General features: G+C 51.9%; 43 protein-coding genes across 43 annotated transcripts in view; 22 read left to right on the forward strand and 21 right to left on the reverse strand.

Moving 5' to 3' along the window:
- Z517_02687 (uncharacterized protein) overlaps nucleotides 1–231 on the forward strand; it is a gene marked incomplete at both ends in the record, with an annotated part of 1,623 nt that extends 1,392 nt beyond the window's left edge. Inside the window, one exon of the mRNA XM_013431796.1 lies at nucleotides 1–231. This exon is cut by the window's left edge and continues 1,392 nt beyond it. Within this exon, the coding sequence (XP_013287250.1) occupies nucleotides 1–231 (231 nt within the window).
- Nucleotides 232–3,620: 3,389 nt separating this feature from the next.
- On the forward strand, nucleotides 3,621–4,514 carry Z517_02688 (uncharacterized protein; the record flags this gene model as incomplete). The annotated part of the gene is made up of 1 exon (XM_013431797.1): nucleotides 3,621–4,514. One exon carries the CDS (start codon nucleotides 3,621–3,623, stop codon nucleotides 4,512–4,514), a length of 894 nt encoding a protein of 297 aa, XP_013287251.1.
- Nucleotides 4,515–5,892: 1,378 nt separating this feature from the next.
- On the forward strand, nucleotides 5,893–7,945 carry Z517_02689 (uncharacterized protein; the record flags this gene model as incomplete). The annotated part of the gene is made up of 3 exons (XM_013431798.1): nucleotides 5,893–5,991; nucleotides 6,051–6,179; nucleotides 6,236–7,945. 3 exons carry the CDS (start codon nucleotides 5,893–5,895, stop codon nucleotides 7,943–7,945), a joined length of 1,938 nt encoding a protein of 645 aa, XP_013287252.1.
- A 2,984-nt stretch (nucleotides 7,946–10,929) lies between these two features.
- Z517_02690 (uncharacterized protein) lies at nucleotides 10,930–12,567 on the forward strand (the record flags this gene model as incomplete). The annotated part of the gene is made up of 1 exon (XM_013431799.1): nucleotides 10,930–12,567. One exon carries the CDS (start codon nucleotides 10,930–10,932, stop codon nucleotides 12,565–12,567), a length of 1,638 nt encoding a protein of 545 aa, XP_013287253.1.
- Nucleotides 12,568–14,200: 1,633 nt separating this feature from the next.
- Nucleotides 14,201–14,815, forward strand: Z517_02691 (uncharacterized protein; the record flags this gene model as incomplete). The annotated part of the gene is made up of 2 exons (XM_013431800.1): nucleotides 14,201–14,380; nucleotides 14,471–14,815. 2 exons carry the CDS (start codon nucleotides 14,201–14,203, stop codon nucleotides 14,813–14,815), a joined length of 525 nt encoding a protein of 174 aa, XP_013287254.1.
- Nucleotides 14,816–16,671: 1,856 nt separating this feature from the next.
- Z517_02692 (uncharacterized protein) lies at nucleotides 16,672–17,876 on the forward strand (the record flags this gene model as incomplete). Its single annotated transcript, XM_013431801.1, has 2 exons — nucleotides 16,672–16,685; nucleotides 16,733–17,876. 2 exons carry the CDS (start codon nucleotides 16,672–16,674, stop codon nucleotides 17,874–17,876), a joined length of 1,158 nt encoding a protein of 385 aa, XP_013287255.1.
- A 908-nt stretch (nucleotides 17,877–18,784) lies between these two features.
- Nucleotides 18,785–19,648, forward strand: Z517_02693 (uncharacterized protein; the record flags this gene model as incomplete). Its single annotated transcript, XM_013431802.1, has 4 exons — nucleotides 18,785–18,799; nucleotides 18,855–19,201; nucleotides 19,263–19,523; nucleotides 19,591–19,648. The coding sequence occupies 4 exons, from the start codon at nucleotides 18,785–18,787 to the stop codon at nucleotides 19,646–19,648; spliced, it is 681 nt and encodes a 226-aa protein (XP_013287256.1).
- A 2,526-nt stretch (nucleotides 19,649–22,174) lies between these two features.
- Nucleotides 22,175–23,419, reverse strand: Z517_02694 (uncharacterized protein; the record flags this gene model as incomplete). The annotated part of the gene is made up of 3 exons (XM_013431803.1): nucleotides 22,175–23,075; nucleotides 23,154–23,251; nucleotides 23,339–23,419. 3 exons carry the CDS (start codon nucleotides 23,417–23,419, stop codon nucleotides 22,175–22,177), a joined length of 1,080 nt encoding a protein of 359 aa, XP_013287257.1.
- Nucleotides 23,420–25,954: 2,535 nt separating this feature from the next.
- Nucleotides 25,955–26,479, reverse strand: Z517_02695 (uncharacterized protein; the record flags this gene model as incomplete). Its single annotated transcript, XM_013431804.1, has 1 exon — nucleotides 25,955–26,479. One exon carries the CDS (start codon nucleotides 26,477–26,479, stop codon nucleotides 25,955–25,957), a length of 525 nt encoding a protein of 174 aa, XP_013287258.1.
- A 2,729-nt stretch (nucleotides 26,480–29,208) lies between these two features.
- Nucleotides 29,209–29,874, reverse strand: Z517_02696 (uncharacterized protein; the record flags this gene model as incomplete). Its single annotated transcript, XM_013431805.1, has 2 exons — nucleotides 29,209–29,247; nucleotides 29,587–29,874. The coding sequence occupies 2 exons, from the start codon at nucleotides 29,872–29,874 to the stop codon at nucleotides 29,209–29,211; spliced, it is 327 nt and encodes a 108-aa protein (XP_013287259.1).
- A 2,660-nt stretch (nucleotides 29,875–32,534) lies between these two features.
- Z517_02697 (uncharacterized protein) lies at nucleotides 32,535–33,639 on the reverse strand (the record flags this gene model as incomplete). The annotated part of the gene is made up of 2 exons (XM_013431806.1): nucleotides 32,535–33,527; nucleotides 33,586–33,639. 2 exons carry the CDS (start codon nucleotides 33,637–33,639, stop codon nucleotides 32,535–32,537), a joined length of 1,047 nt encoding a protein of 348 aa, XP_013287260.1.
- A 1,829-nt stretch (nucleotides 33,640–35,468) lies between these two features.
- On the forward strand, nucleotides 35,469–36,189 carry Z517_02698 (uncharacterized protein; the record flags this gene model as incomplete). Its single annotated transcript, XM_013431807.1, has 2 exons — nucleotides 35,469–35,923; nucleotides 36,003–36,189. The coding sequence occupies 2 exons, from the start codon at nucleotides 35,469–35,471 to the stop codon at nucleotides 36,187–36,189; spliced, it is 642 nt and encodes a 213-aa protein (XP_013287261.1).
- A 946-nt stretch (nucleotides 36,190–37,135) lies between these two features.
- On the reverse strand, nucleotides 37,136–37,981 carry Z517_02699 (uncharacterized protein; the record flags this gene model as incomplete). Its single annotated transcript, XM_013431808.1, has 1 exon — nucleotides 37,136–37,981. One exon carries the CDS (start codon nucleotides 37,979–37,981, stop codon nucleotides 37,136–37,138), a length of 846 nt encoding a protein of 281 aa, XP_013287262.1.
- Nucleotides 37,982–39,977: 1,996 nt separating this feature from the next.
- On the forward strand, nucleotides 39,978–41,252 carry Z517_02700 (uncharacterized protein; the record flags this gene model as incomplete). Its single annotated transcript, XM_013431809.1, has 1 exon — nucleotides 39,978–41,252. The coding sequence occupies one exon, from the start codon at nucleotides 39,978–39,980 to the stop codon at nucleotides 41,250–41,252; it is 1,275 nt and encodes a 424-aa protein (XP_013287263.1).
- Nucleotides 41,253–43,002: 1,750 nt separating this feature from the next.
- Z517_02701 (uncharacterized protein) lies at nucleotides 43,003–43,476 on the reverse strand (the record flags this gene model as incomplete). The annotated part of the gene is made up of 1 exon (XM_013431810.1): nucleotides 43,003–43,476. One exon carries the CDS (start codon nucleotides 43,474–43,476, stop codon nucleotides 43,003–43,005), a length of 474 nt encoding a protein of 157 aa, XP_013287264.1.
- Nucleotides 43,477–45,237: 1,761 nt separating this feature from the next.
- On the reverse strand, nucleotides 45,238–45,870 carry Z517_02702 (uncharacterized protein; the record flags this gene model as incomplete). Its single annotated transcript, XM_013431811.1, has 1 exon — nucleotides 45,238–45,870. The coding sequence occupies one exon, from the start codon at nucleotides 45,868–45,870 to the stop codon at nucleotides 45,238–45,240; it is 633 nt and encodes a 210-aa protein (XP_013287265.1).
- A 1,937-nt stretch (nucleotides 45,871–47,807) lies between these two features.
- Nucleotides 47,808–49,184, reverse strand: Z517_02703 (uncharacterized protein; the record flags this gene model as incomplete). Its single annotated transcript, XM_013431812.1, has 1 exon — nucleotides 47,808–49,184. One exon carries the CDS (start codon nucleotides 49,182–49,184, stop codon nucleotides 47,808–47,810), a length of 1,377 nt encoding a protein of 458 aa, XP_013287266.1.
- Nucleotides 49,185–49,560: 376 nt separating this feature from the next.
- Z517_02704 (uncharacterized protein) lies at nucleotides 49,561–50,190 on the forward strand (the record flags this gene model as incomplete). Its single annotated transcript, XM_013431813.1, has 2 exons — nucleotides 49,561–49,763; nucleotides 49,824–50,190. The coding sequence occupies 2 exons, from the start codon at nucleotides 49,561–49,563 to the stop codon at nucleotides 50,188–50,190; spliced, it is 570 nt and encodes a 189-aa protein (XP_013287267.1).
- A 737-nt stretch (nucleotides 50,191–50,927) lies between these two features.
- Z517_02705 (cytidine deaminase) lies at nucleotides 50,928–51,383 on the reverse strand (the record flags this gene model as incomplete). The annotated part of the gene is made up of 1 exon (XM_013431814.1): nucleotides 50,928–51,383. One exon carries the CDS (start codon nucleotides 51,381–51,383, stop codon nucleotides 50,928–50,930), a length of 456 nt encoding a protein of 151 aa, XP_013287268.1.
- Nucleotides 51,384–51,982: 599 nt separating this feature from the next.
- Z517_02706 (uncharacterized protein) lies at nucleotides 51,983–53,431 on the reverse strand (the record flags this gene model as incomplete). Its single annotated transcript, XM_013431815.1, has 1 exon — nucleotides 51,983–53,431. One exon carries the CDS (start codon nucleotides 53,429–53,431, stop codon nucleotides 51,983–51,985), a length of 1,449 nt encoding a protein of 482 aa, XP_013287269.1.
- A 1,060-nt stretch (nucleotides 53,432–54,491) lies between these two features.
- On the forward strand, nucleotides 54,492–56,148 carry Z517_02707 (uncharacterized protein; the record flags this gene model as incomplete). Its single annotated transcript, XM_013431816.1, has 2 exons — nucleotides 54,492–54,643; nucleotides 54,696–56,148. The coding sequence occupies 2 exons, from the start codon at nucleotides 54,492–54,494 to the stop codon at nucleotides 56,146–56,148; spliced, it is 1,605 nt and encodes a 534-aa protein (XP_013287270.1).
- Nucleotides 56,149–57,018: 870 nt separating this feature from the next.
- On the reverse strand, nucleotides 57,019–57,875 carry Z517_02708 (ATP-dependent Clp endopeptidase, proteolytic subunit ClpP; the record flags this gene model as incomplete). Its single annotated transcript, XM_013431817.1, has 2 exons — nucleotides 57,019–57,622; nucleotides 57,715–57,875. The coding sequence occupies 2 exons, from the start codon at nucleotides 57,873–57,875 to the stop codon at nucleotides 57,019–57,021; spliced, it is 765 nt and encodes a 254-aa protein (XP_013287271.1).
- Nucleotides 57,876–58,780: 905 nt separating this feature from the next.
- Z517_02709 (uncharacterized protein) lies at nucleotides 58,781–59,566 on the reverse strand (the record flags this gene model as incomplete). The annotated part of the gene is made up of 1 exon (XM_013431818.1): nucleotides 58,781–59,566. One exon carries the CDS (start codon nucleotides 59,564–59,566, stop codon nucleotides 58,781–58,783), a length of 786 nt encoding a protein of 261 aa, XP_013287272.1.
- An 859-nt stretch (nucleotides 59,567–60,425) lies between these two features.
- Nucleotides 60,426–62,873, reverse strand: Z517_02710 (uncharacterized protein; the record flags this gene model as incomplete). The annotated part of the gene is made up of 10 exons (XM_013431819.1): nucleotides 60,426–60,685; nucleotides 60,731–60,878; nucleotides 60,925–61,236; nucleotides 61,284–61,389; nucleotides 61,459–61,726; nucleotides 61,774–61,888; nucleotides 61,941–62,506; nucleotides 62,554–62,673; nucleotides 62,723–62,779; nucleotides 62,837–62,873. The coding sequence occupies 10 exons, from the start codon at nucleotides 62,871–62,873 to the stop codon at nucleotides 60,426–60,428; spliced, it is 1,989 nt and encodes a 662-aa protein (XP_013287273.1).
- A 455-nt stretch (nucleotides 62,874–63,328) lies between these two features.
- Z517_02711 (uncharacterized protein) lies at nucleotides 63,329–66,146 on the forward strand (the record flags this gene model as incomplete). Its single annotated transcript, XM_013431820.1, has 3 exons — nucleotides 63,329–64,313; nucleotides 64,366–65,711; nucleotides 65,832–66,146. The coding sequence occupies 3 exons, from the start codon at nucleotides 63,329–63,331 to the stop codon at nucleotides 66,144–66,146; spliced, it is 2,646 nt and encodes an 881-aa protein (XP_013287274.1).
- A 1,112-nt stretch (nucleotides 66,147–67,258) lies between these two features.
- On the reverse strand, nucleotides 67,259–68,485 carry Z517_02712 (uncharacterized protein; the record flags this gene model as incomplete). Its single annotated transcript, XM_013431821.1, has 1 exon — nucleotides 67,259–68,485. One exon carries the CDS (start codon nucleotides 68,483–68,485, stop codon nucleotides 67,259–67,261), a length of 1,227 nt encoding a protein of 408 aa, XP_013287275.1.
- A 438-nt stretch (nucleotides 68,486–68,923) lies between these two features.
- On the reverse strand, nucleotides 68,924–70,117 carry Z517_02713 (uncharacterized protein; the record flags this gene model as incomplete). The annotated part of the gene is made up of 1 exon (XM_013431822.1): nucleotides 68,924–70,117. The coding sequence occupies one exon, from the start codon at nucleotides 70,115–70,117 to the stop codon at nucleotides 68,924–68,926; it is 1,194 nt and encodes a 397-aa protein (XP_013287276.1).
- A 217-nt stretch (nucleotides 70,118–70,334) lies between these two features.
- Z517_02714 (uncharacterized protein) lies at nucleotides 70,335–70,670 on the forward strand (the record flags this gene model as incomplete). The annotated part of the gene is made up of 1 exon (XM_013431823.1): nucleotides 70,335–70,670. The coding sequence occupies one exon, from the start codon at nucleotides 70,335–70,337 to the stop codon at nucleotides 70,668–70,670; it is 336 nt and encodes a 111-aa protein (XP_013287277.1).
- A 1,003-nt stretch (nucleotides 70,671–71,673) lies between these two features.
- On the reverse strand, nucleotides 71,674–72,960 carry Z517_02715 (uncharacterized protein; the record flags this gene model as incomplete). The annotated part of the gene is made up of 1 exon (XM_013431824.1): nucleotides 71,674–72,960. The coding sequence occupies one exon, from the start codon at nucleotides 72,958–72,960 to the stop codon at nucleotides 71,674–71,676; it is 1,287 nt and encodes a 428-aa protein (XP_013287278.1).
- A 761-nt stretch (nucleotides 72,961–73,721) lies between these two features.
- On the forward strand, nucleotides 73,722–74,864 carry Z517_02716 (inorganic pyrophosphatase; the record flags this gene model as incomplete). Its single annotated transcript, XM_013431825.1, has 5 exons — nucleotides 73,722–73,919; nucleotides 73,990–74,109; nucleotides 74,165–74,347; nucleotides 74,403–74,775; nucleotides 74,827–74,864. 5 exons carry the CDS (start codon nucleotides 73,722–73,724, stop codon nucleotides 74,862–74,864), a joined length of 912 nt encoding a protein of 303 aa, XP_013287279.1.
- Nucleotides 74,865–75,473: 609 nt separating this feature from the next.
- Nucleotides 75,474–77,398, forward strand: Z517_02717 (uncharacterized protein; the record flags this gene model as incomplete). Its single annotated transcript, XM_013431826.1, has 4 exons — nucleotides 75,474–75,571; nucleotides 75,640–75,659; nucleotides 75,730–76,426; nucleotides 76,489–77,398. 4 exons carry the CDS (start codon nucleotides 75,474–75,476, stop codon nucleotides 77,396–77,398), a joined length of 1,725 nt encoding a protein of 574 aa, XP_013287280.1.
- Nucleotides 77,399–78,468: 1,070 nt separating this feature from the next.
- Nucleotides 78,469–79,584, forward strand: Z517_02718 (uncharacterized protein; the record flags this gene model as incomplete). Its single annotated transcript, XM_013431827.1, has 3 exons — nucleotides 78,469–78,604; nucleotides 78,684–79,325; nucleotides 79,457–79,584. The coding sequence occupies 3 exons, from the start codon at nucleotides 78,469–78,471 to the stop codon at nucleotides 79,582–79,584; spliced, it is 906 nt and encodes a 301-aa protein (XP_013287281.1).
- Nucleotides 79,585–80,682: 1,098 nt separating this feature from the next.
- On the reverse strand, nucleotides 80,683–81,484 carry Z517_02719 (60S ribosomal protein L33-A; the record flags this gene model as incomplete). Its single annotated transcript, XM_013431828.1, has 3 exons — nucleotides 80,683–80,881; nucleotides 81,205–81,310; nucleotides 81,460–81,484. 3 exons carry the CDS (start codon nucleotides 81,482–81,484, stop codon nucleotides 80,683–80,685), a joined length of 330 nt encoding a protein of 109 aa, XP_013287282.1.
- Nucleotides 81,485–82,887: 1,403 nt separating this feature from the next.
- Z517_02720 (glucose-6-phosphate 1-dehydrogenase) lies at nucleotides 82,888–84,729 on the forward strand (the record flags this gene model as incomplete). The annotated part of the gene is made up of 5 exons (XM_013431829.1): nucleotides 82,888–82,931; nucleotides 83,045–83,138; nucleotides 83,211–83,608; nucleotides 83,669–84,555; nucleotides 84,620–84,729. The coding sequence occupies 5 exons, from the start codon at nucleotides 82,888–82,890 to the stop codon at nucleotides 84,727–84,729; spliced, it is 1,533 nt and encodes a 510-aa protein (XP_013287283.1).
- Nucleotides 84,730–89,258: 4,529 nt separating this feature from the next.
- On the forward strand, nucleotides 89,259–90,507 carry Z517_02721 (uncharacterized protein; the record flags this gene model as incomplete). Its single annotated transcript, XM_013431830.1, has 4 exons — nucleotides 89,259–89,451; nucleotides 89,508–89,585; nucleotides 89,648–89,770; nucleotides 89,819–90,507. The coding sequence occupies 4 exons, from the start codon at nucleotides 89,259–89,261 to the stop codon at nucleotides 90,505–90,507; spliced, it is 1,083 nt and encodes a 360-aa protein (XP_013287284.1).
- A 432-nt stretch (nucleotides 90,508–90,939) lies between these two features.
- On the reverse strand, nucleotides 90,940–91,423 carry Z517_02722 (uncharacterized protein; the record flags this gene model as incomplete). Its single annotated transcript, XM_013431831.1, has 3 exons — nucleotides 90,940–91,073; nucleotides 91,148–91,239; nucleotides 91,320–91,423. The coding sequence occupies 3 exons, from the start codon at nucleotides 91,421–91,423 to the stop codon at nucleotides 90,940–90,942; spliced, it is 330 nt and encodes a 109-aa protein (XP_013287285.1).
- A 1,247-nt stretch (nucleotides 91,424–92,670) lies between these two features.
- Z517_02723 (uncharacterized protein) lies at nucleotides 92,671–96,306 on the forward strand (the record flags this gene model as incomplete). The annotated part of the gene is made up of 1 exon (XM_013431832.1): nucleotides 92,671–96,306. One exon carries the CDS (start codon nucleotides 92,671–92,673, stop codon nucleotides 96,304–96,306), a length of 3,636 nt encoding a protein of 1,211 aa, XP_013287286.1.
- A 1,130-nt stretch (nucleotides 96,307–97,436) lies between these two features.
- On the reverse strand, nucleotides 97,437–99,459 carry Z517_02724 (uncharacterized protein; the record flags this gene model as incomplete). Its single annotated transcript, XM_013431833.1, has 2 exons — nucleotides 97,437–98,821; nucleotides 98,967–99,459. 2 exons carry the CDS (start codon nucleotides 99,457–99,459, stop codon nucleotides 97,437–97,439), a joined length of 1,878 nt encoding a protein of 625 aa, XP_013287287.1.
- Nucleotides 99,460–100,249: 790 nt separating this feature from the next.
- Z517_02725 (uncharacterized protein) lies at nucleotides 100,250–102,116 on the reverse strand (the record flags this gene model as incomplete). The annotated part of the gene is made up of 5 exons (XM_013431834.1): nucleotides 100,250–100,529; nucleotides 100,604–101,265; nucleotides 101,381–101,710; nucleotides 101,765–101,925; nucleotides 101,981–102,116. 5 exons carry the CDS (start codon nucleotides 102,114–102,116, stop codon nucleotides 100,250–100,252), a joined length of 1,569 nt encoding a protein of 522 aa, XP_013287288.1.
- A 1,119-nt stretch (nucleotides 102,117–103,235) lies between these two features.
- Nucleotides 103,236–104,606, reverse strand: Z517_02726 (uncharacterized protein; the record flags this gene model as incomplete). The annotated part of the gene is made up of 2 exons (XM_013431835.1): nucleotides 103,236–103,460; nucleotides 103,512–104,606. 2 exons carry the CDS (start codon nucleotides 104,604–104,606, stop codon nucleotides 103,236–103,238), a joined length of 1,320 nt encoding a protein of 439 aa, XP_013287289.1.
- A 2,350-nt stretch (nucleotides 104,607–106,956) lies between these two features.
- Z517_02727 (uncharacterized protein) lies at nucleotides 106,957–108,062 on the forward strand (the record flags this gene model as incomplete). Its single annotated transcript, XM_013431836.1, has 2 exons — nucleotides 106,957–107,100; nucleotides 107,154–108,062. The coding sequence occupies 2 exons, from the start codon at nucleotides 106,957–106,959 to the stop codon at nucleotides 108,060–108,062; spliced, it is 1,053 nt and encodes a 350-aa protein (XP_013287290.1).
- A 6,385-nt stretch (nucleotides 108,063–114,447) lies between these two features.
- Nucleotides 114,448–116,927, forward strand: Z517_02728 (uncharacterized protein; the record flags this gene model as incomplete). Its single annotated transcript, XM_013431837.1, has 2 exons — nucleotides 114,448–115,399; nucleotides 115,549–116,927. 2 exons carry the CDS (start codon nucleotides 114,448–114,450, stop codon nucleotides 116,925–116,927), a joined length of 2,331 nt encoding a protein of 776 aa, XP_013287291.1.
- An 840-nt stretch (nucleotides 116,928–117,767) lies between these two features.
- Z517_02729 (uncharacterized protein) lies at nucleotides 117,768–119,389 on the forward strand (the record flags this gene model as incomplete). The annotated part of the gene is made up of 4 exons (XM_013431838.1): nucleotides 117,768–117,819; nucleotides 117,876–117,920; nucleotides 117,981–118,264; nucleotides 118,322–119,389. The coding sequence occupies 4 exons, from the start codon at nucleotides 117,768–117,770 to the stop codon at nucleotides 119,387–119,389; spliced, it is 1,449 nt and encodes a 482-aa protein (XP_013287292.1).
- Nucleotides 119,390–121,906: the final 2,517 nt, after the last annotated feature.

The raw sequence follows: 121,906 nt of genomic DNA on the forward strand, positions 1-121,906 counted from the left end.
CATATCTGGCACAACGGCACTCCCTACCACTACCCATCGAGGGAGTATCCGACCCTTTCGGAAGATTTCGCACGGGCAAGTGTGCAAGACAATGGGCCGCTCGACGGCTTTGTTCATAACGAGAGCGTGAATGCGGAAGGAGCCTATGACGAAAATGACCTACACTTCTTTGGGCAGTTTGAGCCAGAGACAGAATTTGTGCAGCGCAGGTTTGAGTATCCTGCGCTCTGAGACTTGTACATGCACATGCACATGCACATTCACACGCACACGTACATGGATGGAAACCACAGCATCGGCGTTTTCTAGGGTGATTGAGCGAGCTGAAATTAGCACTGGATTCAATCGACAAGACCACCCAAAAAGTTCTTGAACGAGCATGGCGTTGGGGCGCGACAGACGATAAAACAAGCCCAGGCGGCAACAGGCACGGAAAATTGAGTGTAACATGAAACGAAATGAAAGTCAGTGAAACCGGAATGCAAATATCTGATAGACGACAGTGAAGACCTCCCTGCGGTTGATTTTGTAGTTGACCCTACTGTTTGTTTCCCACGGTTTGTCTGCGTGAGTATGCGTGGCATAGCATGCAGGTATATTCTGCATCCTACCTCGTATTTCCAATGAGGCAGGCTCACTCAGCCTTGGTGTGCGCGCATTGGACAGAGCTGTAAGTGCTAAGTAGAGTCGGCCTGACCCCTGTCTTGTGTCTATATGTAGGATGCCCTGCCGGCCCCGGGTCTACGAGTACTCGGTAGATCGAGGTGCAGTGGTAGAGACGAAGCTCTTGGGAAGGCAAGGCTACAAGGCTACAAGGCTACAAAGCTATGAGACGGGTCTCGGGGGCAAAGGGGTTGTGGTGATTCAACAGCCTGGTCTCGCTATGCCATATATATATATATATAATATAGGTATTACCTAAGTAGGTTGTCGGTCCACAACGGAAGCTAGGAATTAATTCTAATATGCACCATGTCCATATAGAAAAGACCTGCATGCTCGCCACAGGCCGAAACTGCTGTGCTTTTGAGCACGTGGGCGTGGCTCAGGAAAGATTCAAATGAAAAGAAACGTCAATGACTCCTTGGTAGGTATATACCAGATTCGCAAGTATGCAGCCGCAGTGATCGAGCAGGGTGATCTCTCGCAGCGATGCCCGGCTGGTAACCGGCCTCTGTTGGTCGGGAGTTTGCTGAAACAAGACCTTACATTCCTCCACACACAGGTGCGTACGGGGGTGTCCAGCATTTCGGAGTGTATATGTCTTTGTTCATTGAACCCTGCTAGTTTGGCCAAGGGCCAAGGTCTCCCATAGCAGATATAGCCCGCTGCGTGAGAAGTCCGAAGCGCCTGTCGCCACTTTGCACTTTGGTATCGTGCGAAGAGCAAGAACAGACAAGCACGGTCGACCAGCCCGCCGTGCACTTTGTACAATGAGATAGGTAGCGTCTGCCCTCGCATAAACAACGGGGATTGGCTTGTCTGTAGCAGATTGTAAGTACACTCGCACGAAAAGAGGTTGATGTGCATGGCCTTCCGCAGCATGTCCGGCATTGTAGAAGTGCAGATCAGCGGCCGCTGATCTGAGACATTGGGGACGCTCCTGGCTCCGGGTTCAAGATGCGAATCTACCCGATGCAGTCTTTGATAGCCAGGGTGATGCTCCAGAGTGGCATTCTCACGACGGTGGTTGGCTCCAGTAATATCGAAGTCCGTTTCAAGGAGCACTTCGGGTTTCGCACAGTGTCGTGACGTTGATGACATAGAGAGGCTCCCTGCCTTCTGATCTGACACCTGTGGCGCTTACCGGAGATGCAAGCCCCGTAGAAGGTGATGAGGGGAACCGCAAGGGGAAGCAGGTTGACGCATTGAGAGTAAAATCTGCTAGGTTGAATTCTCCCCACTTCAGAATATACAGAACTTGGGCTCACTCGCGTTCGCGTCTAATGCATGACTGTGTCAGAGCAGTATCGTCTGACTCTTCAACATCGTCTCGAGTTGATTAATCTGAGAAGAACACTCCTGTTGCTCGTGGTAAGTCAGGTTAGAACTCTAGCGTGCCAAGTCTTTCTCATCAAGAGAGGTGGTCCGAGCTTAAATAAATTTCCTCATTTGGCGATGGTCGTAACGTCTCTATTTGCCATTAGTGTCAATTAATCACGACCCATACCAACCAATCTTTCAAGCATCCGGTTACCTGCCGTTGTCGGCGTCCAAAGTCACTCTTGCTCTTTTAGTTCTCTCAACCAACGCCTTTCCTTGGCCCATATTCCGGCGCTAAGTCACCCTCCTAGTCGTCATAGTGCATGCATGGATTCGGTATCAAGACCTTGAAGAAGAGCTGCAGTGAGCTGCCATATCCAAGTCTATCGTTGCACTTGCCAGGATTTGCTTGGCCATGCGGAAAATAGAGCCACGCCACCACCACGACCACATTCGATCCTGCGTGTGGTCTGTTCCTGTCCTGTACAAGGAGGTACTCGCGGGAATCAGGGCACATGCTACAACATCAGGTCCCGACACACCTTTCCCCCTGCAGCCCTTGCTTGCTTGGTGTCACTGTACCCATATTGATTACGAGCACCTGCGACTTGAGCGTCGTCATGATGAATACTTCTCTCCACATCCCCCTTCCCCCCCTGCACCTTCCCACGTTATTTCTTGCTGCTTGTACGCGTTTCTGGGTCCATCGGGTCTTGGCAATCGACTTCCGTCTGACTCGGCTGCCTTTACGAGAAACTCCACCTGCTTTGGGCCACGTCGCTGTCTGACTGGCTCATCCACCGGAACTCTGTTTGCCCCAAATATCTTTTTGGCGAGGAGGCGTCGTAAGTGGCGTTCTTGGCAGAGCCCACAGGTCTTTTGAAAGATAATTCCCAGTTGGCTACGCTTTGTTAGTTGCATGGCCCACACGTCCTCCACCTGGCTTTTTGGTGGATCCACTACACGGCGTTCAACCCTGGCACCTGGCGACCTCTGATCGCCCCAAAATCCCAGAAGGCGAAAGATTGTCCAAAAAATGGGCTGCATGGGATACTTGATCTCATTTGAGAGATTCCACTGAGACGAGTAGACCGAGTACTTCGTTCGCCAAAGGGTGAAATGAGCGGCAGGCAAATTGCCTCCCTTCCTCCCCCCGGTTGAAAAGCTCTTGTCTACGGGAGGAAAGGAGGTATTGTCGTAGTCCTCTTGGATTGCTCTTCTGCCCTTCGCTTTCGTGTCTCTACCCGGACACATCCCCAATAGGCTAAGATCCCAGACTCGTGTTGCATCTCCACTGGGAAGTTTACTCGTACTGACAAGACTCAGCAGGGCTGTGAACTTTGGCCCCTCTTGAACAAGAGCCTCCCAAGATTTGCTTCCCCAGAGCAATCATATCTTTTCTCAATCCTCCATTCTTTTCCCACCACCGTTACCACTTCTTTGCAGAGTGCAACGACTGTGTCAGACCGCGGCATATATCCTCCTGGGTTCTTCTGCTATTTATCATATCTTGGCGCCTGCTGAATACGAGCCCCATCGCGCAAGTTCGTGCTTGCCCACCCAGGACATCTGCGCATTGACTCCACTCTTATAACCCTCTGGGAACAACCCTCTTCTCTCGTTGAACCACTTCCACCATGGCGTCGGGAATCCCATATACCCCCAAGCCTGCTACCGACATATTTACCCCGTATCAAACCGACATCGACCGACGACAATGCAAACGAATCGTGCCGATGAGAGTGCTGGCACTCGGCCTGGGAAGGACGGGTACAGCCTCGTTAAGGGCAGCCCTGAAAGAGCTGGGTTACACAGACACCTACCACATGATGTCCGCTAGTGTTGAGAATCCACCTGATTGTCTCTGCTGGATGGACGCTTTTGCTGCAAAGTATGAGGGCAAGGGAAAGTTTGGCCGCGAGGAGTGGGATGCGCTCCTGGGTCATTGTCAGGCAGTCTGCGACTGGCCTGCAGTTGCCTTTGCCAAAGAGTTGATCGAGGCGTACCCAGACGCCAAAGTCATCATTACAACGAGAGACGTGGATTCGTGGCATAACTCGGTCATGAAAACGGTGAATTGGCGCGCAAACGACCCTGAACTCAAGGCTGTGGCCAACTTTGACTGGGCGGCCGGGCTGTACCACCCAATGCTACGGAAATTCTGGAAGTATTTCTTTTACGACGACTTTGAAAACCAGGGGAAGCAAAGGTTCCACGACTACTATAAGGAGATCCGAGAACTGGTGCCACCAGGCAAATTGCTCGAGTACCGTGTCAGTTCTGGCTGGCGACCCTTGTGCGAGTATCTCGGCGAGCCCATCCCCGATAAGCCATTCCCAAGATCCAATGACGCGGAGAACTTTGTGCAACGATGCAGGACACAAAACCGCAAGCAGATGATGAATGTTATCTTCCGGGCCCTTGTGGTTGGAGTGCCTGTGGTTGCCACGGCTCTGTCGGCGACCTTTGCCTGCACCCACTACCTACCCAAGTTTACAGCGAACACACCTCTTTGGACGGCTGCCTCTTGATTCCCTCACAACGACGAGCATTCTATCTTTACCCCAAACCCGGCACCAAATCTGTACATAGCCTGGGTGTTTGGCGTGTTTTTGTTCGATTTCTGGTTCTGATCTTTGCGATTGGCGCCGCGGGCAACTGTTCACTTCTAGACATGATGGGACTGGCATGGGTTGCGACCAAAAAAGTGGTTGGCGAGCTTGGATACATTTTGAGGTGGCCGCATGCACTGATAGAGGATGTCGGCCGCTGCCGATAACAGGGACGAGTCGGATCGAGCAGTATCAAAGATTTAATCATTGCTATCGGCCGTTCTCCGATGATTGCATGAAAGTATGGACACAGCTAATACAACACTTACATTCTACTTGTACTGCGTACACTACCGTGTAAGGAGCCACCACTCCCTACTTTGACAAATGGCTCCCTACCTCTCATAAGCTTGACTTGACGGCAAAAGGGACGCTGTACGAGTCCTCGGTAGATATGATGATATAATGTTGGATAAGGTGGGAATGAGTCCGGGATTCGACCTCCAGCATCCCATTGTAACCGTGGGCGCTAGACGATACTCGTAATCCCAACGATCAACAGTGACCTTCCTATCATTGACATTAGAGATAGCGGGGAATCAATCCGCTTGTGGCCAACCGACTAGTCGCGTTACCTCACTCTGTCCTCATTCCGAGGCTTGACTAGTAGTTCTCGGCATGGTGGGAACTGTCATTTCAAAAACGTCCGTCTCGTATTAATACCCGTCCCCTCCGTGATACCTAACAAGGCATGGTAGCGGAGGTGGTAGTTCGATTCTTTTGACCGGGGGCGGGAGGCCAAAGGGAGCCACCTTCAGGGCTCTCGTATCCACCTCAGCCAGTGTCAGTCAAGTGGCTAAACGAACTTTCCCATTATTATCACTCACTGCTAACTACGAGTACCGAGTATCTCGTCCTACCAAGTGATTTGTCCCTCGTGTCATATTTTCCCTTGAACTTGACAGAGTGACCCTGACCAACCGGCCCCCTTTCCCACCGCCCGAAATTGCAATATTCGAACCCTTTGGGCTGCCCAACCGCCTGGGCGTAAGATACAAGGAAGGCCTGAAAAGTTGAAACTCGGATCCTTGTCCGCCACATCGGATATTTGCTGGACCAGAAGAGAATCGCGTGCCTCTTGGCAGACACGCCTCCGGCTCTCGTGTCTGGGTGCAGATCTGGCAATAAGCAGAGCCTGAGGCTGGGGGGCGAAGCGGCGGAGGTCAGCCTTTTGGACACTTACTACCTCGTACTTCTTGGGGGTTGTTAACCTCTGGGACCTCACATCAGAATCGTTGGTACTGGTTTCTTGGTTCTTTGCTGAATCGAGACGAGACCGGCGACGGGTTTACATGCCATGAGGCTCTCGTTATCATTGCAGTGCTGGCTCATATGCCTGTTCGCGTGGAGAATAGCCGCCGACAACAAGTCACAACCTATTTCCATCTTTCGATCAGTCAGTCTACAACTTTTTACGGCTCGGATGTGCTGGATTGACTGACTGATGAATGACAGAGACCTGATTTGTTTGCGCCCATCCTCAGCGTCTTTCAGAGACAGCCTGAGAAACTCGCACCCGGTTATTACTTCGTCGCCCCGTATCAAGCAGCCCAGGAAGGCATCCACATATACGACAATGATGCGGTAAGTCTAATGCTATCCCTCGCAACACCCTGGCATGCTAACGTCCTTTCCTTCAGAATTTAATATATTCCGGCTTTGGCAGTGCTGGACCCGGGGTCTCCCACGCGCCGCAGACATGCATGTACAAAGGCGAGGTCCATCTGTGCTTCTACCAAGGCGTGCAAATGCTCGGGTGGGGCCACGGTCATGGTCTTATCATGGACAAACATTATCGCATCGTCAGGTCCATTGAGCCGGGCAGTTACCAGGCCTCGTCCGACATGCACGAATTCCGGGTCATCAATGATGGGAAGCAGGCGCTCATGACCCAGTACCTCCGCAGCGTCTACGACATGTGTCCCTGGAATCTCTGCGACGGTCTCGGTTACATCCAGCAGGGGGCGTTTCAGGAAGTCGACGTCGACACGGGAGAAGTCCTGTTCGAATGGCACAGTCTTGACCATGTTGACCCCAGCGAAAGCTGGGTGGAACCGAGTACCACCGAGATCAGCGGCACTGGCGAACACCCCAACAGTCCCTGGGATTATTTTCACATCAACTCGATCGACAAGAACCAGGACGGCGACTACCTCATATCGGCCCGCCACACCTCGGCAGTGTATAAGTTGTCAGGAGTCGACGGCCACGTCATCTGGCGGCTGAACGGAGCCAAATCGGATTACGCACTCGACAAGTTTCAGTTCTCGTCTCAGCATGACGCGCGGTTTATTTCCGACAATGAGACGCACACAGTAATCTCCTTGTTCGACAACGGCTCCAACGGCTACAACCAGACCCAGCCGCACTCGACGGGCCAGATCATTGTGCTGGACCACCAAACCAAGGTGGCGACGTGTATTTTGAACCTCGACCCGCCGTTCGTCGACGGACATGCCCACATCTCCAAGTCACAGGGCAACATGCAGATTCTCCCCAATGGTGGCATCTTGATGGGCTGGGGCAACGACGCCTTCTGGACCGAGTACGCGCCCGAGTCGTATGAGATCATCTTCTACGGGGCCCTGGCGTGGACCAACACGATGAACTACCGCGTACACAAATTCGACAACTGGGTGGGCATGCCGCTGACCAAGCCTGCCCTGTGGACGTACTCGAAGGAAGGGCGGGAAATGATGCTCTACGCCTCGTGGAACGGCGCGACCGAGGTGAAGTCGTGGCGTTTCTACGGCGGCGAAAACAAGCAAGGCTCGTGGGAGGAAATCACCAATGTCCCCAAGAACGGATTCGAAACCATCTACCGGCACGACGAGGTGTACTCGTACTCGTACGCCGAGGCGCTCGACGTGCACGGCCAGGTGCTGGGCACGTCGGCCGTGCAAGCCATCTTCACGCCCAACGAGCAACTGCGCGAGTACTGCGACGACGTGGCGTGCCGGTTCATGCCGTCGCCGGAGCAGCGCAAGAAAGAGCAGGCAGCGAAGCACGAACAGGAAGACGAGGAGGACAAGCTCCGGCAAGACCAAGAGGAGCAGGAGAAGCTCGAGACCCAGCGCCAGCGGGCGGAGCGGATCAAGAACGCCGAGGTGTTTGGCGCCACGTTTGGCGGGCTGGCCATCTTCATCATCTTGGTGATTGTGCTCGCGACGAGGAACTTTGTCTCCCGCCCCGTGCACGTCCTGGCCCACAATGTGTACCGGGCAGTCAAGAGGAAGGGACACAGGGGCAGGGACGTGGGCGCCGGAGCCGGATACAAGGCTCTGTCGCTAGAGGAGCAGGACGGGGACAGGGACGGGGACAGGACGCCCATGATTACAGACCCGTCATGACATTTTGGAGCCAGCTCTGCCTAGCTCAGCTCAGCTCTGCACTGCTGGGAAATGGGATGATTAGAGATTTAATGACACGGGCGGGAGTACTTATCGGGCATGCACAGCATGGGGTATCAATCTATCTATGCTATCCATCTACTCAGTGCGAGATGAGGTGAGGTGTGAGTAGATCCACAGATAGCTGTATAGCTGTCTAACGAGTGGTGATGATGGCGGTAGACCTTAATGAATGATGTCACGACCAACCGAATCCGAGCTCGGAGCCTCATAGCGCACCAGACTCAACTACTCGAAGAAAGGAAGAAGAAGAAAAAAAAAATTCGAGTGGTCGCGTGCGCTGCATCTGGGACTTTGCCTTCATGCCTCCATCGATAGCTACCTGATAGCTACATAGATAGCGTTGGCGCCGGCTGGAGGGAGACTTTCCCACTACAAGTACCTACTGTATCCAAGCAAGAAAAAAACAAACTTTTTTGCCTTTGGCAGACACGGCTCTCGGGGATCAAGACTCTTTGGAGAGGATGAAGCCGGAATGAAGCTGTTGTGAGTCGTTCAACTTCAAGTATGTGAGAAGGCGTGGGGGGTCAAGTCTTGATTGCTTCTTTCGAGTACGTACCTACATAGGTAGATAGGTACGGGTGTTACTCGCTCAGTAAGCACTTGCTTTCCTTACTCACTCTGCTCTACCATACTCGGTACTGATGTCCGTGATCGTAGGGTCGACCGAGTTCCGAGTCCCAAGACCCAAATCGCAAAGTATATTTTTCTTGGGTGGCGGGAACAGCGGCTGGTTTTGGCGCCGTCTCTCCAAAAAGTCTTGACTTTTTACTGTTAGTATGTCTTTACAACTTGATTCCATCCCCATGGTATTATATTACAATCGGGGTTTTTGCCAGCCAGGAATGGGATGCATGCATGATGGGTGATGATGGTGGTGGTGGTGGGTGGTGGAGACGAGATTTCAATGCCGATTAGCCGTGCTGGGTGGCTCTGGTATCCAAGTTTTTTGGGCAGCACACAATTTGTATCAAGTACTTGTACTTGTAATAGATTCCGTAGGAGGTTACGAGGTACATACAAACAGAATGTCCTGTAGGTGTGCACATACTTACGAGTTACTCGTAACCCCATCCCTGGTACCTTCGGTGCATGTTTGGAGATATCGAGATTAAGGTGCCACAACCGAGATGCCGTCGGCCGCAGGTTTAGCGGTGGTGGAACTTACTGTGATGGACAGATACACAACAGAGGACCCGAGTACTCGTACCTGCAGTTCAGGCCACGAGGTCTTTGAGAGACACTTGTATAACGATGACTTGGGTAACAAAGAGGCTGGTGGGAGATGAAACAGATTACGCGCACGCACACGCACACGCACACGTACGAGGTACACGTACATTGCATCGACCTTTCTACGAGCAGGTACACACTCGTCCACGCCTGCCACGTACTCCCAAGAGCCTCGGGAGACGCCCGGAGCCCGCCCATGATTTACTACAGTATTACCCCCGTGCCGGATCCAGCATTTGATCTACGTGCAGAAGTTTCCTTTTCTCGAGGTGGCAAAATTTCCACGTGTACAAAGTACTCGTAGTACGTGGTAGGTTCCTAGTAAATGCAGTGAGTGGTGGTGGAGGCACGGAGTATGTATCTCGTATGAGAAAGTAGCTTTGAATGCTTGATTTTCAGCCTCAATATCAAACGAGGCTCGCTTCCATCATAGCTAAACAAGGTGGAAATAAGGAGAGAACAGAAATCATGGAAAGGGGAGGCCTGTCCTTTGATCCCTGGTGGTACTTGTTCTTGTATCCATTTGGCTGGAGTGACAGGATCGGGTTAATCTTTGAGATGTGATTGCGGAGGCCTTGGAATGCACAACCACCGAAACATCCTTATTGTAGCTTCAGCTTTGTTCGAAGTCGTCATTCTCCTCGTTCTGAGGGGAGAGGTAGTTGTTCTACTTGTACGTATGTATGTGTCGATAGCAAAAAATAACAAAACCCTAGCAGTGGGAGAGCATCGCCCGCAAATTCCTCCAACCAATTATCCATCTCTCACTTCTTCTCTTACATCTCGTCTCAATCCCAGCAAAGATTGCCAGACTAGATACATACGAGTAACATGTACCGAGTACCAAGTTTAAGGTGGAAACTACCTTCCAAGGTTTGGGGCGAGCCAAAGGCGCCACTTTCGCCTAAAATTCAACGCCAATGGTGCCTAGGGCCAGCTAGGCAAGCTGCAGCTACCAAGCAAAGAGGGGGGGACGAGCAGGTGGCAAGGAACCCCCCGACTTCCGGCCCCGACTGACGAACGAAATGTTTTGGGGGGGGTGCTTGGCTCGGCTGAGCCCATGCCGATGGTACAGGCTTTTGTAGGTAAAACGCTGTCGCTACACTTCTTCTAGGGAGGCCCTAGAGACCCCAAATGGTACTTGTGCGTCCCGGGGCTACGTACCTACCTACTACTACTCGGGTGCGTGCGTAGTATTTCCGTCCCACCTACAAGGACAATTCGCACAGTAGCGCTGTAGGTTGACGTCTTCCCGTCCTCTCCCTCCCATCGGCCCATCGCCAGCAACGTCTTTCTCATATCTCACCTCCCCCGACTTCGGATATCCTTTATCTGGTGTTCATCTTGGCCTATCTCTTGGTCCGGTGACGGTAGCTACGTGCACTCGTATACTGCCGCATACAGCTTCTCGTTCGAGAGAGCATTTGCTGGATCTTGCACATACTACAGAGATTCCACAATACGAGCACTTGACTGTCGCTTGTATCCCGTCGAAAAGCACGGTTGCTAACTCGTACAGCCGACAACTTCCTACGAGGTATCCTACGAGCCCGAGAGCCCGAAAACGCACCTCCGCATTTGAAACGTACATCTCTCAACCGAGGATGCCATGCTTGTATATATGAAAACATACGAGAACACACCTCGGTGACGCATATACGCCTTCACATACTCATTCACCCTCTCTAACCATGCGACACGACGTCGAAACCCGACCGGGCAAACCACCGCCACCGCCGTCATGGGCCTCGATACCGAACAAGTTCCAACTCTTCATTATATGCTCCGTGCGAGTGGTCGATTTCTTCCAGCAGGCCGCCCTGCAGGCCTACATGTTTTACCAACTCAAGTCCTTCTCCCCTTCGGCGCCAGACAGCCAGATATCCTTCGAGGCCGGTGTGTTGCAGGGGGTCTTCACGGCCGCCCAGGTGTTCACAGGCATATTGTGGGGGCGGGTGGCTGATTCCCCGTCATTTGGGAGAAAGACCGTCCTCCTAATCGGGCTGACGGGACAAGCATTGAGCTGTATAGGCGTGGCATTTTCAAGAAGTTTCCCTGCAGCCGTGGTTTGGAGATGTCTGGGTGGTGCCGTCAATGCAACCGTGGGAGGAGCAAGGACGGCATTGGCAGAGAGTACCGAGAAGAAATACCACTCGCGAACATTCCTGCTACTGCCTCTGGCGTGGAATATCGCCAACATCTTTGGGCCGCTGTTTGGTGGGATGCTCTCCGATCCCGTGCACAACTATCCAGGTCTGTTTGGAGAGAACTCGACCTTTGGCGGAGCTCATGGGGTCTCATGGCTGACGACGTTTCCCTACGCCGCACCCAACCTGTTTTGCGCCCTTGTGCTCTTTGCAGATGCACTGCTCGTGTGGATGGGTCTGCGAGAAACGCTGAGTTCCCGGAAATACACCCGTGACCGCGGCATCGAGCTCGCCGAAAACATCACCTACCGCATCCGTACCATGGTCTTCCAGCGATTCGGGTACAGCCAGCTTGGCCAAGTAGATGTTGCTCCCGGACCAGATACGGTGGACGACGAGAGCATGCCCTCGAGCACGCCGCTGGAACCACTGCCACCCAAGGAAGGCGAGGGCGCCAATCCCTCTGCAACATCATCAAAGACACCTCCCAGGCCGTCTGAAGCCCCCAAATCGGCCCCCCCGTTCTACCATGCCATCACTTCCAATGTCCTCCTTGTACTGGCAACTGTCGCCATTATGGACTTCCAGATGGGTGGCTTCGCTTCCCTCTGGACGATTTTCCTTTCCTCGGCCCGAGCCACCGATGAGGAGAAGAATACTGTTCATCTCCCCTTCGTCTTCACGGGTGGATTACAATTTAGCCTACCCACCATTGGTCTGGCAATGTCGATTCTGGGGTTCGTCGGAATCATCCTCCAATTGACGTTATATCCGAGCATCAATGCGCGATTCGGCCTTCTCCGCTCAACGCGCTGGTCTCTGTTCGTGTTCCCTGTGGCTTACGCCCTGGCACCATACCTGTCGCTCCTCATCTCCCACCCATTCGTGCTCTGGATGGGCATCGTCGTTGTCGTGGTGCTCCAGGTCGCCGCGCGGACGTTTGCGATCCCGGGCTCTGTCCTGCTCATCAACAACTCCAGCCCCAGTCCCGCCATGCTGGGCACCATCCACGGCATGGGTGCCGCGACATCCAGCGCGTTCCGGACGATTGGACCTATCGTCGCGGGTCATTGGTATGGACAAGGCCTGGAGAAGGGTGTTGTCGGCTGGGCATGGTGGTGGCTGGCGCTGGTGAGCCTTTTCGGTGTGGTGCCCAGTTTCTGGGCCAAAGATGGGAAGTAGTTGGAAGTGCCGTGGTTATTTCCTGGCCCAAATGCAAAAGTTGCCTTGTTGGGCATTATCACAATAGAATAATTCATGACGGAATGGCCATTCTCTGGGAATGTTGGTGATATTATATACGGGTACATAGTATTGAGGTTGGGATCATATTGGGGGTGGACTGTGAATGTACTGTAGATACCTACCAACCTACTTACATATGTGAGAGTGTGTATGTATGTAATCGGTTCACAGCAACTTTGGTGTTTTGTGCATGCAGATATGTGTCAGAAGAAGTAGCTGGATGAATTCCAGGGAGGTAGGGGCCATCTGCTTATACATACAAAATTACTTAGCTGCTAGATGCTAAGTAAGTAGACCGTCACTCCTATTCCTCCCGTCCATTCTTCCTTCGCTCCTCGTCTTGCTCCAGGTACCGACTACTCGGCACGAGGTACATGGGATGTCCTTCCTCGCTTGCGAAGCGAAGCGAGGAGGAGAAATCGCAGACACTGACCCTGATCCTGATCCTGACTCTGACGCTGCAATGGGGATGGGGATGGGGATGGCTAAGTTTGATACGTCAAGTGCCTCATAATATACAGCGCCAGTGCTGCACCAGCATAAATGTCTACGATCTACACTCTTCACTCAGCGCGAGGGAAAACAGTCGATTGCTCAAACATAAGTCAGAAAGGGCCAAACAAAACCACTCGGTACATATTATGGCTGGCTTGCCTCCCTTCTTCTCTCGAAGGGGAAGGGGACGGGAGGGGGAACCCGCTGGTGTAAGAAGACAGAAAACCATATTCCACCCATGCAACAAAACTACCTCAGTCAGATATCCTTGCCGGCCATGATGCCCATGGTCCTGGAGACAACATTATTATTCCTTCCTCCCGAGTATCCGGGGGAGTATTATGCACAAGCACCAACAAAGGAACAAAGGGAAATTGGATGCGGTCATGGAAAATGTGGAGGTCGGTTCGGTTATCGAGTCTCAGCTTCGTCTCAGTCTCGGCGCCAGGACCAGGACCAGGGGGCACCACCACCATCATCACTTCAAGCGAGGCTCTCTCTCTCTCTCGGTCTCTCTCTCTACCTCTTCCAGGTTATCCCCAACAACGACATGACTTGTTCTCAAACCAACCACGGTATAAGCGAGTGCCACCATCACAGCACGATTCCCACGTGGGAACGTGAGAACAAAGGTGCGACAATCCAATTATCCCTCGGCCCTTTTATTAGCCCTTTTTGCTTTCTCAATCACCCAGCGACACAGCGGCGCCATTGTTCCAAGTACCGACTAGGTACAGTGAAGCGTCGGTCTGTATGTGATAGAGTCAATGTCAGGCGCCAAAAAGGTAATCCTGCTGTGCTGTACTAATATATAAAGTCGAGCTGGGCTGCTGTCCTGACGAGATCTGTAAGCTGGTCTTATTTTCCCATCTCAAGCAGTCACTTTTCAATCTCTTCCCTATTGTCAATCGAACAGCTGGTCTGTTTTTATATTCTCTCCAAAACTCTTTGGGACTGTCTTTCTCAACTCTCGTTCTTGGGGAACTCTGTGACCAGCAGCAATTCATACACACATACTCTGTGGTTGGAAGAAGAAGAAGAAGAAGAAGAAGAAGAAGAACAAGAACAAGCAAAAATGTACATCTCACCCGCCACCATCCTCTTGAGCATCGTGGCTCTCTCCACGGCTGCTCCGACTGGGATCGGTGCGAAGACCAAGCGAGCCAACGTCCTCACCGTCCAGCCGTACAGTCAGTTTCAAGTCTCTGACGGAGTCGCCGGGAATGCATTGGCCGAAGTGAATGCAAAGTTCCCCGTAAGTGCATCGTATTGTTCATTTTCATTCCAACTACAAAAGAATTGCGGTCCCACGACAGACAATTTTGGCTGACTCGGACTCGAACAGATTGACACGTCCGACCTCGCCTCCGTGTCAGCCGCGGATCTCCAAATCATCAAGGACGCGCGGGAGACGGCCGAGGACGCTGAAACCGGCGACGGCGGGTTCAACGACGAGATCGCCGCCGCTGGTGACGACGCCACCGCCACGGCCCTTCAGAACGGCAAGATTAAGAACAAAGTGCTGAAGCTGCAGCTCGAGGTGTTGGCGCTGCAGATCGAGGCCGCCCAGGGGGATGCGGACCAGGACAAGATCGACGAGGAGACGACAAAGCTGAACAAGAACGTCGCTCTGGACGAGGCCGCCGCGGGCCAGAAGAGTCTCGGCGTCACCGACACTTTTAGCGGGTGATTGTTCCCGAGGAAAGTATCCGTGGTCTCATCGTGTCAAGAGGTCTTGACCTGGTCTTTGAGATGGGGACGTGTCAGCAATCGTATTGTTGCATTTCATGTGTGTGCGCGCGCACACAGCGGCGCTTCATAGTCCTCTACTACTGTTGTATCCTCGACAACAAAAAGAGCGGCAATGCCTGTCTCATTCTGAGTGGGATCTCCAAGGATATTTCCTACCAGGGAGACAGGCATCAACGGAGATGGAGAGGGAGGACATACCCATCTCCACGCCACTACCAACACCAAAACAAAGGAGATTTAAGCAGAGAATATATTGACAAAATAAAGAGATTGAAAAAGCCTTGGATGAATATATTCCATCCATCCAGCAAAGCGGGACTTTCTCGAGTAGGGAAGATGTGGTACGATTTGTGCGCACATAAGATATTTACCACGATCAATGGTGGAGGCGGTGGACATGTGTATTATGTACCGAAGAGGTATGTACTCGACACGTGCATGTACACACACATAAAGAGAGAGATATTCCCAGGAACTGGACGATCTCTGACCTTGCCGTAGGGAAACAGACCGTTGGAGGACAAGAACCAACCATATCGGATCAACTTCTCTCCGACACAAGGCTGCCAACCCCTTTCTGCTGCATAGCTATACGCGTCCCCTAACCATTAATTCCTTCACAGCTCTCCGTGCGTTTCAATGATGGACGAGAGATCCGGAACCAGCATACGTGATTCGACATGATTTTGAACCGTGTCACGATCGCACGGGAGTGGTGAACATAGAGCGACTGTGCGCGAGTAGCACGCAGCGGTCATGCAAGACTGCTGCCTTCTTAACCTTGGAATTGATGCGTAGATCGAGCATTGTATTAGCACATACCATGATCGGAGTTGGATACGAAACTTGTCATTGTCAGGGAGCAGATATGGCGGATGAGACTAAACCTAGCTGTCGCTCTAGCTGGCATATTCGTGAACAAAGGAACAGGAGCAGACCTCGCTGGTTTTCCGCTGGACATGTTTGCCACCCAAGGGCAATGTGGTCATTAGGGTGCACATAGGAACAAGCAACTTCTCGAAATAATATGAGAGGTGACGAGGGAGACGCGAGACGCTGCCACGAATTTATCGAGTTGAGAAACGGTCGACATACCTATTGCTGGATCGAGCGTTGACTGTGACCCTGTCAATCTTGCAAGAGCGGTAGATCAATTGCTCAGCTCCATTGGCTTACTTTAAAACCCGTTAGCAAATCGAACGTGGATGTGAGGGATTCAGTCGAGATATCCGGCTGCCCAAGGATACGAGACTTCGAAACAAAAAGAGGCCCTCCGTAGCAGTGAATTTGAAGTCTTGAGCTCGCACACAGGTATTGGCGCTTGAAGCACTTTGCTCTTGTTGTCTCCCTTTCCCTGCTGTGAGCTGCTGGTCTTTGACGACCAATTCGTTTTTTTTTTGGTGCCTCCAGTTACCTATCTCACTTTCCCGAGAGAGAGGAGCGTACCGGGTCAATCGGCAAAGATAGGGCAGCATGTGGGTCAGAGATGGAGTAGCCTTGAGACGTCGAGCCGGGAATTTCTTGTAGTTCAAGTTCTCGTAGAGACTAGCAAACAGGGCAACGTTGGTGTTGCCGAGGGCAAACGCGGCGAGGCGGCAACAGGAATATGCCGAAACAGGCTCTATACTCCACCGTTCCTTATCGATAAGGATTTTCACCTGCGGCCTGGAAATTTTTGTGCCTCTCAAAACTTGTGCGAAAGCGGTCAGTCCAGACTGTAGGGTCCTTCGTCTCGTCTCCCGGATATCTGTTGGTTGCGCTTTCTCTCTTCCAAGTCAGGTAGCAATATTCGCGATGCTGCGCGAAATGTAAGTTTCTCGACCACTGTTAACGCGAAGGAGACTGACGTTTGCAGAAAACCTCGAAATGCTCGGACTGCCCGCATCGTCAAAGCACGCGAGCCTCAGCAGGTGGAATCGAGAAAACGGGTGCTCCTCCTCCATGGCACGAAATGCCCGCAGCCGGTCAGCACCGTGCTGAAAACCGTCCACACTCTCACCAAGCCGGACTCGGTGATGCTCACCAAGAAGAACGACAACATCCACCCTTTCGAGAACTCCGAGTCGTTGGAATTTCTGGCAGGGAAAAACGAGTGTGGCGTGGTGGTCTTTGGTACTCATTCTAAGAAAAGACCCAACAATATCACCGTCCTGCGAATATACGATGGCAAGCTGCTGGACATGGCCGAGCTGCTCCTCCTGGTACCCCCGAACGAGCAACAGTCGGAAGCGAAATTGCAGATCGGGATCGGGATGAAGCCTTTGATTCTGTTCGCAGGGTCTCAGTGGGATGACACTTCATCGTCGACGCAAGCTACGCTCTATCAGTCGCTCAGATCGATAATGCTGGATCTGTTTCAAGGCGAAGAGATATCTTCGATTGACGTCGCAGGCCTACAATATATTTTGATGATTGCCGCGGGTGAGAGCGCCAGTCCTTCGGGAGATCTGAACGATCCAGTGAACAAACCTGTCCTTCATCTCAGGTGGTATCGGATACGGACTATGAGATCCAACAGCCCCAAAATTCCTCGAGTTGAGCTTGACCCCATCGGACCCAGTTTTGACTTCCGGGTCGGGCGATTCCATGAGGCGGATGCGGCGGTGATGAGGGATGCTTTGAAACATGGCCGTCGGCCAAACGAAGCACGGACAAAGAAGAACATCGAGACAGACTTGGTGGGTGACAAGATTGGCCGGGTGCACCTTGGCAAGCAGGATCTTTCAACCCTGCAGACACGGAAGATGAAAGGCCTCAAGAGAAACCGTGACGACGTTGAGGACGAAGAAGAGACGAGAGACGTGGATGGCGAGGAAGACATGATCAGTCAAGACGAAGACATGGAAAACGGTGGCATGGACGTTGACGATTTCTCGGAAGAAGGAAGCAGTGGTCTAGGCAGCGGAGATGACATTAGCATCGGCGAAGATGACGACGAGGAAATGAACGATGCAAGTGACGACGACAATGATAAGCCGAAACGACAGCGGACCTCCTGAGGTAGGCGAGACTCGAGGTTTTCAAAGGCTCGAAAATACGCTGAGAAGACATGACATCCCACTACGACTGATCCTGCAATGCAGTCACAGTCTGGACACTCGTCTCGTTGCAGTCCCTCATACATGTTTGGGGAATGGCCTGGCGTGCCCAAGCCAGTAGCTATGACGTTCAGGACTTCGCCGTCAAGCCTCGAGAGGCCGTTATTTACGCAATGTGCATTTGCCGAGGAAACGGAGCATGAATGCCCTGTGGCACGCGATAGACCCATGACTTTAGAAGTCTCTGGTGCGCAGGCAGGTTCTGGTGTTCGCAGGTTTCCGACGAGGCGATATGGCTATGAATATGGACATGGACCTAACGGAGTATCTTATCAAGGACGAGTCTACCATCTCGGCAGACGAGGTTTAGCATCATGTATAGGTAGTATCGGATAATGAACAGCGGGAAGCGCAGGTGGCACTGGGGAACACCAAAAACAGCCGAGGCTCAGCGCGGCGGTTGAACAAAATCATCGGACTGTGGGGAAGGCAAAAAATGCCCACAACTTGGCCCTCGCTGACCCGCCCGCGGTTCACATGCACCGACAAACCAGGTCAAAGATGATGTAGTCGGTATTCCTCGTTCGCCGAGGAGTCTTTTCTCTGTCTCTTATTGCTCTCTGCACTCTGCAACTCTCCATCTGGCATCCAATTGCTCTGCTGCCTCGACGTGAAACCCAAATTAACACATGCCAATTGCTCATTCCAGCCACGCACGCAGCTCAATGCCCATGACGTTGGCTGCCATCACTGCGCCCTTTGCCTCGTAACTCTCCGGTGACCTTGTTTTTCCCTTGGTCTCTGCGCTCCTGGGATATTGAGGAATCTTTCGTCCTCCACAATACAATATCTGCCGTCGAGTAGGCGAAATGGATGTGCTAAAGGTCAGTCTGCGATGCGCGCCCTCTACACTGTTGAGCTCCTCGCTGACTTCACCAGGAAACCGTCGAGTCCATCATCCTCAACCCCGACCTTGCTCCCCTACTAGCAATCCTCAAAGCCGCCCGCAATGGCGCCGTCTACGGTGCCAAAGTACGATTTCCTCATGCCCTGGTGATGGTCTTCATGTTCCGGTCGGGGTCGATCCGAGAAAAGATACGCCTTGTATTGAAAGCTACCAGACAACATGCGCGGAACCTCGCATTCTTTGCAACAGTGTACAAGTCTTCGATGTTAATATTGAGGCTATTGAATCCCAGACACCCTGGGAAGGAGGGGCCGTACGACACCTTTTTCGCCGGCCTGTTGGGCGGGTATGTTGTCTTTGGGCGAGGGAAGCATGGCGGGTAAGGCTCAATTGTACCCGCTGTAAACTGGCTCTCGTGAGACTAAACTATTTTCCTTTAGTATCGAGCAGCAAATCGTCATCTACGTCTTTGCCCGAGTAATGCTCGCGCTGGCGAAGCTCAGCATTGAACCGCCGAGCGCCACGAGGTCGACGCCAACTCCGACGTTATGGACCCAAAGGTTATCGCCCGAGGTCAAGGCAAAGATCGAGAACAATGCGTGGCCCGTTTTCGCCAGCTTGAGCTGGGCGTTTGTCATGTACATCTTCCGATGGCAACCCGAGAGCATTCAGCCCAGTCTGAGGAGCAGCATGAAGTACATGTACGTTATTTTCCGGAATGTCTTTTGCATCGACGAGATATGCTAACCTCCGTGTTCTACCCCCCAGATACGTCGATTCCGACTACTGGGACAGTTTCCGAAACTTTCTAATTCACAACATCTAGAGGGGGAAAAAAGGGCCCGTCGGATTTTGTGTGTCTTGCATTGGAGACGGCGTTTTGGGGTTTATCATTGTTTTTCTCCGGGGGGCGCCTCATGGGGTCTACGCCATATACGAAGTTTCAAAGTGTGATATTAGAGGTTGTTTCTCAGCGCTCTACGACTCGGAAACGGCCGGCTCTGGTCTGGTTTGGGGTGGAAGACGATGGAGCTGCTTAGCATATGCATGAAGGGGATCAGGTAGGTAGGTAGGGATTTTGCATGGAGAGTGAGTGAGCATTTCAGAAGGGGGCCTCTTGACAAGACAAGCTCCCGAGAAAGAATATCTTATTAGAGATGGGCCATGGCATCAACCAACGGTGGGAGGATGACCTACCTACAGATTTACAGTTCCTCACAATCTATCTACCACCTTTTCAACAGATCAGAGTCTTGCATTTTCCAAGGTCCGCCTTGAACACCAACCAACACCCCATGACACCTAGGTAGATTCAATTCTCCAACCAACCAGCTACTGGGCCTCCTTCTACCAGTCTAGTCTACTCTCCGCCCCCTTTTCTCCAGCGGACAAGAAAAACGACGGCCGCGTCCCGATCTCGAATCTGGATAAATAATCTACCGGCACCAATCTCCCCGGGCAAAGGCATACGAGCATGCGTGAATGCAAGGCATTTTACCATGTAAGGGTCGCCAGCTGAGCTGAGCTGAGCTGAGCTCGTGGTTCTTCTTGTTTGGTGACATCGTTGCCAGCCGGGGACTGGACGGGGATGGAAGAATGCAAGAGCGGAAGAAGCCTAGACTTGTCCATGACTGATTGACTGATTGAGTGAGTGGAGGAACTTGAACCTCTGGAAAGAATCTGGATATGGTGGGTTCCAATGCACACCACAGGTCCACGGGTACGGGTACGGGTACAGTATACAGCGCAGATACCTAGTTATGATATAGATGGTGCTAAAGCAAAATACGGTTCTCTGCTCGATGATCACTCTTGAGGGCATTTTAGTCGAGCTTCTACCCCCCTCACAAACACAAGAGACAAATAGATTATCTATCCATTAAAGACCGAGTCTGTTTGTCCACTGGTGTATCAGTGTATCTACCCTACCCTACCCTACCCTACCCTACCTTACCTTACCTTACCTTACCAGCCCGCTAGCCAGCCAGCCAGTTACAGAGAAAAGGGTTTATGTAAGACAAACACAACAGTGCTCGGTAGAGGTATCTATCCATCTCGCTATCGTTGTCCACCCACGCACTCGCTGTATAGCCAAGTGTCCTCGAGGAGTTCCCCAGCCGTGCTGCGCTCATTCGGTTCCCACCGGACCATTTTCCGGACTAAGTCGATGAACGAGTTCTTCTCCTCGCCGCTGACGCTGAAGATGGTCGTCTCGAAGGTGAAAATCTCGGTGATCAGGTCGGGATTGTGGAGGTGGCCTATAACTTTTGTTAAATCTATTTAGTTCGGGTCGAATTAGTATCCCCATGCCGCCCATATTTTGTCATGGATGGAAAAAAAAAACATATCGGTGTGAATAACTTGACATTCCGAGTGTAGACAATCAAAGTCCATGCAGCACCTTCTGGAGAATAATTTTGACAATCTCCATCCGGTATCACGTCTCCCACGTAACGTCTTTGGTAAAGCCACATAGTGGCTCCCGCAGGGGGCCCAAGTACGAGACACGTGTGCTTCCCACGTTGCCCCCGTATCGTGAACGTGTCAAGAAGTCCGTCGGACAAATGTCCATCCCCTCATGAAGAGAGTTCTTTCGTGTGACGTGCCTCAGTATGTTTACCTCACCCATGTGCAGTTTCGTGTGCGGGACTGGATGTGTTTGCTTTGATCTTTATTGCCACGTAGCGGTCTCTGAGCCACTTCCACCTATCGACTAATCAGAATGAACGTAGAAGAGAAGTGTCATTGGAAAACATCACAGACTGTCTCAGGTCTCGCGCAAGCCAGACCGTGGAACTGCTTCCATGGCCAAGTTTCGTGGCCACCTGATACCGCTCATTGAGAAGATCTCCAGTGCGAGCGGGGTGAAAATAACGTGGGTCATAGTAGGGCGAGCTCTCTTCCTCGACCAGTTGGGATGGGTCTAATCGAGCGGCAACCACTGATGAACGAGGGCAAGGTCTGTGTCGAAGAGCACGCAGGTGCGATATAATGTAGTTCATCGCATGCTGCAGGGTCGCAAGAGACCTGCTAGAGACATGTTTCTTGACAGGCGAGGAGATAGTTGACAGAGTGCCTTTCTCGACGGCAGATTCAAGGGGCTTGACGCTGCTCGCATCTACCAATGCATCCGATCTTGATGTCCAAGTGAGGGACGTCCTCAAGCAACCAAAAGAGGATTAGTCGGCCTGACACATCTTGGCAGATCTGGACCCTGCATACTTGTATACGCATGATACATAGATAAGAGGCACTTATGTAGATCCGTATACTTTAGTGCGAGATGGAACAATTACCAAGTATTATGTTCTTTGTTGTTGACCACAAAAACTCCTATTCGATCATCCCAATTCTAGACATAAACTCCCGTGTCCCAAGGCACATACTCGATACCGCCTGGGCCTACCAATCCATTATCCCATCCATACATGGACACCCCCGCGCCGAGAGTCGCATCGAAGAAACACTCATTGCTGTAGGCTTCCGTGCCGCTCAGGTGCGGAGACGTGAATGACGGGGGCAGCGTGTACGAATTCTGATGGACTTGTGGTGGAGTTTGGCCGAGCGGCTGAGGTTGCGGAACAGGTTCGATCTGGTGGCCCGGCCGTTGTTGTGCTGGCTGGACATCTGCCCCGGGTGTAAGTATCGGCGTGCCAAACAAGTCGTCGCCAAACTCATCCATTGGCGAGTCCCAGGATATCGACGACATGCTGAGCCTGTTGAGTGAGCTTCGAGCGTTCGACGGTGGCGTCCGTGGTGAGGAGGGGTGTTGTGCGAAAAATGTCATGTGTTCTGGTAGTTCATTTCCATCGAATGGGGAAGATTGCGGTCCACACGCCGTCGACGTCCGGCTCATGGTCGTTGCTGTGGCTGATTTTGGCGATTGGCCGACGGCAATCCGTCGTTCAAGAACTGCAGTACCAGGTGTATGGCAGACCGGGTCTCTATGAGTTGCTGCTTGAACCTGCCCTCTTGGCTTCGGCGCGATAGCTGGTGGAACAGATTTCGCAAGGCTTACGGGTGAGACAGGTTCCGACTTGGTGTGCGTCGAGGATGAGTCGAAATTGCTGGGAATTGCATCTTCGTCGCGGTCAAGCACTCCTAGTCGTTCAAGGATACCGTGTACGCTGGGGTTGCCGTTGACTTCTTCGACTAGAGCACCGTCCCATTTCTGACCTCCGGCGAGCCGCCTGTACAGTTCCACCAAGCCCGCTGTCAGAGCTTCCTGATGTTGAATAAGGAGACTGTTGTATCTTTGGGACCGTTAGCGAGAGGACACAAAGTCACTCGGGGAGCCATTGAGCGCAGGGTGGTACGATCTCACTACTTACCTTTGGTTTGTGCTCGCGCACTCGGTCTTCCGCCGGATCTTGTACGAACAAGGTGCTTGGTCCAGATTACACCTCCTGCAAGGCTTCTCACCATCGCACTATTCAAAGACGATGGTCAGTCTCTCTGAATGCTGTTGATTTTCTTTCGAGCAACCATAATGGCACCAGAAGACGAATCGACTTACTTTGGCCTTTTTGACACGGCACCGTTCACAAGCCCGCGAAACGCGCGGACGCGACCGTATAGTCTGTTGGTCCGTATTCATTCTGATGCGGGGATGAAAGTCTCACAATGAGAAAGGAGAAATACGCGGTGATTTTTGTATGGTTGAACGTCTGATCGAGTATTGAGGTGTGTACTTGAGATATGAACATCAACTCTTGGACAGTTGCGCGAGATGGTATAAATTCCAACCGGACCATCAGCAATGCCGACCGGTTTTGTGACAGTCACGTACCATAGGTGTCGCCAGATACTCCGTCATAGCCATTGATAAATCATGTGAAAATGGAGCGATAACTTCGAAACAATGACCAAGTTGATAGTGTGGCATGCTGGACTCGGCGATTGGTGGTCTAGCGAATAGTTGGCTCAGAATATTGGTGCCGTGGGACCCGAGTTGCAAATCATTATTGAGTATATGTAGGGTTTGTGGGCTACGGGCTGATTCCCCACCGTGGATCTGCTGTGCTTGGAATAGTTGAAAGTTTGTGTTGGCTGATGTCCAGTCGCAGTAGAGGAAGAAGGGATCGTCTGATGTTTTATTGTCCGATGTAGCAATTGGATGCTGAGGCTGGGAGCAATAGAAAGAAGCTTTGACTGAACTCAAATGCGATTTTGCGCATCAATAATTGCCCAATGAACTCTTGTATTCTTGTTCTTTGGAGAACCAAGACTCTTCGGGGACTATTTGCACTTGTATGCCCAGCAAAGGCCCACAAGTATGTTCAGGCAATGGTTGATATGGTTTCGCGGGGGAAGTTCCTGGCAGGTCAGCGAACCAAGGCGCATGCAAGTGTGGACTGATCAGCACACAAAGATACCTGATTGATCAATGACCACATACTAGTAGGGGTATATGGTGATGCAGATATGTATAGATCATGGCATTGGGGGACTCACAGCTGCGTCGTCGGTCCAATTCTTCGCCATCTCACCCCAGCCATTCACAATCAGCCCAAATATTCGACGTCATATTATTGGCTGGTCACTCGAATGACAGCGATCCTCCTCATTATCTGCATATTATTGTGCACACGAGTAGGCGCTAGCTGGATAACGAATGCCTTCGGTGATCGACGATCTGGACGGTGGCCGAAAGGTATCACGATTTCTGCTGAACATTGTAGACCACCAGATACGCGAGGCAGACCAGTGATTCGAAGGGTATAGCTCAATGTAAGACATTCAGGGGCCAAAGTTAGATGAGGAGAACAAAGAGAGGTCATAGAGAAAGAAGGTGTGATGAAAGAGTGACAACAAAGCAAGGGTTACGTGGAGGGGTTGAAGAGGAGACCTGATTTGGTCTGACAAAGAAATATTGGCGCAATGTCCCCGAGTGACACTGCAAGCTCGTCTGTCAGACAGAACGATTCTTGAAGCCAAGCACCCAAGGTCGAGCACGTCAAAGGCTGAGAATTTTGCTCGTCTCTTTCTCTCACTGTAATTCTCGTCACCCTCCAATGCAACCAGAGGCATCATTCATGACGACGCATTCGCACCCTCTGAGAGTGGAGTGCACTGCGACTGTAGCACGACTTTAAACCCTGAGTCTGGTATTTTCTCAGACGCAGCCTTTGGTAAGCTGAGATCGGCATGTGAATCACCCTTGATGTTGGATGTCGTCCGTCATGCGATTTATAGCTCTTCGTGAGCCTTACTTCATCCCAGTCAGGTCCCACCGGTGGTTCTGACAGACTCGATGACGTCTTCCTTCTGAATTCCCCGACTGTCCACGTCAACGGAAATGCCCAGTCGGTGCTTATCTAACCCAGATGCCAGCTGACAAACGGGGCCCCTACTCGTATGCTTGCAGCAGTGTCACTTCCCAAAGCGGATGATGGAGCTGTGTGAAACATCACAGAGAACATCCGGACGGTACGGACCATGCCAGACCTTTCCGAGCATATTCCCGCATGCTGAATGCAATGCCATTGAAGATGCTCTCGACGGGCTGGCAGAAAGGATACATGCTCGGCGACCCAGGTTGATACCATGAACTACGCCACTCCACCGACCTACGTGCCTATACACGAGAATTAGTGCTTCGATCTGATGGTCTTCTGACTAAGGTGAATGATATCATCTCCTCTTGATCATACTCGTGTGGCTTCATTGTGGTCAGCCTCGGGGCCCCAGGTCCAGCCAACAATTCCAATGCACTGGTTGTCGCCACTTCCGGCATCATTTCAATTCAGTGCGGGAGAACCCGGTTACAAGCCCGGGAGACTGTGCCTGTACAGCGGTGAGAAATCTGCTTCCCAGTGGACGGCGAGCGACGCTTGGGGATGCTGCAAGTGTACCGGCGACACCTCAAATTGCTAAGTTCAACGGATGACGCTGTTGGTATTTTGGTGCTATTCAATATCGGGCTAGACGCAATATGCAGGCCAGTTACCTGGCGTGTTGGGTATTCGATCATTCTCATCACAGAATCGTGTCATAGTGAACGCTGTGAGTTATCCAAGCAACTCCGGCACACCCAACGCCAAAACCGACTGTCAAGATGTCTGGAATCCAATCCAGAGAGCTGCCACGCAAAACAACATATACCCAAGAGCCAGCTTTCGGTACTCATCCCTCATATGCCCTCCAATTTCAATTCCTTTGCAATGACATCTGCCCATTCGTCAATCTCACCCCAGTCGCGGTAATCTCCCCACCGCCCACCGATGCAGCTCCAGAGACATCGAACAGGCGCGGGGGTCTCTGCACCGTCATCCTTTCCCGCGAACAGACGGTGCTCTCGGACCTTGGGCAGCTTTCGGAGGACAACCTCTTCGATCTGGCGGGACTCGCGGCGCACGGCTCGGTCTCGGACCCATTTCGATCCGACGGCCGGGGCCATGCCGACGCTGAAGGTCCAGGTGGGCTTCGTCTGGAGACCCATGGCCTCGACGTCGAGGAACTTTTGTGCGTCCAGCAGCCACTTTTGATTGTGCACGGCGCTGCCCAAGATGACGGCGCTGTAGTTCTCCACGCTAAATACGTGGTCGACGGACCGGCAGTCGACGGCAAAGCCATCGGCGTGGAGGCGCGAGGCGATGCGTTCTGCTACCTCTCTCGTCGAGCCGTGAGAGGTCGCATAGGCGATTAAGATAGGCATTGGTGTGGGTGAGGGGAGAGAGGCCGGTGATGGATGGTCTCGGTCCTGGTGATCAACGTCGAGTCGAGACGTGATTGGCGAGTTTGTAAGTGATAGTTTAGGTGTTGGTCTTTAAGTTCCCTTTTTTCTTTGGGTACAATATTTGTTAGATGTTTGCAAGAGGGCGTTATGGGGTGAGAGTATATATGTAGGCCACGGGCTAACAAGATGCCGTAGGTGGGTCTATTCTTGTAGTGTGCCTCGGAGAGCGGATTGAGAAGAATTATGTCGGGGTAAGGCTGAGGGGGGTTCGGATAGATCTGGCTTGCTGACTTGGACAAAGTCGGACAACGGATTGATTATTACGTTACCTTGGTATATTTGGTGCCAATGCTGGAGAACGGAAAGCGGGATATGGCAAGGTTGGGGGGAATGTGGGATTACATGTACATGTACATATACAAATAACAGAGATCTTGTTCTTTTCCCTTCTCTGCCTCTCTATTTTACCCAGCTCGAAATCAAACTTCTCGGCACGCGAAACAACAACTACGAGGATGATTATGATGTTATGATGAATATTTTGACTCGCCGTCTCGTCTCCAAACTCATTACCACACAAGGACAAGGACAAGTACTGCCCGGTCAAGAGCGTGGCAGACAACCTACCTGGACAAGGACAAGGACGAGTCCGAGTACGAGTCCGACTTAAACATCACCGACATGTGGTGTGGTGGTCAGAACCGAGTGAGATTTGACGGGCGAGGGACCAACTGATCAACCCGCGTCTTTTTCACCCTCGTCCCCCTCGTCCAACCGAATTCCTACTTTACGCACTTTGACTCTGACGAAACTAACCAACCGGCCGGCCGGACGCAAATGGAAGGCCTCGCTCATGTCCATGCCGTGACGGCCGTGACCCCGGAGCGTGAGCGTGAGCGTCATTTGACAAGAGGGAAAAAAAGACCCAGGGCCAGGCCAGGTGCCAGGCCAACAAGACCGAGAACTTGAAAAGCAAGAAATGCTTACGAGAAACGAAAAAGTTTACTCGATTAAAGCCGCAAGTTGCAACAGCACGACCGCGTCTGGCCGTTTTACCCTTGCTTGCCTTGCTCCTTACTACCTTGTGTGAGGGTGAATCCTTTTGGTCGCTTCGCTTGTCTTTGACCCCTGCAGAGGCCCTCCCTCCACCTGCCTCGCCTCGCCTCGCCTCTCGGCGGGTTTTTTTTCCCATCTTTTCGGGATCCGACCACTGACGAAAGTCCCGAGCGCCTTCTACGGGCCATTGGGGGGGTATTTTCGCTAGAAAAAGAGAATCCCTTTCCGCGAAATCCGGAGGCACCTAGTACTACTACTACTACTACTAACTACTAACTACTTGTAGGACAAAAGGTCTACCAAGTAGGTAGGTAGGTAGTGTGGTCGGGCAACTCCTCTCGGACTTGTTAAGGGTAGAGAGCTGCGAGTAAAAATTCACCGAGCTCCGATTACCTAGAGGCGGCGAGCGAGCGTACACATGAGAAAATGTATGATAACTAACTAGGTAGGTAAATGGTAATGATGTCCCCGTCCGTGAGACCCTTACCTTGGAGGGGCCGTGAGGAGGGGCAGACGATGTTAACTCTACTCTCACTCTTTCGATGGCTTCCATACCTACCTATTTACCACCGCCTACACTACCGAATACGCGTACAGGCACCGTTGTCCAGGTACTGATGAACGACCATGTGTGTGGGTGGTGGTGGTGGTAAAGCAACTAGACTGATGATTCGGTGGGCACAGTAGCACGGGTGGCAGGGGTGGCAAGGCTGGCCTGATTGATGCCGGCTGCGTCCGGGATGATGTAGCCCCACGAGTGCTGCCACGGCGGTGTACCTCGTATTATGTAAGTACATGCCTCTAGACACCACAAACACCACAGACACGTGCAGGTACAAGTAGTACAAGTACAAGTACGAGACCGAGCGACCGGGAGACCGGGAGACCGAGGAACCGAGTAGAGTATTTATCCATTTGACAAAACACGTGCAAGTACATACTTACAAGTAGGTCGCGCCCATTCGCAACGTACGAGGACAAGATAAATATGATTTAGATGCAGGAAATGGAATGGAATGAAATGAAACACCGCAAGGCCGGCACGCTGAGTGCGGTGAGTCAGTTGACTGACTTGTTAATACTATGTATGTACGTCCCGTTCGGATCGCCTCATTCTCATTTCGCGAGATGACCCTGTGCCCTCGCACCAACCTGGGGATTGGTGCGTTGATCGGGATACCTGTTCTGGATGTCCTTTGTGATCAATAGGTAGCGTGCTTGGACGTGAACTTGGCAGCTACGAGTACGCGTATTTGTACAAGACCTTCTCGGATTCGTCTGTAAGAGTACAAGCAAGTACTTGTGATTTGCCTTGGTATATATGTATGTACACGTGCCCATTTACCCGACGAGGCCAGGCAACGAGGCAGTTGTGCCTCGATCCGATCTCGATTCGGTTCGAGAAGGGTTGGCACGCACCCTCATGGGACGGACTGGCCCTACCGATAGACCGTCACAAACCAAGTTCATGGCTGCGTGTCCGCCCAGATGGTGGTCTCCTTAAATGATAACCTTTGATACAGAGCCCGAAAAATACCCAATGACCCATCAATTGACGACGCCTGAGTTCATCGTGAACGAGGCCTGCCCTTCAAAACGCCAGTGTTCCGTTCCAGATAAGAATTGCGGTCGTCATCGTAAAGCGTGGCGTGTTATACAGCGAGGAAATCCGTCAGATCTGCATTTTGGTCCTGCCGACACGAAGACATGTCAGCATCTGTATCTTCCCAAGGTCTGAGAGTGATATGTTGATGGTTGTGGCGGAGTTGTCCATGTGCCTCATTCCTCGCATCATCGAGGATGAATGAGATGCCCACTTCATCTCCCTAGTAACCATAGGGAGCGAAAGAGGGTAAGAGGGTGAGAGAGACAGAGGAAGGAAAGCATTGGTTGTTAGGTTTTGCACTCTCAAAACTTACCCAATGCTTCCCCTATCCTCGTCCTGTTCGTCCTCAAAAGTCGCACCTCTCAATCCAAGGCACAGGTCGAAAAGGGATTGGCTCAGTTCGGTAGGAGGAGATATTGCTTACCCAGCAATACACCAGGAAGGCAGCCTCGGAGGTCAGCGCCCCCAGGGCGAGGTAACTGGTCACATCGCGGATGGCCTCAGGCACTGTGGCCCAGTGTGTCTGGGCTGTCTGGGCTGTCTTGGAGGCCTTGGAGAGGATCCTCTGCGACGCCGAGTGTGGGAGGATGTGTTGGTGGTGGAAGTGCAGTGCCGGGTGGTGCACCGCGGTTCTCAACGCTCCTGGTGAGACGGAGGAAAAAGTGCGGACACCCTGAGCCAGGCGGTTGACGGGGAATCGCATGGGAGGCATGTTGTTTCTTGTGGTGGATTGGATAGATTTGTTTGGAGGTATTCAAGAAGGGGGATGTGTAATACTTGTATGTGGATGGCTAAACCTTCAAGCGGGTTGAGATGGCGTTTCGTATCTCTTTGTGTAGAGGGTGGTATCACTGGATGCTGCTAGTATAGAAGAATCTGGTATCAAGTACTTGTAGGTGATAAGAGGTTCTTGTATGTGTGTGTACTTGTCTGGCGGTTGTTGATTGTGTGGTGTATGTGTAGATGCCAGGCTTGCCACACCATCGCGAAACCAGACGGCTTATATCCTGAGGTGCCATGTGTATGGCAATTCGTCGATACCGATACCGTCTCATGCATGACTCTAGAACGCGGAGAGACATGGCACTAACGTTTCGTTGTTCGGAGATGGGGAGCCGAGTTGTGTGCGTGCGCCACTGCCAAAGACAGTTCCGTGGACAGAGTGAGCAGAGCAGAGAGTTGCTGCGGCATGTGCGCAGGTGCGCAGTCACGCTACGGTATCGGGTGCGAGGTTGTCTGCCATCATCAGCTGACCCAGGCAGTTTTACCAGTACGCGCCAGTAATACCGCAGACATGCTCCGTCGGGGCTCCGTCTGGGCAGCACCTGGACAGTCCAGAACAGGGCAGACAGGGGCAGCGGAACCCGCCGACAACGATAACGGCGACGATCCAATGGGCTGGACCACCTGGGCACTCATCCTCTTACTTCGTAGGTACAATACCGGTAACTAAATGTACACGAGCGACATATCACCTTACCTACCACCCTACTACCACTCTACAATACCTTTCCTACTCGTTCCCTGCTCTGTTTGCGTGCTTGCTTACGAATAGATCCATCACTCAGCCAACGTTATCCTGGGGAACCTAGACAATACCGTCTGTTTTTCGTCTCACATGCTTCCCATTTCCTTGTATTGCCGTTACCTATAGTACCTACAATACCTAGGTAGACAGACCTTGAGGATTGCAGGATGGACAGAGTCGAGTCTCCGCCGTGACGCCTCAAGACAAAGACGAAGACAAAAACTGATCGCCGATGAATGTCTGCTCGTAACTACCGACATGGCACCTGGGACCAGACCATTCTGACCCCGTGCCTCACTTGCCCATCCACTCATCCCATCGTCGACTTGTCCTCCAGTGGCGCCATCGAGAGAATTTGAGGCGCAAGCAAGAAGCGTTGTTTCAAGAGCTGGATTCCGGGCCTGCTGATCACTTCCGCTGCCTTTTTCAAAACTCGGATTCGAAGCTCGGTATAGCAGACTTGTCCTTGTAGTAGTCACCTGTGTCCGTCTACAGTAACACGGCACTGGCCGAATCTCTTTGTTTGAGCACTGAGCAGATACTCCAGCCGAATACCTCTACTGGTCCCGAGTACCTCGTAAAGGATCCAATTACCTTCCTCGGAGCTGATTCCGCGATATCAAGGTTCAAGGTTTTCCTGAGATCCCCATATCCACTTGCACAGTACTTTTTATAAGTCCTCCGTACGTCCGTCTACAAGTAGTGTCTATGCAGGGTTCAACAAGCATTCGCTCGCTCGCGCACAATGACGAACGTATGGTCTCAGACGTGCGGGTCAGTCACCCACGAGGACTCGAGCCCAAAGGGATCATGCGGATGTAGTGACCAAAGTACAAGTACGTCGCTGACTCGAGCCGGGTTATAAATCAACCAAGGACAGACGTGGCCATCACTTCCAAAGTTGGATCGGATATATTCAGTAATTATTTCATTTCAAAATGGCGAAGATGAGATGATAGTCCTATCACCCACAACTGCACGCATTCATTCCCATGCTCTGATCGAGCCTCAAACATCGTGTCTCAGCAAGCAAATATTCCGTCTATAAAATCCTGCCCTAGTGGCGACTCAAGCCCCAATAGAGGCGAGTCATAGCCTGCGGTTTTCCACCCCGGAAATAAAAGGGGATTCGGAAAGAGAAGAAAAAAGGGCAAAATCATGCCATCAAAACGCTTCTTCATACACGGCTGTGCGTGTAGTGGGTATCGTAGCAATTAAAAACAAGTGGTGACCAACAACAACGAAAGGGAGAAATCCTCTTGGATTGTTCCCTTCTCACTTTTCCCATAACCAGATTTGCTTGCAAGCTGTACTTTTTGTAACAGGTAGCTTTTCTTCTGGGGTTCCTTCTCTTTCTGAAGCTTTGTAGAACAGATGTAGCACCGACAATTCTCCCGTGGTATTAGATTCATATTCGAATCAGTAGTAGAAGTGTCCGCCGCAGTCTTCAAACCATGAAAGTAAACTTTTCTTCAGAGGCCTGTTCCCTCATGCCACAACTTTTTCTGCTTCTCTTCAAATGAATCTCTTAGGAGATGAAGTCGTCACCGCAAGAATTGGCATTAATCCCGTGTGGGTATGTGAATGGTCTCCCACGATAGAATGATGGTAACCAAAGCCATAAGTCGTGATCGTGAGTGACACTACGTATCGTCGAGAGAAGGGAAAAAGAACAACGTCTTGCGGCGGTGGCTCGTAACTGATGGAGTCGTGATTTCGATTTTCGTCACTGGAAGGCGCGGTATGGTCCTGTGGTCCCAATGGATTCAACAAAGTTTTTTTGTCGGATGCGTAATCGCAGCTAGATATTTGGCACTCGCCAGAGTCGATCTGATGACTTGCCATTATGGTTGCTGCATCGACATCTGTGACTGCTGCGCTTGTTGCGCCTGTTGTTGCGACTGGAGCTGCAGTCGGACCATTTGCTTGAGCAGGGCGCAGTCTTCGCACTTGACGAGCTTCTCGAGCGTCCGCACTCTGTCGTTCAGTCGCTTGATCTCATCCGTCATGTGCCGCATCGACACCTCGCTCTGATGGACGTAGTTGACCGCGTCTGTCATGACGTCGGATTTGCGCACCCTTGTTCGTGGGTCGTGCATACCCGGTGCTTCGTCTGTCGTGAGGCCGGCCAGACGAGCGGGAGATCCAATAGCGTTCAGCGTGCGGTGCAACTGCATGATCTTGCCATTGAGGTTGTCACGGTACCGTCGTTCGACGATCGAGTGGGCTTGTTTTGCTCGGGCTTGCGCCGCTTCCTCATCGCTCGAAGAACCCTTGCGTGCCCGCCTACCTCGTGTCTTGGGGAGGCTGTCGTTACTGGCCCTTCTCAGTTGTTTGACGTTACCGGTACTGATTCTGGATGGCAGTCTTGTGAGTTCCTCGTCCTGGTTGGACATCTTCGGTGAGAGGGCTGACAGGTTGAAGTCTTCCATCTCAGGGTTGTTGAGGAGTTGCAGGCATGCTGGGACTGTTCCACAATTACGCGGAGACAGGTTGTCACCCTGAATCAGATTAAGCCCGCAAGAGAAGGACGGGTCGTTCTGCTCATAGCCCGGCTCGGGCTTGATGGGGAAGTCGGCGAATTGCTGAGAGTTGTCTGTTGAGATTGACGAAGTATTGAAGAATGGTTCTGAGGACATGGTATCATTTGTTGCTGATAGCCCAGAGTCCTGACCAGCAGCATCGAAATTCAGATACTGCGAATAGACGGGGGACGGGGCATTCTGCTCGGTTGGAAGCTCAGGGTTGGAATCGTAGTAAGATTGGTCCTTCGGATACTGAGGATAGTTCCCAAAGGAGTTGGAGGAGGCGAATTCAACACCATTCCAGCTTGGTTGCTGCATCAATTAGTGACTGTGGCAAAGGGGAGCTGGCAGAACAAAAGTGCCAACGTACTTGATCCGGGTATGAAGGTCGCTGGTATTGGGGGTATGTTTGTGTGTAGGCCATGGTAGGCTCAAACCTTTGTTGTCGGTGGATTGACTGTGATGTGAGGTGAATATGGTTCTTGAAGTGTGGGTTGATTTGCACACATAGTGGCACAATGTCTGCTGGTGGTGGAAAGGCGGTTGCTTATGAGAACGTTGTAAACAGAGTTCTTTTTGCATCATAGCGGAGAGGCAAGTCCGAACGAGCCACGCGATTTGCGACTAGGAAGACAGTCTCCAACTGAGGTCTCCATAGTAGTAGGAGTCAGGAACCGAGACTCGGAAACAGGTGTCAGACCACCAGTTCGACACGCTCACGACGCGAACGGCACTCAGAAACGGTAGTCTCCGTGGGAGAAAGAGGCATGTCATTGGTGAGGAAGAGGGAGGAAAAGATGGGTTTGCGGGTCATCTGAGAGACACAAGAGAGAAACTGCTGGGCGCAGGCAGGGACAGGGCCACAAGGCACGATAGGGCACGATAAAAGACTGACTGGGCTAAGCAGCTCCGGGTTTCCTCCTTGGGCCCCCGAGAAAGCGGAAATGGCCCATTACTCCCTCTTGGGGATGCATGTGCTTGCTCTGGGCTGCCCTATGGCGGGCTTTCTCGGGGCTCGGAGCCTGTAGGGTTCTCGGGTACCTGGCTGCCAGGGTGCCAGGGTATATCGCAGGGGCACCAAGGGCACCCACGGCGGTCCCCAACGCCCACAGAAGCATAGCCTAGTGGCCCCTAACACCTAGTGAGCCAACTGAGCCTGGTGGATGCCCGCCAAGACATCCATATAATCTGAGGCACATTGGCTACTCGTTGACATTTCTTGTACCAGTATACAGTATGCTGGAAGAGGATATTTTGCCCATGCTCGGTCCTTTATGGTTTTGTCAGCAAACAGAAACGTGCAGAATACCACACCCACCAGATGCACCACTCCAAGCCTCTGTAAGACACGGCGAATCGGTCCAGCGGACACTTGCTCGTATATCGGGATCTGAATGCCTGGTGCGGACATGGAAGGGCGTGGCAGGGCAAGGCTGGGACAGGTACGACTAAGGCACCGCTCACCCTACAGAGCACTTGTTCTTGTATAAAAGCACAAATACTGTCTTGACAGCTGGAAATGGAATTCCTTCATTGCGACCGTGACTGGCAAACTCTTTTTCCTGTGCGAGGCTTTCCTAGGTGCCTTCCCCCCTTTTAACTTCGGAGACGCAGTTAATTCGGAGGATATGAATAATGGATGGTACCGCCTACACTTTCAAACTACTTTTGTAATTGCCAAGATCACACGTCATCTCAGAGAGTTCAGGACGATGACTATATTTCGGAACGAAGAAGCCGTACGAGGTACGAGGTACTTGTGCCCAGTTCACTATTGACCAACAGAGGTCGGGTTGGCAATACCGACGCCAATGATGCTAATGGGCCAATGCTCAGCACTCAGGTACAAGAAGACGATATTTACATAATCATCTTGACTCGCATGAGTGAATTGACCTCATCTTGCTTGGTACCTACATACCAAGGAGTATCAACGTTGGCACTCACCTGACTCGCACCTCACGCCATACTTGTAATGCTACACCAGCAAAAACCACGAGGACAAAATGTACGGATATTGCCGCCTTTTTTTAACATTCACAAAGGTGGTAAGGTACACCATGTGATTTTTTTTATTGAGGGCTAAAATACCGAGCAAATGATGTGTGTTGTGGTGTACTTGCTGTGATATAAAGTTGTCGACCACAAGGCATGGAGTCTGAGGCTGACAACTTATATCAACTATATCGACAACAGTCTCGAATTTAACTCGACACAAAACATCTTCTAACAAATCTCCCACCAACACCGACAATGAAGTTTAGAACAAGGGAACTCGACCTCTCCAGAGCTCTCGATGAGACATTCCTCCGCATTGCCGAAATCGGCCTTCGCGTGCTAGAAGGCGTCTGGTCCATCATCATCATTGGTTTCATGGCCGCTGTCATGAGTGGTCTAGCAGACGTCGATGCAGACGTGCCACGGAAAGCCACCGCGACCGTGGTAATAGCCTGCATCTGCACCGTCTACGCGGGCATCACCATTTTGCCCATGTTCTTTGGAGGGGCCCTGTTCTTCTCCGTCTCCGCCGTCTTTGATATCCTCTTTGTGGCTGCCTGGGCCACCCTGATTGGTCTGTGGGATGGCGACGCCACGGACTCATGTCGGGTCTTCAAGACCAAATACTTTGATGGCCGGCCTCCCCGGTCGCTCTTCGATACCGATTGCAAGCTTGTCAAAGCCATGTTTGCATTTATGATTGTCAATCTGTGAGCATTACCATCCCATTCTGTGGCCCTTTCATTTGCTGATTTGAGGGATGTAGGGTATCTTTCTTGGGCTCCGCAGTCATCTGCTTCTGCCTCCGCCTCATCGAGCTCGACTACCCTACCCTTTGGAGAGTCGGTTCACACCCCGAAAATCTCACCAGGCGCGGAAGACAAGCACACTGTGCCTGCTGCAAGCACAACGCGAGCAACCCGTCACCGCACCGGACCTCCACAGCCGAGAGTACCGCGCCAATGGTGTAATCTAATCATGGAACAATGTCGGAGTTTTTTGAATATTATAGCTTGTGTGTATATGTTCTGTTTTTGGGTGGGTTGGTTGGTTGGTTCGGTTTTACCAGGCGATGACAGGGTGCACTCACTCTGCATGCTGCGGACGGTCCGCTCATGAGTGGCAGAGATGTACTTTTACATGTGGGCGTTTTTGACGAAGGGGAAACAAAAACCCATCATCGTGACGACGGGAATATCTACCTACCTACCTAGGTATTCTTCTCGCGTCGTGGCTCCCAGGCCAGGTCTATACATAGGTAGTGTGTATTGTATATCGTAATACTGTGTGTGATACTATTACTTCTGCATCTGCGTCTGCATATGTACATGTACATGCAAGATGCGGACGAGTCGGGTCGTACAAGTACTTGCAGTTGAGGGTACCTATTTCCCACCAAGCAGGACCTGGTAGTTCGTTCCGTCACCAAATTATGCTGGACTCGGTACCTCGGACCGTCCATCTCGATCATTTCATGGGTCATCATTGAGTTCTAGTTCCATTTTTGGAGAGAAAAAACATTCAACACTGTTAAGTAATTTTTTTCAGATAATTGATTTTAATCTCGTTCCTCTCTGGTTTTGCTAGATTCCAAGTCGGAAATCTAGAAGGGTATCATGTGTACAGCTATACCTAGGTATATGTCCTTGAGACCGCCCTTGCGGCTCTCGTGCCCGTACGATCTTCATCATCAACGCCTTTTGGCAATTGCAATGTAATGCAATGCGATGGAGAGGCGGATATTGAAACCTTTGAACCGTCATGACTTTGTAAGATAACAACAAAACGCTCAATGCTCAACGCTCAACCGTGTCACGCAGAGTCGCAGACCGGGAGCTTCATGATTAAAATCCATAAACAAAGGAAAATCCCAAAGTGACGCCATCGCTTTGAAAAGAGTAGAGAAGGTGTGGAAGTGTGGCTCAGCCGAAAGCCTCGACGAACAGACGGGTTTCTTGTTCTCGAGACCAGACGCGCGGCTGCTGAGACCAGAGTTGTTGGTCGTCGTCGCTGTGCGTGTACGTGTACGTGTATGCCGTCGGGGCTGAGGGGCTGTAGTTGTAGGAGGACTCTTTCGAGCAGGAGTGCGCGTCTCTCCAGTCCGAGTGGCGCTCATAGTAGTGGCGGTACTGCGAGGCAGACTCGATGGCCGAGGGGTCGTAGTAGTCGTATTGGAGGTCACCCTCTAGATCCGAGTCGAGATCAAAATCGTCGTCGGACTCGGTCTCAGTGCTACTCGCGTCGCTCTCCACCTCCTCCCAGTGGCCGTCTCCGGCGCCCGCCACCAGCGGTGTCGTTGTTACCACGACGCCGCAGAGGCGGGGGGATTTGAGCTGAGCGTACCCCTTGAAAGACGCCACTTGGGCGGTTTGCAGCAAAGACTCGTGTGTGGTTGCTGATGACTCGACATCGTCGTCGTCATCCTCGGGGACAATGTCGACAATATCGTCAAGGGAGTCGTCGAGGGAGAAGTCGTCATCGACATCCTCGATTTCTTCCACCGACCCCAGTGACGGCGATCGCTCAATTTCTGGGGTATAGTCATGCATGTGTTTGATGATGTACCTGGCTGCGTTGTCGTAGACGGCGGCGTGGCCGAGGAGGCGGTGGAGGTGAGGCGCCGTCTTGGCCGCCTCTTTCTGAATCTTGGATCTCGACAAGGTTCCAATTTGATATGCTATTTGCCGGGAGTGAGGGTGGGAGTATGATGATGATGAGGGTGACGACGATGTGGGTTGGAAGGCATATCGACTCTTTGAGTACTCCATTGTGGTGTATGTGTGTGAGAGAAGACACTGCTAAGTGTTGCTTGAGATAAAAAGATAGAACCGAAATGCTCGAGTCGAGATGGGCTGGTTCAGTGATGTTTGATGTGCGAGAAGAGGTTCCTTTATCAAGTCTTTTGGCAGTGAAGATACAACACTATTGCAATTGCACTTTATTGCATTAATTATTGCATTCGTATGATCTGATATTCTACAAGTACTCCGTAACACATCCGTCATCCCACGGTCAAGGCGGGGGGGAGAAGAAGGGGGGAGATACCAATCGGATGATTCGAAATATGTCCGAATTGCGAATGGATGGCACGATGGTCTGCGCAATCACGCACGGAGCACGGAGCAGAGATCACCAAGGTAGGGGCTTGTGTGGGGACAAGCAGTTATGTAGTTTGTTAGATGTGGCTGATAAGAGAGAATAAAGATGTCAGATGTCAGCCTACGAGTATTGACGAAGAGCGGGAGACACGTGCTACACAGTGAGCGAGATGGTGGTGTGAGCTGGAGGGGAGAGACTCGAAGTGGTGGTGGTGTGACAACCCTGGAGCCCGGGGGCAGCTAGCTCAGCTGGTCCAGGTACCGCTAATGGTACTTTTAGGTATCATTATTACTTACTAGTGACCCTCGGGGATTTAACGGGGCCAACTTCGGGGTCGGAGTCAATCTCTTAATGAGTAGCCAAGTAGCCAAACTCGCCAAGCACTCGTATTGGTAGTAAAAGTGGCAGGCCACGTCTCGGGCCTCGCGGCAACCATCAAACTTCACCCATCACAGCATCTCGGACAAAGTCTGGACTTTACGAACTGACTCACTTGAACCGCGCAGATCGTTTCCAGGGGGATTTGCATCCTTCTTCTTACTCCTTACTATGATACAGCGCCAGAGTACGAGTGCCTAGTTGCACAATGACGAAACCATCTACAGTCCTTGTTCCTCTCGCAACAAGAATGGCCATGGACGCCTTACTCGTACTCAAACTGCGCAGTTTACCTCATACACTGCCAAACAAAGAGGAGGATGAGGTTGAACGATGGCCACCGCGGGTCATCTCTATCTACTCGTACATCTCGGTCACTACCAAACTCTGCGTTCGGCAAGGCTGATCTGGTGCCCCGAACTCGGATCGAGATCGATTAATATTCACGATAAACTTCTTCTACTTCTTCCTCTTCTGGAGAGCCTCCAGGTCTGTACAAAGTAAAGCCCAACCACCTTAAACCAATTCCAGCCTGAGATTGCACATTTGGCTGTCGTGGCTGTCCACTCCCCTGGTCAATATGCCGAAAATGGTCATCATGAGCCGCTTACTAGTAGTTCGCAGGCACTACAACCAAGGTTTGACGCCAGGTGAGTAATATACTCTACTTGTATCCTCTGACTGAGGCACCCTAAGGCCTAGGCCTTTGGGCCTCCTTTTCGCTTCGTCCCTTTGGGCTATCCACCTCCCGATTTGCTACCCACTCACCGCCCACTTGGTAAGTGGTAGGATCGATCACCCGCTGTCGAGCCGTACCAACTCGGCCTGCCACTCGCTCGATCGACGGAAATCATATCCACGCCCAATTCTTACTCGTCAGCTCCCCCAGCACGGGTTGGTGGTGAGGGTAATTCGCCGCATTGTCAGACCACATGTGGCGCAACGATTCGAGACCTTTTTCGCACTATCCCCCTTGCAGCCATATGAAGGGTTTCCTGATTTCTCTCGCCCAGCAGGTAACACGCCCATACCATTGCGGGGAGGGGGCGCGGGCAGACAAACCAGCAAAGTGTGTCTCCCAAGTCACGCAGTGGCTAAGACCACCACACAGCAAGGCTTATTACTATGCAAGAGGAATTGCCAACCAGTCTCTACATTTACGTTCTTTTGCCTTTACTGTCTATCGGTTTCTTAGAAGAGCTGCTCAAAAGCGAAACAAGACCCATTTTCCGATCGATCTGATTCCTTTTTTTAAAACCAACCCCCCCTTTTTTCTTATGCCAAACAATGTCGCGCGCTCTCGGTTTCAGTGGGAGCCCGTCTCCTACCTCCTTGGCAGAAGCGTGCAAACTAGCATGGCACACCTTCTATGGTATGCAAAAAGCGTCTGAAGACTTTGAAAACCTTCGCTTCGAAGTCTGGACCATTGCCATCAGCCTCGACTCGTTACACAGCGTCGGGAGCACCTCGCTCCTCATAGATCGACAACCAGACCACAAACGATGGGCTCTGACATTTTCCAAAATTTTGACTTCGTTGAACGCCGCCTTGCGGCCGTTATACAACCTGGTCAAGCTGTACCTGTCCACCTCGACCAGAGATCGCACCGCCGTCAAGCAATGGCTCACCAACACCGACATGAACTACGAGGGCCTCACCGTGCAGGATTTTAGGAGGAAATTGTCCATGCTGGTCGAGAGTCTGAATGTGTTTCTTTCCAGCCTGACCCACGCCGAACTCACCCGCGCCCGAGCTGCCAGCGAAACCGAAGAATACAGAGTCCTGTCCGAAGTCACCCGAAACGTCCTACAGAAATGGGATCAAAGCAGAGTCACAGGGGCGTCCCACGATTCGGACCGGGCGATCAAATCCATCGAGACCGTCACCTTTGTCAGTGACAACTCAAAGGAAAACAACACATCCTCGACACGCGGGGATTCGACCCGGCCGAGAACGCAGGACGAGTACCCCACCCTTTGGCCAACCCACCAGAGACCCGAGTATCACGGCGGTCCAGGTGGCCACGCTGCGGAGGCGTTGAATTTGGACGGCATTGAAACGGGGTTTCGCAAGCACATGAATGCCATGCGACGGATTCGAGAACAGCTTCGCCTACAAAAGGAGAACGAGCACCACCTCACGGAGCAGAAGTCGAGCCATTTCCCCGAAGTGCACGGTGAAGTGCCCATCACCCCAATCACGCCCTCGCACCACCGCACCATGCCCGAAAACGCCACGGCCGCCTTGTCAGAGCTGGCTTCGGATCATGGATATACGTCGAGCAGTGGAACCAGCTCCGCGCAGACCTCCGAGTCTGGCAGTGTGATTTCAGGGGCGCAGGAAGAGAATAGGCCGAGAAGTCCCGCAGGAGTTGGAGGGGGACCACCGCCACCGACGACGGCCAACCACACGCGCTCGTCGTCTGGCGAACTTGGGCGGAAGAGGGTGCGGACGCAGGACCTCCATCTCGCCAACGACAGCGACGATTGGCAGAGACATCGGCGACCGCGGAAAACGGCGCTGGAGGAAATGCTCACGGCGGCCTTATTCTTCGACAGTTGAATAACAAAGACGAAAGGCACGGCGTCGTAGTGAGTGGGAGGAGGGGAAAACAGCAAGGCTAGAATTGAAAGGGGCAGTGGGTCGTGACGACCTTGCTACCTAGTGGGTGTTTTCGTGGATTGGGGGCGCTAATTCGCAGATATTTCACAGATATGACGGGAAAATGATATCAGGTTTGTTTTTATCCACATTGTCCCGGCGGTATTTGGTTTCGGGTCGAGTCGTCAGCAATCACTTGGGATGGGAAGGGATGGATTAGGTTGGATTTGGATCGGTTGGTGTCATGTCGTTACGTTGGATTGGGTTGGGCCGGGCTAGTTGGCACATTTGATTCCCGGACTTCGCAGCACCTTTTCATCACACACACACACACACACACGCACACGTACACGAACACGAAACAAATACACACGCACGCACCTTTCGGGGTAGAAACAGGACTGACTGGACCTCTCTGTTGTCTTACGAGGAAGGCACAAACAGCCACGACACGACGGGATTTGACGAGAAAAACAAAAAAGCAATATGAGAGGGGCAGAGGAGGGGAGGAAAGGGGGGAGGTATATTACTACATATCCTACGTATAACTAGCCGACTAGCCATGACTAGGTATCTAGGTATGTAAGTATACCAGCACTGGGACATATATATATACCCAGGCAGGGGAAAAAATGGTAATGATGACAAAATAAAAATCACAATCAATGGATACATACAACTTTCACTCCTAGGTAGTTGTAGGTAGGTAGGTATGTAGGTATGTAGGTATGGAGGTAGGTAACTCCATACTCCATGTGCCCGGAAGCCTCGTCATGCTTCGTGCTTCATGCTCTAACTCCATTACCTCGTACTTGAACTTGAACTTGGGTACCGGTATCTGGACCTGTTTCTGTACGTGTACTTCAAATAACTAATGTATTATGGTCACGCGCACAGTGGATGTACTGAGTGCAGATAGATACCTAGGTAGGTATATCGTATATTTTGATATCAGTACTGGAAAACTCAGGTCTGTGGACTTGCACTTATACTGCCCTTGTACTGAGGACCGAGACAGCCGGGGTCTGTACGAGGCAAGTACTGGTTTCCTAGGTTATCTTTTAACTTGTTCATTAGTACATTGCGTATCATGTAATATCTAATACCTGGTATTCGTGTGGCAGTTGTCGACATTATGGCCACTGGATCTATCCTATCTACCGAGTAACATAGCTAGGTCTTTGTTTATCTGTATCTCTGTATCTTCTTCTGGCTTGTGGCCTTGTCTCTTGTGCCTTGCGACTTGTGTGTGTGTGTGTCATGATATTGTGGATTTCTCTCGAAGGGTGTTAGTCAAAAAGACTCGGACTCTTCAGCATTAATGTCGTCCAGGTCCTCGGTGCACGTACCCATGTACATGTAAAGTCATGTACCCATGTGCCCATGTACTCGTGGCCCTGTGCAGTAAAAGTAGCCTGTACCCTGTACCCTGTGCCTTGTACCCATGGACCCCGACGCCGTGGCCTGCCTCCCCTGAAGTCCCGTCCAATGAATTAATATCCCCGGGATCCGTTGCCAATCCACCAAACCCGTGAGCCTGTTTGCTGATAACGCATCAGGTGAAAATACTTGTCGTGATAAGTGTCGGTGCTTTGAATGGCCAATCTGGTTCTGACATGACATGCATGAGCTGGCTCGACTAGACCAGGTCAGCACTCCCACTCGCATGGGTTCCAATCAGATCTGATCTCATCGATCCTGGTCTCCTTTCTCAGGCACGTCCACCTTTCTTGGAGTCTTGCCATTGCTTCCACATTTGCTCGTAGTTGTCGAACCACGAGGCGCCGTAGTTGTGCGGTTGGTGTGCGGCCTGGTATTGCTCAAACTGTAGTCTCTGGTTGTTGAGATTCTCGAACCAAGAAGCGCCATAGTTGTGCGGTTGGTGTGCGGCCTGGTATTGTTCAAACTGCACTCTCTGTTCATTGAGGTTCTCGAACCACGCAGCTCCGTAGTTGTGCGGTTGGTGTGCTGATTCGTATTGCTCCCTCTGGTTGTTCAGATTCTCAAACCACGCGTCGCCGTAATTGTGCGGTTGGTGTTGCGACTCGTACTGCATTCTCTGTTCATTGAGATTTTCAAACCAAGCAGCTCCGTAGTTATGCGGTTGATGTGCAGCTTGGTACTGCTCGAACTGCTCCCGCTGGTTGTTGAGATTCTCAAACCACGCGTCGCCGTAGTTGTGCATTGTCTGCATATTCATCGAAGATGTGCTGCTGGTGTTGGGGGTGTGTATTGTTGACGATGCCATAAAGTAGGTTGTGTTGGTGTGTTTAGCTGTTTAGCTGCTATTGAGCTTTGATCGATGTGAGTGTGTCAGTGTGTCAATGTTTGGTAATCTGTTTGTGTGTGGCTTGGTACAAAAAACATAAAGGGGGGAAGGAAAAAGCAAAGAAAGCCCTCTTATACTCCCTGGTATAAAGTGATTCCACAAACCCTCATCAGATGTTCCATAATTGCTCATGTCTGTAAAGCCTCGTCTGGGGCGGCAACGGCGAGACCCGAGCCACAAAACAATGCATGACCATTGACCGTTGACCCCCAAAACCAACGAGATCCCGTTCACCAGCGGAGCGGCCAAGAAGGCGACACGTAGATCCCCCTCGACAGTCAGCATTATTGACGGGCATTGGGTGATGGGACGCCGATCATGCTTGAACGTGGACGCGCGGTTTGATAGTATTTGCTCGCGGTGTTCCAGAATCGAGGGTGTAAGGGCTTAGCAAAAAGTGTATCGGACGAGGCATGTACCGCAGAGACTTGGTGTGGTACATGGTACTCGGTACATGAGGTGTATGGAGAGGGAAAAAGGTGACGGTCACACCACGGGGGAGTGGGTGGGCACGTGGCTTTTACCCAGAGAGACATTCCGGGCGAGAAAGGATCGGGTTGGGGGGGTGGGGGGTACACACCTAAGGTCGGTGAGGCTCTTCCTTGATGCCCTGATAATGCCAATAATGCCTAATAATCCCTCGTTGGATCCCTAATTGCTCCGTTATAGGACAAATGCAGGGTCACCCATCACCCATCACCCACCCAACGCCCCCCCACTTTGGCATGGTTGTGGCCTGGAACAGATCGCCAACACCGCCTGGAGAAGTTGCTCATGAGCGCTCACACCACTACCTCCATACTACTCATCCACTGTGGTTGTAAGCCTTGTGTTGTTGCCTCGTGGCCAAGCCGAACACATCACACTCCTGTCGTGCCTCACTTCGATTTGTCTTCTTGGCTTGCATACGAGCCCAAGCCTGATGATGCAGGTCCCTGACTTTGTCAGCCTTGTACTCGTTACCCGTCACTCGATATACTCGCGCGGATTTTATGCTACAAGTTCGAGTGAAAGAAATGGACCACTCAAAAGAAACAAAAATTAAACACAACCAGGGTATATTCAACCAGTTACATACAACGAAACGACCAAACTCGCTCGAAGAAGCTAGTACTGATAAAAAGACCCGATCAAACTCGACTCCTAGTTATTTGCGAGGCAGAACGGACAGAAAGAGAAGTGGGTCAATGACTGGCTGTTCTTGTATGATACGACGTGTTTTTGATCCAGTATCCCTGCGTTTACCGGGAGTTCATTAAGGTAATGGCTATTGTGTGTTTGTGTGTAGATGTGGGAGATGGTCCTTCTGTTACTCTGTCTGATGGTGGCTGCCACGAAACAAAGGCCATATGGAGAAAAGGAGGCAGTCAAGTTTGTCGTAACACAAGTCGCCCAGCGAACGTTACTCTTTTCCATGTTGTAATCTCCCCAAAAGAGCGCCGGGTTCCTTCTTGTATGCTGGTCCAAACCCCCCAATGCGGCCGTTTCCAAGTAGTACCTGTACCACTCTGCACCGGAGAAATTTCACGGTGGTCTCCAAGTTTTCTCCAGGTATCGAATTCACTGCAGGATGCCTTTCAACCCCCCCCCCCCCCCTCGTCCAAGCAGAGCACCGCTTTACACGGGCGGCATGGCCATCGGCGGCAGACCGTACTCGTATGCCGTGTAGATACCAATGGGGCACTCATCCTGGTCCTGGAAGAACCAGAAGTTGGTGTCGTTGGTGTAGGTCATGCCGGCAACGCACGTCCCCGCGCCCACGAAGCAAGGGCCGACATCAATGGTGTAGGCATTTCCTGGTTCCATGTGGATAGCCGGGAATGGAGGGAATGGTCCCGGAGCGGGCTGGTTGTTCCACGTCGTCTCAGGTCCCGGGCAGCTGCCGGGGTTGTACCCCGTGAAGAAGAACGAGCCAGCACCCTCGTACTCAAAGTTGGACGTCTTGAGCTGCGACTTGAGAGGGAAGATGAACTCCAGCGTGCAGTTGGCGTCGGCGCGAGAAGCGGGCACGTCGAAGCTGAAGATGGAGGCGATGTCGTTGGGAGTAAAGACGCCGTTTAGCTGGGGTCCGAAAGCCTTGTCGGGTTGCGACTTGGAGATCTGCGTGATGTAGTGAGGGAATTCGAATTGGCCAGCGGTGAGTTCGGCAGGACAGCCTTCGCGCGGCGCGAGAGCACGTTTGCGCAGGACTTCTCCCGGGTAGGCGGCGGCCAGACCGGCCAGCAAGACAAGAGCTGCTCCGGTTCTCATGTTGAAAATTGTGAATCTGGTATGTTGTGGGGGTCAATGACAAGATGTCCAAGAAGGACACGTAAAAATGCTGGAAGATAGGGGGTAAATTTGTCAAAGCGAGAGATATGTGTAGCGAGCGACTGTAGCGAACGACGGTATGTATGTCAAGACAGAGAGAGAGAGTACTCAGGTATAACAAACCAGCAGAGAAGCAAACAGAGGTCCAAGTGGGCGTCAAAGCATATAATAGCACCGTGTATGGGAGATTGCGCCTGGTACCACTGGGGATTACTACGGGCCAACAGTTTCCCTGCTAGCTACCAGGAATTGGGGATAGGGCACAAACAAACATGCCACCACTGTAACCACGCCTCCAGTGACGCAGGGGAGGACAGCACGAGGCTGAGCACCGTGGGATCCTGCTGCTTGCGGCAGTGACACGCCAAACAACACCCTTTGAACCAAAGTCTATTGAGCAATTTTTTGAGCCCACTCCCACAGCAGCATTGGTGAGACACGGGCCAGGGAGGCTAGCCTGTTGACCAGAGGTTCCAAAACCACGATGTGACCTACCACGAAACGGCGTTGGTGTCAGTCGACAATGAGGTTGCCGCGTGAGTGGCTGAGTCCGCGACGGTCTGGATATCCGGGAGCTGGGACAGGTGGAGGTAGGAGAAAGGCAATATTCTAGCTTCTCCATGTGAATCTCATGACCGTGTCTCATTCGTAGAGGTGGATAAGGGATCTTCACGCGGTTAATTTAACCAAGCGAGAGTGTTTTGCACTACGAGATCAAGCACCAAACTGCCAGTTGCTTGTGCTCGTCTTCGCCCTCGTGGTCGTGTTCCCCGTCGATGTTATCCCAACTGTACCGAGTACTCGGTAGTTCTCCCATTGCAAAGCTCTTTAGACCCTCCAATATAACATTTTCCATCAAAACAAGGTCGTCTTGGTGGATTATTGTGTCGTAGGAGTTGTCGTGTCGTCGCGTAAATTGCAGGGCCACGGGGTAAACGGCCACAGGGCCAAGCTTCCATCGGTTGCTTGCTCATCTGTCCTGCGGTTAGTGAGAGCTGCTCCACTACAAGGGAAACGATCTCGCCTCGCGTCGATTGCGCAGGATTGGATGCACGATTGGAGCACGCCACCGATTGAGGTCCCGGATTAGGCCTGTCCCTAGAGGCTGTGTACAAAGTTCTCGTACTGCGCACCGTGAATCCCGGAAACCCACGCAACGGCAGAAACAATCCCAACTCTGCGGAATGGGTCAACTCGTCGCCGTGTCGCAAGCGGAAAACAAACATCTTCAGTGCGCGAAGATTCAGCTGTGAAGCAGAGGCTGAGGTACAGAAAGAGGGAAAAGATCGCCACAACATGACAGTTAAACTTCAAGTCGAGACCCTGCGCCCCCAGAAGATAGCACCAGAGATGGCAAGCAGATGCGAAAACATGCGGCCATGCGAGTAGAGCGGATGTCGTGCAGGACATTTGCTGAAGTCAAAGAGTATTCGATAGGCGGCTGCCATGACAGATATGGGGCTCATTGAGTCATTGTCAAATGATCGATGGGAACCCAGTTTGCCAGGCTGTCTCAAAGCAAACAAAATGCGTGTTATTACCAGTGAATGCTCCCTTTGGGGTCATGCAAACAAAGACTCACGAATCACCTGCACCATCCAGACTCTGCCCACGTCTTTCGGATCTTGAGCTCGATTGTCGACTCTGTATTTTGGATATTGTTTTCATGTCCCATCCACCGTCTCTCATTATTGCGGCGCGCCTTTCTCACATCAACGCATACAGGTCAATTTCCATTCCAATGTGCCTCGTATCGTTCTAACCAGGGCTCTCCCGTCGACACTCTAGCCCTATCATTCCATCATGCGCATAGAATCACTCGCCAAACCTAACCAGACTCCGCGCTCCAAGAACCAAATCTCCCAATTCCTTCGGCATCATCCAGATACCAATACAGGGGCAGGTTGCTTCCTGCCCTCGGCAAGCGATATTAAATCCACATCACACTGCAGACCCCATCGATCCGCAAATCCCTCACACACCTCCTGACATGTCCGTGCCGCCTGTCTCTCCCGACACCTTCGATCCCAATCCCCTGCCTGTATTAACAGAATGCTGTTCTCCACCAGCTCTTCCTCGAGTGACATGTCCTCCACCATGTCACGGACCGACTTGAGCTTCCTGGTTGCAGCACTGGCAGCGAGCCGCGACTCTTGAAGCAGATCGGTCAGCGAGCGCAGAGTGTGGGTGAGTTCGTCGGTTTGCGATGCCAGGATTTGGAGAGAGAGCAGTGGGTTCTGTGGGCGAAGGAAAGGGAGCGTTGAGGATAAGCTCGTGATGTCGTCTAGGAGTAAGTCGACCATCTCCTCTGGCACTTGCCATAGAGTCCCTCCGTACATCAGGGAGTGCGACTGCGAGAACAGATCTCGCGTCTTGTGTGTTCGGTGAGTCGCCATCGACGTATATGCTGTGATCAACTGAGTGACCCCGTACTCAATATTGGCCTGCGGACCAAGATCCTTAAGCCCATGGATGACTCGCCGCACAGTACCACCACCCTCACTGACTGCGTCTTCGGGGTTGACGCACATGCGTGTCAAGTTCTCGATGTCGCGGATTCTTTTGCGTAGTATCGGTGGGATGGCATCGTCTTCCTCGTCTGCCTCTGAGTCCGGGCCGTAATCTGAGCCGTCGTAAGCAGACTCGTGTCTCTGATGTCCAGGCTTTTTGTTCTCCCGAGTTTGTGAATTCCGTCGAGACGGGGGGACGCGTAGTGTGGAAGACGACCCATCATATTGGCCATGCGGGCTCTGTACGACCATCCCAAAGCCAAAATCATGCATGTCGTTCACCTCGTACGGGCTTCGCATGTCGCGGACCATCGAGGAGTCTTGGTCCACCTCGCCTTCTCGTAAACCCTCGAGAAAGTTGGAGTGGCCCTCGCCCTCCTCTTCGTCGTCCCAAGCCTGCTCTAGCTCGTCGGCCAAATTCCCAAGCCCGTTGCTGTCACCGTACGGCTCTATACTTCTGTTACTGTTTATGCTTGTCCGGCTCGGCCTGCGCTGTTGGGAGAATGACGGAGGTCTGGACGACTTGGAGGACATGGGGCGAGGTGTCACCGGGGACCGAGGCTGGTATGAAGTCTGCGAGGTCCGCGATGACCTCCTCGAGTACGCTGTGCCATTGGTGGTCCCGCTGGTATAGGGACTTGGAGATGTTGCGTCTTGGGATTGTATTTCGACACCAGAAAGTCGCAGCGACCTGCGCTTTCGCGAGGGCGTTGTCGGGGAGGTCGGTGGAGATAGGGCGGTCATCCTGCCTTTCCGCGTGTTTAGGCCTGCAAAGGTGGAATATGGTTGACTGCAAGGTTGTCTATGCTCGTCTAAACGAAGAAAGCTGTATCATAGAATTGAAAGCATGTTCCGGATGCTCTAATTGTGTGTGTTGAAAGTACTTGCTGTTCGGACAACTGTGTACCAAAGCAAAGTCAAGGTCGACCCGACCGTATTATTTTGGCCCGCGAACCGGCGGGCTTGTTGGAGAGCATCTCGCGGGACGGCGCGTTTCGTCGGAGTCACAGATTCCTCCCCACAATCACCAACAAAGTCCTCGAGAAAATTGATGCTTCGCACCCGTGACCCTCAGCTCGACCAGACAGCAATGCTCCTTGCAACAAAGAAATAAGTTGCCATGCCGACCATCCGCAGAGTCCAGCCGTCGGACTTGTTCCATCTGAATCTGTGCAACCTCGACCCGTACACGGAAAACTATGACCTGAACTTCTATCTGACATATCTCATGAGATGGCCTTCGCTGTTCCAATGCATCGAAGAGCACGGCCAAATTGTCGGCTATATCATCGGCAAAGTGGAGTCGTCGCCTGCTCATTTGAAGTAAGACACCATCTTCCCTTGCGAGCCCAACAAAGAGTCCCTGACAGATATTTCTTACAGAGGAACGCCACATTACTTACCGTGGCATGGCCACATCACGGCCCTGTCCATAGCACCGCAATATCGGCGGCTGGGGTATGGGAAACTTCTCAGCGAGTCACTTGAGAAGGCTTGCAACCAACAGGACGCCTGGTTCGTCGACCTCTTTGTCCGAAGGAGCAACAAAAACGCCATCAAAATGTATCAGAGCATGGGCTACTCGACGTACCGCACTGTGGTCAGGTATTACTCGGATGATCCAACTGGAGTCTCGAAGGACGGAGAGGATGCGCTAGACATGAGAAAGCCTCTTGATCGGGACAAGGACCGAGTCCATGTCAGGGAGAACGGGGAGAGTTTCAAGGTCGATCCGGAGGATGTCTTTTGAGGTGCTGGCACGATGATGAACGACCAAGACAACAAGAGATGAATGATGAACGACGGCCAAGTGTCGAAAACGACTACTATTACCATTCCCATATTTTGATGCTCCCCGTACTGCCACACCCATTCTCCGCTGCCCTACACCTCTTGCGGTCAGTATCACTCTCCTCCGCCAAGGTTCCTCCCCAGGTCTCCACTCACAAAAATCACAGGGATATATTTTATGTCTGCGCAAATTTGGTCAACATATAAACCCAGAAGTGGGCAAACAGCGATATAAAGAGACCTTCATAAAAGCTACCACTTCGAGTCCAGGGGATATGTGTCCGAGATAAAAAGGATTCACATTCTATCGGGTTTGGCGGGCGGGGCCTTTCCCCCTCGGTTGATGGATGGTATGAGCTTCGCTGTTGCCAATAGGTAGCAGAAGGTCTCAGGCCATATCATCCATCAACCCTTCCACGGTAGCCCCTCCTATGGGTACTGTAGCTTCAACTGGGGCTACAGTGCCCATAGGGGACTACCGTAGGAGACAACTGGTGATCCCTCCAAGGAGAGGGACCAGTTGGGAGGGGGGAAGGTAAGATAGACGCCAGACCTAGGAATTTGAATCTTTTTGCCATCTGAAATGACTGGGTGTCAATTTTTTTTGGTTTTTTTTTTGTTTTTTTGGATTTTCTTTGACTAGTGGGATGTATACACTGTGGATAGCTAAATGAAGTAGCTCTACATGTATTTCCCCTACCCTTCCTGTATCTTCCCTAGGCCCACCCCTTCACTCTTCCCCGGATTCCTATCCAAATCATTCGGTCCGAAACTCATCGGTAACAGCTCCCCAATGGTCATACGTACCACCTCCCCCTCCACCCCGTCCTTGCCGTACATGTAGATCGGCAGGTCCCGTGAGGTGGCGAACTCGTTGATAAACTGTCGACACATCCCGCAGGGGGAGGCCGGCGGGAAGATGTCCGTGGCGACCCCGATGGCGCGGATGATGGGCATGTCTGGACGGGGCATCGAGGCCACGATCGGGGCGATGGCGCACCGCTCCGCGCAGATGCCCACGGGGGTGGCAGCGACTTCGACGTTGGCGCCCGTGTGGAATGTCCCATCCGAGAGGAGAACAGAGGCGCCGACACGGAAGTTGGAGTACGGGCCTAAGAAGAAGATGGGTGGCAGAGTCAACAGATGACCCATCTGGACAAACGTAGGGTAGAGGGGTGATGGCCGGAGAAATAGCGGCCGGGCAAGATTCTCTTCATTCAACCCAAAAGTAGGCCATGTTTCTTCTCTTCTTCGGGGAACAGGTAGGTCAGAGCCGACGGAGCGCGCAGCAATTCAGTGCTTAGGCCTTTCTTCGCTCTGATTCTTTGCTTTGTGTTGTCACTCACAGTATGCTTTCGCCTTGGCCCCAATTGCCAAGTTGGCCAGCTTGTTCAATTCATCCTGAGATAAGGGCACGAGAGTGTTGTTCGCCATGTTAGTGACACTTATGGTCTTGATATCGTGTATTGGAATTGCCTCTCAAAGTGTGACACAGCGGAAAGAGTGCATTAACTTAATATTTTACAGAGTTGTGGAGGATAAAATGGTACGAGGTCGGCAATGGCAGCCTTGCCAAGAGTTTTGAGGATTCCGCAGCCTTGCGTACCAGGAGACCAGAGGGAGTTTCTGTCGCTATATCAGCTCCTACAACCTCTCGATCCTAGCCACATGGGTCCGTCACGACCAGTTCAGTTGCTAGCTGCTAGCTGCTAAGTGCGTAGTTCGAGACCCATGTCCTTCCTCAGTCCGGGTCATGGGCTTCCTTTTCCCCTTGTCGGCTCAATCAGTGGCAGCAACTTTGGTGTTGGCATCAAAATAATGTCGCTCATGCACTCCCGGATGTACACGAAGCTGTTCCAGGGATTCTCCCACGTGTCAATGACATAATGTGGCAGATCCAACGAAGTCCATCCAACCACCCCCCGCAATCGGGCCTGCAACGCGAGTGTTGTCTTGCCGAATCGGTTGGGGTCTGATCCGTCCATTCTATATTTAGTCGCGAGCAGATCAAGAAGCATCAGTTTCTCATCTTTCGTCGGCTTATAAACCACACCACCAGCTTTCGAGGCCTTTTGCGGCGCGTCATTGGGAGCGTCGACACCTGGAGCCACCACCACCGTCACGAGATTGTACTCGGGTGAGAGACGGTTGATTGCTTTCTGGACCCGATAATCTTGATCTGGCGTCGTGGCGCCGTTGGAATCGGCGCCAAAGACATCACCACCTGTGTCTACTATGAGAACAGTCTCTATTGGACGCCGAGCCTGATCCAACACAGCATGAAATTGATCGGTAAGATCGGCCTTGTCGTCCTCGGAGATCTGAGACCTAGATTCGCCCTGGTCGAGGACCATAAATATCTGGGAATGATAGGGGAGGGGAATCGCTTCGAGATCGCGGCCCTCGGCTGTAGTGTCATTTTTCACTCGAAAAGTTCCAGCGACAGGTCGCCCGTGCGCTTCCACTGCTCCACCGTGATTGTATACCTCACGCTTGATCCCCAACTTTGACCCTTTCTTGCCTTGAGACCCCGTCGCCCAGGTTCGCGTCGAGACCAAAAGATCCATTTGCTTCTTATGCTGTCGCAATAGGTGCCCCAGCAAACTTGCACTAATGATATCCGAGCCTCCACCCCCACCGATACCGGCATACTCATGGCTAGGCCACTGCTCACCGGGTAACAGATCGGAAAGAGAATGCAACGGTGACAGGTTGTCGAAGGACATAGGATGGACAGGCTTCCACATGGCTCGTAGTGGCGCCACATCATCAAAAGTGGTTTCCAGCAATATTTGGTCGTCAACAACCTCCTTATGCAACCCAATTTGATCAGCAAGAAGTCGCAGATCTACACACGGATTTCGTCTGAAGCCCTCGTAAAGAATTTCACCTTTCCGGGCAGCGGCGATCTCTCGACACAAAGCAACATGGCATTCATCGTAAACCCGGGCCAGGGTGAAAAGAGCAAGTTTGAGAGATAACCGACGGAGCGCTTTCATCAGTTGATCTTCGCCAAGAAGTCGACATAGCGGTCGAGCAGTAGTTGGATGGACGGTGTTGATATACTGTCGCCGCAGGACTGTGCGCACATTTCGAGATCCTGTGGCGTAGACTCGCTCTACGTCGTCCGCGAGATGCTGGAGACGAGCCGCAAGGTTGGATATGAGGGTGTGGTCGACATCGTCGGCAGCTTGCACCATGGCCGTTCATCGGACCAATCTAAGACGAAGAGACGCGAAACCGGTGGGTTAGAGGAGAAATTCGGACGCAGGTGGCTTCCACAATGTAAAGTGAAGTGCTTTGAGTATGCGACGAAGAGGAGAGAGACAATGAAGTCCAAACGCGACATGTACGAGGTAAAGGTGATGGGAATCGGCGGTGCTAAGCCACAAAACGGGAGGGATGACTACTCCACGCATTAGACGGGGGCAAAGGGGGCAAAGGGGGCCATGAGGGCCATCACTTTCCCATGGTGTGTGAAGGGTTGCCAAAGGGGGGGAGGCCAGGCTCGGAAAACGCAGGCTCGTGACTGGCTGAGTGGCTTAAATGCGCCGAAGTTCCTTGCAGGGCTTTTGGTCAAGTTGTCACAGAGGTCGGAATGGCTGCCTATCTGACCTCTGGGAGTCATTTGAAATCCCCTGCCCGTCAACAAATTGGCCATCGTACAAGAAGAGGTTGAGGTGCCCCATTGACGAAATGGTGTTTTCTTTTTCCTGGGAGGGTTGGACAGGTCTGTCTGTCTGAGCAGCTGAGATGACAGTATTAGCATGAGAGCTAGGGAGACCAGGAATAAGCAAACTGCGGCCTCCATCCAGCTGACTCTCACAACCAACTCTGAACGATGAAGAGTTTAATGCCTTGTCAGACACAGACCGGAAACTTGCCGCTGCTTTTTCCGCCGTTCTGTCATGTGCGTGCGACCGTTCCAGCGGCAAGCGGCTAGTGCCGTCTTGGCTAAACTGGGTCTTGGCAGACTTGTCAGGGAACTTTGGTCAGCCGCATCTCGAACCTCATTTCTTCCCATCTCTAACCCCTCCTCTTGTCTCGTGCTACTTACCTATTGAGTTCAACGCCCTCAACGGCCCTTTGGTGTTCAACTTGTTCTTCCGTGCGATATAGCCTCGTGTGAAGACTAAGCCCGCTGAGCCTCCTTTGGATTTGTCTTTCTGATTTAGTGCTCGATCCGCCCTTCTCGACCTTTTGCCTCCCCCATCAACTCTATGACTCCGCAATCGTGCACAACTAGCAATTTCTGAATTGATGGCATCTCCTGGTAGAGACCAGAGGCGCGCTCCCTCGGGAGCTGACTGGGAGAGGTTTCGACCGATCTTCACTCACCTGTACCTCGAAGACAATCGTCCTCTGCCTGAGGTTATGAAGATCATGAGGGAGCACCATGGATTATGGGCAAGGTGAGTTCCGGCCCTAGACAGTGTCATTCTGGTACTAAACGTAGTCCCTCAGTGAGAAGATGTATAAGAACAAGATCAAACAATGGGGTTTGCGAAAGTACCTCAAGGAGGGCGAGGCTAAGCAGATCATGGAGGGGGAGGTCCCGAAAACCAGCAGAGACTTGGATCTGGATTCCCTGAAGAGGAAAGCTGAACGTGCGTTGAAGCGGAAACGGAGTCGCAAATCATCCCAGCCACAAGCTTCTCCTTTTGCCTCAGAGTTATCACCAGCAGCCTCGTCGCCTCCACCTTCTCCAGCTTCTGAAGCGGTAGTGCCATATTCAAAGCCAACAGAAGCACTACAGACTATTGTCGTTCCGTCGCCCGAGGGATTTCGTATTGCCAGTGTCGCCGAGCAATTCCTGTTCAATCTACGTGGCTGGACACATGATGCATTTGTCCACGGTGATTGGGATGTTATGTCTTCTAACCAGCATAACCGGGGGCGCCAGGCATCGCGGCTCCTATCATCGAGTCTAACCGCAGGGATCAATCTTTTCGAGAATGGGAAGCAGGACCTCGCATGGGCACAGTGGGGAAAGGCCTTTGCAGGTTTCCAGAATTCCGAATTGTTCAAGTCCTGGTATTACGAGATACCGATGGCCCTACTTTTCGAAGTGGGTCGGGTGGCTTTCAGTGGCCACCGGCAGCTTGCCCAATTGCTCTTGAAAAGTGTCAGACGATGGGCGCATACATTTTTGGATCCAAAAGATTCCCGCCATGCCCTCTTCAGCGTCTTCGGCGAACTTGAGGTTGAACAGCTACGAGACCTATACCCCCGTGCTGCCCGCTCTATGTACGACGGTCTCAAGACGCGAATCGACAAGCGTAACAAGCTCTTGTACGAGGTTCGACTTAATCGAGCTCTGGACCTGCTATGGTACGATCCAGACACAGATCTGACAGAATGGCTACCACAGATCTCAGAAGTTGATGCCGTGTCTCCTGGGCTTTCCGTCTACTTTATGCTCCTGCAAGCTTACAGACTTGTCGCCCAGGATCAATATGATGAAGCCGAAGAGATCTGTTCCCAAGTCCAACGGAGATTGACGACCTTGCGAGAGATTCCAGGAGGCATAGATCTCTGGCGGGTAGGACTTGCTTATCGCAGACTTGGGCGACAACAACATGCCAAGGGGCGCTATGCAGATGCACGCCGAAGTTTCAACACAGCACTAAAATATGTGCAGAACAACAACGAGCTGTCAAAATCCGTTCTGATTGAGATCTGCCAGAGACAGCAAAGCATGGCAAACATGATGCAAGACGCCGAGGATGTTTTCTTTTGGACCAGGATGCTTGAGTCGTTGGAGCAGGATACCAAAGCACAAGTGATCGAAGAACTTGACGTATCAAAGGACGACGACGAAGACGACATCGAAAACGAAAAGCTCCTGGTGAAACGGAGGCGAATATCACCTAATCCCAGCCGGAGTTCCACGCCTGCCCGACGGGGTACCTGGTGACATTGACGTTGAAAGGCCGCCCGAAGCACAACATCCTTCCTCGACTTGAGGTTTTATGATGAGCACGATTTAATGAAGAGACGATTTCTACCTCGTTCGAACGTTGAGCGATCTTTGAAGGAGTTTGGTTTTCGAAAAAGAATGTGAGCGTCAATTGGCAGTCTGTACCCGCGTGGTTTTTCCCATCATCCCATGTGCTTGATATATTTATCTATCTCATTTTCAAGGAGGACAGAACCTTGGGCACCAAAGTCTGGAAGTGATTTTGCCAACTTTTTTCCACAGTTGGGAACAGAGCAGGCCACGTTATTTACAACAGTGTTGCGAAGTTCGAAGCGTGAGTTGCGTATCTGGTGTAGTTATACATACATGTGTTTCTGAGTGAGAGGACTCCAGCGTTTTATGAAATTCGAGAAGGAGCTTTTGAGCTTTACATAGCCTTGTAGTCATCTCAGTTCTCTCATCAATGATGGGTTTTGTTCTCTTCAGCTTCCGTCCACTAATCGTTCTTTTGAGCATCTGCCGCGCTACTGTGCTTGCCCAATCCAAGGATGGCGAATTCCCTTCCCTTGCCCTTGTGTGGGACGGCTTTCCATTTAGCCTGGTTCTGAGTGGCGATTTTTCCGAGGTCCGAATCCCCGACAGTGCTGTGCAATTTTGAGAGGCGATGGTTGGAACATCAAAAGGCCACCGCCTCGGACTGCTGCCTGAAGCATATACATTGTGTTGTACAGTTATTCAACTGCCCTGCCCGAGTACCGCATCGCGTTTCAAGGAGGTGGGCGAAGTGCCGGCTGTACGTATCTTTTTCGGCATTGAATCACAATTGGTTTTCTCGAAAACCTGATCAAGTCAAAGTCCATTGTCTCTTCACGTCTCTTCATTCGTCGTCTCGGGCTTCTTCTTCCTGCTGGACAGGATCTCGTCGACGACGCCCATCTCCAGAGCCTCCTCGGCGCTCAAAAAGTAATCGCGCTCCATCATCTTCTCGATCTCGTCGACTGTCATCTTTTTCTTCCCCGTTAAGTGACGCTCATAGATGCCGTTCAGCTGCGCGCGTATCCGCAGGATCTCCTTTGCGTGGATGGCAATGTCCGCCGCGGTGCCGTAGTGGCCGCCGCTGGGCTGGTGGAGCATGATGCTCGAATGGGGGAGGCAGTAGCGCTTGCCCGCGGCGCCGCCGGCGAGGAGCAGGCTGCCCATCGAGGCGGCCTGGCCGAGCGCGAGCGTCGACACTTCGGGGACGATGTAGTTCATGCAGTCGTAGATGGAGAGTCCGGCCGTCACGCTCCCGCCGGGCGAGTTGATGTACATGGAAATGGGACGGTCAGATTCGGCCTCGAGGTACAGGAGGGACGCGGTGACCGTGGCGGCCATGCGGTCGTCGACTTCGCCGTAGACAGCGACGATGCGCTCCTTGAGCAGGCGCGAGAAAAGGTCCGTCGTGTGCGTCAGGCCCGCAACTGTCTCGGTGCTGTACAAATACCAACGAGTAACGGACTGCACGTCAGCTTCATTTTCCTCTTCCAGCAGGGCCCCGGGAGGGAGAATGGCCAGATAACTCACACAAACGGAACCGGTAGCCAGGATCGCGAAGGTGTCGATCTCGAATATTGTCGACTATGCACCGCCGGGCTTTGCAGCGCCACGGCACCACTAATACTGCATCCCGCCCGCGCGCTCACCCGTGCAGATAGCTGGGGCGCTGCCCGGAGAAGATGGCGCATCCTGTTGTCGCAGGCGCAGTCAGTTGAAGGGCACTGTCGAGGAATGGGCGAAGTAGAAGGTGGGAGCTTGGGCTTGGGCTTTTTGGACAATTGATTTCCCCCCAGACGTTGCACCCACCTCGCGCAAGGCTGAACACGGCGGAGCACTCGACGAAATGGGACGAAAGGCTGCAGGCAGAAGAGCGATCCGTTCCTTCACATTTCAAATTTGTGCTCTGAACAGGAGCGACAAGGGAAGTAGATATCCGTGTCTAACCGAGCCTTATTAGGTTCTACAGATCAAGGTAATTTTTCTCAATGCTCTGTACAGTTCTTAGTTCACGCCCTGTAAGAGAGAATTCTATACCGGAACGAACAAGGCCGATAAATATGGTGTCGTAGGAACCCCGTTGACCCTGATGCTGCATGTTTGATTGTGCTGTGGCTTTACGAGTATAAAGCCTTGCTTTGCTGCCTGATTTTCGAGGACTATCTCAACTGGGGGTCGAATTCATGACTGGGCAGCGAGGCAAGTCACATAACACCTCTCGACACATATCGCAGCCTTTTGAGACGGAGCGCCGTCTTGATTTCTGTCCCCTCGCTGTCTTCCACTTCAACAGTGTGGAATGCAAATAAGGGGTGAATGAGAAATGGTCGTTCGGGTGTGTAGCCATGGAATGACGGTCTCCATTTAGATAGCTCAACCACCCCAACATGCGTACCTTCCAGAGTCGCAACCATGACCCCTGAATACTATTGAGCTTTATGACCGGCAGAGATGAGTGATGGCCTGGGAGGTCATCGAGCCGCAGCATGCACCGAAAATGTCCTCGAGGATATGACTGAATACCGCTCAGCTATAGCTAGCCAGCCTTTGGACGCTCCGAACAAATCGACATCTTCCCCGTTCGGAGCCGACGCCTTCAACCCGCCCTTGCCCTCGCAGCCGCGAGTCTCAAGAATGCGGCGACGCTTGCACGAGCTTGAGCATTTTCAAGGGCAGTAGGCGAAGCCACAGGAATTGGTCTTCTGAGTAGCGCCTTGATGCCCTTCTTCAAATCCAGTAATATTACATCGTCGTCATCTTGTGTCGATTCTGGTTGTTTCTGGTGGGCTGGACCGTTTTCACCCCTCCCATCGGGCAAGAGGCTTTGCAGCTCGATCCCGTTCTCTGACTCTTCCACTTGAGCATGAGCACGTGACCTCAACTGCCCGGCTTCTTCAGACTCCAGGTCCTGCGGCTCTGACTCTTCCCGTGCGACAGCATCTCCAGAAGCAATTTGTCTCTCATGCCCGGCCACGAGCATAACCAATTGCAGAGAGAAGAGTATCAAGTCCAATATCAGCACAGATGTCCGCGATCTTGGGACTTCACCGACGAAGTCCACGATAATGCCTCCATGGAGTCGCTTGATCCCCGACCTGTTCTGTAGGAGATGTGTCACGACACAGATGAGGTTTACCACAATGACAGGTGTGATAGCCGCCGGCCGATGCTGAACGTGGACCACTTGGTTCAACGCGCGCAGGACGAGGAGGAATGTAAGATTGTCGCATACATAGAGGAGACCCAGGTGGACAAAAATCAAGGAGTCCAGCAAGCGGAGGAGGGAATCGAGATAGTGTTTCTTTTGATCTGGAATCTCGAGCCTGCGTTCCAGGGTGAGCGAAGGGACGAAAGAACCGTCATTCTCGGTCGTATTATTCATTCCCAAACCTGTGGAAGAGAATGATGAAGACGCCAAAGTATCATTGTCGCGTTCGTATGAGGGCTCTCTGTGATGAAGAAGCTCTCATATAGTTGTCGCTGTTGGACTGCCACAACTGTGCAGTTTCACTATGTATTGCTGGAGCGACTTGCTTGACCCCAGTTCCGTACCTGGCTGTAAGTCATGCCGCTCTATGAGTATTTGGGGCCTTCCCGCATTGGGTGGGTTCTCACTTTGATCCCCAGCCCAGTATGGAGTCATTGACCGGCTGCTTTAGTACTATTCCCTGCTCCCCTCCACTTTACCTTGCTTCATGTAATTGAGAATTGCTTCAGCTTACTCATCGAGACTAAACAGATTGCTTGAGAGATTCCGAAATGGAGGAGCCATATCTGGCCAGCTATGTACAGATGTACCTGTCGAGCTGTCTCACCGAGTAAATAGTCTCTCACGTGTCTCCAATATTGATTGCCAAACTGCCAAGCACCACTGCAACCAAGGAATATTGTTGTTCCGTCGCTTGTCCGAAGGTCAACCACAGCCATGTTTGAGGTTGGAAACAATATGGCTTGCCAACTTGCACACAAAGTTCCTTCTCCATCACGACACGTCCAGCTCCATGCACAACAATGTGCAGCACGACCGGCTGCTCGAATTTCCAAAAATATCTTGCTCCATATCGTCCAAAGGCTCTGCCGTTGCCATTGTGGCCCTGCTCCAAGATCAAACGTCATGTCAGCCTCTCAACGCGACCCTCCCCCTCAAGCTGTTCAACTCTCTCAAAACAGCCCATCTGAGGCAAAGATCTTCTGTGCCGGTTGCGTCCGTAGTCGTCAAGGTCATTGATCGAGCAATCCCCTCATTCATCCTCATCCCTTCGAATGAGACCATGCTCCCACGCCGGAGCCGGTGTGTATGTAATAGTGGTTGTTCCCACCTTCGTCCGTCCGATTTTCGCCACAGCCTGGAGAACTCCCTTGGAACCTGACATGGTGAGTTCAATATCCACATCGATGGCAATGTAGCGGGGATAGGTTTTAACATTAGTCCTGGCTTCTGCACGTTTGCAACGTGCAATGTTGGTAATATCCACTCGGATCACGCCTATCTCCTCGACTGCTACATTGTGTCAGCTTCTTTTCAACGATAATAGAGGCAACTCACCAGGATCGTCCACCCGAGATGGAGCGATATCTTCTGCACACCTATACAGAACCTGATCGATCACCGCCTCTTTGACCTCGGCACGCGCGTTTTCCAGAACATAATAGCATCTCACTCTCGCCTTCATATCAGGCTTCAGCTTCTGGCCCTATTTCTGCGGTTAGCATAATCGGAGGCTGGAATATCCGGCTCACCTTTTTGACTATCCATTCCATCTGATTTTTGGCCCTCGAGCCACGCTCTGGACACTCGAACCTATCTTCAGGCCTATGTTTGGCTTCGTCCCACGCGCGGTGAATTTGTGTGCCAATGAACTCCCGTGATCGTCGGCTCACAATAGGCGAGCATCCCTGGGCGGCGAGCACCGCTCCTCGAACCACGGCCGTCAATGGCTGACGAGGAACGAAAACTTTGATGGAATCATCCTCGAACAAGTTGGCGACAAAGATCTTGACCTGGTTGAAGATATGCGGGTTACAACTAAGCCCCCCACACATTGCGATGATCTGTCGCATATTAGCCCGCATGACTGTCTAACCATTTCGCAACTTACTCGAAGAGAAGTAGCCGGCCTGGCCTTCGCGATTCGACGGACTTGTCCACGAATTATGTGGAATATTTTCTGGAGCACAGGCTCGAACATATCATGCATATCGGCACTATTTTCTGTTAGCAGGTCGATTGATTGAGACAATAGCTGACGGTAGAGGAAGTCCAGGAGCAAACACCTTGTGATCTTCGCAGCCAGGTCCATGAAATCATAGCGATTCCGAATGTTCTCGTCCTCATAGTCCAGTTTTCTCATATTGAGGCGGAGCCAGAGATCTTTGTTCTCAGTCTGGCCATCATACTTTTTCTTGTGTGTTTCAAAGTCCCGCATGAAGTGACTGGTCGCTGCTACCTTGGTGATCGGGAGTCCGCTGAATGCGACGCCGAAATGTTCTTGCATCAGGGCATGGAGGGCCCGGTCGATGCTTGTTCCCCCTATCTTCGCACCTGAATTTGGTGTCAGCAACGACCCTTTGGGCATCAGTCGGCAATACCACCTTCGCCAGCACAAGCCTCCTCGAGCTGCAAAGGCTTGGAAGAGGTTATTTTGTACGTAGCACTGTCGATTGTGCCTCCTCCACAGTCTATCACCATGACACACACTCCCTCCTACCTTCTTGTCAGATAATACTCGGGTCGAAATCCACGAGACCGCACTTACCTCCAACTGATCTGCATCGGAAGATTTTTCGAGCGATTTAATCACATCCAGAGCAGCCGCTTCGCTCTCATCGATGATGATAATCTCGTCACGCTTACCTTCCCCAAATCCGGCTTTAATCGCCGCCTGACGAGTGGCTTCCCGAGCCGCTGGCGACCATGTGGTCGGAACTGGAACGCAGATGCGTTTCCGGGCATGCTTTACGGCCGTCTCGAGGATGGTGTTGTCCAAACGTTGAAGCCAGTATTCTCGGAGGTTGGAGACAAAGTCCTCGATCACCTCGGATGCAGTCTTTCCATCAGGTATATGCATGAGACCCTCCCCAATGGCCTGCTGAAGCAGAGGATCGTCGAAATCTCCCTTGTTCGTGTTTTCGTCAAGTCGGAGCTTCGGCCAGTTGCAAATCTGCATTCCGCTCTTCACCTGAAAGCCCCATTTATCTGTCCTGAAGTCGTTTTCCGCGGCATAAGCCATTCTTGTTGGCACCTTCACAACAACGTGGCCTTCATAGTTGTCAAGAACGCAAATCTCCTCTGGTGACGCGATGCTTGCCGCATACGCAATGGCTGGGATCTTTAGCACACAAATATCAAACAACCCATTGGACACATACCTGAAGCTGTTGTTCCAATGTCCAGTCCTACACTCAAGAACTCCTGAGTCTTTTTGGGCTTATCGGGGTCTCCTGGCGTTCGCTGGGTTTTTGCTGCCTTCTTATTCCGACTGCCTTGGTCTCCACCACAGGTCAGTCCGGTTTGAAATCTGCTCGGTATCACACTCACCTTCACGTTTCCTCTTCGAAGTTGGTGTCCTATTGGGAGCCTGAACTTTACCTCTCCCTGGGTTTGAGATTGATGTCAGTTGATTGGAGTACGAACAATGCCCGATTGACGTACGGTCTCGGATCCCCAAGGGTTTGTATGCTGGCGCCATGTTGGTGGAACCAAATGCTGGCCTAGGGATGATGAGATAGCACAAAGCAATCTGAGATATGGGCGCTTGTGGGAGGCAAGTTATCGGATAATGAAGCTACTCCGGAGCAAAGAGAGTACGACGATGCACGAAGAAAAAGGGATTGGAGAGGAAGGAGAATTGGTTTCACATGTTAGAGATGAGCCACTTTCACATGCTTCGAAAGGCTTACCTCAAGATGGAATTGTCTATCGCTCAGATGAGGATTCTATCTCTCCTCAGATCAACTCACAATCACACTGCCGGAAGCACATCTCTCAGTATACCTTGAGCCTGACTTACACTATCATCTACTTTGTTATCTCTCTCTTTACCGGACAGCAGAGGTAATCTGTTACAAGCGTGCCAGGTCGTTTTCATTTCTCTCTGTCATCACAACACAATTAGCAACACTTCAGAACACATCGGTATTCAGAATGACTATGGCACCTGCAAAGAGTGGTAGCAATCCGGAAGTCGAGAGACCGAGCCGAGTGCAAGAAACATCGTCGGCATCACTGACTGCTGACACGACTTCCGCAAAAATGTTACTTCGTTCCGAGGGCAGAACGAGAAGTAGAGGCCTTCCTCCATCAGGGAAACCAGGCACCTTGTTTGACAACACTGCTGCGTCAGATGACGAAGACTTCAGTGATAACCGTGGATCAGATCCCAGCTACGGAAAACCCGCACCCCCCAGAAAGAAGCAGGCAACTTCAGGATGCAAGAACAAACCAGGCGCCCAAAGAGCTGTAAATTCTGCCAAACCAGCCACAGGCAGGGCGACCAAGGGGAATCGAGGAAAGAAACAAGATCCTCCAAAAGACAAGGAGGAATTGGACCGACGAAAGAAAGAAAATCCATCTTCAATACCCTCCTTTAAGGGGAGAAATGCTACAGCTAGTCCAGAGCGGCAGTGGGAGAAGGAAGTTCGCAGGGAAAAGCAGAAAACGCTGAAACACAAGAAGGATTTGGATTCAGCGCGGGCGGAAATCAGAGAGCTAAAGCGACAGGTAGACAGCTACATGAACGATCGGCTGGGGCTTATGTCCAAAGACAAGGAAGAGGTTGAACTGGATCCCGATCTGGAAAACAAATTCAGGGATATATTCCGCGATGTTGGGGATCTCTCAAGGGCATGGAGCGTTTCAGATTGGCGCGAAGTCGACCAGGCAACAGTATTGGAGGTCTTCTCAAGCCTCTCGAGCACAATGACGAGACCCTTTGCCACCGAAAAGCTCCTGCTAGCGGTCCAGCACGCGACGATCCCGCCGAGGATAGTCTTGAGTGCATTCATCAACAAGGAGATTTGCGCCGAAACATTTGCCAGGCCTTTTGCACACCTCCAGTTAGGTCTACATGGTCGAGACGTTGATCTGATTGAAGTGATATTAAATGAGGTTATGAATGGTGCCGAGAAGAGTGAGTTTGTGCGGTTTGATATATGTGTCGTCAAACAGCTAACGCAGAACAGAGTCTCCCGATTCCCAGCATAAGGTGAGGGTTACGATTCTCCGCGCCATCAGCGATAGTCCAGCAGTGGAAAATCATTGGGTTAAATCTCGAACACAGCAAGCCATGGACTTTGCGCAGAAAGAACGATGCAAGCATATAGCGTCGAGTCTCATCCAAAAAATGGGTATCCTATTTCGAGATGTTACAAATGAGGAGCGAGACGGGAGGGACCATCAAGTGCTTGATGTTGTAGAGAAAGCTATGCGGTTGTCGTGTGTTCTCAACATGCAGTATCCAAACATCCAGTTCGTCTTTCTAAACGACCTGTCCAAGCCAAAATTCACCTGGAATGACGGCCGATTTCAGCTACACCAAGCTCTCGGCATTGATGAAAATGACGAAGAGAACCCCAACGAGGCACAAGCTCTTGTGGGTCAGCCTCTCGACTTGGTTGTGGCACCGGTGGTCGAGAGATTCGGGAACAAAGACGGCGAGAGCTACGACACGAAAAACGTCATTCTCCAGGGCACGGTTTGGATTGTGAGGAACAGTAAGTTGACTTCACAGGAGATCTCCAACTCTCATTCGGCCAACGCGGATCCAGACAAAGAAGTGCAACACTACGCGGAAAGCAGAAAGTCCGTCGAACCTTGCGAACTGATGCCGGGAAGCACAGTGCCGCACACCAGCCAAGCAGGTCAACAGAACTTGAGAATGCGGGAGGCTACAGACCTTGCGAAAAAATCCTATGGTCTCCGCACTAGAACAGAGATTACGGAGAAGGCAGCAGAGGCGGAAGCGCAGAAAGCCTGCTGGCGAAACCGTTCCAAGGGCAGTCAGGAGACGACCAGGAATTCAGAAAAGCAGAAGCACATAACAAAGTGTTCAGCAACTGCCGAGCAGACCGGGGCACCAGCGGACCACGATCTCATTTGTCTCGGCGAGAGAGGCAATGTATCTGAAAGCGCGGAAAGATCCCAGACGCAGCTCCCATCTACAGAGGCGAAGACTCCCCACGAAGATGCTGGCTCGGTTTACGAGGACGAAGCCCAGCCTACTTGTAAATCGCAGGTAATTACCGACCGAGAGCCAGACGCTCAGGTTCCAGCTCTCGAACAGGAACGCAGCCCAGAACAGGGGAGTCGGGCCTCTGTGGTCCAGGCAGCAACAGAAAGCCAGCCTGAAATTGCAGATGGTAGCCCTGGAGGCACTGACAACTCCGGGTCTCATGCGTCGACCGCGTTACCCATATCCACACCAGCATCGACCATTGCACAAGATCCGGCGACACGAGCCCAGTCGGAGAAAGACATACCGGAACCTCATTCCAAGCGTAAGTATGTTGAGCGTGGACCCGAGGAGCGGGTGAGAGACGGGGAGCATGTCGAGGATGAGCAGCTCTCGAAAAGACAGGCAAGTCTCCTTGATGCGCTGCCAATGACTTTATTATGCTCAATGCCTGCCCAGTAGCTAACGAGAACATAGAAAACCACGGCGACGGAAGCAAACGTCGTCGTCAGCGTTGTCGTCGGTGAGTCCGGAACGAGCAACACACCCGATACGGGGGGAGCAGAGAGCAAGGCCATGAAGACACCAGTGGAGGTCAATCAGGCCCTACCAAACGAGAAGACTGTCCAACCAGCATCCCGGGAAGAGAGTCGACCCGAGGTTGAAGGATCTCAGAAGAGCGGATCAACTCGACCGATCAACAAAGCCAGACCTCCCAAGAAGACACAGTCCGGCTTTGGCTCAGTCCTGATGGGAACCTTGGCTGAACTTGACAGACCCCCAAGATACTAGTTCTGCTCACAGATATTTCCTTGGAGTGATCCCTCACCACCAAACCTGAGCGACATGGAGCTCTTCCAGTCAATGTTTATCGAGTGCCGGCATCGAATCAGCCATGAAGAAACATATCACGACTAATTTACATCGAATTATCGACACAAAGTCCTTATCAAAATTGTCAACCTATCATCTAACCAACAATATCACATTTGGGCGCAAAATAGTTGAAAAGCAGCTACCAGAAAAGAGAAAAAACAAAAAGATATAGGACGAGAGAACTACACTGCAGACCCAACATGCTTTGTAAGGGTAAATTCAACCATTCTACTACGCGGCTCTAAGCGACTCGGACGGTCTGAATTCCGTCGGTAAATCCGGACTTCAAATCATTGTATTTGTCGCGAGTTCAGGGTCCCTGGTGAATCATCCCTGGTGTCGAAACGGGGAAGAGAACCGAAATGGACAGCAAGGGAGGTGAGACCAGTGGTTGTTCACGAAATCGAATCACGAGCTGACAAGACGAATGAATCCAAACTGCGATATCGTCACGGGTCTGGGCTCTCCGGCATGGGGCATATGGAAATCGTGGAGAGCGTTGCGGAGACGCAGCGACAATAGGAATGGTGGTGATTTGTGCAATCAGTTTGTGGCGCGGGTGGAAAGGTGCTCGAATTTGTAGACAGACAGCGACATTGGACGGATAGGGAACATGCGCGGAATCGCAGAGAGTTGATCCCTACATAGCATGTCGAGCAAGAGACACACTCTCTCTCGGAAACCATCTCCATGCCATCCGGGCACCGGGATCGGCGTAGATATCCATCTCCCTCCTGGCCCTTTTAATCATGCCACATCCGAGCAAGCCTTCCTCTTCCCACATGTCCTTCGAAACGACGAATCAAAAAGTCGTGTCACATGGTACAAGCTCCTTGCCTGTGTATGCCTCCTAAATCGGTGTTTTCCCACCATTTCCTGCCCAGTCCGTCCATATGCCAGGCAGGTACGTCTGGGGGAGGACACCGCAAACGCCGTCGCTGATGCAGGCATAATTAACTTCTATCAATATCCGCCTCATTCAGTATGTAGTCATGTAACAAACGCCCCCCTCTCTGTAACCCTATGGTTCAAGCAGCCAGTACACCCGCAACTTGACAGCTCATGTCGAGTAATGCGAGATGCTCGTCGACGCCGTCAACCAGCTTCTTGTCAAACTCCGAGAAGATGGCCGTCAGCTTGTATTTTTTCCTCATGGCAGCGTCCTCCTTGCCGTTGACGGCCACGTCGTCTTCCCCAAGCACCACGGCCGAATACAGAGCAGAAAGAACCTCGTTGGCGGCATAGCCGCTGGCGACGATGTCGGTGATTTCCGACGCAATGTTGTTATAGTTTCGGGAGTTGCCCTTCTGGAGGATCTCGATGAGGTTGTCTGTGAGGTTCGGGGGGAATGTGCCTGCGATTTCGTTGATGTCGGAGATCTTGATCATGTTGTTTGACGGAGAAGGTTTCGGTTTGGCGGCATCGACATCTTCCATTTCTTCATCTGATTCATCCGCGACCACTCTCTTCTTGTGGCCGTTGGAGGTTGGTATTGAGGTCGAAGCACCAACCAGTCGGGCAGCGCTCTGGAGGAGATTGATGGCGCGTCGAAGATCCCCGTCCGACACTTTCAGAGTCCTCTCAATGACGCCCTCTTCATATTTCACGTTCTCCGCCTTGAGAATCGATTCAATCCGCGCGACCGCCTCGGATCCCTCAAGGGCCTTGAACCGAAACTTGGAACACCGGGAGGCTATGGGGTCGATGATTCTCGAGACGTAGTTGCAGCACAGTGCAAATCTGGTGGATGCGCTGTGAATCTCCATCACCCGCCTCAGCGCCCCCTGCGCATCCTGCGTGAGCTGGTCCGCCTCGTCCAACAAGACGACCTTGAAGTTGGGGCACGGGTACTTCTTGCGGTATTCGTCCGAGAACGGGTGCGTCAGGTGCAGCGACGCGAACTGTTTTACCCGTTCCCTGATCACCGAGAGACCCCGTTCGTCGGAGGCGTTGAGTTCCAGGACGCGCGATTTCATGAGCTCGGGGCCGAACAGTTCTCGGCAGAGGGCGAGGATCGTGGACGTCTTGCCGTTTCCCGGAGGGCCATAGCAGAGGAGGTGAGGCAGGTTGGAGGCGTTGACCATTCGACGAAGGGTCTCGGTGGCATGTTCCTGGCTCTTGACTTCTTCCAGACTCTTTGGTCGATACTTCTCCGTCCACGGCTGCGCGGCAGGGGCATGTTCGACGGCCGACTTGGGGCCGACATTCTTGGAGCTTGACGCTGTAGCGCGGTTGCGGTCGAAGAAGTTCGCCATCTTGTATTTGCCAAACGTTGCGATGGGGGTTGTCTGTAGTTGGGTTATTCGATGACGGATTACCTCCAAAAGTTGTCGGTGCGGGACGCGTCCCGGGGATGAAGGACGCGTTAAGTGGCTTCTAGCTTGGCAATGTTCTCCCAGGAACGCACGTGATACTAATAACCATGCAAGTCAAGCACTGCTCCAAAGTATTATGAGCCAAAGGACCAGAATATCCAAGCAGATTTCCCCCCCAGGTGATTCCTGAGGGATATACCAGACAAGAGTCCTAGTCTATACACCTGAGGATGTGTTGAGTGGTATAGCACAAAAATGATGTCAGCACAATGAGACGAGGCTGAGCGATCCAGGAGGTCCTCTTCAGCAGGCAGGGCACAAGAGTTGTCCAAGAAAATACAATAGAGTCTGCACAACCCAAATTCATCATAGCATCAATCATAACTCGTCCCTCACTCGGTCGACGTCAACTTCCATCATCCTCTTCAACGTGTTTCGCGGCTGTTCTTGTTGTGCCTTTCTTTCTTCGTCGGTGATATCGTCTACATCTGTACCTTGGTCTTCGACTATTCTTTCAACTTCCTTGATGATATCACTCGCAGCTCCTTCGTGTGAGTATTGCTGTGGAATCTCTGGTGGTGGCCCTCTTCCACCTCCCCCTTTCGCTGGGAGTTCCATGCTCTTGAAATAAATGCCAGACTTGTGGGTTGGCATGCCCCTCGCATTCATGCCAGGCATTGAGACTGTGACAGAGGGCACTGCAGCAGGCGATGTCATAGCATCAGATCTGCGTCCCAGTCCCACAGCTCCCATACTTGTCAAAGTGACCCACCACATCATGCGCAAAGGCCACCAAATAAACAACATCAGAGGGCCATAGAGGATCCGTCTGTAGAAGAGCCAGCATATCGTGACAGCAAGTAGATAGAAGGAGGACCTCAGAAACCAAGTGTCTGACTTGTTGCTCCGTACTAACTGGCCCAGAAACCCCCTGCTTGCTTTCAATAAATCTGTGGTTCCCGCATAGCTTTGCGCCAAGCTGTCCAGTGCCTGTTGACTCTCTTCCAAAGTCTGCTGAGCGAACTGTGAGACTGATAGCTCTCCCTCGAGTTGTTGGTGCACCCTCCGCAACGCGATGGTAACGTCTTCTGCTGCCCGAAGGGCCAGTTCGTCCTGCGTCAATTTCTCGTGTGTAGGTCTTCCCCGCGACTGCTGTTTGCCGTCCTGTTTCCGGTCTGCAAACAACAGCTCTCTCTCTTTCCGCTTCTCTGCATCTGCAGTCCTCTTCGCTTGAAGTTGCGCTTTTCGAAAATTGGCCCGCGCGCTCTTCAGATCCTCTGTGAGTCGCGCCAACAAGTCGGCATTTCTTTCCCGCTCACTTTCTCGGCTCGAGAGGTCTCGCCGATGGTTCGGAATGGCATCATCTTCAAATTCTTGCCTCAGGATGTCTAACCTATCTTCTTGTTTCTTAAGGTCGTCATGGATTTCGGTAGCGAGCTCGAGACGTCGTTCATCTGGATCGCCGGTAGAATATGAGCTGGCCGAGAACTTGCGGAGTTCTTGGATCTGGGAGGATATCTCTTTGAAGGAGTCTGCCAACGCTTGAAGGCGTTGTGAGAGGGAGAGGGACATCTTTGCACACAATGACAACTGGGGATTCGTGCCTGTTTGAGAGGTTGACATGTATCCAGAAAGGCGATGCATACGGTGCAAACAAAGCAAACAAGGGGGAAACGGGCAGGTTTGCCGAAGGGTTGGGGACTAGCTACCTTTTTCCGAGAACAATTCCAATGCGCCTGTGTCTTTCCTCCAAGAAAATACGTAGCAAGCCACCCATTGATCCGCAAACATGATAACGACATATTTGACCTCGTTAAAAGCGAGATTCAACCCATTCAGTGCATCATCCAAAATTCCTCGGCTGTTCCTCACCCTACTCCCCGCCGATGCTCACAAAACTCTCAAGATCTCCTCTACTGCACTCCCCCGAAGCTCCTCCGAACCCAGCACCTTGGAACTCGGATTCAAAGACGGCAAAGTCGTGAAATACTCATGGGGTGCCGAGGCGTCGCAACAGGCTTCTTCGAAGAAGGGATCCGGAGAGAAGGTCACGCTAACCGATATTGTGGAGGAAGTTGACAGGCACGCAAGAGTACTGGCAAGAAAGGAGGAGCTGGCCGGCTGATGAGGGTCTCGATGTCGGAGAGTATACAAACCTTTCTGAAGCGTACTATGAGGTGGATGGTCTCGCGGGTGGTCTGTCCTGGAGCCAGACCATCGGAGATCGATGGCGCACCCAGCATGGCATTCAAGCTCACGCCAGCGTACAATCCCTGCTCCTTACAACGTCGAACAAAATACAGCAACCTCGGTCTCAGATGTCACAAGAGCCTAGGAGGGCAGATGGGTGCCCAAGTCACTGCGGGCACGGAGGCATGCGAATACTACCTTCCCTTTGAAGGGACAATACCGGATATGTCCCTCAACATCAATGGATTTCAGGATGGCGACGTTGGCGAGAAAAGATGACTTTTCCGAGAAGAATCAGCATGTATCAAAAAGAATTCTGGGTCTTCAGCTATGCCCATTTCGATGCTGTTGTATATATAGTTTGGTGACAGAATCATTGTGAATCGTGTTTCAGAGCGGGAAAACATGAAGTGGGATTATGTCTTGTATACAGGCAAAAGTGGAACACAGAGATTGTGTTACTCAATGGTTCAACGTGTCTTCCGAGGACTATTTGGCCAGGCCTTGTGGCGTCTCCGCGCAATCAGCTCGAGTGAATATGGCTCAGGTAAGATCATTCGCTAAAGGGCCAAAGCTCCGAATGCCTTTTTGTCCTCTCCCTCCCCATGTGATGGTGGTGCGACAGGCATTTCGTGAGCTGAGGGCCGTCAATTTGTTGAACGGAGCACCTCAGAGGATCACAATCCGTCTCGATACATCTTGCTCCGGGAGCAGATCAAGCGACATCAGATCTCTCCTATCTCCCCATGAGGGGGGTTTCGGTGCCTTGAGACATTTCCGTGACACCAGACTTTTCTGCACGTCTTGTAGAAACCCACGCAGCGGGCGTACATGCCAATTCAGGCGTGGTGCAACGAAAGTGGTGGTTTCGTTCTGGATCAAAAGCGATTCCAGACTTTGAGAATCGGTGCCCATGGACGTACACTGTCACTGCCAGCTCACGCTGTTACCGCCAAAGCACCCTGGCCAACTCCATCGAATCCTGCATTCTCTGCTGCGATTTCGCCCTTTTGCTTCTTGTTCCGCTCCTGGTGAATGTGTTCGTTCTCGTCACTTCTTTGTTCCAGGACCCTCTTCTTTTCTTGTTTCTTCAAATGGTTCTCTCGGTTCTCCTGTCTGTGCTGTCGCTTGATATCTGCTTTGGTTGTTTGTGGAGTTCCCAGACCAAGAATGTGATCGATCTCTGCTGCCTTCGCCACAATCTCGGGGTCAGAAATCTCCAGAAGCGAAATGGCTTCTTGATAGCTTCGCGACTTTTGAACCGGTTGGTATGCCGGATTCTTTCCAGGCATGAGCTGAGACAAGAGAAATTTCGTGTTACCCCACTTATTCTCGACACTCATCGCAAGCTGCAAATACTCTTTGACCACCTCTCGCCACGGTGCCAATCCACCGTTCTCCTTGCTGCGAAAAACTGATGAATTGGCTTCGGCGGCTGTGGCGATCATTGCCCCATCGACCCCATACTCCTTTGCCAAAGCCAACCCTTCCTCACGAGATCTCACGTCTCCGTTCATCAAGCAAGCGACTCCATGGCTTCTACATATATCACCGATCATCCGGAGCTGATCCCTGATAGCGCGCTCTCGCGGTCTCATTGGCGTAGTTCTGCAATGAATGGTCAAGCCGATGATGCCAGTTTTACACAGTTTGTTGACAAGCTCCGAGGTCAGTTCAGGTGTCTCTAATAACCGAATTTTGACGCTGATACCGATCTCATGAGGCGTTCCCACTTTCGTGACGAGAGCTGTGAGGATGTTGCACAGATGATCAGGAGTCCGAAGCAGTGCCGCGCCCATACCACCTGAAGTAGAGAAAGGTTTTGGACACCCAGCATTCACGTCAATCCCACGAACATACGGAGCAACGAGTGTCGCAGCTTGAACGGCGTAGTCGGGCGAAGCGGTGCCAATCTGATATATTAATTTGTCCGACTCTCTCTGTGGGTCAATGCGGTATATCACACTTGTTGAATTGTTGTTGGAAGTCCGCGTCCATTCTATGCAGCCAGTGCGAGGGTTGGTATTCTGAGTAGTTCCAATCATAGATCGATCAACCGTCTCCGGACCCCATACCAGGTCAGCACCGTATTTGAGAGCCAGAAGACGTGATGGAAGTTCCCCGGACCGAACCATGGGAGCGAGAACTATCTTTCCCCGGTAGTCAATGCCTTTCGCGGGAATAGGGAGATGAGGAACATCTTTGAATGGGAGTGGGGTTGCCATTCTCGGAGCTAGAGAGGGCCAAAGGTAGTCTAGGAGGGATAGAGTGCGTCGTAACAGAGACTGCGGCCGAACAACATGGCCGACAGTCATAAGGAGCGCAGTGGTGAATCAAATGTGGAAAAGCCAAATAAACGATTTGTCCGCAGATCTAGAGACGTCGCAATTGCGCAGGCGGCAAACATGTACGGGTATCACGTGGAGATAAAGTCCATCTTCCATCACGTGAAGATAGCTAAAAACTCGGGATCGACTGTGGCAACACAGTCATCGATACCAGATCAAAATTCAATAGTATTTTCGGAGTATGGGAAGCTCTGGTCGTTCTCACCGACCGAGGTGGAAATATTAATGTTGCACAATCGTAAGGCGAGACTAAAGTCCTAGATCCCTCGGATAGTAAGTCTAGTCTGGCCTATTTCATCCTTCATATGCACATGTCTCGAGTGTCTGGCATTCTGTCTAGAAGTCACACTTCGCGCACCTGCAGCAGCCTTCCGGATTTCTCGTCCATTCACAACCAGTCGTCATTTCACCGCCAATTGTCAACACTGTGCCTCCCACCCCGCGCCCCTACCTCCAACAAGGTTGCTCATCGTTACCTCACTGGCACATTCGCCCTGGCTTCCACCAAGCCGACAGAAAATTCCATCTCTCCTCCCCTCCGCCACTCCACCTCTACAACCATAGCTTCCCAACGTTCAGAAGCCATTGCTCGGCACCTCTCTACTTCTGCTTCATTACCACGTCCAGCGTCCGCCACGATGTCGTACAGTAAACAGCCTTCGGAATACCAGCCCAGAAAAATTGGTGCTCTTCACACAAATGAGTTCAGGTGCTACATTGAGAAAGATGGCACTCCGGTCTCGCCCTTCCATGACATTCCTCTCTATGCAAACGAGCAGCAAACAATTTTGAACATGGTCGTCGAGATCCCCCGATGGTCCAACGCAAAACTGGAGGTAAGAAATCTCGAACTTCGAACTTCCAAAGTCTTCAAAAATGTAAATGCAGTGGCTGACCGCTCGCCAGATCTCCAAAGACGAATTCCTGAACCCCATCAAGCAAGACGTCAAGAAAGGGAAGCTCCGATTCGTTCGCAACTGCTTTCCTCACAAAGGCTACCTCTGGAACTATGGTGCTTTCCCAAGAGTGAGTGGCGGTCAAGGACGAAAGAGATGGGATTCAAAAGTTAACCAGTTCACAGACCTGGGAGGATCCCAACGTCGTACACCCTGAAACCAAGGCCAAGGGTGATAACGACCCATTGGATGTCTGCGAAATTGGTGAGCTGGTTGGATACACTGGTCAGATCAAGCAGGTCAAGGTCCTTGGTGTCATGGCACTTCTCGATGAAGAAGAGACTGACTGGAAGATCATTGTCATTGATGTGAGTTGTCAAAGCCCGTATCTTTTTCATCCTTCCAATGCTAATATCGCTACAGGTCAACGATCCTCTTGCCCCCAAGCTGAACGATATCGAAGACGTCGAGCGACATCTTCCTGGCCTGCTCCGAGCGACAAACGAATGGTTCCGCATCTACAAGATCCCAGATGGAAAGCCTGAGAACCAATTCGCCTTCAGTGGTGAATGCAAGAACAAGAAGTACGCCGAGGAGATTATCCGTGAATGCAGTGACGCTTGGGAACGTCTGGTCACCGGCAAGCAACAACGTGGTGATATCAATTTGGCCAATGTCACGAATACCGGCTCCCCAGATCGTGTCGATCCATCTCAACTCTCCAAGATCCCTCCGGGACAGAACATCCCCCCTGCGCCAATCGACGGCAGCGTTGACAAGTGGTTCTTCATCTCCGGTGCGGCTGTCTGATCTGTGGCGCCTTACATTGTTGGCTGATTTCATCCAGGGAGTGGTGCAACCTCGGAAGATTACGTGAAGAAGTGATGGCCAGGCCTGAATAGAGCGTGGAATTCGCAGTCTTAGTCACAGACGACCCATTGTCATAGACCAAAAACATATGTCAATTTATGTAGCTGACCCAGCCAGGAAGGAGAATGGTTGCATAAGGAGTGCCTGGGTGATCGATCACCACGTGGGTGCCACAATCTAAACCTTCCACATCTGTTATCCGGAGCATTTACAAGCGTAAAAGTAATAGTCCGAAGGTTCACACCCTTGAAACCAGAGCACCCAGCTCGCCAGGATCACTGGTCCGGGGTGCCTGATTTTTGGCACACTGATCTCGTCAATCATTGTGTGCTCGTTGCGAAGAGGACAGAATACGTCATTGCGGACAAACAGAAACGCGTCTGCGCAACCTTTTACATATTCATTATGTGACACGCGACCTCCAAGACAAAATGGCATCCACCGCCGAGATAAGGAAATCCCCCTTTTCCAGGGCCATGGAATCTAATATTATACCCTCGTGGCCGTCGCTGGTGACAGAAGAGAACTTGCAGTTCTTACGATCCAGTGCGCCCATATCTTTGTTACCGACGCGGTCAGCGCAACACGGTTTCCTCCCATTCTTTCCCTCCTCCCCTCGATGAAATGGAGAAAACTGCAACATGGAGTGGCACGCCCTCCATCAAAGGCTCAACTCAAGCCATCCGTATGTGCTTGCTCGCCGCCTCGCTGGTCGGCATTCAGTATGTGACACTACTTCCCTCCCGGTTTTAGCAACGAATCTGTGAAACTGACAAGTGCTCAACAAAAGGTTCTGCTGGGGCTTGGAGAGTATGTCCCTCTCCTTGGACAAATTAGTCCGGTGTTCATTCCATTCCGCACGCTAACAGCAGTTTGACAGTGACTTACGGAACTCCCTATCTTCTCCAGCTCGGTCTCACAAAGTCGAAAACATCCCTAGTATGGATCGCAGGACCACTTTCAGGCTTGATCATGCAACCAATTGTTGGGGCTTACGCGGATAAATCAACGTCAAGATACGGCAGGCGAAGACCTTATATGGTCGGGGGTGCCATAGTCACAGGTGGCGGATTGCTGCTGCTGGGCTGGACATCTGAATTTGTGGGCTGCTTCCTACCCGAAGGCGACATGAAAAAGACCATGACCATCCTGGTCGCCGTTATGTGCATTTATACCCTCGATTTTTCAATCAATGCAGTTCAGGCGTGTTGTCGCAGCTTGATTGTCGATACATTACCGGTCTCGCAGCAACAATCTGGATCTGCGTGGGCATCGAGGCTGGTCGCAGCAGGTCATCTAGCCAGCTACTTCGTCGGCACTTTTGATCTGGTTGCGATGTTCCCACCTTGGATGGGAGGTGACACTCAATTCAAGAAAATGACGGTTATTGCAACATTGATTTTATGGTCCACCGTGGGCATAAGCTGTTGGGCTGTTACAGAGAGAGTGAGGTTACCTAGCGAGAACGACCATACCTCGGTGAAAGAGGTACTCTTAGGTCTTGCGCGGAAGACATTTGACCTCCCTACACGCATACGAGCTATATGCTGGGTACAATTCTGGAACTGGGTTGGATGGTGAGTTAAATGCCCTTAGTGGTTGTCAGCGACGGGCGAGAGACTAATGTACCGGTTCTAAGGTTTCCCTTCCTGTTCTACTCAAGCACATTCGTCGGAGAAATCTACTATCGCTACGAGGCTCCTGCTCGCGAACTGGGTGTCGAGGATGAACAAGACTCTCTGGGGAATGTCGGCCGGATAGGTAGCCTCGCATTGGTGTTTTTCTCCTTGACCACCTTCTGTGCGTCGGTCATATTCCCATTCCTCATCAAATCACCGGAAGCACCCGATACGAAATTTACCCCTAGGCCCCCTGCTTCGATTCCCAAATTTTTCCAAAAGATTTTAGCGGCGGCATACGACATTCGACCCGATTTGATATCGGCGTGGAGTTTATCGAATCTTTCCTTTGCCATCATCACGATATTTGCCCCATGGGTCCGGACACTTCCTTCTGCAAGCTTCCTGGTAGCTGCTTGTGGCGTACCCTGGGCCATATCGTGCTGGGCACCATTTGGCCTGCTGGGTATCGAAATCAATAAGCTGTCTTCTGGATTTCCTACCAATATCAGTGGTTCAACTGTGCCTGGTTATACCGCTGTCCGTGGCAGCATCGATGAGAACTACGGTGTCGAGATGGAAATCGCGCGACAACATCGCAGGACCTTTTCCGAGGATGTGCTGCGACTCAATCATCCCGATGAAGGTGACGCCCATTCCTCAACAGGAGAGCTTGCGGGCGTCTACCTGGGTGTGTTGAATGTATATACAACGCTGCCACAATTTGTCGGGACGTTTGTCAGTTGGATTGTCTTCTCGATCCTAGAACCAAGCCAGCATTCCCCAGTCGCTGATGAGGTCTCCAACCATGATCGGTGGCTCAATCTGAAAAAGAACGCGCCGAATGCAATCGCCGTGTGTATGTTCATCGGAGCGTTGTGCTCCTTGATCTCAGCCGAAGCTGCTAGACGGCTGAAGCACTTGACTTGATAAAAGCCTTGTCATGTGGAATACGACTTCATTGCAGCCATTCCTGTCCAGTTGACTTTCGTGGCAAAAGAGATTATTGAGACCACTTGACCTGAGCACCTCGATCTATAAAGAACAATGTCCTACCTGATAAGATCACACTAATCACCCGGAACGGACGGCTCCAGTGCAATAGGGACTCAACAAGCATCGCCCCCAGTTGGGCGTTCTCTAGATGAGGCTAGAGAGTGGCTGGCTCTGCTCCCATTCCACCATTGGACAACTAAGTTGCGCGACCCCTGTTCGCTCCGCCGCCTCAGCCCATTGTCTCGACCAGCCCTGCAGAGAGTTGCCAGTTTCGTTCAGCATTTTCACACCAAGCCTAGTCCAAAGCCGGTCTCATTGGTCGTCATCTCAATCCGGCTCCATCAGCTACATTCTCTTTCTACCAGAACTTTTGCTCTTTATATACCAAAGTGGCTTACCCCGCTGGAACTTGTTTGGGGATACTTGATCGTGTATTCACGGAAGAAGCTCAACTGCCTCATTGACCGTGAAGGTGCGCAACGAACGCTTTGAACGACATATATGAAAAAGGCCAGGCTTGCGCTACCTAATGCGGCCAGACCCAATCATCCTCAGAAACACCCGCATGGCCAATCTACTTCGACGATGTTGGCTTCCCTTGAAGTCCCTCACTGAAGCTCTTGACCACTAGTAAGGGTGGTGCCAGTTCATGCAGGCTCTCATTCGAGAACCCTCAACAGGTGGATACCTTGTAGGACTCATTGGGGTCATGTACAGCAGAATACGAGATTCCTGCAAGCCTCTTGAGGCTTCGAATCAGGCACAGCCCCCACCAAACACATGTCTTCCCATCATGTCGCCTACCGGGCAAACATGGTCGTATATATTGCCCTGCTAATCGCAATGTTCCAGCCCGATGATCTTTACTCGATCAAAGTCTCTCAAAGCAGAATCATTCGCCAGTGTCGGTAGGACTGTATTTGCTGGCTCCCACATCACAGTCATTTCAGCGCCTCAGCCTTATCCAGCCAGCTGCCAGCCTACTTACCCGGCACCCTGTTGATATGGCCAACAATGTCAATTGTATGCCACAGGGCCTTGTTGACAGAGCTGACCTCACCAACTGTCCCACAACCTACTCTCTCCTTGCGTCGATTGCTATCTTCAACGCCGAAGTAGCCCTACTGTCCTTGATCTTTGGTAAGACTCCGTGTGTTCGCACCAAGTTATCCCTCTGTTTTGTCCCACTCATGACAAGCTAACATCAGCCTGCTGGTAGGCCACGAGCGAGTCCGCAGAGCCGTTGCCCGGTACAGCTGCTTTCCCAGCGCTCGGTGGACACCTTTTGCGGGTGTTGTCACAGCCATTATATCTATCGCGGCCATGTTTGCTGCTACCTACCTTCTCCGAAACAATGGCTTTCGTCCCAATGCCTTCATGCTCTTCGGCTTCTGGACCATGCGACCCCGAGCCACCGTCTTTACGCTCCTATACTTTATCATCGCCCGCGTGTGCTTTGGCCAAAAGGGAAACCAGAATACTTATTTGTGGTCGCTTAAGGACCATACAGTTGAGGACACACTGCTCAACATATTCAGTCTGCCTTTTGCGCTCTGGTATATCCTGCATCGACCCGATAATTTGAGCGCTGGTGTCTGTTCAGACAACACCTCATACCTGCGCTTCTGGAATTCCTTCTATGCCATCGCCGGTGCCGGTGCAATCAGTGTGCTCCTCGGGGTGGTTATGTTGGGCCACGCCTGTTCGAGGAGCAGGAAGGAGCGCGCCAATGGCATCATGTATAACATGGTTGGGTACATCGATGCGGATTCACCGCTGTCGACATTCTGGAGATTCGTCTTTACTGTTGCCGGCATCACCATGGTCGGCGTCTTTGCAACGAATTGGGTCATCTGGAGCAGTAAGCTTTGATCCTTCCCCCCCCCCCCCCCCCCCCCCCCCCCCCCCCCCCCCCCCCCCCCCCCGGGTCTCCTCCTATAGCACCATGAGGTACCCGTTTTATGCATGTTACTGACTCGATGTTTCGAACAGCATTCGTCATCAACGCGGGAACCGACTTCTGTCCCGGCAGCGTCGTCGGGGAAGGCGTTGCCTGGGGTGTCGCCCTCTTCGCCAACGCCCTAGTCCGACCTCTGATCGGAGGACCCGACTCTTCATGAAATCGTCTTGTCTTTGTCAAATTTTTGGCCGGAAAAACAATATATTAGGGCGGCTGCATTCTTGTGATATACGGCGTATTTGTGTATAGATAGACGCACTATTTCTGTCCGCGAGGGAGCGAGCCATCAGCGTCACGAACGTTGCGACTTTTGGGGCACTTTTACTTGGACGTGAGCATTTCGCCGGCGAGCGAGAACTTTGGGATCGCCTTGGCCACCTACAGTATGTACGTGTCCTCGGGCTGGTGAGACTGGGTCGGTACATGATAGATGTGGAGTAATGTAATATATCGTTATGGCTACGACATGACACATCGAAGGGTTTTTTTTTCTGAGTTGAGGTTCAAAACTTATCGAGTAGCTCTCCTTACTCGTAACCTACCCACTCTTTCTCATTGAGGGGGTCGCAAACCTGGCGTCGGAGTGGAAAGTCACGACAAGCTCATGCTCGAGCGATTTCAAGTGAGTATCTCGAGGAGCATGAGGGTCTTGAAGCAGAGAAGGGCAGGAAAGCAAGGAAAAAAAGAAAAGAAAAGAGCAGGGAGGGTGAGTAACTCGACTCACTCCTCTTGCCCTAGAGCCGACAATGTTGAAAGATTCTCTTTTTTTTGTGTGTGTCATTCCGTAGCACATGCATAATGAAACAAATGCTGCGCTGGGGGAAACTCGCGACCAAGTTGACTAGTCATTTTTGCGCCCATTGTGCCTCTTCCCGTGAATGCCATGCAGCAGCAGCAGCAATCGCACCACTCCCGGCATCTCAGCATTCCCACCATTTCTTGTGCCAAGGGGCATCACCTTCGAGGGGAGCCAAAGGCCCACAGTGACAGGCTTCGTTGTCTAGCTCAACCTCTTAAGCATACCAGGCATAGGGCGATTACGAGACTTTCTCCCCATCATACCTCGCATGCACCGAGGCTGATATCTCTTTCGCTTGCGCCTCGTTCGTGATCGGTCAATCATGTTTCTTACTCGCCCCTCTCACCAGTCCATCCATTCCCAATGCCCATCACCACTCATCCGACGCCCGGGAGGACATCTTCTGGCGTGGGGAAATCAGCACCACTCCCCCCTCCCATCCACTCAAAGGCAACCAACTCATATCGAACTGGGATAAAGCATGATCCGCACGCCCGCGCCGAAACTCTTGGGTGGGAGGTTATGTCGGAATTTGGCGCGCACGATGCCGCTGTTGCCGTGAGGGCGGGTGACTTTTCCCCAGATCACGCGGATCTTGCTGCCTTGTCGTTCTGCCGAAGCACGGTAGACATATGCAACGCGTTTGCCCAGGTAGAATCTGCAGTATCACAAGTTAGTGAACAAAATCGTTTCAAGGCTCGCAAGATTTTCAGTTCAGCAAACTGCATATCCCTCAAAAAAAAAAGAACGTGGGGCGAGAATGTAAATCGAGGACGGAGGAAAGTTGCGTGGTATCTGGAGCTGGAACTCTAGAAAGAGCGAGGTGCGTATTCGAGGTATGCGCAAAGGGATGATCCCAAGCTCTCAAACCCCGATCCTCCTCTTTTGCTCTGTCCCTTTCCTTCGAATTGACCACGTATCGAGGAAGTGAAGAAGATAGAGATAGACAGCGCGGTTGCTCAGATTGAGGCAGAAACATACTTTGCAGCATTCGTGTCATCGACACCTTCGATCTTGAGTAGCGATGTGTTTGGGTTCGTGTTGCGCTTGCCTCGCTGGTAGGAGAGGTGCTTGCCCTTCACATATACTATACGGCGCCAGGATGGTCAGCTTTGATCCCAACACATTCTTGCCGCCTTGCTGATTGCACCAATGTCATGGTCAAATCCCAATTGCGACATTTGATGTTCTTTACAGGGAACAGCAGGGAGAGTGTAGTCGGGGGGATGCACGTACATCTGTGGCCGCCGGCGGAGACCATCTTGACGGCGTGAGAACTGGTTGACGACGAAAAGCTGAAAGTGAATGGGACGTGGTCGATTCTTTGGATGTCTCGTCCAACTCTCGAAATGTTGGTGGTTGTGACTGCGGTCTTTGCCTACGAAAATTGGGATTGTGTGCAACTAGTCTGTGTCAAGCTTAGCCTGCCAAGATTTCGTTAAATCACGTGATTCGATTTGGATTTCTAGCTGTTCCGCCGAGATTTACCTTTTATATCGAGGGTGCCACGGCGCCAAAGTAGACTATTCCTAAATTGTCCACAAAATCGGTCAAGGAATCACCGTTGCGTGCCGTCGCAGAGACCATGGAATAATAACAGGCTAATACTCTGGTGCCTCGGCAATCAAGCGGCTCGATTTCTCTTTGAGGAATCTATTTCTCAGCTGCGAAACCTACAACCATCTCCACTGAGCGAAGACGATGGTAAGCTGGCTCTGGACAAGGCATTGTTGGACCAAACCAATCCAGAGAGCTCAATGGCATTCCAGAAACTGTCCAGACTTAGAAATCTGCAGGGAGAAGGCGATTACATAAGGGTGGTACAGTGACGAAGCAACTCAATCTCCTCGACAGGCAAACACGAGGAAAGGTCAGATGGGTTCTCAGGGGATAGCCGAAGATTCCGCCTGGTGAGGGTGGCAGATGGGTTCTCGATAGGCTAGGAAACGACACCAAGCGGAGGGTGCTTCAGTCATGGGCTTTCATGGGTGCGGCGGCTGGCATGCTGACTGATTAGTGACGAAATGTGCCATCTGGGTCTTGCTTGTCAAGATATACTTGCATTGATAAAACTCATGCCGCCTGCGCTGAGCAGTGATATGCCTGTCGTTTCATTTTTCGTCTCTGCTGTAGGTGCTGATAGCACTCGAAACGTCAACGAAAACTCACCAATATCCATAGTGCCTCAACACCGGGATTGTTATTGCCGAGCCAAACTCCGGAGGGCGGTCTCGAAGCATTCGCGGGGCACCAAGGGACAAATTTAAGGTGTAGGGAAGGAGCTGCCTGAACAACCAAGGTAACTATCTACCGCCCCAGTGCCTTTGCTGTCCTCCCCCCGTGCAAAGTGCGCTCTGCCCCACCATCACCGTCAAACATTACTCAACTTTCAGCCCAGCATTGAGTAGCGGCACCTCATCAATCTCGACCGCGGCGGAACTACTCACAGCATCAGAGTCCGGCTTCCGCAGTCATTGCCCAAATTCCCCCATTGTTATTTCCGGCGACCAGCACAGCTTTGTCACCCTGGCGCCGCTAATCGTCCATCCCACCGCATATTGACAGAACACCATCTCAGTAAATTTTTGAGCCGACTTTTTCTGCTGATCTCACTTCCATCTCTATCTCATTCATTCATTAACATCGCCTATTACTTCAGTCACCATGGCCGACACCATCATTCATGCCGATGAGCTGGGAGATGCAGGGTGAGTACATCGGTAAAGGCACGGCGGTGTCGATTCCCGCTCTCCCCCACCCCCCCGACGTCCTTAGAAAATTGTTGAATGGGATCTCACTAATGCGGACCACCGTTTGACAGTTCCATCGAACTCAAGGAGAACACGGTTATAGTTGTGCTCGGCGCTTCGGGTGATCTGGCAAAGAAGAAAACCTTCCCAGCACTGTTCGGCCTGGTCAGTTCCACGTTGCCCTCCCATTGAATTTGTGGTGTTTGAGAAGGTTGACTGACACGTCTACAACGACAGTTTCGCAACAAATTCCTCCCCAAAGACATCAAGATCATCGGATATGCCCGAACCAAAATGGATCACGCTGAATACCTGCGAAGAGTTCGATCCTACATAAAGACTCCTACAAAAGATATTGAGGAACAACTCGACCAATTTTGTTCTGTCTGCACATACATTGCTGGGCAATACGACCAAGATGAGCCATTCCAGACCCTGAACAAACATATCGAAGAGATTGAGAAGGATCGCAAGGAGGGCAACAGAGTCTTCTACATGGCCCTCCCTCCCAGCGTCTTCATCACAGTCTCGGAACACCTCAAGCGCAACTGCTACCCCACAAAGGGCATCGCCAGAATTATCATTGAGAAGCCGTTTGGCAAGGATTTGGCAAGTTCACGGCAGTTGCAGAAGGCGTAAGTGGCAAGCTTGTATCGTCGGCAACTGCAGCCAGACTGACCTTGGAATTTGCGCAGCCTCGAGCCCGATTGGAAAGAAGAAGAGATCTTCCGTATCGACCACTACCTCGGGAAGGAAATGGTGAAGAACTTGCTCATCCTCAGATTTGGTAACGAGTTTCTCGGGGCGACCTGGAACCGCAACCACATCGACAACGTCCAGATCACGTTCAAGGAGCCTTTTGGTACTGAAGGACGAGGTGGTTATTTCGACGAGTTCGGTATCATTCGTGATGTCATGCAGAACCACTTACTACAAGTCTTGACTCTCCTCGCTATGGAAAGGCCAATCTCTTTCTCCGCTGAAGACATCCGTGATGAAAAAGTCAGAGTCTTGAGGGCTATCCCAGCCATCGAGCCTAAGAACACCATCATTGGACAGTACGCAAAGTCTCTAGATGGGACCAAACCTGCGTACAAGGAAGATGACACAGTCCCCAAGGACTCGCGGTGTCCGACGTTCTGCTCGTTGGTAACCTTCATCAAGAATGAACGCTGGGACGGTGTGCCCTTCATTCTGAAGGCCGGCAAAGCTCTTAACGAGCAGAAGACTGAGATTCGCGTACAATTCAAGGATGTCACCTCGGGTATTTTCAAGGATATTCCTCGCAACGAACTCGTCATCCGCATTCAGCCCAACGAATCCGTCTATCTTAAGATGAACTCGAAGCTTCCCGGCTTGTCCATGCAGACGGTTGTCACTGAGCTGGATCTTACCTACCGTCGCCGCTTCTCAGACCTTAAGATTCCTGAGGCGTACGAGAGTCTGATCCTCGATGCGATGAAAGGAGATCATTCCAACTTCGTCCGTGACGATGAGTTGGATGCCAGCTGGAGGATCTTCACGCCGTTGTTGCAGTACCTGGACACCAAAAAGGACATTGTGCCAATGGAATATCCTTATGGTAAGCCTCGTCCTGCTCGAAAAGTTTCTTGCTAGATTGCAGCTAACATGATCCCTCCCTGCAGGCTCTCGTGGTCCGGCTGTCCTGGATGAGTTCATCGCCGCCTATGGCTACAAGTTCAGCGACGCCGCTGGATACCAGTGGAACACCCAGAGCACGCCCAACAAGTTGTAGACTGGACTTTTGGACCTACAGTCTCATTTATCCTTATCTACATCGATCCCGTTGGAATGTTGCATGAGCGGGCGAGCTTGCGTACTTGAAAAGCGATCTTCTGGGTAGAATGTGGAAGCTCGAATTCAGGCCCCGCTCCTGGTATTGGCGAGAGGTCTCGACGACCAATGTGTTGCGCAGTTATGCAGAAGGCGAGAGACAGTTGAGAGCTACAGGGTATGCTTTTGCGTTGGCGTCTGCGAGTGGCTCGGGCAAGGCAAGGCTGGCATTGACACTAGGACGAGATCAACCAATTTTCTAGCACCAATGTGATGCACGTAGGCAGCGTGGCAGCACCCGATAGATAGACATAAGCTACACATACAGTCTTTTTATCTGCAAAGGCTAGCAACGTAAAAGCCAGTGGAGTTTGGGAGTGTCCTTGGGTTCCCTCGAAGAAACTCACGCACGTGCATTACGAAACTTGGATCTTCTGCGAGCACCCCTAGGTCTCCGGACTGGAACCGTTCTTGACTTCTATACCCCTCTTTTTTTTGACCGTGGGATCGTCTTCAGCACATGATCCCTGTGTCTGGTTGTGTATAATATTGCAAACGGACATTAGTCAATTGGCGACGCTCCACCAGATTTGATCGATATGCTAGTTCAACCCTGCAGGGGAAGGACGCTGAGCATCTTCGGTATCAGCGCTTCCTGTAGAATGTCATCCCTGGCCCAAAGGTTGGCGAGATATCGACCCTAGGCCGGGAGGAGGACCCCAGCGAAATTGTAGTTGAGGTCGTCCAGTCCATTTTTGAAAGCGGTGATCGTTTGGGCCATGTAAAGGGGACATCTTCCTGGGTACCACCGCACTGTGGGCCAGAACGAAGCCGTGGGTAAGACATTCTCATCATAAAGAGCGTTCCCTTGTCGTCGTCCCGCCGCTGACCTACCGCATGTGTTTCCACATAATGCGCACGGCTGTATTGGAAAAGTATAGGTGAATGATCTCGTTTGTTACACGAATAAACGACGTTTATTCGTGTTGAATAGACCTGCCTTTCGTCCTGAAAGAAGTAGACTTCCTTTTCGTGGTCATCTCATCGGGGAGGAACTCCTGCTCACAAGGTTCAAAGGGCAGCGTTGCCACGTCATGATATGATATCCAAAAACACAAAAACACAGAGATATTCTGCACCTTTCTCTCACAGACCTTTTGTCATTGGATGGACAGCAAATACCACGATTGTCGATGTCGATGTCGACGTCGATGTCGTGCATTTGCCAAGTGTCGACCCTGTAAGCTATTTCCGGACGGCATTGCTTAGATGGTGCCATCAGTACTGTGAGGGGGGGTGGTATTCACAAAGGGTACCAGCCAGGTAGTCACCGTAGTGTGATGCCAGGATGGAGGAGGGGTAAATGTGAACAGATAGATACACGCCCGCCGATGTACGAGGTACATGTACATACATACCTACCTCCAACTCGATGGAAGGGGCGAGGGAGAGTATGTTTGATCTTCAGGAGGTTGTTTCAGAAGATCGTTCTCGAACGAGTTCTAGCATTCGCGATCGTCCGCTACGAGTTTCTCAGGACCTCGAGAGGGTCTTGGGAGAGCCACCTGCTGGTCTTACCTGGGTATGGAGCTGTGGATGGTGGATGGTGATGTCACTGGAGCTTTTCATGTTGGTAGTTACCGAGAGAAGCCACATGGCGTGGCAGAGCAGACCGGAACATGCTGCAGCGGGGGAGGGACATATGTGTGTATGTGGTGGCTTGAGGGCACGTCCTGTGGATGCTTGATAACCTCGATTGTGGCTGTACCTAGGGCCATCCATGCCTTGGATTTATACGAAGTACTAACTCAGTACTCGGTAGGCTTGTCTGGTGTACAAGGTAGAGAACACCGAGCAACTGCTTTCTGCTTTTGGTCGGAAAGCAATACATGGTAGGGCCTTTTGTACTTTCATACCTATCAAACTATTCTCTGTGGAGGCGCAGATATCATTGGCTCGGTGCCTGGCAAACAAGCCATGCTAGCAGCTAGTCGGTAGAGATGGAGCTCCGGGCTCTAAATTACACCAGAATAAGAATTAATGAAGGCCTCTCATGATAACAAGCATTCACTTCGGAAGCTCCGGGTGGCAGAACCACGGTTTTATGCTCTGGCAAAGATGGAGAACGGCAGCTTGTGCCTGAGACCCATAACTCCGACGAGGGATTCCACCGTGATACTTGATAGTTCAATCGATGAGCTTCCTTTCGGTCAAACAAGGTTAAGGTTGGACGGATCAGCCACGGAAGATGCAGCATGTCTCAGAAGTCATGATGCAAAAGGTGTCTTGGTACAGCGGGTCGGCTGCATGCTAAGCTGCAAAGTCAATGCGAATATACGTATGCAACAGGAGAAGAGAATTCTGATGGGGGGATGGGGGAAGAGAGAGTGGGCCGGACAGTGTTTGGAAAGAAGAGAAAAATGCTGAAGAAGCTGAAAAGCCGAAGACCACGGTGGGTAAAGAGACTTGACGGACGCGGCTATGGCTCCATCGCGTGTTTGAATCTTCTTTCTGCTGGGCTTCCTCTTCTAGTGTGGGCCGCGCGTCCTTCCAGGGACAAGAAGATTTGGGGGATGCTGGTGATGCGAAACAGAGAGTGAGACGGAGTTTTGAGGTGCGCCAAATGCCAGTTACAACCAGATGCCAGCAGTGCCAGTGATGCCAGTTCTTGATTTTTGGCACAAACAGAAGCGTTTAACGAGGAAGCTAGAGACGGGACGAGTTAGACAGAGATCGGGGGGTCGGGGCTCGGGGCTTTCGTCTTGCTCTCTTCCTTGTTTGTATCATGGTACTTGTCACTTGTATGCTCAATGATGGCAGGCGTCGCATCCACGCGGATCTTGTCAGAGAAAATTGGGGGATTTGTGTCCTAGTGGAACCAAAGGCAACGTTTTGTGGTGCATTTCTGCTGCAGTTGAGAACCCTAACCCGCGATATTGTGAGACTGCCATGGCATGATTGGCGATGATTTTCAGACCAGGTGTGAGATGCGGTGGCAGATATGTCGCCAGGATGCCTGGCCTGGGTCTGAGATTGCCAACTACGCGAGGATCATGATAGGAACCCATGTCCGCAGTGTCGCAGGGAGGGAGGCCTTTTACTCTGAACGTACTGACAGGTCTGTTCACAGATTCCGCAAAAAAACTTGTACAAGGAGAAGTTAGAGAGCTAGTTTCACTCACTATGGAGCAGTCAGGTACCTCCTTGTACGAGTAGAAATGGAGAGTACATACCTGGAGGGTTGGAGTTGTCGAAAAGAGAGATGGGTAAAATACTAAGGTCAGTGAAGAAAGAGAGAGAGAGGGGGGAGGGAAGTGGGAGGGTGGTGTGGACAGCCAACGGCCGCCGTATTGGAGGGCAGAGCGGGCGTCTTCCAGGTCTACCGTGACCTATCGATAGAGGGGATGGCAGCCAAGGGACCATTTACCGGCCACAGTCCACAATCCAGAGACAACCCCTGCACAGACCAACAGACCCAGCCGTGTAACCCACAAAACCCAGGCACAAAGGTGACAGGGAGGCTAGTGACACCTTACCAAGCCCAGTATCGCGCAATCGGCGCTTGGGGGTGTTGTTGGGCCCGGTGGCACCAGTGCCACCCGTGGTGTGTTGGTGGCCCCAGGGCGAGTGCGAGTAATGCGCGAATCTTCTCCATTCCAATGGCAGCCAAATGTCCCTTCGCTGGGCTTGTGGGATGCATATCCGCATAACATTTGATATAGGACCATGCTGAAGCTGTTGCTCCCGAACCTTTCTTTCTTTCTTGTTGAGCTTGATGTTTCCTAGGTCTTTGCTCTGGATTCTGTCGTTCCGCGACTATTCCCGTGCGTTCTGACTCCGTCCATCTGGTCTAGAATCGAACCCCTCGTTCAACGGAGCTCTCTTTCTTTTCTTATTTCACTTAAAATCATTTCATTTCAGCGCCCCCAGCCCTCGCGCGGCAGACAGGAACTGCTGGGGACCAGCACGAAGGAATAAAATCCAACGCTTTACGTCAGTCGCTACGCAATCGGAAAATCGTGGGCACGTCTCACCACCTGGTCTTTGCTGCCCTGTTGTGGCTTGTTGCGGACCCTCCGTCCTGAAACAAATCTTCGCCAGCGACATCATCCCTGTCACTAATAAATCCTCCGCCAGCCACCTGAGCGTTCCATACCACCTCGAGCAACAAGAAACCGTCACGTCGTGCTGGCCACTGTCGAGGCATTACAGGATTCCTCAGGGTGTCGCTGCACAAAGCAATAATATCACCGACCCTCCCTCACACCTGATCGCCTCCCGTCCTTTCGTCGTGTCGACAAACTCCTTCAATCGCGGTTATTCAATCTTGGTCTAAATACCAACCACCCGCTCACACAATCTCACAAATCCTTTTGCGCCCCGTCGTCGATATCCACCCCTCGCCCGCGTCGGATAACTTATCCTAGTCCATCCAACTTTGAATCAGTTTCTTCTTATCTCGACGTGTTTATCACCGGCACCATGACAACCATGTCTCCTCCAATCTCCCCACAACCCTCCGAGACCCGCCCGCGGGCTGGGACAGCCATGAGCTTTTCTTCCCAGCGTTCCCGTCGCAGTAACTCTTCAACGGGCAAGATCGACCTCACGGAGACTTCGCGGGATAAGAAGAGATTGAATACGAAGGCTGATCCTTCAAAAGCCATAACTGAGGCCACCCCAGGTCAGCGCGCCTCTGTTGTTGCTGATAGACAAACAAGTATTGACTTTGTATCACAGTGGAACAAGCACAGGAAGCATCTACGGTGGATGATTTGCGCAAGATGTTGCACAAGGACAACGAAGGCAATGTCATCAGTGAGTGATTCCTCAGGACATCTGGCGTCTTGGAGTCCGTCTGTTCTAATCGGGCTCGATAGCCGACCCTGACCGTTCCAACCCTACCCGTCATCGCCTGGAGCGCCCTCTTGACACCATCCGTGCATTCAACGCAGCTGCAGAGGGGACCACTTCACGTCGTACGTCCATGAATAGCAGGCCAGGTATGTTTGGACTCGGCACACTAGATGAGCCATAACTGATTTCTGTAGGTTCTCAAGTCGGCTGGAATGGAGATATGAACCGCAGAACCAGCTATTACTCAAACAATGGCTATTCTCCGCAGCGACCACGAATGTCGCCAGCTGGTGGCTACTACCGCAACTCATCATACGGATTTGGCCCACAGAGTGCAGTTGAAGAATCTCCAGGGTCGTCCCAAATGTTTGCCAGACCCCCTATGCGTCAACAAACCTACCCGTATCCAGGCTCTCACCAGAACGGGAACCCGAATGGTCATCAAAATGGATATCATAACGGAGAGAGTCCTGTGTCATACCACTCATACCACCAGTCCTACGAGACAATGACCTCCGGCTCAGAGGAGTATGGAAAATCCACGAACCCCAGTTCCCAGAACAGCTCCTTTGATCAGCTCCACCAACTACGCACCAAGCCCGAAGATTTCACGCCAGAGAACCCGTACGCAAACGAAATCAAGTTTAACCAGGTATCTCCGACAAAGCCACTCACATCATATGGATTTGGTGAAGACCACTATGGTCAGGAGATGGCACCTCCAGCAGTCCCAAGCAAAGGATTCGCTCTTCCAGCCCCAAACAATCCTCGGCAACCTATTCCGCTTAATTCTTCTCCAACCGATATGACATCACCCACTAATGCCACTTCCACCAAGAAGCAGAGCTGGATCAAACGGAGGTTCAGCAGACGAGATCATTGACAGGACACCCGACTGGGCAACTAGAGCTGATACCCTCTTCATTTTCGGCGCCTGGTAAAACACTCCATCGACTTCACTGGCGTTCTCCTTGCATAAGACACGGGGGGTTTGTGTAGCTGGGGCAGGAGCGCTCTTTTTACGACTAATGTTTGATGTAATTCTTGAATGATGGGTTGGAAATGAGTCGACGTGGCTGTCACATCAGCAACGGTGGCATGAAAAGGTGTATTACATGTGTGATGGCTCTGCAGGCTTTGGGGAAATACGAGCTGTGAAGCTGAGGAAGGGCACGCTCTCGCAAAACATATTGTGCAGGTCACACGTTTTTCCATAGCCCTGCATAAAAATCTGGACATGACACAATCCCGCTCCTCTCACAGGTCGGTAAAGAGCTTGAAAGGCTACTTCTTCAGTCTCGTGGTCCTCGGCCTGCTATTGAGCTTTTTTGAGTTTCTTTTCTGCTTCGATATTCTCGCTGTCGTCTTCTTTCCAGGCCACGATAATGTAGCCGATCAGGACAACATTCGCTACCACAGCAGCAAAGGCGCCAGAATATATGGCATTTCCTGGTTTGCTTTTAGTATAAAATCATGCAAAAGGATCAATCGGCCGTCCTTGCGACAGCCATCGCATCGCCTACCTCTAAAGACAGAATTGAGCAAAAGAAAGTATGAGCCGATTGGCGCACAGATCATGGCCACGGTGAAGGCGAGAAGCTTGTAGATGACGGCGCTACATTTTGTGTCAGGTTGCCATACGTGAGGCAAGGCAGTTCTTTTTGTCGGAGCCCTCAACTTCTTGTGTGCACTTACGCTGGAACGGCTGGCGATGTATCAGAGACTTGGTCAGAGGGTAGCGGGCCACCTTGTGCCTGCGAGATGGTTTTCTCGCTGGCATTATTACGTCGGGTCGCCATGGTCGCCTGCGTCGGGTAGAGAGAAAAGCCTCCTGTCGTCGCCCTGGCGCAAGGAGGGAAAGGGACTGTCGAGGTGAGAGATCTGGCGAGACAGGCGGCGGACGGACATTGAAGAGCCAGAGAGCCAAATACGAGTACAAGGCAGGCAGGCACGGATTTTAATGGGGCTCTGTCTGACAAAAAGGAAGATTCAATGCTAGATTACGGCGAGCTACATCGTACTTTTCCATTTGAACGAGTCCTCTAGAAAATCTGTGGAAGTTGTGGCGCAGGCGTCCCATTCTGCGCCAAAGTATATGGTTAGCTGCATATTCTTTTCTCAAGGAGATGTTTTATTCTTCTGAGCGGTACTATTCGCCTGCTCATGTCTGCGATGCAGCCCTGTTGGATGCCGGCCTCGGGCGCGCGAGGGGAATTCAGATGATTAAGCTTGGCATGACGCGCTCACGCCTGGACGCGTCGATTCGAAAGACGGACGAGGGGGTCCACAGTAGTAGAGCAGGTGTTGGGAAATGTATTATACCCGTAATGTTGAGGAGCTTTTCCAGGTCGGAATTTGGGAATACCAACAGAGCCAAGAGCCTAGATTATTAGCCATCTTATAGTGCTTCAATTGACATTTTAACCCCTCTGATTTTCTCAAGGCGATAGCTAATACCTACAAGTAAACTGGCATGCTGAATGTATCCAAGTAGGACACCGGTCCAGGTGCATGGACAGCCTACAATGGCCTGCCTCATTAATAGGACCATCCCGGTGGTGATTTACCGAGCAATATTACACGCGAGTCCACGCGTTATTGGCACATTTATATTTGAAATCGAGTTTGAGAAAATAAGGCATCAAGGTCGAGTAAACTTACCTTAACGTTGTGATGTAACCACATCACCCTATGACACTACACCACACTAGTACTATAGTGTATCTTTCGAGAGGATTAGTAGGCTGGAAGATTCGTAACGAGAAAAAGCCTTTTCGTTGTAATACCCGTGTTCGTATGCCCGATAACAGGTCCTGAGTAATTTATAAACACCGCTCAAAAGACCCTCTTCTGCACGCTTCGTGCTTTGGCGGTGGAATCCATCTCTGCGTCGAGGGGGTGAATAGTGCCACTTCACGAAGCATACTATAACTTGTTTCTCGAAGATGTACTCGGATTTTTAATACAACCAACTACCCGCCCTGTGCAACTTGACTCACCCGCAGCAAATCCAAGCACCGGACCCTCCCTCTCCCTTCACCGAACAATGTCTTCCGACGACTCTCTGTCGCAGTCGGACGATGAACTGTTCAATCCAAAGTACAAGCCTACCCACGAGACGGTCGAGACGCTTCCACTGTATAGGCCCGGCATGAGTGACGACGACTCTGACATCGAAACCCTCGCAACCTGGCCGGTTCATCGTCCTGGGGTAAAATCTCAGAACATGGATATAATCCGACAGACACAGCCAACTCAAATCATTGATCGTTCCGCCGAAAACATGTCTTCCTCTCCTTCCAAGCCTGGCGTCGTCCAGGTCGCTGCCTCCTCTCCGATGGCCACCCCCAATTTACAACGGAAACCCACAGGAATACTGGCAAGCGCTATGGCACCGGCAGGGACGGTGTTCAGAAAACCATATGTGGCGCCTCAGCCTCGTGCCGTTCCCATAACGATCGACAGCGACGACGAGGGGCCCACCTATCGTGGAGGGTCGTCAGACAGCGAGGGTCATGGCATTCGGTCGAATGATATCAAAACATCTACATTTGTGCGGAAGAACAAGTCGCCAGGGAAAATTCCCGAATCGCCGCAGCCTCAAAACAGTGGACTGAGTCGCTTCATGGAGATTACTTCACGATCCGTGTTCAGAGGCTCTCCAAACTCGACGTCTTCGGCTGGGTCGAGCGGAGTGAAACGCTCTGCGGATGTTAATGCAAACGCTTACGGCAGCATTTCAAAGAGACCGCGACAGACTGGGCCTGCCCGTGCAATGCCCGTGGTCTCGTCACCGCCGGCTGTGCGGCAAGAAGAAATGGAGCTTGATGATATCAGTGACTATAGCACGAGACAGAAGGTGAATCGACTAATGTCAATGCTTCGTGCGGTGACGGTGAGAGAATGTTACGAAGTCCTGCTCTCGAATAAAGGGGTTTACGAAGATGCGATCGATGCGCTGCTTTTGCGGAGCGAGAAGCGACAATCTCAGAACAAGAAAAGCGCTGTCGATTTGACCGGTTCGGACGACGAGCTGATGCCTACTCCTGCAGCCAACAGACCCGTGCCTCAACACACGAGTACAGCAAGGCAGCACGCCAAGGTACCGCAGAAGAGCATCACTGAAAAATGGAGCTCTACTCAGAACATCAGAAAGCCGTCAAAGACAATAGATGTCTTCGAAACCCCGCCTCCGCAGAAGAAGAAACGAACGCTGGTGCGTGGCAGGAAGCATTCTTCTTCGCCTCAGCCTGTGCCCGAAGAAGTCATACAAAGGCCGAAGCGCGTGGTCGCCATAGAGTCGGATGATTCCGACGCAGATGTATCACCAGTCTCATCGGACAACGAGAGCAAGAAACCCTTCCAGAGTCGTGTCCTTGATCTGTTCAACACTTGTTCTGCGGCGGATTTGGCTGACATTGCTTCCATAACCCGCGACCTCGCTGAGCACTTTTTATCCAAACGGCCTTTCAAAAAGCTCGATGCCATCAGACAAATCGAGGATCCGAAATTAAAGCCTACAAAGACGAAGCGTAGGACAGCTCCCATTGGTGAAAAGATCGTCGACAAGGTTGAGGATATGCTCGAGAGCTATGAGGCTGTTGATTATCTCGTGAAGAAATGCCAAAATCTGGCGAAACCGTTGGCTGATGAGATGAAGAGTTGGGGAGTCAAGCTTGCTGGCGATCATGAGGGAGAATTGGATATAGCCTCGCTACAAGCCTCATTCCCAGGTCATGACTCCGGCATTGGTACACCTGTGAGTGACGACGAAGACATCAAACGTTCAGGGCAAAAGAGATTCATCGGCCAACCTTCGATCATGGCCGACGATATGAAAATGAAGGACTATCAAATCGTGGGGCTCAACTGGCTTAATTTGCTCTACAAGAAGGGACTGAGTTGCATCCTAGCTGACGACATGGGACTGGGAAAGACTTGTCAAGTCATTGCCTTTTTGGCTCATCTTTTCGAGCAGGGGAAGAAGGGACCTCACCTTGTCGTGGTGCCCGCAGCGACTCTGGAAAATTGGCTCAAGGAGTTTCAACGCTTTTGCCCAGCACTGACGGTCGAACCGTACTACTCGACAAATCCCGGCGAGCGGCTAAGGCTGAGTGCATTTCTCGACCAAAACCGCGACGAAGTCAATGTCATTGTCACCACCTACACGATAGCCAAGGGCAAAGACGATGCTCCCTGGTTGAAAAGCTTTGGGTTTGACTGTACAATTTATGATGAGGGCCATGTGTTGAAAAACGCCGATTCCCAAGTCGCGAGTAAATTGGTCAAGATTCAGTCCAATTTTCGCCTTTTGCTCACCGGGACTCCCCTGCAGAACAACTTGAAGGAACTCATCTCCCTGCTCGCTTTTCTAATGCCGGCTCTCTTTCGGGAGAAGGCGCAAGCACTGAAGAACATTTTCACTCACAACTTCAAAGCGCTGGACAACAACCACGAAATGCTCCTGTCGGCACAGCGAATCCAGCGTGCGAAAAGCATGCTCACGCCGTTCATCTTGAGACGGAAGAAATACCAAGTCCTCAGGGATCTGCCAAAGAAGGAGCGAAAGGTGGAGTTCTGTGACTTGAGTCCCGAACAATCAGAGCTCTATCAAATGTGGCTTGACAAGGCTTTTGAGATCCGTGCGAGGCGGGAGAGAGGCGAAAACGTGACCCAGGAATCGACAAACATCTTGATGAAATTGAGACATGCCGCCATTCACCCATTTCTCTTCCGGCGCCTCTATCCGAACAAACAGCTGCCTGTTATTGCAAAGCAGTGCCTGAAGGTGGACCTATGGCGAGAATCAAACCCCGATCTCATCGTCACTGAACTTCTCGAGTATAGCGATATGGAAATTCATACCTTATGCGATAAGCATGCACAGCTTCGACGCTTTGCACTTAACGGCGACGAGTGGCGTGCAAGCGGTAAAATCCAGAAGATGATGGAACTTTTACGCAAATTCATCTCTGAAGGCCACAGAACGTTGATCTTCAGCCAGTTCGTCATGGTCCTCGACATTCTCGAGTTGGCGCTGGAACGTGAGGGCATCGACTCCTTCCGCCTTGATGGTGCCACCAAGGTATCAGAACGACAAGACCTGATCGACGAGTTCTCTGCCGATGACAACAATACGCCTGTCTTTATGCTCAGCACAAAAGCAGGAGGCGCCGGGATCAACCTCGCCAAAGCGAACAAAGTCATTATCTTCGACAGCGGCTTTAACCCGCAGGATGACATCCAGGCTGAGAACCGAGCACACCGCATTGGGCAGGAGAAGGACGTTGAAGTCATCCGGTTGATTTCCCGGGGCACCGTGGAAGAGCAGATCTACGCCATGGGTCTGACGAAGCTGAAGCTTGACGAACAAGTCGCTGGAGACGGGGAAGAGCAGGCACCGAGGAAGGACAATGAAGAAAACGAAAAGGAGGCCGAGGGCCGCATGATTGTCGAGAAGATGTTTTTTGACAAGATCGACGTCGAACCCATCGAGCAGGTCAAGGCCGAGGCCGCCAGTCCCGTCAAGCAAAGGGTGGAGCAGCACTCGGCCGTGTCGGAGCAAGTGCAGGATGATGTTGAAGATGACCACAAAGCTCGCCCTGGCACTGGACGGAAGAAAAGCAGTGACTTGCCCAATCGTCTGCGAGTCCGCAATGCAAAAACAAAGATCGAGAGTTGAGCTGGGGGGGGGGGGGGCGCGGCAGACGGGTACGCTGTCAGGTGCCGTTAGGCATGGGGTTGTTGGATAAAATTGAAGAAGTCTGCTGACGGGTATTCTGTATTGGCGATGGAGATGAAGAGGAGATCTTGTTTCAAATCTACATACATTTTTGAAACACGACTCTTGTTGTACGAAGACAGGACAGAAGAGGCTGGTTGCCAGTCACTGCACAGTCACTACTCAGAGCTGAAGGTGGTGCGGTCTTTGGACATGACAATCACTTCCCAGTCAGGTTCATCCTCGACTCGAATCAGTGAGTGAGCGAGCGAGCGAGTGAGTCAATGAAACATGAGACATGCACATAAATACAATACAATACGGACGGTCGGGCCGGTTTATATGTACAGCCAGTCACGGCATCACCAGTGAGGGTGAAGAAGACATCTCATGTGCCTCTCTAGAGTGTCTGTCTTCTGCGCGCAGGGTCTATTTCCAGCGGTCAATTTCCATCTGCAATGCTTTCTTTCTTCTCAACCGACCACATTGATTCGTTGGGCCGTTGAACCTCTTTCTGTCGTTGTCGTTGTCGTTGTCTTTGTTGACTCAATACGAGTATGGAGGGTTGAGCAATCCATCCAAAGAACCCAGAACCCAGAACCCAGTTGTCATGTATAGATAGATTCAGGGCTTCAATTCCCAAATCCGATTCGGCCATAAGCATAATACTACTTCGCGTCCCATCCTTGCCATAGTATATCAGGTCGTGCCATACCATACCATACCGTATCATGTCCTGTCATGTCAAGTCAAACCCCAAGATATATATCATCCATATCGTCCATATCGACAGCAGATCCAGACCTACACAGTAGATCCGTGGTGATGAATGCCCCAGCGGTGCCCTACTGCCTGGTGATCTGCGTCTTTGTATATTCCCGATTCCGGACCTTTTCTTTTTGCTTCTCTTTCATTGCTGGGATGTGAATCTGAATCTGAAATCCTAGGGTCCCTGGACTGGGTTGGGCAGGGTCTTCTTTGGCTTCCCTTTCCCTCTCCAATTTCGTTTCCGGTTCCAGCGCTCCAAGGATCCCGTGGTTGACGACTATGGGATGATGTATCAGACAATATAAAATCCCCATCAAATCAAATCAACTCTTGCCTCCTCTGGAGGACTTGCCCGATTCGGGCACTGACCATCCTTCAGTGACGCCGCTGGTGCGAACGCCGCCGCTCGACGTCGGTGACAAGACATAGGACTCGATCATCAAGCACGCGTCCGGGAACAGAGGCGTCAAGACGACGTTGGACCACAGAAACGAGCGTAACATCTCCAAAACATCCCGCTGCCAGTCGTCGGGCCAGCTGACGTCCCTGCTCCGATAGCCGTGTCTGTACCTGTACCTGTACCTGTACCTGCGGGCCAGGGCCGTGCTGAGCATCTCGATGAAATGCGAGCGGTTCTCGCTCTCGAATGTGTTGACCAGCCCGACGAAGCAGGCCCAGATATACAAGTCGATGTAGTCGGGAGAAGATGGCTGAGTGGGAGGAGGGGGAGGAAAAGGCGAAGAATGGGAGGAGGAGGAAGAGTAAGAATCATCAGTGATACCGCCACCGCCGCCGGGAGGTAAAGTGTCAATGGACTCGAGTGTCGTCATGTAGGCCAGGGTCTTGCGCAACCGCGAGATGACGGCGACCACGATCGGGACCAACGGCCCCGCGTGGAACAGTGTCGTCAGCCGCAGCAGGTTCATAGCCAGCACGACGGCCTCGTCCAGGGAATGCGAACCACGTAGCCGATAGGCCAGGCTGATGCGCTCGATGGTGCTCTTGTTCAGCAGTTGCATGAGGTATCTGTATTCGGCGATGGAGAGCCGGCCAGTCCGGGTGGCCGTGTCGTGGGAGACGAGAAGTAGTTTCATGTCGCGTGCCGCTTTGAGCGTTTCTGGCCCGAGGAGGGAGTTGAAGGAGGCCGGGACGACGGCCACGGCGGACAATTTCGCCAGCGACGGCGGCATGGGCGCGTCGTCGTCGGCCCCTGTAGGTCCAGGCTCGCCAAAGAGCACGTCTTCCCCCAGAAACTGCGCCGTGAGAAAGTCGGCCCAGAGAATCAATTGTCTGATGGAGGCGGCCTGGCCAATCGACCCAGCGCGACCGATGGCGCTGAGACCTCCACGCGCTGCCACCAGTGCTTGAACACCGGCCGCGTGTCGTCTCAGGGCGTCGGGCTGGGCGAACATGGTCGCCGTGGCCCAGAGTAGGACAGCCGACAGGATGGCTTCGTCGGTGACGGCCGTTTGTCCCTGATCCAGCAGTTTCCGCCGCAGCGACTGAAGGGCTTGGGTCTCGTACGCGAGGTGAGCAAAGGCCGGGCTGTGGCCCATCAGGTACTCGACCCCTTTCCACGCGGCGATGACGCTGAGGCATAACGACGTGTCGGTCATGACAGGCATGATCATGCTCCCTCCGATCTCGTTCATGGCGAGACCTTCGGGTAGAGGGAAAGCGGTTGCGGCTCCCATCTTGGAATGGAGTACTGCAGTGCACCTCAGGGCCCGCCCCAGGATGGGCGGGAGATTGCAATTAGTTTCATTGTCTGTTTCTTTAATGGCATGGCATACCCATAGAGAAAGGAAATGCTCCGCCTCTCAGGTGCGCAGACAGAGGTCGATAGAACTCACAATTGTAAACCGACTGATGTAGATCGGCTCGATGTCCCCCCGACACAGGCAAGTCATGGAATCCATCCAACCTGCCAGCTCCCAATGAGGGCGGCGTGCTCGTGTACGCATACGACTTGACGAAGCTTGTCTCGAGCAGCTTCGACTGGCGCTGTGGCTGTGGCTGTGGCTTTGGCTTCTGGTTCTTTCCGAGCCCGAGCTCATCTGGCTCTTTTGTGGTTTTCGTCGTGACTGTCACCGCGGATGTACTGCTGCTGTTTTTGCGGCTCCGGTAAGCAAGATACGCTCTGTGCGAGGGCAGCGGGCATCGCGGTCGCCGACACACCCCACATGTTGTTGGATCTTGCTGTTGCGACGATGATGATGATGACAATGATGACGACGACGATGGTGATGGTGATGGTAACGACGTCTGCGTCTTCGTCTGCCTTGTCAGACCAGCTACCGCTACGGGAATGGCGTGACTAATATCACGTTGGGAACCTGAAGCCATGCGGACATGGGGAAAAGGCCCCGAGATACCTGCATCTGCATCGTCGCCGGACCGCAGGGAAGAAGAAGGGCGACGAGGGTGAGCGATGCGCTGAATCGAGACGAGGGTTGAAGAAAATTAGCAATCTCGCCGAGACGCGTGAAGCGAAGGCGAAAGCGAAAGGCTCGTTGTTTCTTCGTTTGTGCGTTCGTAGTTTGGTAGGGATACGGAGGCCCGAGTCCCCCGTAAGGTAAACGTGATCTGGTGTAACCTCCGTACTGGAAATAGACCGAGTTGATGCTGCTTTTGGGTGCCAAATCAGTCGACGGGGGATGAGGGATCGAGTCTGACTCCTTCTTGCCGTTTGTGTCCGCTTATCACCAGGTAATGCCTGTTGCTGCTAGGGTTCTAACCCAGCAGAGGCAAGGGCCCCTTTCCTGATGCGAAATTGCGGTCATGTTAATTACGAGTACCGAGAACGAGGATCAATCAAGACAATGGTGACTAGAAAACCAAATCATGACTAAGAGCCGAGAATGACTTGACCAAGTCTCACCATTTCGATAGTCCGTGTCAGAGCAAACGAGGAACCATGTGACAATTGACACGACAGCGGCCCTTTCTATCGATTGAAATGTGTACAAATCCTGGCTTGGGATGAATAGAAGGCCCCTTCACAGCTCCATCTCGCACATGAACCCCCCAATTCCTTGTCGCGTTCCCCTCTACCGTGAGTTGACTCTATGTCTAGATTCGAGAGAAAAGGACAGAGACGGTCTCTCTTCGGGCAGTCTTCCTACCCGATCCTGGTTCAACCTTCGACTTTCTCGCTGGCAGGAGACGAATCAGCCTCATAGTGCGTCGTCTCACCCCCTTTGACGCCATTTGGTGCATGTGCTGCGAAGTCGACCTCGAGGTCCCGTTGATAGATGGCCACCTCATCCGCATCGCCAAAGATAGCGGCAACTTCCTCCAACGGCAGGCCGTTGGTGTCTGGGAAGAAGAACCAGATGGCAAGCCCTCCAAGTGTGCCTGGTATAATGAAGCAGAGATAGAATTTCCAGCCTATATTCTCGAAGGCGGTAGGGGCGCTATGTGCGTGAGGTTAGCATGGAACTGCAGGAAATTGACAGGCGGCATTAAGACGCTGCCAGGGCCATCATACCTTTGTAGCCAAATGATGTTCATCAACGAGATCATCGAGACACCAAGACAGACACCTTTGGCTCGCAAGTGGGTTGGGAAGATTTCCCCCAGGTACGAAAACTGCGTCCCATCGAGACACAATCCGTAGAAGACCTGGAAGATGAAGAACATGGCCACTGCCGCCGACAGCGCAGACTTGTTGTTGGACGGCACAAAGTTGGCGACTAGTGCGGCTTCCACAATCAAGCTGGCCATGCAACCCAGAACTCCAAAGGAGATGAACTTGTTCCGGGGGAAGCGGTCTACCACCAGCATGCCCATGACGTTCATGCCCAGGGCAAATGTGAGCCAGGCAGCCGGGTAGAGGAGTTGTTTAACCTGCGAGAAATCGAGGGATGCGTACAGCGAGGGACCATAGTTGTTGATGACCAAGACGCCAGAACACTGGATGATGCCAGTAGTCCCGAGGGCCAGCAGCGCCCGTTTGCGGTACGACGGCTTCTTCATGATGTGCAACCACGAGTTACCCAGGGTTCGGTCAATCGCGAGCTGCTTCTGGATCTGGAAGAACTCGGCCTTCGCAGCCGTGTTTTCGGGATCGCTGGGATCAGCATGGAACTTGAACAGGACAGCCTCAGCTTCCGCATCACGTCCATTCATAACCAACCATCGTGGCGACTCCTGCAGACCGACAATATCAGTACATGTTCTTTGGCTTCACTCCCGTTTCATCCGACTTCGTCGTCGGGGAGAACCAGACATGGCTGGACTGCATCCAAAAGAGCATCTGACTTACAGGGACGAAATACAGACCAACCAACAGGCACAGTGGCCAGAAGCACTGAATTGCGATGGGAGGCCTCCAAGTATTCGAGCCTCCATCCTTCCAGAAGTAGAAGCCAAATCCAACCCAGCCTTGAATTGTATAGCCGAGCACGAGCATGACTCCGTGAACGTCCACAAGAGCACCGCGCATGTGGACCGGGACAATTTCGTTCATCAGGATGGGCACCGCCGCGAGGATCATGAAAGCAGCAGCACCGGCCACAAATCGAAAGGCGATGAACATGCCTACATTCACACTGCCGGCCATGATAGCACCCGACACGATGGCAAGAATGGACGACTGTAAAGCAAGTCAGAACCGCTCAAGAGTGGTAGGAATTGTATCAGCCCTTACCACAGCGCAGGCCCATTTGCGACCCCATTTGTCCGCGACCGTCGGGAGTAGTAATGTTCCAATCACACCTCCCGTCTGGAAAAGGCCATTCATGGTGGATATCAAGTCGGTTCCATCGGAACGGGTTGCAAGGTCAAAGTATTCAATGAAGGATGGTTGGCCTAGATGCACCCAACATGAGTTTCAACGTCTCCAAGGAGACGTCAAGATACGTACCCAACGTAGTTCCAATAATACTTGCCGTGTAGCCATATGTTATAGAACCAAAGCCCAATACAGCAAGCACGGCGCAGGTATGCGCATTGAGCTTTTGTCTGCGAAGGAGACCTTCTGATGCTGAGTTACGACGCATGCTGCAAGGTCTTGCTGCGATCAATAAAGAGTATTTGGTCCGATGTCAGGATCACAGAGGAAGCTGGCAGGAGAAGGGGGAAATTATAGGCATATGAATAGAGTCTATAAGAGCCGAGACTTGGTACAAGAGCCGCGGACCGCGTTGTCTTTGACACCAGAGTCACTGACCCGTGACTGGTCCTGCCAGCTTACCTTCCCCCAGTCTCCGCGAAATCCCCGCGTTAGGCAAGTCACAGCCAGGGGGCAAGGCTCCGGTGGGTCAAGGCTAGACCAGATGATTGGTGGTGGTCGTGATTGTCCTGGCCACGCTGGTGACGCTGCCCTCGGTACATCTTTCCTGACTCAGGAATTCTAGAGTCAGGGCGAAGGTTCTTATGTGAAAGATTCGAGGTCAAGGAAGCCATGGGAGTAAGTGCTTAGCGGTTGAGCGCCGGGGAATTCCCACATGAGCAATGATTCCTTGCTCTTGGTCAAACTCATGCTGAATGAGTCTCCCGTTATGACTCGACAACTGATCGAAAATTTCGAAAGATCCAGACCAGGCCCGGAAGAGCAAAGTCGGACCTTTTGGTTTGAAGCGCCCAAGTAAACTTGTGTTATTGTGCTCGGGACATGGAAGTGAGTAGACCCGACATGCTAAGCACGCTCTGGCTCCATATATTTGAGGGTTTTGCTTCAAGGAAACCTGGGGCGACAAAGGTAGAGCAGAGGGGCAAGGGGTTATCGTGGTCAAGCCAGAGTATGCGATATTTGTGAATCGTTTCGGTATCTTCCCGTCGCGTCGACGGTCAGGCAGAAGGCTGATCGAGAGGTGCAATGTGTGTACGCTTGACGAGAACAGACAACGTGGTTGCCCACGTGGATCCCTTGCACCTGCGGTCAATATCGACATGAATATATAGTCAAAAACTAATCAGAGATCTGCTTGCTGGCAAGCTCCTCGTTTGATTGCGAACTGCACACCGCATCAATTATGCGGAAATCTTTGAATAGCCGCTGTTATGGTGCAAGTCAGCAGCAGCAATTGTTCAGACAGGAAATTAGAGGGACAGGCAAACAGCCATCGATTGATCACCAGGAGACTGGTCGAAACACACAAAGTTCCTTGTTTAGCCATTCAAACTGGAGCGCCTCGAGTCTTCAGAACCTCCAGATATTTCTTCTTGACTGTTGCATTGCCGTATCGGTAGGAGCCTTTGCTTTCCATATACTCAGCAACTTGTTTCCACGGTACTTTATTGACAAATTGACCAATGGAAACGGCATCGAGATCTTTGGAAACCTGAATGTCAACCGAGGTCGACTTCGAGCAATAGGAAACTGCTTCGAAAAGGAGCCGAACCTATTACGTAGCGCGTTAGTATCTTGGGCTTGCTTTCCAAGGGCAACTCACATCTCGATCGCTCCATTCTGGTTTCCTCAGTCTTGCTTCCCTTGGTTTCGTCAGAGCACGATATCGTCCTCTCAAGGTTGATTCAGCCTCCTCGAACTTCAATCGCTCCTTGATAATCTTGTATGACAGTCCTTGTTCTTTTAGCTGTACTAGAAGCGTGTCTTTTGAGGTGTCGCGCTGTCCACTCTTTACTCCCAATTGTCTACCCTGGGGGGTTGAAATGTTTGTCAGGCCCGTGGGTGATGAGGTGGTCGCTTCGGAAGCCCAAAGATCTGGATACTGGACGCTCTGATCATACGCAGACGCATGTTCCAATTCCTGATAATGAGCGGTCGGAAGGATTTGGTCCGCAGAAGAGGCTGGAGGGTCATTCTGGAAGTCAAAAGGGTCATCACCGTAAGAGGGCAGCTCGGGTAAAGGCGGGTAAACTAAGGCAGTCGAATCATATTCAATCTGTTGTGGCAGGGGAAATGTAGGGTCGATCGGACAAAAATTGAATACAGGATCCAGATGTGACTGGGCAGCACAATGTTGAGGTGATGTGGCCGCACCAAGTACGTGCGACTCGTAGTTCGTTGCAATAGAAGGCCAAAGCTCACTCGAGCCAGGGGTCTTTGCTTCCAGGAGAGTCTTCGGGGTGGTCAAATCGTCACCACCGATAAGCTGGCCATCTGGCATGCTGTTGTCCGGCATGAAGATGTCAAACTCGTCTGGAGATAGATTTTGAAAGAGCGAATTGAAATCATCCGGTCCGAGGGGCGTTCGCTGCTGCGCATAGGATGTGTAAGCCGTCGACTGCCGCATATCCATACCAATAGCCATTCCGGTTGTAGGGGGTAAATGCGTGAAAGCCTTGGCCTGGTTTGCGCAGCCCTCATTCAACGAGGTACTGAAAATGTCAAGACTCTGAGAATCTGGTGGCCGTGTCGGGACATGGATGACACTTGAGAACCCTGACCCCTCAGACCGCAAACTGTTCCCGACTTCGCCCTGGTCAGTGTATGCGCCATAATTTCCAGTTGACATAGTGCGGTTGCCGTGTTGTGAGGATGGACAGAAGTGCACATTGACGCCGTAAGAAGCTGCGGAGTTCATGGTTTGTTGCGCTGGACGCTGCATTGCGGGCGACTGGGTGTGGGCGAGACTGTGAGAGTTTTCAAAGCAGGTGAGATTGACCGAACTCATATGGGAAGCAGGGCACGGGGCTCCAGCGGAGTGACAGATATGGAGTGTGTCAGAAGACGCCGGTTGGGAATGGTGAGTCGGAGCTGGAGTGAAGTAACTCGGTGCAGACCATCTTGGTACGTGACAAGGAAAATGAGCCTGTCCACAACAGAACGTCTTTCCCTCGGTGTAGGTTTCAGAGTATCTTGAATCAGCTGTTTTCGGGGACATTTCTGCAAGCTGCAAGGCTGCGCAGTGCAGAAGCGAGTGATAGATTTGGCGACTACAACTGGTGAAGGGCCGAGAGCAGTGTGCTGTGAGAGTCTGAGCGACAGGTTGCGTTTTCATGTTGAATCATTGGCCACATTACAATCAGCACCTGCGTGGTCATCCATGGAAACGGAGTCGAGTCTGTTCGTACTGCAAACAGAACCCATCCACGGCATCGGGATCGAATTAAAAATCCCCAAGAACGTGAAGACGAGGGTCTGCGTGGTAAGAGTCAAGCTTACCTTTTGATTCCATCCACAAGTAAATGTCTCGCATCGAGCTCTGCTCCGGTCTTTGATACATCGGCAGAGGTTGCTCCTAGTCTGCGGAACCTTAAATGAATCGGGTTGTTGCACAATAGCTCCTCGATAGCTGGTCTGCTGCGTCGTGCTGTCTTGATGGCCCACGATTGCTTGAGCCAACAACTCTGTTTCCACATAGGACACAAACAAGCCTAGAGAGCAGCCCTTTGTCACCACATCCTCCTACCTTATTGTGTCCTGCTCTGTTGCCCACCATGTACTTGCCATGGCTCGAAGTAAAAAAAACCATAAAAGAAAACATCGCCTATTTGGGGCAAGGGAAAGCATTCAACACAAGATAGTCGCGATGTGGCAGTGTTCCGGTGGCCCGTCTATGCCAGCTGCCACGGGGTGTGAGAAGGGCAAACAGGAAGGCTCTATTTCGATATGTGTGTTTTCTGTGGATGGCAAGTTTTAGGTAATCAGTTGGCTCGGTCTATTAGTTCTGGCACTTCTTTGGAGTTTTCTGGGACTGGGGCCACGGGCAAGTACCAGATCGAATTCGTGGATATGTTCAGGGTTCATCCGTTCGTGATCAGCAAAGGTAGGTGATGTGCCGAGGGGGTCACCAGGCGGGAGATATGGCAAAGGGCAAGCAAACATCAAGGGCACCGTGTTACATTGTTTGCCTGCTTGTCAATTTTGGGCAGCCGGTCTGGTATTAGCCTGCGGGTCCGCTCCTTTGGGGGATGGCATAAACTGCGCGAGTTGTGCGCAGAGGGGGGATCGTGATGCTTCGCGAGGTGCTCTCGGGTGAATGAAGATGAGTTCATGGTTGAGCACTGTAGGCCATGGATCGTACCTGTTCGCTCGATTGGACGTACCAGGGTTGTGGAGCTGTCATATCGGGACATTGCAGCGGGAAGCAGACGGACTGTCATTTGATATTGGTTGGCCGATGTCCGGAGCCACGATTAGCTCCCCTTGATCTGGTCCCCAGGATATGTCTTATCGAGAGATGACGAAAGCTGGTTGCAAGAGACAGTGTTTCGCCCTTCGTTGTGCTCAAACCTTTTTTAACCGCTGTCATCCTTCAGCAACGTGTTTGCCACACTCTGCGCGCCTTGAATCTGGGTCTGTAGACCTCCGCAGGAACATGGGGTGTCGCAGTGGTTGTCCTGGGCTGTGTTTGGTGTCAATGAAGCAATCATTCAAAAGGCATTGCACGGGGTGGCAGACGCGAGGAGATGTGGGGGCCGACATGTATTGAGAGTAACTTGTGCTATTATCTGATAGGAGCCATGAAAATATCAAGTGGCCAGGATCTCGAGGTGAAGGAGAAGGTATCGGGAGGTTGAGATGAGGTTGTTTAAGTAACGACGCAGTGACGTTGTCCCAGGCCATTATTCAGCATTGCTGCCAAGACGTGGGAATTCTGCAGCCATCTCACCCCCGATCGCTGGTCGCCCTTGAGTCTCCGTGCGAGGGACCTGTAGGCCACGACGCCGACCGCCTTGGCACTGGGGGCCGCCAAGACTGCAGCCGCCGAAGATTTACCTGCCAGGATCACAATGGCCTGATGTCCTCACAACAACTCTGTTTGGAAGGGATCTTGGAGGATAATCAGATCACTCTCTCCCCCAAAGATAATTGACTTAACATCCTCGCGGTCTCAGCCAGCGAGTGAGCATCCAAGTGGGCACAGAGCACGGAGAGTTTGATGCCATTGGCTCTATTTCCGACCAGATTTGACATCAAAGGGACGAACCATGACCGAGACAGCGAGAATGCTAGGTCTCACCGAACCACTACACCAGAGGGTGTCCCAGAAGTTCCTGACAGCCTTCAAGGCCAAGGACATTCTATTCTCCGAGACTAGTCTCGCATACCTCCAAGCTAGGGGAGGGGCTTCGGTGAGTGCGGCGCCATATCGGCAGGAGAGGTTTGGGTGCTCATGTCTGTCAAGTTCCAACTGCGATACTGCCCTGCGTTGAAGAAGAAGCCCCAAGGAGACGCCTTTGTCCCCAAAAAGAAGCCACTAGGACCTCACTTTGATCCTTTCGAGGACCCGCCTGCAGAGCTCCTAATTGCTCAAATCCCGGCTCACAATGCATCGCACAATTTGGTGTTGAACAAATACCCAGTCATTCACAACCACTTCATTCTCGCCACCAAGGCCAACAAACCGCAAACAGACCTTCTAGAGGCAGACGATATCGGCCTGACACATGCTTGTCTACGTGCCTGGCACGACCAGCGGCATGGTGGAGACCCTTCCCGTCTCTTTGCTTTCTTTAACTCTGGCGAACACAGCGGTGCCAGCCAGATGCATCGACACTTGCAGTTCCTACCTGTCGAGGATATGGCAGGTCCGAACAGTCGAGAGTGGAGGCTTCTCATCGACCGCATGACTGTGCCGGCTCATCCAGACCTACCACTATTTCAAGATCCATCGTTGCCCATCTTGCATTTTTCCACGCCCCTCGAACCCGACGCGTCTGCAGCCGACTTACACCGCCGATATGTACTGCTCGTGCAAGCAGCGCTGTCTGCCGCCGAGTTCCCCGGCCAACCTCTAGACCAAAGCTTAGCAATTGAAAGGAACGGCAAGACACTGATTTCTTACAACCTTGCCATGACGATGGAACGGATGGCAATCTGCCCTAGGAGACAAGAGGCTGTCGACATCCCCGGCGCTGGCCCAGAGAGCTCCGTGGCCATCAATGGCACAATACTGGCCGGAACCCTGATGGTCAAGGACGAAACGGAGTGGGATGTGCTTCGAGAAACCCATTCCCTCCTGGACGACATGCTGGCTGCGATTGGCTTTTCATTGACATCGTGGAAACAAAATGAACGAACATCAAAAGCATAGTCAGAGCGACCCAAAGGTACATACCGCACAGGGTCAAATTGCCTTCACACTCAAACGAGCAATCTTGCTTGAGAAAAGCACACATGAACTCGAGAGCGGGCAGCCCTCTATCTCCCAGACCACCGTACCCCCGTCGAAGCGCAAGTCGCAGGCACGCCAACTGTGAGAAGCGTGAGAGGAACACCGCCTCCTCAGCTCGGCGGTACACCAAACCCCCGAGACTGAGCTCCTCTTTTTTCACACCTGAGCGCACAACCTCGACAGAGGGATGGGTAGCTGGATGAATGGGATCAGCTGAACGATAATTCTCACCTCAGCATCCATCAAACCGAACCTGGTGGTGGGCTTGTCTACAACGGACTCCAGCACTCGAAGTGATCAGGTCACGGAGAAGGGTTGGAAACAAGTGGCTTCGGGCGAAAGCAAGGGTCTCGCGCTCCGAGCTAGAAGAGGATGCATTGGAGATGAAGGAAAACATACACCACACCCCTTTGCCTTTGCCGGGAGGAGGCTCCCTCTCCTTCCATTCCAGATTGGGTTCGCTCTGACACTTCAAGTCGTAGTGTTCACATACAGGTGAGGTTGGGGGGCCATTTTGGGACAGTCATGCCATCCCAATACTGATTGATGGCCGAGAGTTTAAAGAACGGGTGCTAAGCCCAGCGCCCTTTTTACGAAGCAGCTTATGAGGACTCTGGAAACAAGTCTGTCCAGCCTCGTGCCATTGAAAAAGTGCAAAGTTTGCAGCCGAGAGCTGCGCAACCAGTACAACTGATGACTACCAAAATCATCAACAGCTCTTATCAACGCTGGACTACTATCGATGCCAAGCTGGTGCGTACGGAAAGGCCAGAGACCGGCACCGAAGTGAACATTGAGCTGTGTCCAAAGAGGTGTACGCCAGTGCACGAGGGATCTACAGGTGCAAAGTCATCTTATCACTCCACCGCAACGATAACGTTCTGTCGAGAAACCCGCATGGCGCGGAGCACTGACCAGACAAACACGAGTGGATGGACTCGTGCAGCAAAAAAACTTTGAAAACTTTTCTGACCGCATCGACAAAGCAAAGGAGTTGAGGTGAAGGTGTCATAGGCAGTCCAGACCCCGAAAGTCTCGCTTGTTGCGCAAGCCACAAAACACGCTTGAGGGTACCTCGTACTCGGGCGGATATCCAAGCCCTGGATTGTGCGGTCGAGAAGTAGCGAGCTGCCCGCGTTGTTCTGTCAAACAGGCGAGACAAGGGTATGTAATGATCGGGCGTGGAGCAGCACGCCGACCGACTGGATAGTGACGGTGATGAGTGGGAGGAGGCGGAGGGACCAGAACGACGACACGAGCAAGAAGAAAAGGCAGAGGAGTTGGGACTCGGGGTCTGTTCGTAGGGCTGCAGATTTTAGCAGGGCCAAAATGGGCTTTGGAATTGAGCGGGGTTCATGATTGCTCCTCTTGCCAAAGGGTCTGGCTTGGTGGTGGTCTGGCTCATTTCCCTTGGGCTGCTGAATACGAGGTTTTGACATGCGGGAGGCGAGCCAGACCATCACCCTCGGCGCCAATCTTGCTCCTCCCCCTCTTCCTCGTCTTCAAATTCGTGTGCGCCCATGTGTTCGTTGAAGCTCGGCTCGGGTCCGCCTTTGGGATCATGAGGCTGATTATCTCTACCCTGTTTGGCTGCGCGCTGCTGCATGTTGCTGTAAATGGAGAGTGTGTGGGAGGATCTGCAGGAAGACCAGCCAGCCAGCCTCGATTGACTTCAGTTCGGCTATCAAAGCAAAGAAGAGCAGCCAGCAGTGAGGCAAAAACATTGTGCTTCCGTGTACGCCTGTGGTTTGTTCCTTTTTCTTTTCCCACGTCCTTCCGACGACTGAATGGGGAATAGCAGGCTTTGCCCAACAGGACTCTTGTGCAGGGGATCTAGACCGTCAGTGACTGTGTATGTTGGCGATAGTGTATTCGATGGCAGCAAAGGACACTACCTGTACAGTGTATTAGCCAATCAAGTCAAGCATTGACGCAAGGGAAATCAAACAGCGACAAGGACGAAAAGGGTTAAGTGATGTGTGTGACCTCGAGGATGATGGTGTCCAGAAGCACCGATTGAGAGATGGGAAACTTGCAGGTTTCCCAGTCTGGCAATTCTTGGCGGGGCAGAAGGTTTGAATCATCAAGGCAGTTAGGCTTGTTTGATATGATAAGCAGGAAGGTCCCAGATTTTCTCCAGAACCTTGTCTGCTTTGTTGTTTGCTAGGGTATCACAATCAAATCAAGGCCACAGTAGTAATAATAGCATGGAGGGGGTTTGAAGATTTTCGGATTGGGGTGGATTCTTGCACCACCTCATGCCAAAGCTGCGAGGGAGGGGGAAAGCAACACGAAAACTAATATTTTCCTTTGCCTCGCGTGCATGACGCATCTCTGAAAAGGCGACAAGAGGGACTTAGTAAACTTCCTGGGCTGTCCGGGGGCAGGGAGCGGTCTGAAATTGAGATATACATGACCACGAAGCAATGAGAAGGCAGAGATTGTCGAAAAAGAGTGGGGCATGCAGCATGGTTGGTGGGAAAGGGCCATGACAGACCGCGAGTTCTTAGCCAGTGTCAACCGACTGTACTTGTAGATGGGTTTTGGGCTGGCGGAGAAGGGGAAGCTGCATGGCTAGAACAACCGGGATAACCAGACAGATCACGCAAAGTTAGTCGAACCTCGTGGGCGGATTGGACAGCGCTAGAACTGCAGGCTGAATGCTTCCGGGGAAGTTACAGAACAGCATGGGGAGGACCAAGAGGGTGTGGGAGGGAAAAGCACGAGCGTGAAACGGTAAAGGTTTAATTATTTCGTCTGTGCTGCTGGGAAAGGAAATTCGGTGCGCCCATAACCAATTCTTTTGGGTGTGTGGCATGTGTAGACAACGGATAGCATGGCACATGAGAAAACTCCTGTACTTGACCCCCAAGATGATGAGATGAGTGGGAGGTACTCGTATCAACCTATACGAGGTCCTTCGGTACAGGTATGAAAATACCTGTAACGCATACAAAGGAGATCTCTGGACTTGTCGGAGAATCATAATCCCTTCCTCATTCAAGGCACGCAAAGTTGGGGGCCGATGGAGTCTTCAGCCCTACCAGGGGAGTTTCATCGTACGAGTAGAGGCCTCAAACTCACCAGGGAGTGATTTGGGGGCCGGCGACACGTTGACGATAATCATGCATGGCCAAACAGTCAGCAGGCAAAAGACAAAGGCAAAGGCAAAAGGAGACGAATGGCACAGTCATCCACAGCTGCAGGGCGTGCAGGATCCAGTGGGTATTGGCAGATTACCACATGTGCTCGAGTCATTGATCCAAGTCACTGTTGATGGGCGGTAACGCAGGGAGAACGAGCAGGAAGAGGGCCAGGACAACTCGGTACTTGATGAGCAGAAGACTGCGAAGCGAGGCCTGGAAAGGGCAAGGCAAAGAATGACAGGGACAGGATGGTAGGATGATGGTCCTTTTGACAAGGTCGCCGATGTTGTTTACGAGAGCAATTCTGGGTGTCTGGTTCGGGGTCCAGGGGGAGGAGAAGCAGAGAAGACGGACTACGGGGGGCTTGTTTTGGTTCCATGGCGGCTCCAAACATCCAAACACCAATTCATGGGTAGTTCGCCCAGGCCCGAGCCCATGCCCAAGCCTACAGGTTTCCCGCCTACGAGCAGCCCACACCCCCCCGAGCTCCCCCAAGAGCAATAGTTTAGCGACAATTAGATCATGTTTGTGAATTTGTTTCTCCATTCTTGACGAAAATGGTGGAATTATTGAAACAGAAAACCAGGTTCTCGTATGTACGGGTCTGGCCCCTGCCTGACCATGATGGAGCGGTCAATCGCGTGTTTTCTCCCTATTTTTCTCACATGAAAAAAAGCCGTAGAAGAGGGGTATATTCCATTACACGTGCCATAACGGAAGACGACGGTGTCTGCCTCGTGTCCCCAGTAGAGTCCAGGTACACAACCCCTCGGTTATTCAGAAGCACCATGGAACGAACAAAGGGGGGCCTCACCACGGTGTGTCCTCTGCAGCAAAGCAGGAGGTGACCCTATCAACCAATGACCTCACCATTTCGTCAAAGCATGGATAAGTTGGATCCAGGAGAGTTACAGCAGCGCCTCACCAGAAGTCGGTGACCAAATGGATGATGTAGATGTTGTGCATCAACCCGCCACAGTTTCACAGCCCCCGAGACCGCAACGGAGGCTTTTGGGCGGTGAATAAATAGCAGCAGATGTGGCTCAGGCATGACACAGCCAATCACACAAGACATCACAGCCACTAAATGGGCCCTGCGCCATGACCAAAGAGCTTGGACTGGACACTCCGAGCCCTGGGGGCCAATCAGGGCGTTCAGACTGATGAGGACACTTGCAAACCACGTTTTTACAGGGGCCCAGCAGACCGCATCCTGCACGATGGCGCCAATCGCATCGGCCTCGCCTAATGACAACCACCCAAGGCCCGCCATCACCTTGAAGAGAAAGCGTTCTAGGGAAGGGAGCCACTGAAAGCCACTGGAGGCCGGGGCCCAAGACCCCCTAAACTGCCCATGTCCCTTGGGCCAAAGGTCCCTTCTCCACTCTACGTCTACACTTTCCCTTTGTCCTGCTTCTCTTTTGGTGACTTCTTCGCTCAATGTGGCAGAGCCAAGCTCCCTCCACTCAATCAGGTCCATGCCCCAGACACGAGCCATCGGGGTTTTCGTCAAGAACCCACTCCTTCCCAATCCAGCATCTCCAGCCTAATCCCTACCCTTTGGCACCCCCATTGACACCTATTGGCAGCACCTCGGGACCACGCCTAGGCTTCCTCGGGCTCCAATGGGGCTTCTCTTTGGCTGACAATCCGCAGTCCTGGGATGTGCCGTCACAAGCAACTGACAATTTGACGGGATCAACGGGAACTCACTCCCTGCTACAACAAACAAAGCACACGAGAGGGGAATTGGTCCCTGCCCGTCTGGGAACTCTACTTTTTGGTGCTAACGACTGCTACCAAGTGACTAACAGAGTCATCTTCCTGGTTAATCTGAGAAATCCATTGCTACTCTACGATTAAACCCCTCAAAAGTGAGAACCGGCCAATGGTAATAATGGGTACTTTTGTTCAGAATTCTTTCAAGGGTGGTGGGTGTGGTGGTGGTACGAAGTGATGAAGGAACTCAGGGAAAAGAGCAGGGAAACGGAAAAATACAAAGTTCCGGCTCTGATTGATGGCTGCTACCCGCCTGTGGTTTGTATCTTGCTTTAATTACTACCTAGGTAGAAACTAAAGGCCGCACAATCATTTCCTTTCACTCTACGCCAAAATGAAATTGAATTGATTGAATCACTACAATGATTGTTTCTACTCTCTTGGCCAGCATATCCCTTAACGTTCCCAAAAAAGACCAGGATATTGGACCTTTCTGCTTCGTCTGCTTCCTGCTCCTCCTTCTTCCTGCTTACGAGTAGGCCTCTCCGAAAGCTAGCTTACTTGGTGCTGCATTAGCCTGTCACAGTGACACTCTTTCCGTGGTGTATTGCGTTGTTACAGCCACACCGCGACACCCCTGCACCTTTAGCCTCCGAGGGGTCACGGACTCACGGTGAGGGCCCTGGTCCACCCTTGCTCAAGCCCTGGTCCATGTCCAAGCCATAGGGCTAACCGTTCAAATGTATAGTTCACTGGGTCCATCTCTGATCTGAGAGAGACTTTGGCTCATCTGAAGCGACAGGGCCCCTGCTTTCGGTAAGACCCTTCTTGTTCCCTTAGCTAGTTTATCATGCTGGTACAGATATTCCAAACGACTATATCTCACGATTTCGCCCCCCATCTGCCAGCCTGAGATCAACTCTTACAAGAAATCCTCTTCAAACACCTCTTATTATTCCCTTCGCTCCCCTGGGACATTGGACCTCGTCGTCTGTTGCCCAGTTTTGACCTGCCTGAGGCAGCACTCAACGTCCAGCACAAACCTCGAACGCACCCGCGCGGCATCCGTCCCTCCTCCCCTTCCCGCAGCCAACCCCATCTTTACTCCTTTCAGTATTGATCGGCACTTTCTCAGCAAGCCTCACCAGCTCGCTCTTTGTTTGTCAGAAAAGAGAAGAAACCCTCCGTCCGGTCCCAAGAGCATCTAGACCTTGGAACCTCGTATTCGTCGGCGCTCTATCGATATCGCTTCCGGAGCCTCAAGAGACCTAGAACCCTCGCATTCACGCGCCTCCCTCGGCCCCCTCCGCGCGCAGTCCTCACAGAGCCGTATCTCAGCCTACAAGCCTTACTGTTGTCATTCAAGGCCATATACTCTCATCTTTCCCCAGCTCATGCAGTCGCATTGAACTTCAAGAGTCCCCCCCCTGGCCCATACAATGCTCGCTCTCGAGCATTCTCGGCGTCAACAATTCGACCCAGCATTCGACTTCGAGCAAAGCATTCAAGCGCCCTTCCCCAGTCTGACCATGGATACCTTCGACTCGACCGACCCCATGATCAACTTTCATCCTCTCCCATACTCGTTCTTTGACAACCCATCCATGTTTGCGACGGCTCCCATGCAATCACTCAAGCAAGAAATGCCGCCATTCCAAGACCTTCCGCCGGCTCTAATTTCGTCGGGCTCGGCACCTTCAATCCCCAGCGCGTCGTCCTCCACAGTCGGTTCTCCATACTCGGGTCCCTCCCATACCGTCTCAAGTCAGGACGGTTTCGACCGCACAGCTCCTCCATTCGGTCTGGGTGTCATGCCAGCTATCGTCAATCACGAAGCCTTTTCGCATGACATCCTAGGAACTTCCATGGAAGCCGAGCTGTCGTTGGGGAGCCATGAGAAGCTCCCCGACAGTTTTGTGGGTGAGTGTGCAGATCTTTCCTCTTCTCGTTCGCGACCATCGACTGGTGCCATTTTCAATGCCCAATCCTTGCAGCCACATCCATCATCTATTAGTGCTTCGCCCGAGTCACTGTCCATCCATACTTTCTTTGATCAAGGCGTGTCCACCGTGCCTTCAGTCGCTTCCCTCTCGGGGGTTTCCACTGGTACCCAGTCCCCTTCATCCGAGCAAACTTTGGCAACACCGACCTTCAAGTCACCCACCACACCTGCTTCAGCATGTTCCAAGCACTTTTCCGTTATTTCTCCCGTCAACGCGAGGAGCTTCTCCCCAACCTTGCGCTCGCAGACGGCTCCCATCTTCCACCCTCATATGCTCTCTCATGACGCGCATGTTGCACCGCATCAACATCAACATCACACGAGCCGTTTTCAGTCTCATTTTTTTGCCCAAAGCAGCGGCAACTTCATGCCGCCGCTGGAAACATCCTGTTCGTCTCTTCCGCCTGTATTTCCTTGCCCTTCCACTCGTTTCCTTGCTCCGTTGTCATGTGTCCTTCCTGGTGGTTCCGGGCCCTAGCCGCTTTCATCGTTCCTGCTTCGATACCAAGGGCAAGTCATACTGATGCTTTTTCCACAGATCCCTCTTTGATCCACGCGTCCAGGCCGTATGGCGATACGGTCTTCGCTGACCACGGCGCTTTCGCACCCAGCTTACACTCCTTCACCACGACATCACCTTCCGGCTCACCAGCACCATCACCTCAGCCATACAGCGTGTATCCCCCCACGCAATTTTCCGAACCCCTCACCAATGCCAACTACTATCAACAGCAGCAGTACATGAGTCGACGACCTTCGCTGGCTTCCTATGTCTCCGGGGGTTCCCATCCAAGTCCGACCTCAGAAATCGACGACGATGGCCGGGACAAGAGCCGATGCCCTCATCGCGACTGCGGTAAAGTCTTCAAGGACCTGAAGGCTCATATGTTGACTCATCAAGCCGAACGGCCAGAGAAGTGTCCGATCCTGACTTGTGAGTACAATCAGAAAGGGTTTGCTCGCAAGTACGACAAGAATCGACACACCTTGACCCATTATAAAGGTACTATGGTCTGCGGGTTCTGCCCCGGATCAGGCTCTCCGGCCGAAAAGAGCTTCAACCGAGCCGACGTATTTAAGCGCCACCTGACTTCTGTCCACGGAGTCGAGCAGACACCACCCAACAGCCGGAAGCGCAGTCCATCTGCAAGCAACCGAAAGCTCTCCAGCTACTGTCAAGATGCCACCGGCAAATGTTCCACTTGTTCAGCCACCTTTAACAATGCTCAAGACTTTTATGAGCATCTTGACGACTGTGTGCTGCGCGTTGTGCAACAAGAGGAGCCGTCCGAGGCGGTCAATGTCCAACACCTCTCTCAAATCAACAACGACAAGGACGTTCAAGAGACCTTGGACCGTCATATGATCAAGACTGAGGATGCTCCAACCAGCTTTGACGATGAAGACGAGGAGGACGAGGAAGATGATGAGGACGATGACGAGGATGATGACCCGTCGTTCAACAGTCGATCCGGCAAAGGCATGATTAAATCCAACAAAGCCCCTGCCTCGTCCCGTGCAATCATCGGTGGTGGCGTCTCCAAACCTGGCAAGTCATCAAAGAAAGGTATGACTTGGTCCAAAGGTGGAGTGGCTCTCGTCGGCAAGGGTCGCAAGAAGAGAAGACATTACCCACCGTCCTGGGGCATGGCTGCCGAGAAGATGCGCATGAAGAAGCGTGTGCTTTGTGTCTATGACGGCCAGCGGCGCTTGTGGAAGGATGACATGATGCTCCACAACGAATTCGAGGTCCGGATGACCCTGCCTGACGGCAAGAGCTACGTTACCGACCTCGATGTCGAGACTCTCAAGCGAGCTGAAGCCTTCCACAACGCCACCCCTGAAGAGAAGGGTCCCTGGATTCCGACGTCAGAGCATGAGAGTCAAGGTTTCGACCTTAACGCGCTCATGGCTTGAATCATTGGCATTGACATTTTTCCTTGTACTAATGATGTGCTTTGAGCGATATGGATATGGATATGGACAAGCTGATCTCGACAATTCCTTCCCTAGGAGAGATCCTTATTCTGTTTATTCTTTTAATATCTTTTGAGATCATGGCTGCTCCCGAAGAGCATGCAGCGATGGCAAATGTGGACATGAAATTTCTCACCAGGTTGAAGCAGCCCTGTGGAAAAAAGTTGGCAATGCTTGTGATGAGCACATGGGTTTTGGGAAACCAGTTCGTGGATATGGGAATGATTTTGGATGTTATGTGGAAAGGACCGTCTTGGATGCCAACAAGAAGATACCCGTCACTGAAAGCTCCTCGAGGTTGCTGAAAAGCTAGTGTACGATAGATCCCTTGAAAGGGCAAACCAGGAAGCGCTGAGCGCTACAGTATTGCAATGAAGGAAGTTTCCTTTGACCTTTGACAATTGAATCCTTCGTGCTTGTTTTGGTATCGCTAGAGGGGCTTTACTGGTACCCCTCACGGATGTACTGTTGGGTGTTCGGGGGCGCCCACGTCACGTCAGGCAGGGACTTTACCTGACCACTAGCGAGCCAGTTAAGAGCCGAACCGCGCCAAGCTTTCCGTCATCGAGACTGCGCCTGGCCCAACATCATTCACCTTCGGACTCTTTGAAGGAGTGAACGCAAGGCTACGAAAGCCCCTATGCATGCCGATCTCTTGCTCCCATTACTCGGTAGATTCCTTCCTGGTCATCAGCAAAGCTCCCCCCAGAGGCAGAGTCCTAGTGATAGCTGAGCCAACGCTTTGATCTCCGCCGCAGGCGCGGCACCCACCCACACGACATGGCCAACGATGCTCAATCAGACCCTTACAATTATGGTGTCGTGGTACACGGTACACCTACGCACTTCTCTATGTGCCAGAGGCCAAGCTAACGGGTTTCATCACAGAAGCCCCCAAATTCGATCTTGCCGCGTACATCTCCAACTACAGAGGTTTGTCACATTGGACTGGACGGAGGGATCTTGATTTAGCACTAATTTCCCATCTCACAGGTCGAACCGTGTTCAGACGACTCCACCTGATTGCATCATGTTCTACGGTCCTCGCAGAGGAGGCCGCCCGAATGGCCGTGCTCGAGGCGAAGAAAGGTAGCGATGTGCGGAACTACCAGGAGGCAGTTACACTGCTGGAGCGGGTGTCAAAAGGCAAGAATATTGACCACCTACGCGACCCAACATGGGCTGCCCAGCAAGAAAAGAAGAACACCGCCGAAACTGCACGTCTGGAAAGTGAACTGAAGGGGTACAAAAATAACCTGATCAAGGAGAGCATACGAGTGAGTTGGATGCAGCCATGCCGTGCAGAGGGAGACATCTACTGATTTTGCGCGCAGATGGGAAATGAAGATCTGGGTACTCATTATTATACCATTGGAGACCTGTACGATGCAGTCAGAGCGTATTCCCGCATGCGGGACTACTGCACCACCACGGCTCATATCACATCCACTGCGTTCCGAATCATTGCGGTTGCCATCGAACAGCGCAATTGGCTAGCTGTTCAGTCTCAGGTACAGAAGGTCAAGAATATTCAACTCAAGCCTGAAGACATGACAAGAAATCAACCCAAGATCCAAGCGGCCTCGGGTCTCCAGCAAATGTCGACTTTCGAATACCACGAGGCTGCCAACAGCTTCCTCAGCACTGACCCCAGCTTGGGAGATAGTTACAGTGATGTATTGACGAGCAACGACGTTGCCGTCTATGGTGGTCTCTGTGCGTTGGCGTCCATGTCTCGGTCGGAGCTGCAGACCAAAGTCTTAGAAAACAGCAGTTTCCGCAATTTCCTTGAACTGGAGCCTCACATCCGTCGGGCCATCAGCTTCTTCTGTGCCAGCAAATACAGTCAATGTTTGGAGATTCTTGAGTCCTATCGGGCGGACTATCTCCTAGACATCTATCTACAGCCTCTTGTCGCAGACATCTACACTCGAATCCGAACCAAAAGTATCGTCCAGTATTTGCAGCCTTTCAGCAAGGTCACATTGGCAAGCATGGAACGCATGTTTGGGAGGGCATCGATGCCGAACGGCGCCGCAACAGGACAGGACTTTCTCAGTGAGATTGTTTCTTTGATCCAAGACGGTCGACTCGGTGCCCGAATCGATATGGAGCATGGAGTCCTGGAAACTGTCGAACAGAATCCTCGCGCCCAGGTGCAGCAGGCGGCACTAGACACGGTGGACTCTTTTGTTCGTGAGGCCCGTTTGAAACTGATTCGGCTGCAGGTCATCAATGCCGGGCTCGAGGTCAAGCCAGCGCCTAAGAAGAAAGCATGGGGCATTGATCAAGGGGACGGCACATGGGACGAAAGCGAGGCTGCTTTCCTAGGGCCGGGCGGCAGAGACATTATGGCAAACGATTTGGAAGGAGTGACTTACCCTCAACGCAAGGGCGGATAGGATCAGTCATGTAAGCGGAAGAGGGAGATTTGAGCAATGAGATGAAACCCACGGATCCCGAGGTGTGATGTCTCAGCCAATCTGGACGATTTCCCAAATCACAGACCACCAAACGGCCCTGCTGGGGATAAAATCGCCGCGTGATATCGCGCAACAGACGCCAGCATTGCAAGGGGCAGATTCCTTTTTGCCAGAGATAAGCCGCTTGAGGTGGGCGACGTGCTCGAGATGGGGTCCTTGGGTTGGTGTCCTGACGGAGGGCCTGATACGGCACCGTGGAAGCAGAACGATATGGACGAATAAACGGGGTCACGAAATGACATTAGTTGCCACGACATCTGGTCAGGATTCCTAGAGATTTGGTGCATTAGCGGTAGGGCTGACAATACCACGACTGAGGATTGATTTGGATTTGGCGGAGGCCGAAAGCGAGGCGATACGCCTCAGTGCCGATACCTTTGCCCCGTGCAGCATCTTTTGAGCCATCCATCCACCGAGCACATTCACGGGACATATTGAGGGATGTGAGGGATGTAATATTCTGGCAATAAGTTGTGCCTGACCCCCAGCGGGGTTCCTCCCCTATCGCCCAAGAATCCTACTGCCAGCATGCTAGCATGATAGACAGGGCAGTTGTCGAGTTGCCCGTCTCGGAGTCTCCTTTTGGACTTGATTACCTACTACTGTAGCTACGTTGTACGAGTAAACTCGATACACCAGATACGGCGGCGGCGTGCTTAGTCAACCCAGAGGCAGAGTGGCGTTGATTGATACCAAGTCCGAGTATCATTTTGTTCTGGGTCCTCTGAACGAGATGACTTGCATGGATGGTGCACGGTGGTGCATGGTGGTGCATGGGTACATGGATTTTGGAGACCCCAAAGGGACGAGTACAAGTACCGAGTATACTGGGAAACTATGTCCTACGTGCCTGATAGGGAGTATGAGGGACTAGGAGAAGGAGAAGGAGAAGGAGATACGCCGTCGAGGGTTTACTCGGACATGGACATGGACTACGAGGGTAATTACTCGACTCAAACTCGGAGATAGGTTGTAGTCAGCACCAGCACCAGCACCGGCTACGGAGTAGATCCTATCCATTTTTATGGCCCTTTGCGTGTCTTTTCCCTACCATCCTTTGTCCCGTTTGAGGGTTTGAGGGATTGTTCTAGTGGAAAAAGACTCGAAGTCGACATGGCTGACTCGGTATTGGGTTTTATTCCAAACCCCCCCCCCCCCCTTTTGGGGCACTGGGGCTTTTAGCGAGGATGGTGTACAAATGCGCGAAGGTGACAAAGGTGACAAGGTAGGTAAGTTAGTGACGGAGTTGGCTAGAGAACCAAAGTACGGAGTACCGAGTAGGTAGTAGTCGCTCGTAGGTAGATGGCTGGTGGGTAAGGTAGTGCCCAGTGCGTAGTGCGTAGTGGATGGTGGGTTTGGTGGGCGTCCAGCAGAGCAGGGGTCATGTCACTTGGGAAAAGGTGTGTGGGCAGTGGGCACTTGGGTAAACAACACCAAAAAAAAATATTTATGGGCTTGGGGGGGGGAGTGGGTTGTGGATACAATGAGGGATGAAGGGGATCGACAGGGCTTTAACTCCCAAGTTAACCGAGTACGAGGACGAGATGACCCATACAGCCATAGTAGGACAAGCACAGATATGGACAAGACAAGGTCAAGAGTTGTGTTGTATTTGCATTTGCACTGCCTGCGAGAAAAGAGAGAGAGACGGCGAGAGAGACGGAGAAAAAGAGAGAGAAGGGCAGGGGAGACCCACTATCCATGATACGTCGCCATCACTCTCACACTCTCTGTGTCGGTACGTACCTTTTACTCATGATTATTATTTCACAACGACTTTGTTGGTTACTTACCACGAGCGAGGTACGAATAATTAACTCGGTTCCTGCACAAGTACGAGAAAAGACAGACGCGGCTCGGGGAGTGCATAACCGAGGATGGCACGGATGGATACCACCTTGACCACCAAGCAGGGGGGGGGAGGGAGGAGGATGGGACGCGGGTACCTAAGCAACTAGGGTGGTGGTGTGGATGTGTGAGATCACTTTCCAACTATGGGCTAGATATTCAAAACTACTTGGTAGAGTGGGAATACCGAGTCCTCCGTGGCTGTTGTACGTAAAGAAACCTGCCCTCGCTAGGTGCTCGCTAGGGCAGAGACCACACACCCAACACAGTGGCTCAGAGGAACCCATGCCCATCGCTCCCCAGACCCATGCCCTACCCTACCCTTGCAAGGAGAGATAAACTATGGCTCGTTGCGGAAGTCGGACGCTGGCAACAGCGGGATGGGGCATTTGTTGCTCTTCGTACACTAAATATCTTCGGGGTATGAGGTACAGAGTATGTTCTACGAATACTCCGTACTCGGTCCCGAGTAAGGTCGAATAATCAGGGGGATGATCCCGCTGGTGGCTAGGGATGAATGAGTATGTACTCCGTATGAGTAACGCTCTCACAGCGCTAAATACCTGGTACCTACCGAGGTCGAGGTAT

This window comes from Fonsecaea pedrosoi (assembly GCF_000835455.1).
Source record: "Fonsecaea pedrosoi CBS 271.37 unplaced genomic scaffold supercont1.2, whole genome shotgun sequence".
NCBI lineage: Eukaryota > Fungi > Ascomycota > Eurotiomycetes > Chaetothyriales > Herpotrichiellaceae > Fonsecaea > Fonsecaea pedrosoi.